Raw genomic sequence first — 144,179 nt, 5'->3', positions numbered from 1 at the left:
AGCTCATATCACATCATGCGAATCACCATGGAAAATATGATTATCAATTATAGTGAGCAGTATTGTGCTACCTTTGCTTGTTTTCTTTTTTCAATACCAAAGATCGATGTTCATGTATTTTCCAATAATCAGGAGATAGTTCTTTTCGAAGTATGATTGCTTCCCTGTACCGCATAATTGAAGAACATGTCTTGCTAATGCTTGTTGGGAATTTGTTTTGGTGCACAATCATACGTCGGTCGTGCATGGTACGTACATAAGGTAGATAATATTTGAAACTACGTCTGTTCACGTTCATAAAAGTGCCTCAATGACTTTAAGTGAACAATCAAATTCAGAACATCAGCTTTATGTCATAGATGACAAGATGTACTTTTACTCGCGTCTATCAGAAACATATTCTTTATGCTATGTGGAAATTGATACATTTCTCTTTGCATGATTTCATGTGAAAGAGCAATAATGTTCGTTTAGGAATGCCTTATCAACCTCAGGGTACAACTTTTTTTCTCTACAAAACATGACAAAGTCCTGCAAGTACGGCCAAAGTCGTTAAATAAACTGAATCATAAGTAAATAAATAAACAAATATGATAATCATAGTTACCAATAGTTAGTTCATATAGTATCTGAATATTATAATAGTTTTAAATCAAAGATGTTTTCTACAAAAGACAGCAAATATGGAAGTAATACAAAATTATTCGATCGAAAGTATCGAAATGATTTGATATTTTCTTATGATGAATAATTTTTATCTGTGGAAGCTTTTTTCTTCTAAATAATTTATATTTTTTCTTTCTAAGTTTACATATACTTCATGTGTAATGTATGACCAACTCGGTGTATAACTTGTAGTAGTACAGCATTATACGCATTTTGCGATACTTTATAAACGAACATTTGGAGCAAGTAATTGTTTTAATAACTAATAATAAGTAATAACTTATTGTGTGTGTGTTTTAGTGTGTGAATATTTCAATGCTTTCATTTTCTCATGAAAGATTGATTTTTTTTAGCTGAAGCATAAATATTGTATCAAAAAAGCTGTTAACTGTTTATTTTTTTTTAAAATATCAAAAGTACTATAACCCATTACAAACAGAAAAAAAAAACAAAACGATTTTAAAATTCATCTTTGTTTAATCATAAATGATATGGCATAAAAGTCGTGTGAGTTGACGACTGTACCACGAGGCTGGCCTAAAGTACACTTCATAATAATATAGATTACTCCCTTTTCTTCAAGAAGTTCATTGCAAAAAAGGCAAAAATAGAAAATCAAAGAAAATCGATTAACGATCATAAATAGTCCAAAACACCTAGAAACAAACCCAAGCGCTATCAGTTCTTACACTATAGAATATTTTGGTGAGAATATAAACATCTGTATGAGCTTTAGTTTTTGTGAAGCGTTCTTGTGCACGGCGTATTTTAAATATGATTCCCTCCCAAAAACTGGAACAGCTTGCTATTACTATTAGGATAGCGTTTTCATCACAATCATAAAACCAACAACAATTTGCAATGTCCAGAATTTGAGTTGCTGTGTTTCGCATCATTCAAAAAATTATGCAAATTATTTTCCAGACCATTTTTGGCGAATGAACCCTCTTCATTCACTGAGCCATCTATCGACGATTTGGGTAGCTGTTTTTGTGAAGCAGGGTAGAAAACTAATAGCAGCAAATAAACGATTTAGTTTCTATGAAAATCATATCAATTCGCGGAATCTAGAAATAGAAACTAGTAATATGAATATCTGGTATGTTAGAAATTTTGCGATACTACTAAAATAGGACACACGGGTTTTATGTAGTTTTATGAATTTTAAACTACTGTTTACAATATTTTTATATTATTTCACCTAAATAAACCAATATCACTAATAACTGGAACAGCAAGAAGAATGTCACATGCTAAGATAAAGTGAAAAGTCCGTAACTTTAGGGCTCAAATTGATCGCACGCAAAAACACTGATAGCCGTTCGTTGAATCAAAAGGCGAAAACGGTGTAGCTGTTTACCCTTGTGCGTATCGTCACAATCCAGGACGTGTCAATGAGTCCTAGCGCGCAGCAGGCACCAGCTTTTTCGACCATTCCCATAAAATACACTTAAAAAGCTCCATCCTACTCTTGTTGGTAGCGGGATCCATAATGTTAGATTATGTCGTAAAGTGTGGTATGTAGTATTTGTATAAAAAGATAGCAAAGTGCCAAGGGCGTATAGAGGACACGCTGAGACAGTTAAAGACACATTTACTGTTGAAGAGACTGGCTTTCACTGCATACGCAGGTGCATGCTTGATTCAAGCTCTATTGTGGAGGGTTTGTTTGAGCTAACCGATGTCTCAATCGTGATGGTGGCAAGTATGAACACACCATGCATGCTAATTTACTTTATCGCTGGCAAAGATAATCAATGTTAGTTCTGTTTACTTTTTGAGAAGCTTAACTAAAATGGTAATAAAGTAAACAAAAACTGGAATGATAAAAATTTAGGGAAAGCGGAATTAATACACACAAATAAACAAATAAACAAATACAATGTATGCTGTTGCAACAACAAATGGATACTGATGAAACACAACGCATGGTATGAATGGATGGTCATTTAGTATATTTTATATTACTACTTATTTTTTAATTTATTCCGGAGCCATTCCAAAACTGAACTAAATCAATTATTTAATATATTTTATATCGCACTTTCTCTTAAAGAACGTTATTTTTATTACTTGTACTTGGTCTTGTGATTTAACTAGTTATAAGTCCAGACGGTTTCTGTAACATTAATTTTTTTCTTTAAATAAAGTTTTCAAAGAAACGTTTACAACCACAAATCGTTTCTTACTATCTTGCCTTCGAACATAAATAACCACTTGGCCCATCAGTTTTTCACTTTAGCAAATATAATCTACAAAATCAACGAAAGCTTTCAAAAGATTGTCCCTCCCAATAAGAGAAAGATTTATTATTGGAAGGGATTTAATGGCCGGTTGGTATCGGTACTTGGCGAATGACGTCGAGGGAAGCGTTTTCACCTTTTTATTTTTAATGTTACGGGCGCTACTTAAAATAAGCCATTAATTGAAAGCTGAGAAAAGCCTATCTACGGGGAGAATTCACCAATAGCTCGACAGTTTTGTCAGCACAGCGGGCACATCCATTAACGAATCAGGTAGGCGTTTTGCTATTACTTCTGTCGTACTACAACTCCGAGATGATAGAATCGTATGTATCATAAAAAAAATATCGTGGCATGTAAGAGCGTTTTATCTATATTTAACTAAAAGGAACTCATTTATAAGCGCCTTAGTGGTAATGAAAATTTCTGCAAACAAAAGGGATATTACAATCAGCAAATTGATATGTGAGATTTTCAACACTGTTCTTAATTATTCGGTGAAATAACTCTCAAGCGTGTTCGATTAAATTTTCCACTTCCTACCATGTGTCCCTTTCTGGTCGCGGTGTTCTGTATGTGGCGATCGCACTGTTACAAAAGGTGTAGTAGTCTCACCATCTGCCCTTATCTGCCTTTGGTCAACCCTCCTGTTTGAACTCTACCGTTAGCTGGGGTGGCTGGGCTCGAGCCGGGAATTTAATTTCATGGGAATGAATTTCCAATTATGGGATTTCAAACCAACGACGAACATTCTTAATATCCGCTTAAGATGCATCCAGGCACATCAGGCAATAAATTTCAGACATATCTATTAGGAAATGCGGCTCAAATTCGACAGTTATTATGCAATGGATCTAATAAAAAGGGATGAATTAGTCTTGACGGAATTGAGTTTTCAATTACTTAAGTTGCGAGAGCTTCAATTTAGCTATGTATACAAAATGACTTGCCTTTCGCGCTTGTTGTTATTATTTATGCCAAAGATAGTTTCGTTTAACATACGTACTGCTGTTTTTCTGGAGGAACAACACAAATGAATTAAAATTAAAACATTTTGTATCAAATGAAGTTTCAGTTGTACTTCAGCTTCTTGGAATCATTTTTCAATTATACTGGTACAAGTTGGAATTAAGCACGAATGTAAATGTATGATTGCGACCACCGCAGATGGTAATCGTGGAGGGACTCGCTATTTGCAATGCATTTTTGTATGCAAAGGTTGTGGAGGATTATGAAAATTTTATGAATAATCATTAGTACAAACAATTGCGATTTATTCGAGTAAGTTCGCATCGGCAAACAGGGATGCTATGCGATTCATGGAGAAATCGTTAACATGCGTTGAAAGAATCCCAAGTTCAAACGCAGGATGTGTTAGCAGAGGTGTCCGTCCCTAACGGAAGGGCGACAGATGACAGGCGGATTTCAAGTAGTCATTTTCTCCATCCTTCTGAAGGGATGAGCGTAAATGCAATAGCCCCAGGCTCGCCCGGAGTCTTATTAAACGGTCTTTTGAAACGAGGGTTCTCGGCGCATCCGGGATCGCTTGATTGTTTGAACAAAGTCTCTCGGTGTGTGCATTGGGTAGCAGTGCAGTTGAGGCGATGAGTTGGTACAATGTTAACTGCTCGGAAGGTAGGACGATGCTTACTTAGCGGTTTCAATAAAACCCAACCAGATAGGGAAATATGAAGCGTGCTGTGGCGCTTTCACCAAACGAGACCCCTCGATTCCATTAGACAAGTTGAACAGGAGGAAATTAAGACGGTGTAAGCAAACAGAGACTCCGTAAATTGCGGCTAGCAAGAGGAAATATTAATACAAATGACTTTTAAAGGCACATGCGATGTGAAACATACTTTGATTGAAACAGAAAGAAGGCATTGAAAATGAATTGGATTTAAGCTGGAGTTAAAATTTTAGTTACAATTTTGAAGTAAAAGTTAACGAATCAACAGTCGATTGGCTCAGAGTAGCTGAGTATATTATACACTATACCATTAATAACTGATTAATTCATGCAACTTGTAGGGTCGGTCCCATGGTACAGTTGTCAACTGGTACAAATCAATAACATGTCCGTCATGATTTCAAGCCTCATATGGACCGTCCCCCTGTAGCAAGGACTGACTATTTGGCTGCGTGGCAGTGAATAAGTCTCGAAAACCTGTACAAAGCCGGCATGTCCTCGTAGCCAAATGGAAGACGTCATGAATCTTGTCTAACGATCTGAATACACGTTGACCGTAAACACTCTCAAAAACAGTAAATGTTTTATTTTTCTTTACAGGTAAGTTTGGTCAAAAGCAACCACAAGTATATGTCAGTGAACCGAATGTAATGAAAAGCGCACGGCTAAATTTTTTACCAATATGAATCATTGTTTCACATCGAGAATATGTTTCAGGGGGAAGAAACACACCTATAACTAAGGCTGAATCCTACCCTAATGCACAGTCAGCTGCGGTAAGAATGGTCGCCTAGCATATTGGGTAACATATTGGTTTATATCGGTTAATTACCATCCGCACCCTGGGTATCGCATTGTTGCGGCTAACACGAATAAAAGGTCAACGACTCACAAAGGAAACACATGGAACCGCGCCGAACTGAGGGGCTCATTTGTACTTCCACATTTAACCTATCAGTGAACAATCCAACGTGACAACGCCTCGATCTGAATGCTTCTAGCAGCTATTAAAGAGTGGCAGGACGTGCAGCCGGCGAATGATTTACAACGTGTATCCATTTCGTATCCTAATGGCAACGCGAGAGGTACTTCACTGAACCGTGACCAAATAGGCAATCGTAGCATGGTAATGTTTCGTTTCCTCCGAGACACAGGCAGAACATAATGTTGTTCTGTAAGCTGCGTTTGAAACATAATAAAATAATTAATGCGAAAAGCGCTGCGAGTAATATGTTCCAGTGCTTTTTTTTGCACATTGCTATTCGTTAGTTATGTCGCACCGCTTGGTTACAAACTACAACTACATCGTTGTAATAATTATGCAATCAAATCGTATAATAACTCTTAGCTAAAATTAATGAAATTATTTTTTTTCATGCTAAAGCATGAAACTTGCTTTAAAATGAAAAGAATAACACAATCTTTAAAACATGGCGCTATTATTTATGTCCATTTCAGTGTTTTAAATTAAATGAGCACTAAATTATACAACTCATAATGAGTATCGATGCTTATGCGGGCTTTAATTGATAATGCCTGTTTGTTGAATGGTTTCGCTGCCTCGTTGGCTCTGCTGGGCTGGATAGTAGGGCTGGATAGTAAGCGTCTAATTAAAATTTATTTACGTAAATCTTCTATGTCCCATCAATGAATAGTAGTGTCTCATGGCTGGCTTCAATTGGAGACGTCGAAACAGCACGTATTACTGTCTAGCTCATCGGAAAGAAGAAGTTTCGACGTCGTAAGAATGCCGTAGCCTTTCATAAACTTCAGATGCATACCTAGAGTTCTGAGTTGAAATGAAGAAAATGAAACATTTCCAGCCGAACAATGCCATCGAACTGAAACGAAAAAGTTGAAACACTTCCACCCGCATACACAGAGCTACAGAGAGTGACACGGCATGGAAGATATGAATGGTTGTCTTAATTAGTGTTTCGCATTGGCGACGGGCTGAGCAATAAAAGCATCCCGGGTAGGATGTAGATTTATTTTAATTGACGCTAGTAAACTTTTCCTACCGCGACGTGAATGTTGCCTGACATCTGGTGCACTCAATATAAGCGATTGATGCCGCCAGAGATAATCTCAGGGAAAAAAGGGTTGATCAAAGCGTTTTTGTGGTGTTTTATTTCCCATCGCACGTGTGTTTGAAGTAGATACAATCCTAACTGTGAACTAACACACACAAACTTAACCTTGGGGAGCTACTGTTTCCAAACTCATCAAATGTGTTTGCTTGATCCAATATTCTTTTTTAAATCATTTGTTAAATTAAACCCTTGGTACATATTGCGTAATACACAACGATGTAATTCTGCTGCTGAAATATTCATATTCAACGGTCAAACTAACCTGAATGCTACGAAATTCTCCAAACGGCCATTACTAACCGCAAAATAATGAAGGAAAAATTGTGTCCATTCTCGAAAAATTGTTATGCGATTGTGAAAAAAAAGCATCACGAAGGAAAAAGCATCGGTAGGGTATGTTCCCGCTCGTTTTGTGTATGCCCTAGAGATCGCAAGCGACACACTCCATTTATATGGTTGCAATTGCGTCCATTCTTCACGTGAAAGTTGACCATGTCGAACACATGTAGTGGTCACAGCTGTACTAAAGAACCTTATAAATAGGATTATTTTCGTTTTCAATGATGGTGTATTTGTCTATATGTGTGTGTGTCCCTTTTATATTCAGTGGACATGATAAATCTTGTTGTTGAACGAAGTTCAATAAAATGTGTGTGTTTTTTTGTATTGCATTTCCTGCAGACCTTCACACTGTGCTTGTTGGTATTAACAATATTTATCCTTTTCCTACCGGTTATAGATAACCAAAGGTGCACAGGAGTATGAAACGAAAGCGCTTCAATTATAAAATAAAATATACTGATTTGACTACATAAATCATAGGTGCTGGTTTATAAGGTCAGTTTTAGCTGCCGGTTACACTGCAAAACACCGTTTGCGTCACAAACTCGAAGCTATAAATTACCTGTGTCTGGTTTCGGTATGCCTACAAACTAGGGTTGGCTAAATTTCGTGTTCCCAACATGGTTGCTAAAGCTATAAAAATGACCTCTATTCAGTTTGTTATATGGTCTATTTTACTAACAACCCATCTTGCTACTCCCTAAGGAGTAATTTTACTAGGGAATCAAAAATCCCTTTGGAAAAGGAAGAACCGTAATGGGTAGACAACATTCAGTGATGATGATGATGATGATTTCTAAATTGTATCGATCACGTCAAAGTAAAAAGTAAAGGGAATACGGAAAGCCTGACTCTCCCAGGAAAAGAGTATTGTAAAGGGGAAGTTGCGATTTTTTATGTATATTACATGCTGCAACTGGTTCAATACTTGTCATAATCGATTTTTTGTTAAAAGAAGATTTTGAGTATCATTAGTCCAGCATTTCTGAATTGGTTCTCAGGTTGGTCTTAAACCGATGTGACCATTCCAAAACCATTATTTACAGTCAACGGACACAGTAAGGGCATTTACTGTGTGCTGTTGTGTGCTGACTGATCTCAACAAACAGTATGAAAAAGATATAAAATCCACTAGAATGATGAGAGGAATAATAAAGGATCATCAATTTGCAATGGCGTGGTGATGTGATGTCTAACTTCTGCAGAGAAGTCTTAAGCAAGTGTTAATTAATATAAATTGAATCAATTACCCTTGTCAAGCACATTTCAAAGTGCAAAACGAAAAGAAAACCCAAATATGTTTCAGTTGGCAACTTTGTACCACTGTGAGCGATTGAAAGAATAGCATATATTTTGGTTGAAGTTAAAAAGTTTTGTTTTGGATTTTATTCGGAACTCCAGTACTTTCTTATCTATTAATACTACTTTTTATAATAATCAACTCTTATAGCAGTTTGATCCACAGGATTCATATTGCCGTTTACAAAAGTGAGACAATACTCAGCAGGAAAAGATATTAATAAAAAAAACATCCAGTCTACATCGTTTTCTTCAAATTCATATATTTTTGAAATCGTGCTTGAATGGTCTAACTGGTTCTTTAACAAGTTCGTATAACATTTTCGTGATGATTTTGGTTTTAGAAAGCTACTATTGTAAATTTAGGCCAGAATTCAATTGGGCTTCCCATTACAACGGTATCGGTTTTGTTACATTGATTTTTGGTTCGGTGGTGAATGCAGCAGCAAAAAACCCCTGAAAATAGAAATAATGTAACCAAGATTCGGTTTTTTGACAGTTAGCATGCTGAAATTCGAGAGTTTCAGTGGCGTGTCAAATCTGAAAGATCAGCAAATCGGTCGCATGGTTTTATCTTTATCGGTATCCTCGGGTAAGACCGAATTGAGGACAAAAAATCTCATGTTTCCAAGCTTGTAGATGGCTAAGAATTTGATATCAGTTACACCTTTTCCACTGATTGCTATACAGAAGGGACCTTTCTTTACAATCCCTAGAGATTTTTTTTTCTTCTCTTCACAGCGAACATCAATAAGTTTCGTTATAAGAAAGTGTAGCTTTCGAAATTTTACCGGCACGGTTTGTGTTTATGTGTGTGTGTTCAAAAGAATCACGTACAAATCGAGCTCGGAAAAGTTGTATATTTTTTCCACAATGATTTCGCCCATCCCTTTATTTCGATACCTTTCCTCCACCTTTCTGACAGAGGACCGTCATTCAAAGAGGACAGCGAGAAACAGCATGTTGTTCTTTTTAAAGTTCTTTATAGAGCTTATTGAATTCAATCCCACAAGCTGTAGCCTAGCAGCTAGGTGGTGTGCGAACACTCGACGCTCGATGGTCGAAAGGGCATGCCATGTACGGTAGCGCAGCACCACAGATTACCGTTTTCGGACGAGTAAAGCACACAAAGTTATAAAATGGCAAAGCGACAAAATTGATAGCGTGGCAAATCAGTGAGAAAAAGGTTGTGATTTTTGTATCCGTGCAGCCATTCTTTTCGAACGGTTGAGACATTCAAAAGAAGATCCAAATCCAGCGGATAAAATTATGATTAATGGGTTTCGGAAAACGATTATCCCTCAAGTGCTTTGATCTGACGACAAGTAGTGTACTACTGAGAGTAAACTTTCGTAATTGCTTCTTCTAAAGCAATTGAAAGCTAAGAACGGATAAGATTTTGATAGAACATGATCTACAAAGCTTTTTTTTAAAAGAACCAGTTTGAAAGGGAAAACTGATGGATTATTTCATGCTATAATTAATTTTGTCCTTAATATTACAATTAATTTGTCTTTATCTTGAACAATTCTCATCTGTATCTTATACAGATAAATATAACAATTATTTTTATTTATAAGTTTTTTTTTATTTTCAAAATACCTAGCAGTAGTTTTATTACTATTGATCTCAGTACCAAAATATAAATATTTCTTAAAATCCAAGAATGTATTTCTTTGTAATTATACTTGTGCATGATGTATTGGTTGCGCCTACGACTGCAAATTATCAGTCTGCCTAAGTTCTTTTTAATTTTATTTTTCTTATACGTCTTATTTTTCTTCTTATTTTTCTTCTTATTATAGTACTGATTAATATTTTTCATTTTCATTTTATTTTTCTTCTTCTATGCCACGCAACACAATAGACTAGTTCTTGCTACGAGAAAACTGTTCGATTCGAATAAGAATGTTATCCGTTTAGTCATGCGCATTCTGTGCTAAAATTATAATCTGGAAATGATTTGTTTAACACATTATCAAACAAAAGACAAAAAATCGACAATTTTGGCATCTTTTATAAATAAACTGCGGTACTCATTAGGTTTCCTTCTTAAAATCATACATGCACACTCTGCATAATGATCTATCAGTAGAATATCGGATGCTATACCTATTAAAGTAGATGAGTGGTACCAGCTTAATGAAAAAGTTGGAATCATAAACCAGATTTGGAATAATGTGCATGTACTTACCTTTAACTAAAGACAGCACCACAGCAATGAAAAACATTGCCGATGTCATTGTGCTATGTTTCCTTCCTGTTTTTTTAGCGGTATCCATTTAAATCCAAATTTTGTGTTCCTGTTTGGACCTGCTCGGGTCGTAACGGAATTGGTGTGATTTTGGGGTGAAGGATTGTTTAAATTGCACTTGAACTTATTTTAATACAGCAATATTTTAGCACAGAAACTTTGTACAAACTTTCTCACTTTCAAATCCTATTAGAGACCATTTAAAATAAATGTAATATAAATATATCACTTGAAGATGGCAGTTTGTCACAATTCAATATAAACTTTTGTTGTTGTCTGATTAATTTCATTGCTTGGATATTGTATTAAATGCTGAAATATTTTAAGGGAGAAAAATTACACACTCGATCTAACACAAAACTTAAGTAATAAATGTCAGACTTTATATTCACTTTGATTTCTATAAATCTTTTCAATTATAATATCAATTGTTATACATTCTGTTTCACATCCTTTCACAAGGTGGCAATCAATTCGCTCAATTTAAAACTACATATTCACATTTCAGCATATGCAACTGCTCCACTTACAAAACGGCTTAGTTGATGTTTTCAATCACACATAATACATGTTTTTTTATGAAGATATAATACACTTCAAACCCCTTGTTGCATCCGTGATTTGGTAATCCTTTGCAGTAGTTAATCATTAAATTGAGTAAAAGTGCTAGCTAGCAACAGTTTCCACTATGTGTTGGTAAGATTTATGAGGTGGGTTGGGGAGGTTGAGGTTGTTGTTGGGGAGTCTCAAATTTCTCCCAGGTTTCGAATATCACTGTTAACGATCGTAGTTTGAACTATTCCCTCACATAAAATTAAAACGTTTTAATGTATAACAAGCAGTTTCCACAAAACCATACAGCCACAATCTTCAATAACACCAGCACAATTATTAGGATGGTATATAATCCAAAAGGAAATTAAAACTAAACCGATAAACCTTATTTTGCAATTTCACGCTTTCGTACAAAGTCGTTCAGCGTATCTTGATGTTTTCCAAGTTCACTACACATAGTTGCGCGCTGCTACACGACTGAACAACCGGCAGCCGGTAACGCTCTCGTCATACTGGAAAACTGAAGCTTGTTTGTGCATGGTTGTCCTGTGAAAATTACAGGGGTGTTCAGTGTGATTTTGAATGAAGCATGTGCTTGTTTATTGTTACAAATACTTTGGGCCTGTTGGCTTCATTTGACTGTAATAAATCAAAATGTTGGTATTGTAATGAAAATTTAGAATGTAAATGATATATCTGTTATATTTTCAAGGATAAAATAACGACATGCCATGATACTGATGTTATTGACATTATTATGGATAAAAATGGATAAAAAAAATATGTGGTTGAACTTTTTTTTTGATACTGTAGATGGAACTTTAAAAAGATTGTTATGAACTATACTTTGACTATAGTCAAAGTTCCTTGATATAACTATTTTAAACATCCTATGTCTTCATAAGCTCATTAATACAATTTTTGTATCAATACGGTCCGATCCGTGTTGTGTGAACAATACCTATTTATTGCTTTAATGCAATACGAACACCCACATTGTTCATGATCTATTTATTATTATGATTTTTTTTAACCACTAGTTTTTTTAAAGATAAACAATTAATACAATCTTTTGAAAACTAAATTAGCCTGTTTTATACACCGAACATCAGCGCTACCTAAAATGCTTAGGATCTTGCAAAAATTAAATCGAAATCCGAGTGGTGACGAAATCTAAAACCCTGCATCCAAGACACAAATTGCCGAAACTTTCCGACGAATGAACTCTTCCTTCGCGTGACTACCGAAGATGAATTCAACCGAAATGAACATGCAACATTGGAGTGGAATGTATGAAAACATTTTTACAAGGAATGGATCTTGTTGTTTTTTACAAAACACAGTTTAATTGGAAATCCTAAAACGTTTTTGGAATCCGTATAAATAAAATCGAGCACCAATGATATCCTAACGAATTATAAGATTAACTCAAATGAACACTTAAGTCTCCATATAATGTGCGGCTTATACGATTTGAAGAAAAATTAAATGCATTAAATTCAATTTACCAAGAAAAAATAATCGATTTCCAATCAAATGGATTTTTAAAATTCATGTTAAATGATCATTAATTTGCTCTTTTAAAATAATTTAATAATAAGCACGAAATATTTTCAGGTGACTACTTATCCAAAAGCAATGTGTCTGATATTTTATCGATTCTAGGTATCAGCATTTACATTTAGAAATGTGGTAAAAAAATAATAAAAAATGTAGCATACAATGTGACATCATCGAAAGTGAAAAATATGAATAAATTCGTGATTAGCTTCAAGCCGATTCGAACATAAAACATGCTTATTTATGTTGAATGGATGATGACTTCATTCTGTTATAACTATGAGATTCCCCAATTCTTTTTAGAACGTTTTTTACAGATGTAAAATACTCAACGAAATGTAACAAGCTATAAATAAAACGTCATTTGGGAAAACCATGGTGCAAATAGTTCCCATACAATTTAAAATCGTAAACTCGATCCAAACATTTACACCGACCAAAAAAACCGCGTAAAGGCAATTGAAGTACACGCTGCTGCTAGGGTGATCTACCATCTATAACATACTATTGCGTTATCTTGTTCCACTCTATACCACGCGTCGACGTTGTGCATATGATAGCGTCGTTCGTATGATAACAAAACACCCCCTTTCTGAAATGCTGCCGGTTCAATCTGGCACATGTAGAGAAGCAATTTTCCGAAACGTTTCGCACAATGACCGTTGACGTTGTTCCAAAATCTAATCATCAGCTCAACCGATCTACGTGCGACCACCAACAGGATAAACAAATCCAGCCAACGGGCGTTTGTTTTGTTTTGTTTTGCGTTTTTCCCATCTTTTACCTTCCATGCGAACGCGGGTCTCTAGGCAGCCACGTCCACCGCACACTCACTATAGTGCCCTCCAGATCCGCTAGGTGCTATCCTTACCGCGGGCAATAGTTGCAACTCACCACGACCTTCAATGAACAGCGACACGTGACGTTACGCCAAAGGGACAAACAAATAGTAACCCAGCACGTTTGCCAAGGCATTGATTAGCATATGGTAAGCGTAAAGTGACGGTGGTTTAGGACGGCTGGCAGGTCGGCGTGGGTTGCCAACAGTACACAACGGAGGGTTGGAAACGTAGCCTCCATATCCTTCGTACCATACAGGACGTGGTTACATTAAAAGATATATAAATACGCCGTTGATAAGCAACCCAGCCAGACGGTGGCTGGTGAATAATGAGGAAACATTAAACGAATCGAGATATTTCCTTTCCTGGTAATTCGATTTCTTTTAAGAAGGTGATTATTAATGCGTTTAAGGAAGAAAGTTGTGTACGTGCTGTTGCAGAGAAGTTTTGCTTGTTTGTTGCTCTGCAACATCAAGGAGTTAGTAGATGTACACACACACATACAAACACATACAGTTTCCGGAAGGATAATAAATGCTTAATTACTAGCGCACTCGAAGGTCGAAAAAGGCCCCATTTGTGACTAGGGCGAATGACGTGACGAGTCCTTTTTAATGTTTCGAAAAGGGTAGCAAGGTTCTTTATGAAAAGTGAACACGCAAGAAAATGGGGACCCCAGCCAGGTTGCATGAAGTGAAAGCTTCTCAACTTCTCAAGCATAAAAAAGTGTACACTTTTTTAATGTTTATGTTTTGCGGGTATAAAACATTACTCACACAAAGGATTTTTAATGTCTCCCTATGCAAACGTTTGCTGTCACAAGCGCAGTAAATGACTATATATTATAAAAATCATAAGAGGCATAAAAACTACCAAGAAATATTGTCGTTAAAATATACCTCTGCAGTGACCGTTTTGGATGTTAGAACTAATTCATTTATCTATTATGATTTATTGATTTAACTGTATCAATAAGGTTTTATACGGTCGTAATAATGATGAAATTCATTATTTTTGTTTTTTTTTTTATGTAGTAAAATCGCTTAGGAATTAAGTGATATTATTTATATTTTTTCAATTTTATTGCACTAGTGGACGTGTTGATATTTCATAGATTAGTCGTATTTCAATCAACTTCTACTTGATATTACTCATACACCAATCTTTGTCGTACCTTGCCGTACAGAGAGCAGTATATGTGTATGTGAAAAAAATAACAACAATCTAACAATCTAACAAACAACCAACTATTCCGATTGCCATGGGTAACATATCGCAAACACGGAATGTAGGTATTATTTGCATAGAAAACAATTCAGGACTGAAATGGAACTTTCGGAAACACACACACAAAAAAAATGTTGACGAAAAGCCCGACGCATGCCTATAAAATATGCGTTCTTGATGTGTCATTTACGAATAATAATGACTTCGTAGGGTTCTTTGAATTATCATGTGCGTGTGTGACAAACATTTTTCAAACATCTGCAAACCATCCAAAACACATGTTCTACTGCGATTCACATTTAGTAATTCCTTTATTGCACGTTATTGTTTTATTTGAAAAATAAAATAAAGTCAGATAGAAATATAAAACAAAATATTGCCAATGATTACAAAACAATGGAGCACAAATTATTATATGAATAGAATGTTATATGAATAGATTCAATTGTTGTAGACGAAACATACTGAAACATTTGTTATTGCTTATTTTGGGTGTTGAAATGAGGACAACGTTTAAAGCAAGTTTGTGTTGTTTAGAAATTTAATTCCACGGAAAAACGTAACAACACATTGTTTTGTCTTTATTTTAGTATAGAATGTAGAAAACATAAAGCCACAAAAAAATCTACCTCAGTCTATTTCCCCGCAGTTTTCCCTTTACTCACTCACCGTGGAGGTAAGTTTGGTTGTAAGTGTTTTTTTTACACAGCTGGCATAACATCAGCCTTCTTTTTGATGAAAAAAAGAATCTCACGAAGGGAGCAACGTTTTGATACGCATGCCCATTATAGGATGATAAACCAAGCGTAACAAAGGGACTGCATACAAGGGGTGAAAGTATAATTTTTAGTTCATTTTCCTCTTCCATCACCATTCTGGTATTGACCTATCCACACTACAACACCAGCTGTAGGTCGGACGGTTTATCACACCAGTTTGCAACAATAGGTGGATTATGGTTGATTAGAGCATAATCCGCTCTTGAAGGATGGAAATCGTGAGACGTATTATTTGCTCATAGATTTGCAACACGATTAAGCAACATTTGTATGAGTAAGCATTGTTACGATGCAGAGCTTCATACGAAGCCGCTTCTGGTGTGTAATGCGAAACAAAAAAAAACATCAAAAGGACCTAAACTAGATGCAAGAAAAAAAATGGCTTAAAAATAGAGCAATACAGAATACAGAATAAAAGTGTGTTTTGATGCAAAGAACATATTTATACAAAAAATGGTGTTAAAAATTCTGCTATAGAGAAATTGACAAAATGTTCGAAACTTTCGTACATCAACTGTGCCGAATTGCAACTAAAAATTGGATCATACAATAACAATAGACTATCCCGTCTTGAAAGGATATATCACGTCGAGTTTGTGTTAATTGCTTTCAAACCCCTTTAAATGCGTGTAATGTGGTTTTAATTAAATGTACTTAACGCGTGCACTGCGCCGCACCAAATTAGCATAGGAAAGCCATTTAAGCCCTGCGGGTGTCACAAAGGCACGTGAGGGTATTGGTGAAAACGGCTAACAAAGCTGGTGATGTTAAAAACGAGAGGGTGCCAAAGTTTGAACTAAGAATTTCAGTCATAAAATTAAAAGTAAAGTGACAACAATGTTTGCTTGTATGGAACAGTTTTAAAATAAGTATATTCACACTCCTCTCCTCCTGCTACTATAGAGTTTGAAGATAATAGGGAGGTAAGATTCAATTTCAATCTTTTTTTAAATTTCATTTCATGGTACCATTTATATATTGAATAGAATTGAACGATTGTGGTAGTGTCATTAACATTTTTAATTTCTTTTATTCTATTCGTTCGTTTGTGGTTCGTTTGTTGTTTTCACTAAGCTAGAAAATTTGTGCCATACAAAGTCCTTGTTAACGGTCTTTGCAATGTACAATAATACTAACGATACGGTGCTTTCAAGGATAACAAACATACCCATCGTTTGTGAAAAAATCTCGAATGAACTTCTTCTTCTTGTTCTTTGGCTGAACAACCGATGTCGGTCAACGCCTGCCTGTACCCACTTGTGGGTTTAGCTTTCAGTGACTAATTGATTCCCCCCCATAGCAGGATAGTCAGTCGTATAGCGGCGCGGTCTATTTGGGGATTGAACCCATGACGGGCATGTTGTTAAGTCGTACGAGTTGACGACTGTACTACGAGACCGGCTAAGTCTCGAATGAACAGAGTCTGAATAAAATGGTCTGGTTGACAAGTATGACTAAAGCTTCTCTTACTTACTATGGTTGTCTGCTGCAAAATAACTACCTATAGCAAAACGTACATAAAGCACTGCGGCATTGTGCACTATACATTCGATGCACTATACATTGATAATGGGTTAATTGTGGAATCTAAACGACGGTACTCCGATACCCTAATGACAATAATTGTGGCTGACCGTTCCTTTACATACCTTTAAATATTAGATTGGAATTGATCCTAATATTACTCCTGTTAGTGAGTTAATATTTGAACATTGAAGGATTACGAAAACTATAAAGTATTCGCAAAAGGATTTATATGTAGATGATTTCATCTATTTGTCCAAGAAGATCAAGGAGATTGGATACTGTAGCGAGTAATGTATATCATCACAATATTATTATCATCGTCCGCCTCAATTTTCCTCCACTTTTCGAACTAGCTAATGTTTGACCAACAATTAACGATAACAACATAATTGCTTCACCTCGGTAAGAAAGCATGAAGAACGAACTGAAGTTCCCTCATTCAACATTGCGACATTTTATTTGACGATTATATTTTATTGTTTTAGCGTCTAGCAGTGCAATTACAGATAGTTTATAACATTCTTCTTTTGGTCTAACGAACTGTCGATTCGTAACGAATATGTAAAACATATTTTGTACAGTATTTGTAATGTACATTTTAATATAGACCAGGTCGTGTATCTGTTGAAAAGAATCATAATACATTTTAAGTAGTATTTGAAGTTTATTATACACTGCAAACACTACACTAAATAATCACGCGCACGTTCAAACACGTTGGCTTTGTTTTGTGTTCTTATTTAAACAAAAAAAATATACATATGAAACCCAGCTAAGTAATGGGTGCGTTTAAAGTGCTTTCTGCCAGATTGAGACATTTTTACACTTAACAGTTTCTTACTCAATTATGTTGACAAAAGAAAATCAATTTGCAGCCTTGTGAAACGAAGCGAAACATATCAAAATGTTGGAGAACAATGTTGGTGCGCTTGTTTTTGGAAAAGCTCATTTATATTTTCATAAGAACTAACGACGCAATAAAATGCTCGTTCGTGAAAGTATTGAGACATATCGAGTCATGGGAAATGGGTAGAAAATTAAACCGAGCCACCGGTAGAGTGGTAGATCTGAAAGCGAACTGGAGTGGCAATCGGTTTGCAGCAGGAAAAGTAATTCGATTGTTTACTTTCAATGATTAAATACAATTTTTGTTTGGATTTTGAAATGTAATAGAAAACATCTTCTACTCCAATCTATTGTAGCACAGTGTTTACCGTAGCCATTGATTACAGTTTGCAACAAAATGAAAATCTAATTTACGTGTCATGTGTTAAAAAACGTTTTTAATATATAAAACTTTGTAAACATGTTTGTAGAAATCAAAATGAACAAGCTTTTTTAAATTACCAATATTTGTTCGTTGTATACGTTTTGAATAATTATATATGTGAACAATATTAAACTTTCTCCAGTACTTATCTCAATGATTCAACTTTGATTCATTGATGATACATGTTCCAGCGAGATTCTTGTTATTAATTCACACTTTATAAACGTTCATACTTCTCTATGTGCAATATAATCGGTTCTACCACGGTACGATCGGTACGGTCAGAACGTGTAATGTAAGCCATACTAATTGCTTTTCAAATAACCAACCTTATTGGTAGTCTACCCCAAGTAATAACAATCATCTTTTTTTTCCTTCTTCACTGCAATCGGTTGAAAACAACTCGCCAGTCGGGATAACCGAGAACTAATGAAATAACTTTACTCCGGCCTACTTAGTACACACTTTGCCCAACTCTCTCACTCGCGAGTTAAAAGCAACGTTGTAAGCACGCGTTCAGCATTTTTAGGATCTTTCAATGGGCTACTTGTTTTCGCTGCATGATATGAATGTGCACGAAAAAAGTAAATTGTAATTTTGCCCGTACACTGGGTTCGGTTGCAATAATAAAAAACTATAAGGAAATAATATATATTTGTAGATATTTTATTTACATTCTTATTATATTCTTGTATAAAACGAAATACGCTATTGAAACAACTTTCAAGCTTAGGCCAGACCAAATGTGATTTGATATTCGCTTGTGGCAGCAAGTGCATCTATGATTTAAATTGTTACAATACGTCTCCGTTATAGGCAAACAATTTCAAGAATGTTCAAGCACATTCGAAAATTATAATTATAATATATGTACCTGTCCTGAACCTGGCTAGCATCATTGTTTATGGATTAGACATGTATGATTAGAATGTGCAGCTTTTGTAGTATTTTCAATGCAGCATAATAGTCGAAATGCAAGGTAAATTTATGATTTGTCATTCAAACGAACCATTTAATGAATAATTTTCGGAACCCGCTGCACGTAAAAAACCATCAACCGTTGTGCATCTTTCTCTTTAAATTATATTTTATTCATCACATTTTTCTTCCTTGCATATTATTTGCCTTTAAATGTTTGAAAGCGTGAAGCAAAATAAATAAAGTTGCTCTCATCCAGAGGAGAGCAGAGCTCGCAATTTCCCCGATTTTAATTTTAAACTTCTGCAAGTATCAATTGGCCTCGGGTGCTACCGTTGGTATCATGTTTAGCCTAACCAGCTTGGTTTTGTAATTGATTTGTAGCAAAGGTACAAACTAATGAAGCGATGAATTTCAATTTCAATCTTGAAATTTATTTAGAATTGGGTATTACACAACGGTGACGATAAAACGACTTTGATTGCTTGGATGATTAAATTTCTAAACTGGTGGCAGTATATTGATTTTTGGTTTGGTTTTGATTTCAGTTCTGTTTGAATCGAGTTCTGTCTTGTCAATTTACTTTCCAGATATGTGTGTTTTTTGCATGTTTCTATCGTTTAATGATAGTTATTTATGTATTTACATAGTTATTTAACTGTTTCGAGTCATATATGTAAGTGATCGAGTAGTTTATTTGTTTAATTTGTTTTACTTAAATTATTGCTTTTTTACCATTTTTATATTAGCTGAATTTTTGTATTTAAAAAAAAAAACAAAGAGTTCCTTGCATTTCCTAGTCTATTCTGAGGACACAATTTACTCCTAACATGACGATCGACCCAAAAACGAACGCGCCACTTGAAATTCACATCGTTAACGGAAAGTACTTGAACTGAATGCAACTAGAAGAAGTTTTGAGCATCAATTGTACAAAGCGCTGCCTGATTGCATAGAAAAAAATAACTGACCTTTCGTGGGTGACGCTAACGAGCATGCTAAAGTCCTGTTACGTGATTGCACTAATGCACGTGCCTTGAAATTGTGACATTTTCCTTACTTTACGTGTGACTCGTTTCTCAATTTGTTCAATTTACTTATTTCAAATGTTTGGTTTGACGCTTATTTTATTAAAACTAAATATCCGTTACCCTGTGCAGTTTCGTGTGCACTTTAGGCAGTATTTACGTTGTCGAACAAAATAAGAGCATTTGAAACTATTTCCATGGCACTGAGCACTATTTACAGTGCTGGGGCATCGAAGCCGTCCCATGTGTTATTGATGCATAGTTTTGTTCAAAGTCAACATTACCATTGTCTTTTTAAGCATGAACATGGTACAGTATATATTCAAATAACAAAATTCCATAGGACTGTGAGAAAACGGTGCTGACGTTTTGAGCTTCTAACACCATTTGTTGCATGAACAGATTAATAACAAGAGCATATGCCTACCAAAAGGAGAATTGATTGTCGAAAAAGTGATACAGCAGTAAAAGTGAGTTAGAAAATTGCTAAGCATTGGTCAAGATTCGCTCTATAAATCTTGTTGTACTACTAAATATTCTAATAATCATATTTTTCCCTTTCAAGTCTCATTTTACTTATTTTATTTATGAAATTTGCATGCAAAACAAGTACTGGAACAAACAGTACTTGTTGGGATTACCGGCTGTTCTGGAGCCAACTTGTGCACTAAACCGCATAATAATTTAAATATCCCGACAAACCCCATACATCAGGCGCCATCCATCGTGGCGTAGTTCATATTTATGTTGCACAAACCAGATACCGGCCTATCAGTTCACGAGCACAAATTTGTGGATTCTTTCAGCACACTGACAAACGACGGTAATCCAGAACAATGAAGTGTTAAAAGCAATCGAGCGGAAAAAAACAGAACACATGGTCTCCAGTCACATGGCAATGATGCTACAGTTCACACAACCCTTTTGAAGTATTGTTGATGCTCAGTATGCACGTCAACTGGCATTTTGGCGCTTTTGTCCGTATTTTAGAGTGTACAAGATTATCAAACTGTTTGTTTTATAAAGCTGTGTTTTTATTTTACAACAGTACAGGGAAGATAATGGAATTTATACTTTTATTGTTTGTTTTGTTTTGTTTCTGAACGTTAGAAATGGAATGTCTAGCAATTTAATAGACTTTATGCTTATCGATTGGACCAATATTACAATCAGCGTCGAATGTAAGAATAAAAAAACTGATGAATCACCTAGGACCCGATGTCCGTAAGGCATCCTGTTAATACAAGGGTAAACAATCAGTCTTTTAGTTTAAAACCCCAACTGAAATAGCTTTTTTACTCAGAATGCTACCTCGTTACTTAACAAAAACGAACAATGCACATCATTTTCTAGTTAACCATTCAATTAAAAAGTTGAATGGAAAATTTTTAAAATGATGTCAATACACTTGTGTACTAGCAGACAACACTTAATTCTCACGGGATCAGCAGGATGTATGATTGATGGTAGATTGAAATTAAATTAAAACCACACCTACAGCGACCGCGGTGGCAGTATCCACGATGAAGATTTTACCATATACTTAACGAATTGAAACGACATGTTATGACCGGACCGCTAACGTACTACGTACGATGCATAATTCCAGCAATAGCGTTCTTTCTGCCTGGCAGCACAGAGTATCCGTTTGCTACGTGACGCGTGTACACACGCAAAGGTCTTTGAAATGCATTTCCCGAGCACGTTGCAACGTTGAAAGATCGTGTGCTTATCGTTTTGATGTGGTTACGTGTGGCAGCTGCCCTTGATGACAAGATGCAACGTACAGACCAGTATACTCGGAGAGTGAAACCGAGAAGATAGAGTTATTAATTAAACTGTATCGAACGCTTTGTCGGTCGCTGTTTGTCATAATGAATATTAGTAATCATATTGGCGCATGTTGCCGTACGATGATGCACTGACGAGCAGCTGAAGAAGTTTCTTTAAGGACTGCCTTTATCACACTACTCCTTTGTGAAATGTCTTACTGGGCCTCCTTACACAGTTCACAGAGCCAATTCGTGTTTCGAGAACAAAAGCACTTTTGCACAACATAGTTACCAAATAATTACTTTGACATTCATCGTTCATTCGAGCTTTGATGGGTTGAAGCGTTGGTTTATTAAAATTTGTATTGTATCTCGTTTTGAGTTAAACTCGTGTTGCAAACAGATAATTCAACGCCAAAATTTACAATAGCAAAATTTGTGATATTAAGATAATACTTTTTGGACAGTTAGGCTTTAAAAACAGATAGCAATGGCACAATGTAGAGCGAGCACCTTAAATGTAGCAGCAGGAATGTAGCAGGAAGAATTTAAGTTCAATGTTTATTATCGTTTATGGAACTTTCCGTTATTATGTTATGAAAACATATTTTTATGTTAAATTTTGATGAATGACCGTTTCAACATGGAGTGAATGAACAAATGTATGAACAATTCAAATTTGAGATGAAAAGCAAACTGCTAATCTATAACTTAAATAGAATTTCACTATGTAGGGGAATGTGGGGCAATATGGTTAAGTGGGCAATGACGTTTACAATGACTTCTAATGATTCGCTTCTAAAGCTTTAGTAAAATCTTAGCAAATAATTATAGAAGAAAAAGGATGTGTATCGAAGCACATAGCATTTATCAATGATTTATGTGAAACAAGTAAGAGTTTTAATGGAATGTAAAGATGGAATGTAAATGGAATGTAAAGATTTTAAACTCATTTTTTTTTATTTTAGCTTGGGAAAAATGTTCGTTTCATCTTGGGGCAAAATGGACGGTATGTTTTGACAGGAGCAACATGATTAGGCTGTGGTGTAAGCTAAGCTCGCTACAATATTTTGGTGCAATATATAAAGCAATAAATATGTAATATGTTAGCTATACACAAATAAAACTGTGCTGTATGTATACTATATCGACAAGAAAAATGACTGACAACACGTAAATTATTGAAATATTCCATCATTTTTTTTTAAATTATATAACAAAACACTTTAATACTAAACTTAAATCTCTACTCTCACAATTCTACCTAGATTCAAGCGCTTAAACCAACGCCTTAAGTCCAATGTTGTAGTCCATTTTGCCCAAGAACTGCGTAGGAACGAGGTCAAATATTAGCCTACAGTCCTTGATTTTGCCCCTTTGTTTTGGTGTGTGCTGACATTTGGTGTATGACCATTTTTACCCATAGGGAGACCATTTTACCCCGCATAATACATTTTATCAACTTTTGATGTTGATTTTTAAAATTCATTTTATTTATTTGAATTTGTTATTAATGCGCCAACTTCTGATTGTTTTTCATGAATAAGATGTTGAAGCATCGATTGCCGTCAAAATATCAGTGTAAAGTGGTTTATCCAATGAGATGCAGAGCAAAATCTTTAACAATACCAATTTTATCCGTTGTTTCCTACTAAGCCACTGGTGATATTGGTTATCTGTGACTTGTTGCTGCATCCCAACGTATGTGCGCTATGTCCATTCAGGACTTGTACCCATGACGGATATTTTGTTAAGTAGTTAGACTGGGCAACTACACCACGGTACCGGGCCCTACACAAGCTATACGTTTTCTTCAAATTTTAATATAAATTAAACAAAATGATTAATTCAGTTGTGAAGTTGTGTTCAGTTTTATTATAAGAAATTTTCCTTGCTTCTGTGACATGATTTTTTTTACAAAGCATAGAATGATTGAAAAGTATTTTAAAATATTTCCTTTTTTCCTTTTTCTAACTCTGCACCCACCGCAACCAATTACGGTAAATAATGCAAATGAGGCACCCAAGCAGTCTTCCAACGCCTACCGCAGGGCAGCGTGATTATACTTCCTTTTTTGCAGCTTCTGAGCAGGAAAATGGTTATTAAAACTATCAAAATGTTTTACTCGATACGAAATGTAAAAGAAAAGAAAGAGGCGGAAAAACATCTATGCTATTCAAGAGAGTGAAATATTGACTGGAAGTAAATGACGTCTTGCATAATAAAGGTACAATATTACCCTTTTCACAGTCTCATCTTGATGTCTGACAGCTTCTGGCATGCCAACTACACCAGCGGATACGGGCGTCTTAAAAGGGGGCTAATGTTAATTTCACTAAATAATTATTCATACTGCTTTGCATATCAACCGCCAGCCGACAGTTCTCGCACATACCGGCGCCATCCTCTAGCGGGAAAATGGGAAAAGAATGAGGGTAGGGGAATGAATGCGTGGGTAGTATATGAGGCACATTTTTCAATGTTAATTATTAATTGAAATATGAGAATGTAATTAATTTCAGCTACACCGCGCATCAGTGTATTGTGTACATGGCTTAGCGAAACGATATTATATCACTATCCTAAAATAAGACGCCTTTTTGTGGGTGACGAATGAAAATGCTTCAAATAATTGCAATTCTATGCAGTAACTAGGGGTCATTTATGGGTCTAAAATAAACTCATCGTACAGTATGGAGTTTCATAATTGTTAAACAATCGATTTTCCTTCACACATAATTTCTGATCTTGACTAAACGAAAATGCGAGAAATTAAACGATTGTCGAATACATTCTAACATTAGAGGAAGCCATTGTTTGGATAACTTCGGTTGAGCTATTTAAACAAAAAAACTGTTTGTATACTATCGCAAAATTTAACCATTTTAAAACAGATTTCATACCGCATATAGTAAGCAAAATGAACGAAAACCCGTCATCAATAGTTACATTTTCATTTCTCGCTAGTCTCGTGCGCTAAAATGTGTCACCCTGGCAATAAATGCACATGGGTATTGGACACGTTGCCGCAGAACAGCCGACACAATATATCATTTTTTGAACCAGAACGTATATGACTTTGCACTCGAACCATTACACATCACGGTGCAAATATGTTGCTCTCTAGGTTAACCAACTCCTGGGTAGCTGGTAGCGGTGCGTATCGGATGCCATAGAACGCACAGTGAAATTAGCACACGCTTGAACGAGACCCATGCCGTTCATTCAGAACCCTGCACAACGAACGGCGATGATAGCTATTGTGAAACGTACTTAGAAATCCCACGGCTGCGATAGTCCCTTGCCGTTTGACGTATTTCTGGGACGAAAAGTTTATTATTGCGGTGTCCCTCGAAACACCACTATATGCGGCAACGGCGTTTGGCCCTGTTGGGCTCAAAAACTTTACAACTCGCGCGTGTGCGTTACGTTGTAGCAATTCCCCAGATTCACACATATAGCTCTAGCAAGGATGACTAATCATTATGAATACAGACGAGTTCGTAGAACCACATTTTACGTAGAAAGACACTTAGATTTCCACAGTTGTGGATTCAGAAGTAAAAAAAAAGCGACGACACGCAATCTGTGTTGATATGTGCTTTATCTCTATTTTCTTTTTCTTTTTTACTCTTCAAAACTGCGTAAATTATAAAAGTTGGAAATATTACCCTTTTTGGACATATGTTCAAACAAGATTGTTTGAGTAATTTCTTTTTGTTGATTTCAGCTTTGTTGCCTAAGTAACAGGTAGTCCAGTAACCGAGTCCTGCAAGGCAGAACGTGGCTCGATTCCCATCCCGACTGTCATAACTCCATGGCAAGCTTTCATAACGCAACATTGGTATGTTGGTCTAAGAAAACTTTTCACCTGTGCTGATTTGACCAAACTATCCTGAAATTAGAAACCATACCAAAGCATAGAACCACGTTCATAACTTTTTGAAAGCACTGATTCTTTATATCTCAACGTTACATCTTTATGCTGTATAGAAAAAAACAGCAAAAATTAATCATCCTGCTGTTTTGTCTAGATTTTGTTCTATGTTACTAGAAGATCGTGAAAACACTGGTTACGCTTTAAGCAATGCTACCAATTCTATACTTCGTAATAATTGCCAAATTATGTACGATTACTTCAACGAATGCCATCATTCTGGAACAAAGGAATTATTATGTACTTTGACTTTATGCAATTATCTTAGAATAGTTAAATAATATTGCTTCCTCATTACACATAATTATATGTCCCGTATCAGGCCATTTTTAAGACGATAAGCCAACATAAGTGCTGATATCCATTTATTTCTTCCAGTTTATATATATATATATATATATATATATATATATATATATATATATATATATATATATATATATATATATATATATATATATATATATATATATATATATATATATATATATATATATATATATATATATATATATATATATGTTCAGTTTATGTTTTATGTTTATGTTGTTTTATCATAAACTCAGTTATGATTATAATGCAAGTAAAACGTGTGGCAAACTTTTCTAAAGATGACATTGTACATTACCCGATTTATGATACAGCTGTCATGATGCTGTTCAGTTGGAATGATCATGCAAAAATGTATGTCATTATGAGGTTTTCTCTGGCACATTCATCTGACTTGTTAAAATGGACTAACGAGCCCTTGGCATGGAAGCATAGTTTTTGCCTAATATCGCAGGAAAAGAAGAGAGTTTATGATTATGTCACTGTGATCCCTCAGGAACTTTGCCACATTAACAGACAATTCGATCTTTCTTATCCACTCTGCTCTTCGGGTGATACGAGACTACTCTCCTAGTCAAAGAATTAAGTTGTTTGTAGACTGCAGTATCCATACAAGTACGGGTATCATACATTTAAAGTACGATCGGTGCTTGGTATTTATGTTAATAGGCCGATGAGAAGACTATTTTATACGCACATTTGCATCAGTCACACCCAATCATGAAGGAGCGTAATTTATTTGCATTTTTTTCTGCATGTATCTTTTAATCTTTGCTCGCTGCGCATTGTACAACAACAGCGAAAGATTGAATGCCTTATTAGGGGTTGCTTTACTGTTATGGTAAATTGAAATTGGTTCGAATACATTGAATGGTCGTGATAGTATCCTTCTTTGGCACTCATACGTTATCTTCACTTGTAGCCATTGGAAGTAGCTGCTGTTTGAACTGTTCTTGCTGCTGTAGTATATCAGATATGGTTTTCCCTACCGACTTTTGCGTATCATAGGTGCTGGGATGGAAATCTCATCTAAATCTACCCTTTTATGCGGTAAACATAAAAAGTCTTTAAGTCAATAGAAACGTTGTTTGACCAAAAAGATCGTTACAGCAAACACAAAGAAGAAGAAGGAGAGAAGATGAAGAAACACAATTTAAGGGATGGGGTAGTCCTTTCAGCCGCTAATGCCATCATTGAAACTGGCATGTCCATTAGTAGTGCTGGTAGCCGCTTTCAATGGAAATCTTAATCCGTCCAACATTTATTTTAAATTGTGCCATGTTATGTTAGGAGGCGTTTCACGAGAAGTAAGAAAGATTACGTTATAGATGTGGTCAATTTTACAAATGCGCTATAGATGTGTTGTACAAACGCAAATCCTTGGGAAATAAATGAGTTTTGAATAGAGTGCAGTTTTTAACTGAAAAAAACGGTACACTAAATTCATACAAAGTATGAGTGTTGAGGATAATAGCTAATATGTTAGATTTGGACTGACTCAAGTGGTTGCTGTTCATCGTTTTACGTGTTTACTCCTTTGTTTACTATTCATGTATTCACCCTTTACTGTAGCTTATCTCAACAAATTCAGTTTATGTGTCCTGGTTAGCTTAGCTAGAACAAGGTGCGATTATGAATCGGCATATGGTATCATGTTTAGCAACATGGATTTAACATAGGCTTAGAACGTTATTTATTAGAATAGCAGTTTTATAAATTTGGACAGGCACAATGTCCGATGGTATTGGGGATATGCCTGTGGTTTAGCTTACCCAAATCTCGCTTGTTTAGCAGGAAGTTTACAACAAGAAAGCGTCAAACCTGTGTTATTTCTTCAGAACCATATGAAATATGAAAGAAGCTGTGACTTGAACCTTGTGAAGCATCACCATGATATGTTCTTGAACAGTTCAAGACTGTATATTTACAAAAAAAAAACATTTTTTTTTTCATCAAGTATAGGAAACATGAGAAATAAGACTTTTCCATTTAAGTCACTGTAGTGTAGTTCATATATTTATTACATTTATATTTTTTATGCATACAAGTTTCACGTCTTGCTTCTACTAAATCTGATAATTATTTTTTTTGCTTATGATTATGTTCAATATATGTTCAATATTTGTAATGTTTCATAAATTTCTATTACTGTTGTTAGCATTCACATGGATACTTACGACTATGGGAAGTCAGGGAAGAATACAATGGATGAACTAAGTACAGAAAGGGAATAGAACTTGCCTGAGCGTCCTAATATCCTCTTTTTTTATTCTTCTTCTTTTTTGGCACAACAACCGCTGTCGGTTAAGGCCTGTGCCTGTACCAATTAGTGAAGTGAGCTTGGCTATCAGTGACTTATTGTTACCATAGCAGGATAGTCAAATCCTACGTGTGGCGGCACGGTCTATTCGGGACTTGCACCCATGACGGGCTTGTTCTTGAGTCGTTCGAGTTGACGACTGTACCACCAGACCGGCCCATTTTTTATATGAAATGTATAGTCCTATAGAAACATAAATTGAACTTTTCTTTTGTAAAATAGAAACAAGTTATTATGTTTGCTAATAGTTATTAGAACATACATCCTGCTGGATTTTTGCTTTTCATCCATTTCTCCAAGCACAACTTTGAAAAGCTAAAAGCATTAGCACGTAAAAAACTATGTAGCATTTGTATGTTTAACGAAACCGGAAAACCAAGTCCAACAAAACCGAAAATAATTCAACAAATTTCTATTCGGTATAAATTAGGTTTTTACTGCTTTCTAAACCAGAAAGCGCGTACACATGTATACACGCAAGCCCTCGACCAGTTCTGGCGTCATCGGTTGCAATCCGGCTCTAGCTAGGGATGTAAACATTTCACGTCCTTCCTACTCAAGCACCGTCGAGTACAATTTTAATCGTTACTCATTGCTCTTCATGCCGTGCAACCGTATACAGCGTTTAATGCGGTTTGCCTTAGCATGCGAAAATCATTTTCCCTTTCTAAAGGTACGTAAATATGTATGATGTTTATGCTCGCAGGAGAAGCATCTCGCAGTGTTGTGGCATCGTCGGAAGCCCTCGTTATCACTAACCGCAACATAGCACCAAAGGAGCGGAGAAAAAATAGGTGCAAGAGGCAGATGATGAACACATGAGTGTTATCAACAACATCGTGATGAGGCTGGAAATGTTCATCCTTTTTGAATGAAGAATTGATTTCAAGTACATTTTCCGTTAGTAAAAAAAGAGAAAAAATATCAACACTCCGATAAGATCGCTCATTTCAACCAAGTGCCTGGTATCTCGATGCTTGTGGGCTGGTTGAAAATAACAAAAAAATATATAATACAGAAATATACCACAGGCGCGAGGATTTAGTATCCTGCGGGTATGAAGCGGATAAAACAATCTTTTAAAATTATGTTTTGTACGTTGTGATCGTATATAATAAGAGCATTTAATAGTTACTTTTCTGCATTATTTTCTAGCATCAAATGTTCTTGCGATGCGCTAGCAAAGCAAAAGAGTCAAATCAAATGTATACAAACATTGCATAAAAATACAAAATAACATATTAGTAATGAGATAATTTCCCTTTAACTAGAGATAACTAAATTTTAAACAAATAAACTATCTATTACGCCAATGGGTTAATATAAACAAATTGATCTAATATATTCCCTTAGTTTTGAAACTGAATTCCATTCTTCTTTCTACCGTTGTAACTTGTTCGTAATCTGCTTGTTTTAAAAGTTCTAGTTTGTCAAAAAAAAGTAACTATTTTACATTCATACACGCTACATAACCAAAAATAAAAATAAAAAATCTATTCCTTTGGAGATGTATTTTTGTCCATGAAAAGTTATGATTTTGTGTAAAGTATGTTTCCGCACATTTGAACAAATCTCTCGAGCGAGCGAGTCAGCCTCTTAAAAAACATTCAATTCAATTGTGATGAATATAATCTCCTCAAACCGTAAGTACGCTGGAATGTTACCATTTTTTGAAGGGAAAACTTTTTTATTTTCTTTTTCTTTTTGCCACGAATGCGCGAAAATGAATAACTACCAAGAGTGAAAACATAATTTCTTTCATTTTGGTAGCGTGCATATTTAAATGTCTGTCTTAGGTAATCTAACTTTGGTTGCGTGTTGTCACGAATCCTTAAGTTATTTTTATGAAGCGTTCAGGTAAATGTGTGCTCCTGTTTTTATATTTACTTACTATTAAATATTCTTGTTGAATATGAATTGCTACATTAGCAGGTAATAGTCTCGCTTTTCTTACCGCTATACCGCTTTTCTTAGCGTTTATCAGAACTTTTGCGGTTTTTATGTGTTATTACACTTGAAATAAATTTAATTCAACACAAATTAAAGGCAATCTTATGCTTTTTTTATTTCTATGTATTTCAAAATATGTATTTTATTTCTATTGTGTTCGGCCAAGTTCGGCCCAATTTTTTTATTAAGACAACCATACTTTTTTATATACCTATTATCTATCGAAATAAAAAATATCATTTTATAATATTATTTACCAAATTGATATATCTTTGTAATATGGGCAAATAATGTGTTTACTTGAAAAAATAGCGTAGGTTTTGTTCAATTACTAAATAATTGCTCTGGAAATACTGCACCCGTTTAATATTCTTTAAACATTCTTTATACATTCGTAGTACTATTCATTTAAATCCTATGGCTCAGATATTTAATAATAATGCTAAACACGCTTGGCTTGTTTTGCTAGCACGAAGAAAAACGTGCGTTATTCATATTTCTATATCGACTTTAAAATGTTGGAGTACATAACAAATGCTCGCTGACCTGTTCGCTGAACACGAGTTGTAGTACAAGAGCTAATGTGGATCTTTTCTTTCAAGAATAGCTACCCGCTTTTTAAACCGCATTACTTGCATCTCATAGCATCGTTTTTATTACGAACAATTCGACACACTTTTTTCCTGTATATCTTCTTACACCTATCTACTCAATAAAAAGATCCCTTTTTAAGTGAATTGTGAAAGTTCCTATTGAAAAGGGGATATCTCCCTTTTTTATCGCGAAATAATTCCTTCAATCAGTTGCTGGGTGTAGATCCGCAACTCTGTGGCTTATGTTTTACACTTTGCCGAACAAGTTATTCGTTTGATCCACGTGAAACCAAATATAAGATACACGAGATCAAAATCTTACGTGTAATGAGGTTGGGATGAACTTTTGGAATTACCAACCGGGTACCGGCTTTTCTCTACCAGCAAACGTAACTTTACACGAAATACCCATCATTTGGCGGGCTTACTACCGTCAACTGTAGATAACACGTTTGAAAGAAATGTCTTATCGCGTAGGAACAATCTCTCCACACAGAAACAGAACTGCATAAATGGTTCTGTAATCAATAAAAAAAGTGTGAACAAAGATACAATTTAAATATTGGATTAATTATTATACGAGCATTACGAATAGTAGTTTGTTATATGTTTTTTCAGTTTCTACGAACAATCTCTGGACAACCTGGTAGTCAAATGGTACAGACGCAATATCCTACAAAGTCATTTGTGAATCGAGTCTCTGGGAATGTCTCATAGGGACAAACACATCAAAACAGAAGTAAGTCAGAATCTATTCAAACTATTTGAAGCAAATTTGATCAGTCGTCAATTGTAAGTAATTCAAGTAACACAAGTAGGCATAAACTTCATTAAATTAATTATAAATAGCTTTAGCTATATTGAGCCAAACAGAGACAAACCAAATAACAAACAGTGAAATAACATGCATGTATCACATCTTGTTTGAGTTGATTTGCAAATGCACAAAAATTGCACGTCTGCCGGCAAGCTTCTGGGGAGCAATTTTATTGCAATCTAAAAGCGAAAGATAAAGTCAACAAGCTTGAAAGGCGCTATAGCACATCATGATAACCTTCGTCGTCGTAGATACTATCGAACAGTTTTTATGCTACAACACTTTATATCGTAACGGTGAAAGCACAAGTAAAGATCAAACGAAATTCTTACTTCTGACATAGGCAAGATGCAATTTTAGATAAGTAAAATATTACACATAAACTTGACACACTTAAAAAGGGCTTATTTACCAGAACTGTTTGTAACGTTTCATCTGAATAAAAACCCTAGCCTTATTGCAATATGTAAACGTTGCAACATGCAATGTTTATCATTATAATAAAAAAAAACAGTAGTATTTTCAATTTATTTGTTCAAAAGATATCACAAAATATTTTTTATATATTCTATGTTTAACATATAATTATGGTAGTTGTAAAGATAACTTTGCTCCTCATGTTCACCCCATTAGCACTCTCTATATGTATGTGACGAGGGGATTAATGGTTGACAAATTCTCAAATTGTTCGCATTTATCATGCTCTTTAATACATCACCACCTACCACCGAGTCCCTTGTGGCGGAAGGAAAATCCCCCGCATTCGCGTATGGGAAGACGGGTCTTAAAACACCAAACATTACTTAGAGCGATAAAATATTCATTCATCTGTAAGCAAGAATCCTCCATACTCCTTTTATAATTCATAATAAAACGAAGAGCTGCTTGATAGTCGCACAATGTGAAGCACAACATAAACGCGACCTAATACAAACTGATGCTCTTGTCACTACGATAGCTACCCCAGCTAGCAATTTGGATCAATCAATAATATAATTATAAATTGTCAAACCTGCCATATGCTGAGTAGTTCCTAGCCTTTTTCATATACAATCTATTTAACTGTCAACAAATGAGCATTCTTATGATCTACACAATACGTAATACAAACACTTTTGTTCGCTAACGAGCTGGAAGCGACACTACTAAACATTAGCCTACCATAATAAGGACAAGATGCGAGCATTTCAAACATTTTCTTGTCTTTAATTACTTCCACGTGATATGAATAATGGCTTTCATATTCTTCTGCGTGGCACGAATTAAATCTCTCTTGAGTAGATATGCCTTGGTCCTTAAAACGCACAGTAACGTGAGACGATGGTATAAGATTGATGGTATAATTAGAACATGAGATTTCATACCACCGCCCCCCCCCCCCCCCCCCAGCTGGTCATGCCATTTGGATACAAATATTAAGGCAATAGAAAACCAATCACCAAACTAAGAAATAATTATTATTTTACACTAAGCACAATGGTTCTGCGATTGTGATAAGAAACAGATTTATGCAGAACGTGTCTATGATCTTTTCGACAGACATGGTCATGGTTCATGGCACCTGCTGGAAGTTGCTCAGTTTTCATACGAACTGTCTTACTGATTATCCGAATGATTGATAAAAGAAGCTAATGAATTAAGCTAATAAGCTTATAATTTATTAAGCTACTTATAAGGATAAGTAGGTCTTTTTTATTTAAACACTTATGGATTCTACGTCACTGATGTGCAAGGACATGTCCTTTATTATTATGTTTTCAACATGTGCGATTTGCACCTTCTTATAGTTAGCCCGTTCCGTAAGCTAATGCTTTCAAAAGGATAAATGTATTTTGTTGTAATTATTGCTCATGGTAGGTCTTTTTGCTCGATCAGGTTCTATTTTCAATTGTTTCATTTGCATTATTATTTTATGTAACTGACTCATTCGCTAGAGGTTGGCAGATTGTTTCAAACACACAGCAGTCATCGGATCATAAATATAAATGAAAAGGTATGCCGCCAGCAGCACAAAATATTTACAACATTATTATTGAAGAAATTGCCCCAAAACCAGCGAAACACGGACTCGTATCATCAAAGCAAATTTTACGTGTGACCCTTGCCGGCCATTCACCCTCGTAAAGCAGAACAATCAAATACCGTCCCGTAGCCAAAACCCGTCGTAGAAGGAAAGCACACACGAAGGAAAAAATGTATCGTTTAACCATAAAACTCGTACATGTGTTGTTTTTATTCATTTGTATGTTAATATTTTACCTTTTCACATTCAAAAGTTCACCTGGTTCGGTATGGTATGTTGTGCGTTGGTTTGTTCGTTTACAATATAGGAAAGATTCACATAAAAAAGGCTATAAAAATGAAATAAAGTTCTTAATATATATATATATATGCACACCTATGATTCAATCAAGCTGTAGAAATATATCTACGTTATGCATAAGACCGTTTAGACTCAATTCTGATTTGACGAAAACATAAAGATTAATCTATCTAAAGACGCCATTTATTTATTGCATTTTGTTCGAGTGAATAAATACAACGAAATATTTCTTAAACAAAAAACAAACATTCTAGAAATATTTTATTTTTGTTTTATCAGCTAACCAAAAGGATCCCACTAGGCCAGCATTGTGCATGGGGCAAAAGTGCAAAAGTGTATAATTCACAAGGATGCTCCCTAGCATTTAAACCGTCGAATAACAAACGATGCTAATGTAGTGTTAAAAAGCATCCGACTGGAAAACACTACACACTCGAAAGTCACATGGCAAGTGACACGGTGTTCGGCACACTCTGGCGAAGTTATGTCAATGCGTAATTTACTCTTTTGGAATGGCATTAAATTATGCATCCAAAAACAAACAAAAAAATGTTGCATCGTTGAAGAATGAGTTCCAACTACTGAAACAACATTACCACCACGATGGAATAGTCTCCTCCAAATGGTATGTATATGATGAACAGTTAGAATACATTATACTTCATCATCGTTACCCTTTTTATTCTAAAATAGTTAAAACTAATAAAAGCGTATAAAACGTATAAAAGCTGATGCCACGATTTGTAAAATCAACGTAAAATGGCGGTATTAAGATGTCGAAAAATAAGCTATTCATGTCATCCGTTTAAAAAAAACACAAAAGAGTAACTCGTTAGTCACGTGGTTAGTTTGTTATTAATCTCACGATAGCATGTCTATCATCTATCGTCTTCTTTACCTGCTTACTTGTATAATTTTCTAAAATAATTTCTAATTTCCTAAAAACTGAAACTGTCTCATATTTTTCTCTCCTGCTCTTTGTAGCTATATTTTCTTATTATGTTCATTATTTGTTTTTTCTCTCTTTTTTTCGGCTCCTATTAGATTTTTATCAAATAAGGGTAGTTTTAAGCATAAGCACATGTGGTAAACTTTTCTAATTATCTGACGCTACAATCGGCGCTTGTTGCAAACAGTTTTATTGAATAAACAACAACAAACCGAAACCACAATGCGATATTGGGGATAAAAATTAAAAACTTCAACATATGAAGTGTTTTGTATAGGTTTAGCAGTTTGAATGTGTTTTTGACCATACACTACGCCTTGGTTATACTTTGCGCTGAACAGTTCGATTTAGTGCCAAAATTTCAACTCTAATAGTATTTGTATCGTACATTTTAGTTTTGCAGTACCCAAAAAATATACATAATTATAAATATAAAAATAAATAAGTTTTAAGGTACGTAATTTGATCGATGCTCGATCCACATGATATGTTTTTTTTTTTATTATTATGGTTGAGGTTGCTCTTGGTTGCTAATATGTTTATGCTTTTATTTGAACCCATATTTAGTTTGAAATGTTATTGTTCATTTTCTCCTATTAAGAGATGCGTATATTACATGTTTTTGCGAGTGACACTATCTAGTTTCAGTTGTTTGTGATTATTATCTTTGTTCCTATTGCGAGATGCGCTTATATGCTCATTCGTCGCGATCATGCTTGGTAGTGTTGTAGAAATACCTAGCTGATACGGGGGTAAAGCCGAAACCTCTAGAAGGTTAACATAGGCTCTCCAGCTCCTACTCCTACTCAATACGTGCCCGTCGTACAGCACGGTAACATGTCTCTCAATTATCCAAGCTTACGGGTTACTTGAGTATACGGGAAACCCAACCCCTTGCGCGGATGGGTTGTATGGCTAAATTGAGAGGGGGAGGGTCGATGAATGATCTCCGTGACATCTTGGGAGCATCTGAGCTCCATGTTAGCAGCGGCATCCTCGGAAGTTAGGAGCGGGGTCTGAGGCAAGGTAAGGGACTTTGCTGCCTGCTCTTCAACATCGTCCTGGAAGGAGTCATTCGAAGGCTAGACAACGACATCTATGGCACGATATTCTACCGGTCTCTCCAATTTCTTGGCTTCGCGGATGACATCGACATCATGTTCCATGGATAACAAGGAAGGCGTGTGAGGCGTACACCTCACTCAAACGCGAAGCAGCAAGAATTGGATTGAGAATCAATGCGACGAAGACAAAGTACCTGGTTGCCAGAGACTCAGACCATCTGGGAAGCAGTGTATTAGTTGACGGCGACAATCTCGAGGTAGTAAAGGAGTCCTGCTATCTTGGCACGATCGTTACTTCGGACAACGAAATCATGAACCACGAGCTTGTTGAGCTGTGTATTCTGACGGTGGCGAATGCTGGCAGGATACGATGGCTGGGGCATGTTAGGAGTATGTCGGACTTATGCCCCACCAAGAAGGTGTTCGACAGGAACCCCCAATTCGGCTATGAAAATAGCAAGACCTGTCGGAGATCGCATGTTTACATGGATGGGAGGCTGCAGCCAGGGACCAGGCATACTGCAGAATAATTGTTGACCCTGCCACGTCACGACGACGTGCTCCATTAAATAAGAGAACTATAACGAACCACATAAAACTCTTCCCCTCTTGTATCTGAAACGTACCTGTTAAAGCACCACCATGGATTGATCACTGTTCCCACCACGACGTATCAAATGACAGAATAAGAAAATTGCTGATAAAACGATGTGCTATACGAGCGGTGATCTTACTGTCGTGCAGCATATCAAGCTTGTCAGGATCCGGTGAGCTAGCCATGCTATACGCAAGGAACTCTACGATCCAGCACGCATGTTCTTTTCGGCCGTCCATAAGGACGAAGGGGACGTGATAGGCCCAAATTGAGGTGGCAAGGAGGCATGGAGATGTCCCCTATTAAGACTGGGAGAACTAATTGGCAAGCCAAGACCGCAAAGCGATCGTAGCTCCAGACAAGTAAGGATGCAAGCTGTAATAAAATAAAAAAAAGTAAAAATACACAAATCGACACAAATATAGTCCTGAGCATAGTATCTTTCAACTAGATTTATTAGTCATAACTTCTATTGCATTCATCGTACCGAGTGAAACAGTTGATGAGATTTTTCATTTCCGTTGTACTGCGTTGTGTTGTTTGTTCGTAATTTAGATGCAATCTTGGGTTCATTCAACAGCTCGATAGTGTAACGTAGCTAGTTTATTTACAATTTGTTGTCCGCTGCTACCTTATTTCTTTTGATGGAATAATGGATCGTTATATTCTTGGGCGGCATATAGCTAGCTGGCTTATGAGTGAGTTTCTAGAAAAAAGATTCCCAATGCAATGAAGCATACTAGTATTTCTTTTTGTAAAGACTACACGTCTCGTATATGGCTGCATCGACTGTGAAATGCCCTTGGCATATTGTGATGTGTAGGAAAATTAAAATCTCTATCAAATTATAATAAATTATAGTTTCAGCAAGGTTTTTTTTCGGTCTCTCACATATCTTATCCTAAGTCTTCAAAAGACTCATATGAAATACACAGTTTGCTATTTACGGCGCGAGCAATGTAGACATTTTGCAACATCTTAAAGATTCAAATTCCAAACGAAAAAAAACTGCAATGCTTTAAAAACAACAGAATTAAGCCAAAACTAATCACCTGAATATCGTTGCCAATCGAACTTTAATATGCATCGTATCATCGAAATCATCTTTAACCTCTTTTCATTTATCTTTTTTTCTAAGCCGCGAAGAACACGTTATTGAATGGATAGGATTGAGATTTACTTCACACCTAGCACCTTATTAACGGCAGTGACAACATCAGGTACTTGTGGAAGAGCAGCAGCTTCAAGAGTCTTAGCGTAAGGCATAGGGACGTCGGCGCCTGGAGATAAATAAGAAAAACCAATATTTCAGCACGATTTCTAGGGAGGTCAGTATAGTCGTTATAATTTACGTATGTTACTTACCAGTTACACGCCATATCGGAGCGTCCAGGTGGAAGAATGTCTCGTGCTCCATGATACGTGCACAAATTTCTGAACCAATGCCTGACAAAGGAAGAAACACGAATATAGTAAATGTGTTAAAGGGGAAATAATGATTCAATAAAATGAAAGCAATGATATTAAAACCAACAATACTTACCACCCTGGGGCCATCCTTGCTCTACCGTTACGAGATGGTGAGTCTTTTGTACGGACTTGAAAATAGTTTCCGAGTCCAATGGACGCAGTGATCGTAGGTTAATGACTTCTGCTTCAATACCTTTGCCCGCTAGTTCGTTGGCTGCCAGCATGGCGGTTTCGACGGACTTTGAGTGAGCCACAAGGGTGATGTGCTTGCCAGGGCGCATTATCTTGGCCTTGCCAATCGGCAGCACAAAGTTCTTGTCCAAAACTTGATCCGAAACAGGATAGCTCACACCGTACACCATTTCGTTTTCCAGTACAACAACCGGATCTGGGTCGCGAATGGCAGCCTTCAGCAAACCTGTAGGCAAGAAAACAGTACGAAATAGTAGGAAAAGTTATGAAAACACATCCTTCGAATGAACTATGAAACCAGTACATGTCGCTTGGGAAACTAAAACATCTATCTAACTAACACACCTTTCGCATCTTCGCTATCATAGGGCGATACAACTTTCAGGCCCGGACAGTGCGAATACCAGGCACCAAAACATTGCGAATGCTGAGCCGCTACACCTGCCGCTGCTCCATTAGGACCGCGGAACACAATCGGCACGTTAACCGTACCAGCAGACATGTAGAATGTTTTGGCTGCCGAGTTTATAACCTGCAAAAGAGAGAACAGTCACCTAATTAGATTCTCGTTTGCCATCGTGTTGTGCTAATAGTTGCATCCGTACATGATCGATGGCCTGCATCGAAAAGTTGAATGTCATGAATTCGCAGACCGGGCGTAGTCCGGCCATTGCTGCGCCAACGGCAATACCGGCAAATCCCATTTCCGTAATCGGAGTATCGATTACTCGCTTATCGCCGTACTTCTTCCATAGTCCGCGGGAAACCTGCCAAGATCAGAATGTAAACAAACACCAGCATCAGAATCCGTGACATTCATAGTAACCCCCTTGCACCCGATGCACAGCAAAGTGAAAAGAAAGCTTTGTGCATTGACTTGCTCTTGATGGATTAGATAACCTTTGCTTATGTTCATGTATTATTTTGATTTTTTGCTCGTGAACATCATGACCCCTCTTTGCCCTCAAGTTGTGTTATTCTTTTTTTATTACCACTACACGTCGGATTGTCACTAGAGATGTTTACGTAATCGGAGACCATCTTTATCTTAGGGAGACCAGCGGCTGGTTGTGCTCCACGTCCAATTTCTTACCTTGTACGCACCATCATACTGGGCCACTTCTTCACCGAGCAGGAACACTTTCTCGTCCCTCTCCATTTCCTCGTCGAGCGCTGCGTTAAGGGCATCGCGGACGGTCAACTGCTGGGCCGAAACCGCTTTGGAGGTCGAGAATGACCGACGGGACAAATTACGTACGGCGGAAGCGAGCATCATAGCAATGTCGAAGTTACAGTTCGAACAACGCAGCTATCAACTGCGCCCTTGATCGAGGATGGAAGTTGTACAGAGGTACCCGATTACCGGAAAGGAACAGTCGTTCGTAGCGGTTTTACTACGCGATTCGGCTTTTGACTTATGAAATACCGTACACACTGCACACAGTCTGCAATTTTTCAACACAAACACAACCATACCGAAACACTTCACAATCGACGTCACATTTGACAGACATACCCAAGGTGGTTATAGACACTTCCTACCTATGAGGCGGCGCCCTATCAAATGCAAATGCAAATGCTATAGATCAGGGGTCTCCAAACTACGGCCCGCGGGCCGCATGCGGCCCTCAAGAGCTTATAATGCGGCCCACGATGACTTTGCCAGAGTTAATATAAATATTACGTTATTATGACTTTTTCAAATAAAAATGTATTTTTTACTTTACTTATACAAAAATCAAGCTTTAGTAACACAAAACTGTACAAGTATCGTTAGTATTTTGTTGTAAAAACGAGTTCACGTTCACTCATCAGTTAAAGCTAGCGTCAAATGGCCCTCAACATATTTATTTTTGAAGCAATGCGGCCCGCGAGCTGAAAAGTTTGGAGGCCCCTGCTATAGATAAAACCATTTTTGCACGGTAACAACAATGCAACAATGCGAATTTTAGCAATTTGGAACTCACATTGTGAAAACTACATGCTGACTGTATTAACTATACCGGTATGATCGGTTGGGAATTTCAGTTTAAGTATTTGATTCATTATAATCTGTATCTGGCTGCCAATGTAAATATGCACACATGCGCCTTGTAATGGAGTTTTTTATCAACGTTTTTGGTCAAATAACATCTACTATCTGATCTGAATTGGATGATAAATGAAAATTTGGGGAATTTGGTTCAACTATGATTCCGTCGGATTTTCGTACACCCTCTTAACATAAACATATTGGTTAGTTGTGTATTGGCAAATTGCTACAAATTGCTGGTCCGCAGGGCAAAAGCTCGCTCGAAAGGTCAATAACCGTCGCAAAACGTCAAAAACGACCGTCGCCAGCGCCTCCAAATCGTTGCGAGTTTTCCTCGCTGGCGACGTCGGTTTTCAGTACTTGGACGTCGGTTTTGACGTTTTGCGACGGTTTTGCGACGGTGGCTGCCAAAAAGCTCGCCTTGACCTGTGGGCAAAGTGACCAGAAATACCGATATATGAGGGTTTGAAGGAAAAAATCTCAATTTTTTTAATTATTGAACTATAAAACCCCGAGGCCCGAGAAAAAGAAGTTGCCACCCCTGAGAAAAAAAATGTACATCTTAGTCCTTCTTTGGCTTAGAATTCCAATTTTCAGATCGCCACTTCAGAAAAATCTTCATTTGTATAACCGCTGAACCAAATCTAATCCATATCCTAGATAAAGGATGCATTTTCTCGTGAGATGGTACTTTCATTTTACGCATTACCACTCCCCCCCCCCCCCCCTGGAGTTTCGAGTTTTAACCTACCGAAAACTACAGATAAAATGTTGGTGCTCCTACCGAAATCCGCCAAAATAATCTGGCCACACTGCATGGGATGTTATTGACAACACACCACTGTCAAATACACGCTCGCGTGGTTGCTTACCTTTACCATTCTACGTCAGTTGTTTTGCAATCAACGAAAAATCTGATTTAATTCCAGCAAATATTTGGTTTTTGTCTTACTTTTTGCAGGTATGCAATTAAAAAGAAGTACATTAGTCCATTGTCGTTTATATAATTTATTCATACGAGGTGTAGAAATTCTTATTACAGCAATACTATGACGAATCCGGCTGGCGGTCAGGACAACGGGGCTGCTGCTGCCCCGGTGAAAACCGAAAAGCAGTTGAAAAAAGAAGCAGAAAAGGCAGCCAAGCTGGCAAAACTGCAGGAAAAGCTGAATAAAAAGCAACAGCAAGAGCAGCAAGCAGCCGAAAAGCCAAAAACTGAGGTTCGTTACATTTCAGAAAATTGCATCATGCTAATGGTACTATTAACATATCCCACGTACGTACGTTGCAATGCTGTCAATTAGAAAGTCCAAAAGCCCAAAAGTGAAAGGATACAGCGTGGACAGTTCTGTATATCTATTTGCTGCATTGTGTATCAATACTTCTGCTATTTGACTCTTAAAGTTACTAATATTCAATGTTAAAAATATTTTTTCGTTTTAGAAAAAAGTAAAAGAAACTAAGGTTGTTGCAGTATACTCTGGTTCAACCAAGGAGGGAGAGAAGAAAGATCTATCCGGTCCATTCCCCGACGCCTACAGTCCGCAATATGTGGAAGCAGCATGGTACAGCTGGTGGGAAAAGGAGGGCTTTTTCAAGCCTGAGTATGGAGTAAGTGTCATATAATTGTGTTAAATTCCTGCTATAATCGTTTTTATTCATTGGGCTTTTTCCTGTCTACTATCCAAGCAGCGCAAGCTAAACAACCCGAAGGGACAGTTTGTGATGGTTATACCGCCACCGAACGTTACTGGCTCGTTGCATCTTGGTCATGCGTTGACCAATGCCATCGAAGATGCTATTACTCGGTGGCATCGGATGAAGGGCCGCACGACTCTGTGGGTCCCGGGATGCGACCATGCCGGAATTGCAACGCAAGTCGTGGTAGAGAAAAAGCTCTGGAGAGAGCACAAACAAACGCGACATGATTTGGGACGTGAAAAGTTTATCGACAAAATTTGGCAATGGCGTAACGAGAAGGGAGATCGCATCTACCATCAGCTGAAGAAGCTGGGCTCGTCGTTCGATTGGGATCGCGCTTGCTTTACAATGGACCCAAAGCTGTGCAAAGCCGTCACGGAGGCGTTTGTGCGGATGCACGAGATGGGCATGATTTATCGAAGCAGCCGGCTGGTGAACTGGTCATGCACGTTACGCTCCGCTATCTCGGATATCGAGGTAGACAAGGTAGAAGTGAGCGGTCGTACGCAGCTGAGCATTCCCGGGTACGCGGACAAGGTCGAGTTTGGTGTGCTTGTATCTTTCGCATACAAAGTGATTGGGAGCGAAAGCGATGAGATAGTAGTTGCAACGACACGCGTTGAAACCATGCTCGGCGATACGGCCGTGGCCGTGCACCCCAAGGACACTCGGTACCAACATCTGCATGGTAAATTCGTTCAGCATCCGTTCTGCGATCGCAAGCTTCCCATCGTATGTGACGAGTTTGTGGAAATGGCGTTCGGAACAGGAGCGGTGAAGATAACCCCCGCACACGACCCGAATGATTACGACGTTGGCAAACGGCACAATCTACCGTTTATAACCATTTTCTCCGATGATGGAATTATTGTGGGTGACTATAGAAGCTTCACTGGCATGAAGCGGTTTGATGCGCGCAAAGCCATTCTGGTCGCTCTGCAAGAGAAAGGTCTGTACCGTGACACGAAAGATAACCCGATGGTGGTACCCGTCTGCTCTCGATCGAAGGACATTGTGGAACCGCTTATTAAACCGCAATGGTACGTTAAGTGCAGCGAGATGGCTGCCAATGCGACGGAAGCAGTGCGCACGGGTGCGCTTGCAATCACACCGGATGTGCACAAGAAAATCTGGTATCACTGGATGGATGAAATCCGCGACTGGTGCGTTTCTCGCCAGCTATGGTGGGGTCATCGTATTCCGGCCTATCAAGTGGTTTTCAAGGATCCGGCAAAAGCACCGAAAAATTTGAGCGACGAAAACCTGTGGTTTGTTGGCCGTACGGAGGCAGAAGCACTCTCAAAGGCAGCTAGCACGTTGAAGATGGATAAAGCGCTGATTAGCATGAAGCAGGACGAAGATGTGCTTGATACATGGTTCAGTTCGGGTTTGTTCCCGTTTTCCGTGTTTGGCTGGCCGGACAATACGGACGATCTGAAGCTGTTCTATCCTACGACATTGTTGGAGACTGGTCATGATATTCTGTTCTTCTGGGTTGCCCGGATGGTGTTCTTTGGCCAAACGTTGCTTGGCAAGCTACCGTTCAAGGAGGTATTCTTGCACCCAATGGTACGCGACGCTCACGGGCGCAAGATGTCCAAATCGCTCGGTAACGTAATCGATCCGATGGACGTTATAACGGGTATCTCGCTCGAGGGATTGCATAAGCAACTGTACGACTCGAATCTGGACCCGAGAGAGATCGAAAAAGCAAAGGCGGGACAGAAACAGGACTATCCGAACGGTATACCGGAGTGTGGCACTGACGCTCTTCGATTTGCGCTTTGTGCGTATATGACTCAAGCGAGAGACATTAACCTGGATATTCAGCGCGTACAGGGCTACCGTTTCTTCTGCAACAAGCTGTGGAACGCGACGAAATTTGCCTTAATGTACTTCCCCGGAGCGGAGAAGTACGACATCATCACATCACTGGTAGGTCTACATAGGCGTGGTTGGGCACGTTAATGCTGGGTTTAATCGTTTCATACGTTTCTCTCACAATTGCAGGATGGTTTGGAAAGCAACCTCGACCGGTGGATTCTATCACGCCTTGCCGGGTGTATTGAAACTGCAAACCGGGGTTTCGAAAAGTACGAGTTTGCCCTGGCGACAAACGCTTGCTACAACTTCTGGCTTTACGATTTATGCGACGTTTACCTGGAGTGTTTGAAATCCGTTTTCCAAACGAATGATGAATCAGCGAAAGCATCCGCCCGTCGCACACTGTACACGTGTCTCAATTTGGGTCTGAAATTGCTTTCACCCTTCATGCCCTTTATTACGGAGGAATTGTACCAACGACTGCCCAGGGGCGATTTTGCCACGGTTGCTAGTATTTGTGTTGCATCTTATCCGGAGCAGACCGACAGCCCTTGGAAGGATGAATCGATCGAAAAAGGATTCGAATTCGTGCAGAAAACGGCTCGGGACATACGTTCGGCACGAAGCGACTACAATATTCCTAACAAGACCAAAACCGACGCATACTTCATCTGTAGCGATGAAGGAGTACGCAGCGCACTGGAACGGTTCACTCTCGAGCTGGAAACGATGGCATTCTCGCAAGTGCACTTTGGCACTGTGCCTCCGGCAGGCTGCGCGATTCTGACCATTTCCGGTCAGTGTGTGGTGCACCTTATGCTGAAAGGCCTGATCGAGGTTGACAAGGAGATCGAAAAGATGACGAAGAAGCAGGAAGCCCTGCAACAGACGATTGCAAAGTTGCAGCAAGCAATGGCTGTTCCGAACTACGCGAACAAAGTGCCGGAAGATGTGCGGAAAGCTAACGTCGAAAAGCTAGACCAATCAAAGGTAGAAATCGAACGTTTGTCTTCAGCAATCGATACACTCAAACTGATGTAATCCAAGCGCATTTGGCACGTGCTGCCGTTATTTTCACAATCAACCTGCATCGCGCACATTATTAAGGAGTCGGTTTACCCTTCATAAACAATCGTTACATAAAAGGATGATTTATCACCTGAATGTTATACTTCTCGCTGGCAATAAACGCTAATATCATTAGTATGATGAAGATTGTTTTCGTAACTATCAAAATTATGTGTTAATTTTATTTTTTGCTATGTAAAACGTATTAAGGAACTGAAAGTGGGTACCTATTGGAATTGGGATTATTTTAAAAAGGGGTAAGGAATAAAATTCAAAACAAAAACCGTACAACGTACAACTAGGACAATTTTGCCAAGATAAACACTGCAAGCTAACCTTTCGTTCAATCTTTCGTGAAATTTGTCGAATGTCGGACGTCTTGTGAAAGTGACAACAGTGCTCACATTTTAGTTTAATTTCATCAATATGAAACACTATGCCTTAGCCAATTGTTACTGTGTCTTTGAGAGAGAAAAATGTCATAATTTGATAAAATATTTCTTAATAACAATTTACCCACATTTTTTAGGTAATACACTACAGCTTCAATATTTCTACAGTTTAAATATACACAGAATGACGTTTATTGGCAAAAGCAACCCTCGTCACTAATGGTCTAACCTGATGAATGATTATTTTTGTTGACATCAAATAGCATTTCCATATCTATTGTCCTTCGGTACTGAGGAAAAATACTGCACAAAATATATTTACATTTATTCTCCGTATTTATTGTGGAATAAGCCGATTTGTGGTGTACCAATTTAGTTTACTTGTGCGCTGTTAACAAAAGCCATGGAAGAAGATTTACCGACAGAATTTGATTTAATTGTAATCGGAACGGGTGAGTCATCGCTCTAACAAGTCGTAGTGCGTTTGTGATACCAAATTAACTCTGCGTGTGTGACTCCTTTCTTTCCATGTAGGCCTCACGGAATCGATCATAGCGGCTGCAGCCAGTCGCATTGGGAAAACGGTTTTGCATTTAGATACGAATGACTATTACGGTGGTTACTGGGCCTCTTTCAATTTGGAAGCATTTCGAAAGTATCTTAACTCGAGCGCAACTCAAATTTCCACCGCGGTAGAGGCGATCAATAATAATTTTCTCCCACTGCAAGCACAACCAACATTGGTACGAAACGTCCAAGAGCAATGGTACAATTTCACCGAAAAGGGCGATGTAGATGGTTGGAACCGGGAAAAAATTGAGCAAGAGTTTCGCAAGTTTAACATTGACTTAGTTCCAAAGCTACTTTATGCGCGTGGTTCAATGGTGGAACTTTTGATATCGTCCAACATTTGCCGCTACGCCGAATTTCGTGCGTTAGACCGAGTCGCCACCGTTTGGGATGGACGCATTACGACGGTGCCGTGCTCACGATCGGATGTGTTTACCAATAAGGAGGTGAATGTGGTTGAAAAACGGCTCCTTATGAAATTCCTACAGAGCTGTGTCACGTACGAGGAGGATTCAGAAGCGAAGGAGGAACTGGACGGGAAAACGTTTCTGGAACACTTGCAAAGCCACAAGTTAACACCGAACCTAACCCACTACGTGCTGTGTGCAATAGCGATGGGAAATGCTCGCACGCCATGCCGGGAAGGTATAGCGGCTGTGAAAAAATTCCTCATGAGTCTCGGTCACTATGGAAATAGTCCGTTCCTTTTCCCGGTGTACGGGTGCGGAGAGATACCGCAGTGCTTCTGCCGGCTGTGTGCCGTTTTCGGTGGAATCTATTGCTTGAATAAGGCTGTGGAAGGCATACACTTTGAGCAGTGCAACGAAGGCCTCAAATACGATTCAGTTAAATGTGGAAAACAAAACATTACATCGAAGGGTTTGGTCGTAGGGCAAGGGTATACGTCGCGTGCGGTATTCAGTAAAAGTACACCGGCGGAAGGCGCAGCCCAGAAATTGTGTGGGAATTTGGCACGTGCCGTCATCCTTACCAATGTGCCTTTGGGTGGTGCGTCGCAAAACCCGGGAGGGGGTGGGGTGGCAATCATGAAGCTTCCTCCCGCAAACAATCATCAGGAAGGTGCTACCATACTCCAGATGTCCCATCCCAGTGGAACCTGTCCCAAAGCAATTTGTGAGCATTATAAAAACTGTTAACTCAAATCAACATTACAGAATGGCTTTTTATTGTATTACTTTTTTACAGATCTTATACACGTGACCACATTGGCTGTGACGGAAAACCCGGAAGAAGATCTGAAACCCTACGTAGCACAAATTCTCAGCAAGGATTACCTGCCCGCACCGGAAATCACAAATGAAAATGCCAGTGCCACTGAATCGGAAAGCGTTAAGCGTGAAAATACTTCTTCAACCATACTTTATGAAGCATACTTTAACATTCCCAGCTGCCTTGCATGCGCTGAAAATGCAAATTTATCGCTTCCTGTGGGAGTACGCCTCGTATGCGGTCCATATCACGAGCTAGACTATGATCAAAGCATAGAGCAAGCTAAAACAGTTTTCCACGAAATTTATCCCGACGAGGAGTTTCTGCCGAGAGCACCAGACCCAGAGGAGATTATCATCGGCGAGGAGGAGCCGGTACCGGACCAGGGAGACTCTCTCCAAGACAGCAACGAACCGGTTGACAATGCGAGTGAATGTCGTGAATTAGAATCTGAATCTACCGACGCGCAGGAAGCGAAGGAAGATGCCGTCGATAAAGCGGAAGAGTGCACTGAGCAAAAGTAATGGCAAAAGACCATAGTCGGGAGATAAAAAAATATACTGCCAACTATACACATTGTTTAACATTATTAACATAAAGTGGGAGATATAAAAATCCTATCGCTTCGTCGCAGCATCGCCGATATAAAAAAATAAAGTGAGCATTTGAGCTTGAGCAATATTTGACAACGTGTTTCTATATTACATAGATACTAGTGCTACAGAATATTTATTTATGGTACATTTTGCTACCTACATATCTTCTGCAGCGACAAAACAATGGCAACTACTTTGAGCTGTAGCTCACTATCAAATGGCTAGCTTTTCTACTTTCCAAATAGACAGAAGAGATATATGGTAGGTAACTAGAAGGTGTGAGCTAGAGAAGGGAAGAATGGTCTGGTAATACATTTTTTCTTGAATGTATTTAGGAATTGCTTTCACCAAATCATAGACAGATTATATATAAAGAATGTATTTGTGAGAAGAACTCTTTAAGTTGCTTTGAGTTTAGAAGAATGAACTTAAAACAGAAAACAAACGGGTTTCTCCTAGCCCAGTGTCAACATAATCACCATAAAGGCAAAGATGGCTCTTTTACAATGGGTTAATTATGGCACAATGGGGTTTATTAATTCACATTATTTCCTCTACAAGCAGATGCAGAAGACAGAAAATAAAAACGAACAAATAGTTTCCTAATCACAGGTAGAGATTTTGAATTTCCAAATGTCAGATGCGATACCTGTCAAGTTAATCGAATGATTGTACCTGTTTACCTGTTGTTTGTGTTCGGCTTGCACCTGTTTGGTGGCGTTCAAACAAAGCGGCTCATTCAATAAACAACTTGAAAGTGTTTCTAAACTATATAGTGAATTAAAGTTATCTGTTGTACGTAATTATAGTTATTTGAAAAGTTTACAGTGAGTAATTAAGCGGACAAATGAGCCGTTTTTCAAGAAGTACATTCAGTTCATCAATCAATCGGCGGTCCAGCTCGGCAAGCAGAACATCGCTACCATAGCAACCCAATGTTCATGGTTCGAAGTAAACAGAATATTTTCAGTCTGACTGGATACGCAACCTTTTTTCGTTCGGTATCGGCTAAACAACTAAATTTTAAGAAATATGATTAATATTGCGAAATAGTTGAACCAAAAAAGAGCCGTGTTAGAATCATCTCCAACTAAGCGTAAAGATAAAAATGAGCAGCGAAAAGGTAATTGGTGCACAGCATATCCGGTAATTTTAGACAGGCAATTAACGTAGCGGGGTTCATTATACGCTTGGTATAGGTTCTTTATCGTCATGAGGAGCCGCACGGTCAAGGCGATGTATACTTCTTGTGGCAAACTGGCGCCTCGGCACAACTGTTGGCTAGCACCGGCAGCGATGGCACAGTGGCTATATACAACCGCCAGGGGCAACTACAGGAACGGATTGTACTGCAAGGGTATGCTGCGTTGTGGGTTCACTTGAAGCCAATATTCTAACCTCCTTGTACTTTCTAGGCTATGTGCTGGATTTGCCTGGGATCGGGATGGTGACGTTCTAGCGATGATAACGGCCAGTTCGCACCAGCTTATTATCTGGGATTCGAATTCGCAGAAAAAACAAACGGTAGACATAGGACTTCGCGATCTACCAAGCTGTATAATATGGTCCAAAAAGATAGCCATTCTTGCAGTAGGTACGGCTCGCGGCAACCTGTCGATTTACAATCACATCTCCACGAAACGCATACCGATACTTGGCAAGCACACAAAACGCATCACCTGCGGTGCATGGTCGACGGAGAATATTTTAGCTCTGGGCAGTGAGGACAAGTACCTTACGCTCAGCAACGAAGAGGGCGACACGTTGCGGTCGATCCAGCTGCGAGATTGTCCGAGCGATATGTACTTTGCCGAAATGAAAACGGACGAACGTGTTCCGGGAGAAAATACGATCAGTATGATATTGGGGAAACGGACACTCTTTCTCTACCACTTGCCCGAGCCGGACTCACCTACGGAGCTTGGGTTTCAGCAGCGCTACGGATCGTTACTGCAGCATAAATGGTTTGCCGATGGGTATATACTGCTGGGATTTAGCCTTGGTCATGTTGTAGCTATTTCGACTCACCCGCGTGAGGTAGGACAGGAGCTATGGCAGGTAAAGAACCATCGCGATTCGCTCAACAGTATTGCAGTATGCAAGGAGCTGGAGCTAATTGCTTCTTGCGGCGATAACAAGTAAGCAAGCGTTATTAGTATGCCCGAATGGTATGAATCTAACCGCCAGAATCTAACCATTTCGTTCCCACTTATAGTGTAAAAATCCATTCCATGACTAATCTACAAGAAACCGTCAAGATTCTCAGTTTACCGGACCAAGCAGCGCTAAAGCACGTCGAATGGAGTGCCGACGGCCAGTTGCTTGGTGTTACTACGTCACAAGGAGCAATTTGCGTGTTTGTAACGAAGCTACATTCCCTATACGCCGTTGCTCCACCACGGATAGCGCTTTTGTCGAGTTTGGCGGAGATTGCAATTTATCACTACACGCCCGATCGTCAGAAATCGCCACCGGTGCTTATAACGCTGGAAATTGAACCATCTTTCCTGACGATCGGTCCATACCACATGGCATGCGGTATGAACAACCACGTTTGGTTCTACGATCTAGGCCGGTCGATGACTGACACTCCGCTACTACTTGGTGATCGAGAGTACATGTCGGAGATCAAACAGGTCGCTCTTAGCTCGGAATATTGTGCTGTTCTTTGTGGTGGACAGATTATGTTGCATACGGTAAGATATGGAAGGTCGCGGTAAGAGTTTAGTAATAATTAGCTGTTAATAATATAACTTTAAACATTACATTTAGATCGAATCTTCCACCGAAACATCGCAGAATCGAGAACCAAAAATATTTCCCGACGAAATACGCGGTATAGCAGAGTCGGTTATCACGTGCCTTGGGCTAACGAATGATTTTCTTTGCTTTGCTACAGACGTAAGTGAAATAATGTTGACGGTTATGAATTACGGAAATGCTCGTCATAAACCTTGTGTTGTTATTGTAATTTCAGCTTGGAAATATTATTTACTTTTCGCTTGAAAACTGGTCCACGGTGTTGCAGTTTCGCCATCAAGCTGGCATTCGTGCAATTTATCCGGACGTTGACGCCACTCGGCTGGTATTTATCGACGACCACAGTCAGGGTTATCTTTTTATTGCCGCATGTGACGAAACGTTGAGAATACCAGATTTCCCCAAACATTGCACCGGTGTACTATGGGACTATTCTCAGCCACACATTTTTGTGGCCAACGATCGAAACACATGCACCACGTATGCATTTGTGCGAGTGTCTGTTAAAGGGAAGATGGTTGAAAAGGTCGGTACGACAAGTTTGATCAGTGAACAGACACCGCTCATGCTTTACGATGGAGATCTGTGCCTGCATGGTAGCGGAGGAAAGCTAACTTCGATCGTACTGGACACGCACGCCAACAAGCCGGGCCGGGATGTGAAGGAGCAGCTACGTACGACGAAACTCATGCGCAAGTACCCGGATGCCTGGGAATTATGTAAACTGATGAATGATATTGACGAATGGAGGGAGCTAGGAATGGCCGCAATCGCAGATTTAAACATATCATTTGGTAAGTAAGAAATCGACAAAACCGGTTGTTGTGAAGCAAGTGAGTGAGTGTTTACCGCATATTTTTTTGTTTATCAAACCTATACAGCAACGAAAGTTTTTCGCAACATTGGGGACGTTGCAATGGTGTACGCGCTAGAGGACCTCAGCCAAATCGAAGACCTTAACACGCTGGCCGGTTTTTGTGCTGTACTTCGGAACGAAATCGAGGAGGCTAAAACACTGTTTGCTAAAAGTGGCAACCCGTCCGAGGCGCTCGAGTTGTGCCGGGATCTACTCCAATGGGAACAAGCCATGGCATTGGCCAGTACGCTTGCTCCGGAACAGCTACCCTTTCTGGCGCGAGAATATGGAGCACAATTGGAATTTACGTAAGCATTGTGGAAATTGTTCTGCTTACTTTCGTGTCAATTGTAAAGACGAAAATGTTTTTGTTCACAGAGGAAATCACGCAGAAGCGTTAATGAACTTTGAGCGTGGCCTTAAGCATACTGAGACAGGATCGCCGGAATCGAAACAGCAGCAACACGAGCAGCACGTGAAGCTCTGCAAGGCCGGCATTGCTCGAACGAGCATCAAATGTGGCGATGTGCGACGCGGGCTTCAGCTGGCACTGGAGCTAAACGACAAACAAGTGTACAACGATTGTGGTGAAGCAATGGTCGCAGCAGGGCACATGGCTGAGGCAGCATCTATGCTGGAAAGGGGAGAAAACTGGGACAAGGCAGCGGAAATATTCATTAACTTGAAACAGTGGAAAAAGGTGGACAATATCTTGCCCAACGTTGTGAGCCTTAAATTACATGCAGCTTACGGTAAAGCAAAAGAAGCTGAAGGCCACTACGCTGATGCAATCAATAGTTACCAGCTGGCCGGAGATCTGGACGGTGTAGTTCGAATATATCTACAGCACCTAGACGATCCCCATTCGGCTTCGGAGATTTTGCTTGAGACGCGATCGGTAGAGGGTTCCAAGATGTTATCGAAATATTTTGAGCAACACGGTGATTATGAATCTGCAATACAGTTTCTAATACTGTGCGGATGCATAACGGAAGCATTCAGCATAGCCCAAAAGCAGAACAAAATAGTGTACTATGGAGAGGTACTAGAGCAGAGCGCTGCTGCGAAACCGAGCGATTTTCTGCAATTGGGCGGACATTTTGATACTGAGAAGTACACGCTATTAGCCGGCAAGTACTATTTCCTTGGGAAGGAATATTCCAAAGCACTCAAACTGCTACTGAAAGCTGCTTCGGTGGGAAATGAGGAAAATACATCCCTCTCGCTAGCGATTGATTGCGTAGCATCGGCAGGAGACGAAAAATTGTCCAACGTCCTAATTGAGTACCTGCTGGGAGAGTCGGATGGTGTACCGAAAGATCCAAAGTTGTTGTTTCGGCTATATATGGCCAAACGCCAGTTCAAGGAGGCGGCAAAGGCAGCAATGATTATTGCCAATCAAGAGCAGATTGCCGGCAACTATCGCAGTGCCCACGACTTGCTCTTTTCTATGTATCAAGAATTGAAACGCAACCATCTGGCCATTGCAACGGATATGAAAACGACGCTCGCTCTACTCCACCGATACACATTGGTCAGAATTCATGTGAAACGGGGAAACCATTTACTGGCAGCAAAGTTATTGCTGCAGGTCGCAAACAACATCTCTCAATTTCCCTCACGTACGTATACGCGGAGTCATGGGAGATCTAGGTATGTATCACAATTTTAACCAACATTTCCTTATCTTTCCAGATGTTGTTCCTATTCTGACCTCTACCGTCATAGAATGCCATAGAACTGGGCTTCGAAAATCTGCCTTTGAGTACGCGGTCATGTTGATGCGCTCCGAACATCGGAGTCAGATCGACAGTAAATACATCAAGAAAATTGAATCCATAGTGAGAAAGGCTCCGCGTGGACAGTTGGAGGATGACGGCGAGCAAGAGTCGAGCCCATGTCCAGTTTGTGAGACGCCGCTACCTAACATGCATATAGTTTGCGGGCAGTGCAAAACAACATTACCAATTTGTATTGCGACGGTACTATCCTCCATAATGTGAGATGAGTTCATTGAAATAATAGTGGAAACATTTTGCTTTCTAGGGACAGCACATTGTTCGTGATGAAGTAGCGGCATGCCCCGAGTGTGATTTTCCTGCAATGAAAGTGGAATTTATAAAGTAATTATTATTGTTACTTATACATTCAGCCCATTACTCATTTCGCTCTTGCCTCCGTTTTTACAGGATACTCGAAACAACCAATAATCAATGTGCAATGTGTGGAGAAGAAATAGATGCTGGAAGACTGGTAGATATAGATGACATTCAACCTTACATTAACGCTGGTACTTAAGATCTCACATGATGTATTTGTGATGAAAAATTGAATTAATATTAGTAGCTCTTGTACCTTGTTTTTTTTTTAATTTCTTTTATTTAAAAGTACACAACCTAGTTTAAATGTATAATATGTATAAAACTAAACCATGAAACCGAGAATATATGTTTCTCTAACTACGAAAAATCGTTTTAAATCGCTAGAAGCAAACGATAACGGTAATACATTTTACAAAGAAGTTTTTTTAATGAACATTTAACTGCAAAAAACGCTGAGAAACGTCTATTAATCTAAATATTTCATTTCATTTAATTTTTATTCATCACAGTGAACTAACTTTGCCAGTGGCAACCGAAATAACATCATATTTTAGGCAACCGGGCTATCCGGGTAGTCAGCAAATTTGGAGGCTTAAAACTGTATAATGCGTAATCTAATATAAACTGCAATGTTCAAATTAAAAATTAAATCATTTTTTCTAGTTTTAACAACTATAAAAAATGGCTCTACTAATAGCCGTTATTATGTTTTACTATTTCAACGGTCACATCCTCTTTTTCTTAAACATAAAAAACAATAATAATTATTGTACGTAACACATTTGTTGGGAAATAAATGACTTCACAGTTTTTACAATTGATTATTGGATGATCTTATTTATGAAACATGAAATATTTATGTTAAAATAGGTAAATGATTTTTTTCCACACAGCTTTTTCTCATAATATATGCACTTTTTAATAATTTTATATTGAACTGGATTGAATAAACATATTTTCAGCTATAACGCTCTCTATCACGCACACGTTTCCTGTCTGGATGCTCCTTGGTGCATAGATGCACTATAGGGGAAGGTAGGTAAAGACGGACACGTTGAGGGAAATGGTAAAAATCTAGGGATATATAAGTGCAACGATCTTGAAAATGTGCATATATTATCTTACACTCATGTTTTATCAGAAAATGTGTTGAAACTTTTAAGTTTCCATCGATTTTTGCGTATTTTTCATGAATGAAAAACATGATTTTTTTCGTGCGGTTTTGAAATGTTTGGGTAAGACGGACACCTGATATGGAAAAGATGGACACCATGAAGGGTAAGATGGACACCTGTAGAAAACGTTGGAAAGTGAAGAGTTTTACAGTATTTTAACAAATTCAATCGCTTTCCACGTCCTGGTACGTTTATAAACCAATTTTTGGCCTATTGCAACGACGATTCATTCAGCTGTGGTTTTAGAAATTGTAGGCACCGCTTCTAATATATCGTAGAATGCAGAATCTAAAGCATTTTTGAAATATCGCGCACTTACAGCTGACGTTGCTCCGGCTTACAGAACAACAGTCTAGAACTGCCTTTAAGGAAATTACTACGCGAAAAGACCACGACCCCAGTAATTTTTGAGGGACTTGTTAATAGTTTAATCCATGTTCCACCATGTCACAATTCAACATTTGATGTTTGTAATCCCATAGAATTTCTCATCTATTCATGATCAATAAATTTGGTGTCCATCTTTCCCTACAACAAGGTGTCCGTCTTTCCCGCTTTGGTGTCAGAATGTTTAAACCACCAGAAAACAATATTTTGTATTGCTTTTATCCTCGTTCTTTCGCCAGTTTTTTCATTAATGATCACGACAACCCATTCATGAAATAAAACTTCCGGAAATGTAAACAATAAAAATTGTAGAGCTTAAGATCCGTAGTAGTCAAATTCAGTTCGGATTCGAAACTCGACCAGAAAACACGTCAGTGTGAATCGTTAAAAACACGCCGTCTTTGAAATGGCGATCAGTGATTGTGCTACCTTTAAGGTAGAATTTTTCCATATAAAAAGAAAACCAAATAGAGGTGAAATCTTGAGGTTCCTTACTGAAAAATTGAAATTAAATCCAGAGAAACTGGAGAATGTTCAATTACTACATACGGCGAGTATAGCCGTAATACAAATGAAAAAAGCTGAAGACGCACGTGAATTCGTGGAAATGTTTGATTCAAAATTAAGCATGACACGCGAGGGAGTGATATACAATATCCCCCTTAAAATGGATAACAACACCAAAGTTGTAAAAATTTTAGACTGTTCGTCGAACATTTCTAATGAAGAGCTCAAAATGGAACTGTCCAAATACGGCAAGATACAGGATATCAAAGACCTATTTTGGGAGAACCCATCGCCTTTCGCAGGCATCAAGGATGGCAACCGAGCAGCTACCATGCTAATCGAAACACCCATCCCATCATTTATCTCCATCAAAGGAGAAAGAGTGAAGATCACACATCCAGAACAGTTAGCCACAAGCGCTGTTGGTGACACAACCGATACGGAAAATACAGAATATACGGAGACCAAAACCAAAAATGTAAAAAAAGTGAAACACAAAAAAAAATCCTATTAAGGATACAATTCAGAGAAAGATACTCAAATTAGTACCCAACAAGATTTGTTTTTCCCCACCTAAATGGCATGCACAAAAATCAACCGATTCAAACAAAACATTTAAAAAAAAAAAACTAAAACGAAGTAACTCATACATGCCTACTGTCATCAGAATTATCAAATACCAACAACAAAAAATAGAAACATCCTATTTACCAGACATATGACTAGATAGTCGAAGTCTTCACAAGAGAGAGTAAGCCTCTGAATATGCTGTTTCAAACAAACGTTCGAACAACATAGGAGGATACATCCCCTCTCGCAAGAAGAAGAAGAAGAAGAAGTAGTAGTCAAATTAGATCCACAAGGATGCTCATGATTGAAAGTTTATTTTATTCGCTGATTTAACCAATTTTGCATATATATTGCCAAAAATGTTCTCAAATGTGTTGTTCAACATTAAGTTAGGATGCTGCATTGTTGATTTTTTCGAAAATTACCATTTTGATGCATTTATGAGAAGTGTCCATCTTACCCGCAGTGTCCGTCTTTACCTACCTTCCCCTATGTAGTTTGCGCCACGTATAGCAGAGCCTTAACAAGCTTTCTTATGACCAGAGTGACCAGATTGTTTTGTAAATCATCGGTTGAAATATGGATTTTTTTTGTAAACTTTGTGATCCAAACCTAATTTTGGCGTTCTTTCTATAAAATCTACTTTGTGGGTTGGCAAAAAATGGCAAAACATCTAAAGAATACCCTACCAGGTTAGGTCTGGTCACTTTGGAAGTTACGCAGACGCAATTGATTAGTCAAATGTTTTGCTTCACTGCTGTGTTTTGTCTGCGTGTAGCCCAAAGTGTATGAATATCAGGTGGTCTCGTCCAAGGTGTCTTTATTAAGGAGGTGAATTGTTAGCGCGTTTTCCGGGCGCCATCATTGAGTATTGTTATGTCAAATCGCATACAATTTTCTGTACCCCCTCCAGCCCTCACCGATTTTAATACCGGAGCCCCCAGTATTGTTATGTCAAGTCGTGAAATGTCAATTTGCTCTGAAGCACTTCACCTCCTAATATCCATACACCTTGGTCTCGTCCCATACAAATTGACAACTAATTTCTATATCAAAAAATCTCCTTTTGACAGAATGGGTGAAGTGAATTTCCATAGGAACCGTTCGCTTTGTTCTTAGCAACACATACGTAGTACACATTGGTGTCCTCATCGACGGCATTATTTTGATCCAAAAATGGATTTTAATTAGTTCAGATTTGGTTTAGCTTACAGTAACATATATTTTGAATGCTTTTTAAGGTATTTCAGTGCAAATAACGAAGATTCTAAGATTGTTTGTGTGTAAGGCAAGTCGTCAGAAAGCTTGTTTGGGGAAATGTTTTCACCCATGCTGTCAAAAAGTGACGTTCAACTTTTGCTAAAAAAAACAGGCTATGAGACCACCTGATATTCATACACTTTGGTGTAGCCGCGAGCTCACTTTACAGGGGCTCTCATAATTTTGAGATGCTTTCTGGACTTTTTTTACGGAAAATGAACTTTATGCTACGGGAATTGGACTCTACGGCATCTATTTTGGGTAGGCATATTGAAAATTCCTATTGAATTCCAAATGAGCCTTTCTAAAAGGCTACCATAGATAATAATTCCCGACAAATAAAGATCACTTCCTACAAGCAAGAGTCAAGAAAGTGTCACAAAATTATGAGCACCGCTGAAAACCCCTGTAATACTTTTCTTCCACAAACGCAAAAGGAGATGAAAACAGAAAAATATAGCAAGTGTAACCAGACGGACGTGTTCGTACGTTCGTCGTGTTTGTTCTATACCGTGAAGCGGCATTTAAAACGACACTCCAACAAAAGTGTCCACCGTGAAATGTAATGAAAAGTTGCATAAAAAGAGAGCTTGGCGTAGGAACATTTTCTACTTAGAGAGCAACACAAAAACAAAGGTGTGCAAAAGATGTGAATGCAGGATATCGGCAGGGATACTATTTTCGCTGGGTGTGCTCTGTACGTGCGCGTTATTTAAATATTTACTTCACCGTGAATGCATGACCAGCCAAGGTTGCTGGGATTATTTTCAACTCAAATTTGCGGCAGATTGTGGCAAGAGTGTAATGGGACAGTGAGTAGGAAGGTGAAAAGTGTTTTTGTTGTTTTTCTTCTGTTGTGGAAATCCCGAACAAATACGTCAGGAAAATTCGATACCCAAAGCATGCGTTGTGTAGTGCAAGGTCAGGATGGAAAAATGCGAGGAAAATAGATGATATTTACATCGCGCTTTATGCTAGTGACTAATTTTTCCTTTTTCTTCTGCTTATTGTTATGTTATGTCGACGTATAAAACGATTGAAACATACAAAATTACATTTCGGTAAAGAGACTTACAGATTATATTGTGCCGCCTAACATTTCTAAAGGACATTAGCCTTTTATTGGGCCTCTACACGTTTCGTTCAGGAAGCATCAGGCATTATCGATTTTGAACCCGATGGAAGTATTTGTTTATTGCTACTAGAAACAATTTTTAAACGCAATGTTTTTAAAACTAATGGTAAACAGGACCATGTTTTTTTAAATATATATTCGCAAAAATAAATATCACTGCACTACTTGCTGCAATAAAAAAAAATTGTATAAACCATTGCGTGTGCTCCGCAGGGTGACGAAACGGGGGTTTTCCGCTTTGGATTCTTATCAGCTTTGCATGGCAGAACGTTATGCTGGTGGACAATTTCCTGCCTATTTGATAACTTTAATAATTTTAACGACACGTGCATCCTATTTGGTTTGTTCACTAAAATCGGAAGATCAAAAACAAATGTTGTCTAATTAAAAGCGTAAGCCGGCTGTAGCCGTAGCTGGGTTTGCTATCTCGTGCTAGACTGCAATTGATAAGACTTTTGGAAGCATTCACAATCAAATGACATTTTACAGAAGAATGACCAATTGTGCAATATGCAATCGTAGGTAGAAACCCGAAAGTACTGTGCAGAGATAAAGAAAAACTATAAAAAATGTCCCGTTGAGTCAGATACACGATTTTTTCATTTTTTTTTTTGCTTTTCGACAATCAAGCTTTTTTATTATTATTTTGCTTTTATATGATTTCTTATCTTGAACTCCAAATAGGCCGCGCTTAACAAGGTGTGAACAGTTGTTATCGTTCCAAAATATGAAACATAACACGATACGGCAGAAGCGGCAAAGGTTTGCTGGTATATAAAGCAATATCATCTGCTTTAAAGTTACTTGAAGCTAAATTTAAAATAGACACTTTTAGGTGCAAAAAATGGTTACATGGATTTGATCTTTGGAAATATTTTGTTTACTCACTCTTTAATACACGCACTTTTTAATGGAAATGATTTTAATATTTGATATTATTCTAAGTATTCAAATTAAATCGGACGCAAGGATTAATGAATAAACTTTGTGTTTCGTGTCAAATATGATCAAATAACGGGGTTGTGCTTAAACAACTTGCTAGCGAAGCACGTATCTTTCTTTACTTACTCTCGCAACTCTATGATCATAATGAAATCAAGTGCGCGGCTGGAAGGTATCGAACTTTTTGCTGGTCAGCAAAAAACATTACATGGCCATAAAATACCTAGAATGAAAACAGCAAACTCAAAAATTGTGCTAACACTGCATATAATAACTCCGCAATGGCGGATCAGTGCGTTATTAAAACAAACCTCCCTGTTCTAGTTTCAGTGCAGGAAGTAGCAACAGTCGGTGCAGGCGGTAAATGAATTACACCGTGGAAAACGTTTTAAAGTTTGTGAGTGGAAACGTGTAGCATAGCTACACGATCGTGGAAATAAAGCGTTTCACTAAAGCCTGTTTTAGCGGTGCAATAAAAAGTGCGAGCAGTGTGATTGTTTACTAGTGTCAAAACCAACGCGTTCTTCTGCTGCTATGGCTACTGCAACGGCAGCCACGTCCGCTTCGTCTAGCAATCAGCAACAGCATCTGCAAACTTACGACGATGATGATGAGGTAAGCATTTTAAACACGGCTTAAGAATCAGTACTTTGTTTCACGCTTCTCCTTTAAGAATTTAACTAAAAGTCGTAGCTTATGATTTAATTTCATCGCGGTTGGAAATACATTTTATATCAGGGTATACAGTTTTCTATACGAAGATACGACTCAGTTGTTACATTACACGTATTAAATCGATCATTATGAGTGATCGTATGTCTATCCTGGCACTGTTCCCATCTTATGAAATCAAATGCTTCATTGCACATTAATATGTTCGTTTCGTTTAGGTGGAAAATGCATAAAAGTGCGTTCGTTATGTTCTAGTTCATAACTATGGTATGTTATAAGTGTCCGGTCACGTTCGACGCACCTTCGGGCACGTAGTAACAAGGCAATATGGATTGTAGTTAGGATCCCGCTTATAGCTACCTACATACTATATTCCGATGACACAGTCTGCCCAGCCCTCCTATGTTTCCTGTCCTTTTGTATCGCCCTTACCCGTCCTCTGGAACAGCGGGCCGCAGCGAATGAATTCAGAACGAGCCACTCGGCCACATTTTTGGACGATTGATTTTCTGACTGTACGTACGGCTGGTTCTTCTTCCCTTTGTTATCCAGCTCACGTGAGACATTTGGGGGACGCGACCAGTCACGAGTTTCCGAAACCTTACGAATTCTCTTGTACTGGTCATTGCTTTGTTCGCTGTTAGGCAATAACCAGTAATAATCTTACATTTCACAGTATATTGAACTATACAATTTAAATATCTAGCAACTAATAAAATTACCACAAAAATTAAAAAAAAACTATATTGTTCAGTATAGTAGCAGTATAACATGAGCTTTAATTGAATTAATTTAGAAATTCGTATGATTAAATCAAAACTCGGTTGTAATACTTTGAAGCTATGGCTTTGTGCAGGCATTGCCTTATGATAGAATCTAGAACAAAAAAGGAAAAACCGAACCACTCCCATGCATATATTGGATATAATAATTATCTCATATTCGAATAATAATGTGCAGAGAAGGATTGCTCTATACAAAATTTTACTCGTGTTTGAGGTAAGACGTGTAAATTGGATTTACGGCATTGCAAAACAATTGCATACAAAGAATCTTGTTTCAAAACAGGACGCAAAGTAATAAACAGATCCCCAACATATACTATGTTCTAAAATCATAGCAGTAGTATGTGTTGTTGCGGCTGCCATTAAATACGTCATTCATTTGAAGGTGTATGTATCCATAGCATAGGAGCTTTGAAAGGCAACATTACTCGGAGTGTCTCATTGCATGGAAACTTTCTATCCCACCCGGAACTGCCTCTTTTTTCATCTGAGATAGCTCTTTTGTTTGCTTACCTTTATGGCTAAAATGACCAGGCGAACGCGAGTGACAGGTGAAATGGTTAGCTTTGCACGGGTGGTGTGTACAATGTACATACTTCGCGAATCGGTATGTGCTATGTTGATTACAGCTTTCCTCCGAGGTAAGGGTAGCTCGTTTGTTTTATTCAAAAGCAAAAAAAAAAGATCGAAACTGTGTGGTTAGTCGTTCAGATTGTTTTATGATTGATGTATAAGCAAAAAGGTATTTGCGTACGATAATGTTGTTTTTTGTTATGAGGCTAATTCCTTAGATATCGCTCAACATATAATCTGCAAAATATAAAATTATTTGGAGTTAGTTTCTTATATTACATTTATAATATCGCAGTAATCATTTAAGCCGGGGGTTGGGAAATTTGGCAAGCCCAACGCCCACAGGCACATACAGGATACGAGATTATTTTATCCATACAGTTAAATGATTAGTCGATTATGAAGAGCACAGTTTTTTGTGTGCATTTCCTTCTTTCAACCTGCAAATTGAGTTGTACAAATCAATCATCTTTTCTTTTTTGCTTTGGCACAATAACCCTTGCCGATCAAACCACCTGGCCTCACTGAACCACTAGTGGGGATTAGTTTTCAGTGTCTTATTGCTTTATCCATAACATTACAGTCAGTCCTACCTACGTATGGGCACGGTCCATTCGAGACTTGAACCCATGACAGGCATGTAGTTAAGTCGTACGAGTTAACGACAGTACCACGAGATCGGCCTATACAAATCGATAGCAAATCGTAAGATTTGAGATCGATTAGGGCGGATGTAGTATCGTCCTTTTCTTCTTATTTGGTGCTTGTTATTGAGGCGTAATGACTTATAACTTATAGCGTTAACTTTGTAGTGAGGCTGCTGATTTGTTTCATAGCAAATGTTTGCATACGCTAGCATGTGGCAAATTATCTACGAAATTACTTTGCTGGAGTCAGTGCTGACAATGACATTAAAAAATCTGACTGAAACAAACTCCATGTCAGCGTAACGTACTCAATTGTGATGACCAGAGGTGATACTTTAAACGATTGGTGTAACTTATACATGTTTCGTGATATTTTTTTGCGCCCATCGCTTGGTTAGTCATGACTATGTCATGATTTTTTTTACTGTGATCAATTTTGCAGAATATCACGGCCATAGTCATGTCAAATTCCTGTCAGCGTCTAGAGCTCTAGTATGATGATCAGAGGTTCCGTTCCGTCGAAATCCGTTCGACGCGACAGCGATGGGAGATATGCGGTGCTTGCTAGTGGTTCGAACATGTTTTCTTGCTCTGTTTGACCCGACAGACAATCAAAGCTGACAGAGCGAGAAAGAATGCTCATTTTGTTGCTTGGGACGACAGGCCAAGAATATCGTGATTATCACCGTCAGAAAATGTCGTGACCAAGTGAGTGACCAAGAGTTGAGTGCTTAACAAAATGTCATCAAGCATGTGATTGGTCGACCAACTGTTTGAGTCTCACCTTTGATCATCACAGATGTGTACGTGATCTGCATTGAGCTTCGTTTGAGTCATGAGTGTTGGTGACTGAAACAGTGCATTTGGCAGCTCTGTTCACACCTAGAATAAATCACGATTATGTTTGCGCTGGTATTAAGCTCAGGTTGTCAGTATCGTGTTTGACTCAAGCACTCGCATGTCGTTTTCGGCATGTCATGAGGCACTTTCACGGATATGGCACGGATATGTTCATTGTTTTCGTTGGTATATCTCGAGATGCTCATGACATTTTGCAGCCCTGCTTGGAGTCCATTTAGCAATAAAAGATAATGAATATGAACTTGTTTGTTTGTTTGTTTGTTTTTTAATGTTATAGGCACCCCTGCAATCCAAACCATGGACTAAAGGTGGCATGATAGCGAAAAAAGTAGACCTGCTGAAATACAATAGGAAATCAATTTCTTAATAGTTTCCTTCGAAAATTTTGAGTATGAAAATGTATATTATTCCTATTTTTACACTGCTGTATGCTTAAAATTATTGTAAAATTATTATAAAAGTATACAACTAAGTTTGATTTCACTGAAAATATTACATGTGGATTAGAATTATCCACTGTTGAATACATAAAATGGCACATATATAAATAAATATGACTAAAAAATAACATTAATTTTTAATTTCACGCTACCTCTTACCACTGCTTTGTTGTTTTTCAAGAACAAAAGAAAAATGGGTTGATTAGATATGAAATTCATATGAAGATATAAATAGAAGATGAATGACTATGAATACAACAGAAAGTAGTGATTAGAGGATCAGTCAAAAAAAAAATCGCGTTTATTAAATCTTTCACTATTTATTCCAAAGTTTACCGATTCATGTATAAGCTCTGTTGTTAAATGGTCACTAGTTAAATAGTTCATAAAGCATTTTCTTAAAATATTATCCCTTCTTGGCAAAATGATTTCCACGCAATAGATGATTTCCACATCCTTTTAAGGCATATCCTTCGATGTACCAAACATGTTGTAGTAGTATTGTTGTAGTGCCAGTACTACAAAGAAATAGTAGTCAAACTATTTATATTGCAATATTGCCCCTCGATAAATATTAACATCATTTTCTGTTTACATTTAAGCAGAGGCTCATAGTCAGATTTGTTTCTTCTTATTTTGTATTGTTTGCAGCATTGCATGCGCCATTGGAAATGATAACAGCAATTATCGTGGCAGTAGTTGTAAGCTTTCATGATTTTTTTACATTATATCAGTGATCGGGACAGCGGGTGTATTGTTTCGTTATGCGTGGGGCGCGAAAGTGCAACAAGATGCAGCTTTCAAATCGGTAACCTTCGACCGGTCCAGGTAATTTAACCTCCCCTACCCAGCGTGGGGAAGCGGCTGCACTTGAACTTGCCTAGCACCTAGCCCACGATTGGAGCCACAATTAAGCCGGTGTGATTATTGGCTGGTGTAGCCGAGAACGGTGTGGTTAGATGAGAAGTTTAGCTTAGCTATAGGTGAAACTGTTGACAGGTTTGTCTTACCGGTCATTTAGTTGCCTCATCATACCCTCGACATTAAACCTGTTAAAGCCACCATAGAATGTGATACCAGTATCCGGAAGAGGATTGCATTTTTTTAAAATACATATACCCTCCATTCATATCATTCATATCCATATCATTTGCGCAACCTTTAGCTGATTGTACGTTGATCTGATTATTCTATCAAAGCTAAAAATTAGTTTAGGCTATGAATAAATAAGACAAAATAAATCCACCAAACCAAACGACTTATTGGGTGCGAAAACCGTAGACGGTTTTGATCATGACATTCAATCAATAACTGGATTGATTTACCAATGACAGTAAAGTCAGCGCTGTGCAGCTCGATCAATACGCTATTTGACTGTCTTTGATAATCAATCTTTCATCTGACCTAAATCCAAATATTTGAATGATAAAAATGTTTACTATACATTTGTTTATTTACATAAAATGTTAATAATCATTTCTACTTTTTTCTCTGCCTCGTTACAGTTCCAGGATGCATGTGATGCTGAAACTGCCTCGTAAGTAAAATCAAGTACTGCCCAACGCTCACACGCTACGGGCGTACGATCTGTTTGTAAAATCTATTAGACCATCTCGCCGTTCGTTATGCTCATGAGTCTACTAATTGCTTGTTTGCACTTCAACCAGTTGAGAAGCGACACAATCGACCTTTTTGCGATAGATAACCACAATCGGCGAAGCTGCGACGAAAGGCCAGCAACAGCTTGGTTGTTGTTGGTCGTTTGTCGTTAGGGAAATCATGTTTGCAGTTATTCATTTGTTAGCTGTGCTGCATTTACCAAGCGAATCGTAAACTAAATTTAATGGTTTCCTTGGAATCGGAGCGAAATGTGTCTCTTCTCAATTTGTTTTCTATCAAACGCTTATCAGCTAATCGTGCACCAATGATAGGATTGATGCTCTTTGTTTTGTACATAAATGGAAAATAAATCCTCTTTGTTGTAATGATCATATCAGTGCGTTTGTTGGAAAGATCGCTTATCGATAGCTGTGTGCGGAAAACAAATTTCCCTTTTTTATGTTACATTTTTGTAAACAAAGCGTAATACGTGTAATATATTTTCTTTTCTTTTTTGCAGTGGATCTTGCGCTCTAGATTTAGATACAGCGCTAGCAGAGGCAAAGATAGCAGTCGATCTATTTTTTAACAATAAGTTCAACGAAGCAGAAGCCCTTATGAAACCACTGTAAGTGAAGCACAACTGTATGAAGTTGATGATTCTATTTATTACAGAAACAGTGATAATATTCAATTACATTTCACAGGGCGACATCAAGCATGTACCATTCCGTTGGACACAGTGTGTTCACCTATCTGGAAGCTATGCTTACGTTCGAGCAGCAACACATAGCAGCCGCGTCGGAAGCGCTTAAACAGTGTCTAAACGTTTGCAATCGTTATCGAAAGAAGAGCACGCTTACGGAGACGATAGGCAAAACCTTTAAGAAAGTGAATTATGATCAGTATACTGATTTGGAAGCACACGCAGAGCTTTGCTCCGCCGAGGCTTTGCTACTGAAAGCGATGCTGACGTTTATTGAGGATGAGACTCTAACCAGCTTGATTAAGGGCGGAATGAAGATTCGCAATTGCTTTGCGATGTACAAGTAAGTTTGGAACAACCAGTGAGTACTGGGATAGTCTGGATAATAAATTAACGTGTAACTGTTGCTGTTTGCTATTTGCATTGTTTTAGGGAATGCAATAACATTCTTACTCATCGCCAATGGCAATCGGAAAGTTCGAAGCTACACTTCGAGAGCGGCGTGCGAATGGGCTTGGGCACGTTTAATCTTATGATATCTTTGCTACCGGCGCGGATTATAAAACTGTTGGAGTTTATTGGCTTTTCCGGCAATAAGGTATGTATGGAAGTGGTTCGCGCAATCGTGTGATGTTATATTAATAATAATCCTGTTCGTTGCAGCAATCGGGAATGCAAGACCTAATTACCGGTTCACAAAGCGAAGGCATTCGACAGGTGTTGTGTGTGATGACATTACTCGGGTACAATCTGATTGTGTGTTATGTGCTGAGCCATAAGGAAGGCGATTTACGCTTTTGCGACGAACTGCTGGTAAAACAGCTGAATCAGTATCCGGACGGCGTTTGGTTCCTGTTTTTCAAAGGTCGTCTGGAGTTCATGAAGGGCAATCTCGACGATGCGCTTAAATGGTATAAGAAATCTTGGAAGTCACAAAACGTGTGGCCACAGTTTCATCATCTGTGCTTTTGGGAACTGCTTTGGGTTAATTGGTAAGAAATGCACGTACCGCGTTGTTTTAATACGATATTACTAACACATATTTTGGAGTTGCAGTTTACGACTGAATTGGCGTGAGTCGTTACTGTTCGCGACGTACCTTGTTGAGAACAGCAAGTGGTCGCGCACGATCTACACATATCAGAAGGCATCAATCATGTGTATGCTGAAGACGGAGGAATTACATTCGAGCGAGATTCGGACAATCGCCACACTGATGAAGGAGGTGCCAAAGTACAAGCAACGGATAGCGGGCAAATCGTTGCCGATGGAGAAGTTTGCCTGTAAAAAGACTGAACGGTTCTTCGCTCAGCAGTCGTTCCTGTACGTACCCGCGTTGGAGTTGATGTTCGTGTGGAATCTGTTCAAGATACTGGGCAAACATTTCCATTTAGCGGACGGCGTCTATCGAATAGTGGAGGAGAATCTCAATCATTACGGCGAACGTGTTAACTCCAAGTCAAACCCGGCGTTTGGCGTTTATGCGGCGGATAATAAAGCGTTGCTGTTGCTTTTGAAAGGCGCCTGTTTGCGGCAGATGAACAGTCCGTTGCAAGCCACACGGTATGGTTTGCATTTGATAGAACATCGTAAAAGATGCAAAAAGACACAAAAAACGTGATATTATGATTCCTTTCGTTCTAGGTGCCTTGAGGAGGTGATTGCCCTGTACAAAGATATTAAAGAAGACCATTATCTGGTACCTTATGCAATTGTAGAGCTGGCATTGATCTATATCGATCAAGGAAACAAAGATCAAGCCATACTAGCTCTAGAGGATGCTAAGTAAGCCAAGCCAGCACAATGTTGCACGCTTTGGTCAAAACTAATGTTTTTTTTCTGTTTGCAGGAAAAATTACAGTGGTTATTCGCTCGAGTCACGGTTGCACTTCCGAATACACACGGCCCTGATGGAGCTAAAGGGCAAAAGCTACGAAAACATTCCTTCTGGGGCAGAATGAAGGAGCAGCACCTGACGCCTTCACCATGACACTATTCTACGATGAAATAAAACACGAAACAGAAAGTGAACCAAACAACGAGTATTCGAAGTGAGACCAAACCAAATGTGTCATTTTTTAAAAGTTCATCCAAAGTAATTTCTGCATGAATAGGAGCTTATGGACATAGTACTAATTCTACGTCATACGGAATCGATTCCTAGTCATGATGTCGCAGAGTGACCATCTAGCTCAAGCATTTACGATACGAGCTCTTAATATTTGTTTTAGCATTACAACTGTTTTTATTTGTTGCTCACTTTCCAATTTAAATCGATATTATAAATTCGGGTACAGATAATTCAAAACCATAAATCCTTATACCAAACAGAATAGGTAGTTTTGACGGCATAGGTATTATTTTAATTGATGTACTTTGTACGTGTGGCAGATTGTAGATACATCTTCTAGCCCATAGTTTCGCTAGTCAAGGGTTTAACACTAGCAATGTAGTAGATTAAAAAACTTAGATTCAAAGTTTTTATGTTCAGGGTTGGTTGATAGGAAAAAATAAAATCTTATATCATTCAGAAGATCAAAGCATAACTCATGGGTCGTACTGTATTCTGTTTGTATATATGAAAAATAAATAAAGTATGTAACGTGATGCAAACTATAATTTCAATTGTTGTAATCGAATGTATGTGGTGCTGTAACCAAATTAAACGTGTTCGTTATTCGTACGCTATCTTATTGGCATCAAGTTGTATTTCGATGTTTTGCTCTTAACAAAACAGAATATTCATACATTTGGCAACCGGCATAATGGACTATAACGGCGCGACCACCAAAATGTATTCAATATTATACTAAAGCTTTAATGCGCACGCATGCGTCATACCACCATCGTTCCAGTGAGGGTAAACATCCTTCCTACCGGTGCAAGAATGGAAATGCACGTTTCTACAATAATACATTGGAATGTAATTTTTATAAGAATATTTTTCATGTAGTAATGTCTTGCCGTTACGAAACTGTACGGAAACAGTTTAGTAAACGTTTTGTAATAGTTTTTGATTATCTATAAAACTTGTAATTTTCATTTTACAATCATTTCAAATAATGTATGGGATGGTCGTTTTATGGTTTGGTACAATTTGCTATACCATCCGAGCTTGTAGATTCAGTGCGAATTGAATATTACGACGAATTTTCGGTTACAATTTCTTCCGTGGAAAACCGCAAACGATTGCAAAACTCTGTTTAAATTTCCCCACCAGAGAACGCTAGTGAGAATTCTCGGGCACCGTTTGACACCGCAATGATAGAAAAGGGGGAGGCTCGGAAAATTGAAAACCTGTAAGGGGGGTAATGGTGTACTGTCATTGTGTGTCCTGAGAAGAAAAGCTATCGGCAGTGAAAATGTCCTGTACGCGAGTGATTCGTGATGTGGGATGTGTTTTCTAGTTAGTTTGGCGTCGGGAAGGTTTCCTGCAGTGAGTGTTTCATTCGATCATCATCATCTCCGGTTCAACGAATGCCAACGGGGGGTCGCGCTGTTTTCCGACATTTAAGCGAAGAAAACTTCCGACGAAAAAATTGCAATACTGCAGGTCACACCGAATGAGCATCGCTCGCTAGCAGTGGAAAAGAGTGAATCAATTATATTCTAATGTCAGTCTCAGGCCATTACGGGTGCAGAATAGTAAATGAACATGCACACATTAAAATTGGAGCTGAAGTAGCTATAGTGAGACAGGTACACTTCGGCCGATAAGAAAATCAACATTTTTTGTGATTCTTTGTACCAGCTAACGAAATAATCGTTAAGCTTGCATTCCTATTCTGCGCGCACGCAGCACGTAGCAGACCCAACAAATTGGTGAGTTTTTAGTGGTACAATTACTAGAAACGACATTAAATAAGCTCCATTTCCTTGGTGGCGCACCGTGCAATAAGATAGACATGGTTGAAAATTCATTTGCCGTGGGCGCGTTTGAGACATCCGGAAGTGTTTGACACTTAGCGAAAAATCGATAATTTTTTCAATCATCCCATCATCGGCAAAGCAATGTCAAGATAGTTGTTGGGGAGGGCACGAAGGAGCCTCACCGGGTGTGAATGGTGAAAGGGAGGCTTGCATTGGGCGCGTCTGTGTATGTGTGAAGTGCGAAAAATTATAGTACAGTACCGGTTGCGTTGGCGGGCAATAAGTGTATGCGATGGGAAATTTTATAGCAACCACGCGAAGCGGACGACTAACCGCGTGGTAAAGTGTAAACAAATGGCACGTGGATTTTTTGTTATTTATCTAAGAATGCTTTGCATTTTAGTATGATTTTAGTATGATTTGGGACGTTTGTGTATGATACGAAAGCAGTGCATTAAAATAAACGCAGGGCCATTCTGCGTATATTTATAGATGCTTGTACAACCTAGGAATCTAACATTTTCATATCTTCATAATCTTCATGTTTTCATTTTTTTTACTTTCTTTCTTTGAAAGTGCGTAATCGAGCGAGGCAAGAACATGGAAGCAGCAGTATTGTAAGACACAGTAATTTCAAACCACGGCAACCCATTATCATACGTCATCCGTAGCGAATATCATCGCCGTGCCTCCACATTTCCCAAAAGACCAGCTGCTACTTCAACAGTATTACAACGAGAACGAGAAGCAATCGTCGTAGACAAACGTACCACTATTTTCATACCACTCATCGTAACTGTGTGCCGAGCATACAACCCACTCAGCTATGGGAAAGGAACTAATGAACAGTAGCAACTTCTGTCAGCAGCTTGGCGCAACGTTGGTTCGTAATTTCAAGCTGAAAATCAGAGACTCGCGAAAAACGATAGCGGAAGTATTCCTGCCCCTCTACACACTGGGTACGCTGATTGTGCTGAAAATTCTCATACCGAATCCAAATTTTCCCGCTATCACGGAGCCGCGCGGTGCAGCAACACTTTTCGAACATTTTCAGCACCATAAAGCCCATACCATTGCCGTGCTACCGCAGCCAAACTCCTCTACTACGATTCCCTTTCTGAGTGAGGTGAACGAGCTATGGATGTCGAATCGACGGCACCAACCGGGCATACATCCTATCAAGTGGATGGTGTACGAAACGCCGGAAGAATTGCTAGCAGCCTACTGGCGCGACCCGAGCAAGATGCCCTTGGCGCTGATATTCCACTCGGATGACCCGCTGTTCGGTCCGTTGAGGTACGAAATACGCACGAATCCATCGTTTTTCGTGACACCCTCAACGACGGAGCTGTACTCCTCTCTGGTAACGTGCAGACAATCGGATAGCTACTGGTCGGCGGTAATACCGATCGAAACCGGTGATTCCTGCCCGGTGAACCAGTACTACTATTCGGGCTTTGTTGCGCTACAAACTCTGCTCGATTACACCAAGATCCGGATCGTGACGCAAAATGAAGAACTGCAGATACCTCATATTACGCTAGAGATGTTTCCCAAGGAAGCCTACACTGGCAATTGGATGGTCGCATTTAGGCTGGTCATTCCGATCTACATGGTGATGGCTTTGTCGCAATTCATTACATATCTGCTGATCCTGATCGTCGGTGAGAAGGAGAACCACATAAAGGAAGGATTAAAGATTATGGGACTGAGAGATTCCGTCTTTTGGTACGTTAGTTCATGCTTTGCATCATCTATGCTTAGTTGCGCCGTGTTGTTTTAATACTGTATCGTTGCTTCGTTGCTTTCAGGTGCGGTTGGTTCATCATTTACGCGGTCTTTGTAACGTTTCTGAGCTTTGTTTCCGTAATTCTCGTGTTTTCATTGGGAGTTTTTCAGCATACCAACTACCTGCCCGTGTTTATCCTTATTCTGTTATACAGCTTTTCGGTTATTCTGATTGGCTTTATGATAACACCGTTCTTTGACAATTCGCGGGTAAGTGGGCAAGATGCTAAACTGTACTATGCTGCTGTATACTAACTGTGGAGTCTATTCTTTTCCAGACCGCTGGCATACTGGGCAATTTTGCGGTGAATATTATGTCGCTGTTGTACTTTTTGCAAGTTTTCATCGACGATACGCATACCTCGGCAGCATTATGGACAGTGTCACTTATTTCTCCAACGGGATTTGCACTAGCAATGGATAAAATACTCGTGCTCGACATATCCGGACAGGGTGTAACGCTGCACAACCTCTGGACTGGGCCCGGCATCCCAATCGGTGGTTCCATCTTGATGCTCGTTGTGGATATTTTGTTGTACGCTGCACTGGCGTTCTATTTCGACTGTGTGATTCCATCGGACCATGGTACGAAGCAGCGGCCTTGCTTCTGCTTCAACCGGAACTACTGGTGCAAGAAAAAAGTGCCAAAAGTACCGCTGCTAAATGGCGAGTCGGCCAATTCGTTCAACAATGCGCTCGAGGATCAGGCACGCGATGTGGAACCAGTGTCTCGGGAGATGCGCGGAAAGGAAGCAATCCGCATAGTGGATCTGTACAAGACGTTTCACTCATGTCGTAAACCGGCAGTGAATGCCGTCAACGGTATTAACCTCACCATCTACGAAGGACAGATAACGGCTATACTCGGCCATAACGGGGCAGGCAAGAGTACGCTGTTTAATATTCTTACTGGACTGACGTCACCCACTTCCGGTACAATATACATCTTCGGGTATGATGTGCGCGATCCCAACGATATGACCATGATCCGGCGCATGACGGGAGTGTGCCCGCAGCACGACATACTGTTCGAAACGCTTACGCCCAAAGAGCACTTGTACTTCTTCGCGGCCGTCCGCGGTATTCCGCCATCACTGGTTGACAGTGAAGTGAAAAAAACGCTGCGTGATATCGACTTGTTCGATACGGCAGAGACGAGAGTGAAGCATCTGAGCGGCGGTCAGAAACGAAAGCTTTCCGTCGGCATAGCCATCATTGGTGATCCCAAAATTATCATTCTAGACGAACCTACGGCCGGTGTCGATCCGTACTCGCGGCGGCACATGTGGTCGATTCTGCAAAATCGCAAGCACGGCAAGGTGATCCTTCTGACGACGCACTTTATGGATGAAGCAGACATTCTGGCAGAGCGAAAGGCCGTTGTCTCCCGCGGGCGACTGCGTTGCTGCGGATCGTCCCTCTTTCTGAAGAACAAGTTCGGCATCGGTTATCATTTGACGCTGGTGTTGGATACCAATGCCTGTGAAACGTCCATCACGAAGCTGGTCAACGATCACGTTCCGCAAGCAGAGAAAGCCCGTAGACACGGGCGTGAACTGAGCTATATCCTGCCACACGATGCGGTCAACTCGTTCGTATCCTTGTTCGATGATATCGAAAAGGAGATTAAAACTAAACGAATGATGCTTGGCATTTGCTCGTACGGGGTGTCAATGACAACGCTGGAAGAGGTGTTTCTGCACCTGGAAACGCAGCGAGAAGGTGAACAGAAGGCCGGTGCCACTGGAGAAGGCGAAGACGAGGAAGGAGAAGGTGAGGAGGACGAGGAAGATGGGCAAGCGGCAGGATACCCGGTGTCGGAAAATCTGAGTCGCAAAGTGATGAAAACTCGCGGTCTCCCCAGAAGTTTGTCGCTGCAGGAACGCAGTAACAGCTATCAGTCGTTAAAGAATGACACCAAAACCCTACTCGACGAACAAAACACCGATAATAAAGCGTCTCTGCAGGATAATCGTATGCAGTTTGACACGATCATTCCCATCAACGGGCTTGGATCGGACGGGGTTAGTCAGGGAACGGCTGGGTCCGGAACGCACCCGGTATCGATGGGCGGGGGTGGCGTTGGCTGTGGTCAAAACTCCACCGTTAATTCTCCACAAGTTCAACGAATTCACCGTAAGAAACATCATCGTTCCTCGAGAAATGGAGTTAGCAAAAGTACCAAGAGCGTCTACGAGGATCAGACGCAAACGCATGGCTCAGCTTCGGCAGTGAAGCTCAATAGTCAAAATCGAACTAACTGGATGGATCTGGACGACATTCCACTTTATCCATCGAGATGGAGTACAATCGGGGCTTTGCTAAAGTTACGACTGACGATTCTTTTTCGTGATATTCAGCGGTTGTATCTGCTGATAATACTTCCGTTGGCATTCACTGCCTTGGGACTGTACTTGAACTCGATACAAGTGTTGTCTCCGATCATGCGTTCCATTTTACTAGATAATACTACCTACGGGAGCAACATCACCAAGATTGCCATACACGATAATACGAATCCTGCGGTCTGGTCTCATGCAGCCTATCTTTACCACCATCACCATCAGCCCAAGCAGCAGAAGCGTGAATCACAGAAGCATTATGATCCGATACCACAGTTTCTGCATCAGAAACACCACCAGCAGCAACAACAGTCGAAGGAAGCGGCTCATTTGTATCGTCGCTTCCTGTCGGAATTGCACCGATCGGCTAATGTGACGGAGGATTTCAGTGGAAATTTTTCCTCGCTACTGGACATTGCCCCTCATATGGCCGCATTCAATGTGAACGTTATATCCTGGTCTAATGTATCCATCACCACTCTATACAACGATACCACTCAGCATAGCTTACCGATCATCCTGAATCTAATCAGCAACACGCTTTTGCGCGTGTATGCCGAACTTTCGCCGGCAACTATTAACTCTCAGCATCTGCTGTATCAGCGTGCCGGCGGTGGTCGGAAAGGCCCAGCACCAACGTCTAATGCGCAGTCAACGTTTGACTACCAAGACGACGCCGCGGATGGTGAAACTCTGGATGATATAGCGTTTCAACCCTTACCTTCGAGCACAAGTTTTAGCACGACCTCATCAACATCTGGTTCCGCGGCTCCAGATCGTTCTTCTAGCGACTCCATATTGCGAATTGAGTTGTGGTCCCATCCGTTCCAGCAAACAGCTCAACCGCAGGAGTTCAATATAGGCACGTTTTCGTCCGCCCTTTTTGTGGGCATGATCTTTGTACTGATTCCCGTCTCACTCGCCGTTGACATGGTGTACGATCGTGAGATGAAAGCCAAAAATCAACTGCGCGTGAATGGGCTTTCTTCGTCCTTGTACCTTTCGGCGTACTTTATCGTGCTTTCTGGTCTGATGCTAGTTATTTGTGCCGCATTGCTTGGGCTAGTGTTTATATTTGATATACCTTCATTCCGACAGGTGAGCTACGGTGGCTTTGTAATAGCATACGCTTTTGGTGGTAAATGGTGTAGTATATCTCCTTCTCTCTTTTTTACAGCCACCGGCCCTTATTACTCTGGGAATGTTGGTGTTTCTTTACTCACCGGCAGGTATTTTGTGTTCAACGTGTTTCTCCTACTTCTTTGATCGTACTGATTCAGCACAATCGATTCTACCAAACATACTAACGTTTGTAGGATTGATTCCGTTCATATTGGTTGTGTTCCTGGATATGTTGGGTATTGGTAAGTTGGATATGCCGATAACAAATGTAAAACTGTAACATTTCTGATTTTTTGTTATTCAACATGCTATTCCATTATTCAGAGGTGAAGGCAGCGATTGCACTACATTATGTTTTTTCCTTGATCAACCCAATGTACATACCGTACGCAACGGTATATTTCGTCGATCGGGTATATATTGCTTGTCGGCTAAGTTCCGCATGTGCAGAGCTTTCAATGGCCCACTACATGACTGAAGAGGTGATTGTGATGGCATGCGGGTGCCTTTTGCACATTCCTATTTGGGCGTTCTGTTTGCGGGTATCTGATGTGATGAAAAGTGGCGGTCGCATGCGGGACCTGTTTCATCGTTCAGCGGTAAGCTTTCGTACAGACGTGATGTATACTTAAAACAACAACAAAAATCTAACCTCGTTTTTATTTCACAGAGCGAAGAGGACGTTATGACTGAAGAGCAATGCACTGGGGAGTATGAAGATGAAGACGTTCGCAACGAGCGAAGTCGCGTGTTTCGGCTTACATCGAACCCACAGCAATCGCAACAGGAGGAAGGTCCGTTGGCTCAGCCTGTAGTGTTGGTAAAGGTAAGCAAATGGCGGTTCTTCTATTTTAGGAGAACGTGTAATCTAATTTCGACTATTTTTCTTACTTTTTTATTTTTTATATCAATCGTTGCAGAGCCTTCGTAAAGAGTTCTCACAGGAATCTTTGTGTGGCAACTGTTGCTGCTGTGCGGATGATGAGCTACCAAAGAAAAAGGTTTCCGTGCGAAGTCTTTCAATCGGAGTGGACGCTGGGGAGGTACTGGGTTTGCTCGGACACAATGGTGCCGGCAAAACGACCACCATGAAAATCATGACAGGTGAAACGGCTCCAACGCGTGGCACGGTGCGTGTTGCAGGTCACAGTATCACTATCAATCAAGACGACGCATTCAAGACATTGGGCTATTGTCCCCAGCACGACGCTCTGTGGAAGAACGTTACCGTTCGCGAACATCTAGAATTGTATGCCCGCATCCGGGGCGTGCGTGGCAAAGATTTGAATAGATTGATATCGACGTATCTCACGGGATTGCACATAAACGAGCATGCCAATAAGCAAACCCAACACTGTTCCGGCGGTACTAGGCGTAAACTTAGCTATGCTATGGCAATGGTCGGTGCCCCCAAAGTAGTTCTACTCGATGAACCGTCAACTGGGATGGATCCGAAATCGAAAAGATTTCTGTGGGACACTATCCTTGCCAGCTTCCACGGAAAACGTTGCGCGATGCTGACGACACATTCGATGGAAGAAGCTGACGCTCTATGTTCGCGCGTAGGAATCATGGTCAAAGGAGAGCTAAGGTAGGTTTGAAATGCGACCTACTGTTTGCGCGTGAGGCGAGGTATGCATGACGCTTTGTTTATATTTCCAGATGTCTCGGGTCGACGCAACACCTGAAAAATCTATACGGCGCTGGCTACACGCTTGAGATTAAGTTGAAGCACATAGAAAATGTGTACAGTGAGACACCAATCGAAAGCCAACCGAGCAGCAGCCAGGAGCAGCTGCAGCTCGACCAAAGTACGGACCACATTGCACCGGTTATCAGCAACTGCATTGACAATCGTTCGATGGCGTTGCGCAACTTTGTAACAGATCTATTTCCGAGTGCCACCTTGGAAGAGAGTTTCGCCGATCGGCTAGTATACTCGGTACCGCAACAAGCCGTCAGTTCCTTAGCTGAATGTTTTTCGAGGCTCGAAAAAGGTAAGGGAGTGTTGTTTTGTAAGCGAGAATTGTTATACCTGCACAACGTTCCTATTGTAATTGTTTCTATTTGCAGCCAAGACCGAGCTAGACATAGAGGAATACTCATTCAGCCAAACAACACTAGAGCAAGTGTTCTTAAAGTTTGCCCACTACGACGAGGAAACGTCCAGTGTGCAGTAAGATCATGCCGATCTCGATCATAGATCATCAGTGCGAAAAATATCCTTTTGAATCGTCCTTCAGAAGAATCATTTGGCAAACCCCCTGCTCTATCGTGGTGCGCGTGTGTTAATAATATCACCCTTAATACCGTCACTTTGCAAATAATGATTGGAAGTGGCTGCCTGTGTGCATGTATAGGACGCCTGGTAAGCTGAAACAGCTGTCTAGGAAAGTCGCAGCAATTGAGCATGCAAAATAAAACATGTGTAGTTAATTCAAAACATAAACCTAGGGCGCGGAATACAAGCATATAGTGCATTGTGAAGAATTAAAAGAGTTCGGTTAAAGTAAAACCATTTGTGCAATAGTTTCGTGTGACAGAAGGGATATCTGAAGGAACTAAACTACACACAAAATGATTGTAATGTAATGATAAAAAAATCGAAAAAGCAGATTGGTGTTGCAGGTCAGATAAGGATAGTGAACTCGACAGTAAAACTCATTAACATAAGCATTAAAATACACTCACACAAATTAGACAGCAAAAAGAGAAAAGCGAGGGAAAAAGGTTAGTAAAATATAACAATAATTTGAAACCAAACCACTTCACAGTAAACGAAAATGGCGCTGTTTTTGTGAAGCAGCTGATGCGTCTTCTCTGTATGCAAGTTTTTGCTGAGGAATATTTTAGATTTAAATTGTATTTAAAACAAACCTAGTCAAAACCTTTAAACAACAAGTAAGCGAAAACGCAAACATTCTATAGCGGGGGCAAGTGAATTAAACAATAAGTTAAGTGAGCTGATGTGTAGGTGTAAGGCAGGAAACGAAAAAGAATCTGATACAGATGTCAAAACACTGCAAACCATGACACTGGTTAAAAATGATGCATGAAACGATGTGCAATGGAATTTTAGAGCGTATGGAAGAGCTAAAAAAGAAAACCCAAAACCAATACGATGATTGCATTGGATGCGCATAATCATAACACGAAGGTTGATGCAGATGGAATTCATCTTTTGCGGAAGCTATCACATGTACGATGCAAAATCTGGACGAATGAAACAGAAACACATTTCAAAGAAATTTGACTTGAAAGCTGTGATTAAAGTTGAAAGTGTGGAAATATTGATTTGGCAGGACAAAAAAGACACGGAAAAATAGATAAATAATAATAATGAAAATAAAACTAATGATAAATGATTAATAACTAAAATTACACACATGAATTCCTTGTCGCCAACGATGAATGCAGAGTGTTGATTGAGCGAACAGTAAGAATGAAAGGAACCGATGCGCCAACTGCTAGTGCACTGTGAACAGTACCAGAGTTGTGCTGAAGCAAACCATGAAATAAAACCAGCTAATGTTGCATCTCACCGATGCCAAACCATTATCGAAACACGAAACATGTCGAGTGAGATATGCAGATCGATAAAAGGCATAAGCGTCACCGAAGTTAATGAAAGCTTTTCTTGAAATGTAATGAGAGTGAAGATAGGTTTAGAGAGACGTAAAGCACTTTCAAATAAATCTTCAGCAGTGAAGCTACTTGAAATAAAACCGCTACCGTTTGAATGAATTTCAGATGACATAGGAGCCGGCAGTTACAACGCCGTGAGAACAAAGTTCCCTGTTACAAAATTTCCCACCAGTAAGATGGAATCTCCCATCATTGGAAGAAAGAGAGAGAGAGAGATGGATGTGTGTGTGTGTGTGTGTGTGTGTGTGTGTGTGTGTGTGTGTCTACACTATTAAATTAAAATGGTTGGGAACTGTTCAAGCAATGTTGGAAGCACTTGCTGCTCAGCTGCTTGCGATCCTATTCAATGCCGTTCAAAGTCATCATCGGGAGCAAACCAACGCATCGCATCGGACAAGCGATGCACCAAAACCTGATTATTTCTATGAAGGAAGAAAAGAAACATTCTAAGTACTTTCAAACAAAACAATGTCTGGCCTGTCGACGGAGCTGCATTAGCAGAACGTGTATAGGTTGCACGCAAAGTACCTTCTCTTGTTCTCTTTGCAAGCAACACTCATTGTAACATTGCCGAATTCTTTACATGCTTTGTCAGTTGCAAAATGCAATGTGCTAACAAGCGAATGTAATATTTCTTTAAAATGTAAATTTCAAAAGATTTGCTTTTTTCATAAGCTTCTTTTCTTTTGACCCCATAATAAAAACCTGTACAGCAAGTAAATGTTGTATTTCCCCAAGGTTCGTAACCTTTACAACGATCAAACCGATAATCAAGCTTCACTACTTGACGTATGGGCAGTACGAAGTCAGTCGTGCGTTTGAGAAGATCGTAGCATGGTTCGTGAAACGGTGCCGTGGCAAGTGGCTGGTATATTTGCGATACTGTTACTGCACAATGTTTGCTACAGTTTCGCACAGGACGAGCTGCAAATCAAAGACTTTAATGATAACGAGTGTGGAAAACGATTGGCCCAGCGCGAAGGGCTAGTGAAGGGTGGATATTCCACGCGCCCCGGTGACTGGCCGTGGCATGTAGCGCTCTATCAGCGGGGCATCAATAGCGATGGTTTCGAGTATGCGTGTGGTGGCAGCATTGTGCATCGGTATCTGGTGCTAACGGCGGCACACTGCGTCACGTTTGCGGCAAGCCGACGGAAAATTCCAACTGAAAATTTGCAGCTAAAGATGGGCCGGTTCAATCTGTCGAACGATGCGGAGGAGCATGCGGAAGAGTTTAGCGTGATCGAAACGATAGTGCACGTGGGCTTTCGGCCGACCACGTTCGAGAACGACATCGCCATCCTGCGGGTGGAAATTCCCATCATTTTCAATGATTACATTCAACCGGTGTGTCTTTGGAAGCGGGATGATGGGTTCGTCTTGCCGAGTGTCCACGACCAATCGGGCACGGTAGTTGGATGGGGACTTTCGGAAGAGAATCGGCTAGGCGCGGTCCTGAACGAGGCACTCATGCCGGTAGTCGATTCGCTGACGTGTTTGGCGAGCGATCGGGCATTTTTCGGAAGATTGCTGTACTCCAAAGCATTCTGCGCCGGATACAAAAATGGTATGTCACCTGGGTGGGTGTGGGCAGGACCCATGCTAACCCATTTTTGATTGCATTTTGCCTCGACAGGGACTGGAGTGTGCAATGGAGACAGTGGGGGTGGAATGTTTTTCCAGTTTCAAAACCGGTGGTATCTGAAGGGCGTGGTTTCGTTTAGCAATACTATTGATGCTACCGGAGTGTGCAATCTAAAACAATACATCGGGTTTACGGACGCTTCGCAATACATCGATTGGTTGTACGAGAATACGCCAAACAGTGGAATCGACGATCCGATACTGGGACATCCCAACATCCGCCTCATCAACCAGGGGAACTGTGGACGGAACGAGCATATATACGAGTTCGGTGAGGATCGTAAACCCATCTTTAAGCAATATCCTTGGATGGTGACACTGCGCCACCCGTTCGTTGATTCCGAGTACGTCCCCTGTAACGGAGTCTTGCTGAATCGAAACTACGTTCTCACGACCAATTGTGTCGATTTACAGTGAGTATGAGATACAGTGGAGGGGTCATACCATAATAATACTCCAATTTCAATCACCATGCATTTTGCGACATTTCTGCCAGGGATGAAATCAGTGTGACACTAGGCGATTACGATACGAGCAAGACAAAGGACTGCGGCACCATAGACGGACGAGAGCAATGTGTATCCGGCGTGCAGACGGTGTCCGTGGGGCAACTATTTCGCAAAGATAATCTAGTACTAGCCCGGCTAACCGTTCCCGCTGTGATCGGTCGGCGAGATCATATTGAGTCGATCTGTCTGCCGGTCACTCCTCAGCAGCGTGAACGTCTGTACAACCGGTACATCATGACGGGCTGGAAGGAGAGTGGATCTGACGCGCGCATACTGCAACGAGCACTGCTGGAAGCAATCGACTTGAACAAGTGTCGGGCCGAATTTCAAGCATCTAGCTATGCATCCGAAGCGTCGAAGCAGATCGATAGCAGAACCATTTGCGCTCGCAATATAAACGATCCTTCCCGATCGCCGCAATGCAATGATTATCAGCCAGGATCGGCGATACAGGCCATAGAGAAGAAATCTAACCGATACTTGCTCTACGGGTTGCAGACGGGCATTAGCTACTGTTCAGTTCCAGAACAGTACATTGCTATCAGCAAGTATTTGCAATGGATCTTGGATAATATACGTGGGTAGGAAAGGCGTACCGGCTTCAGCTGGACGTAAATACTCAAAATGTAAGTAAATAAAATGTTAAAACGAGGTAAAATACTATTTGCCAGTTGAATCAAATTTCAATAAACAATTCCTATAAAACATGTTATTCGTGTTTGTTCATTTTGTTTAAGCAGTGTTAATAAATCCTTAGTTTTTAATAAAAATATTTGAAGAAAATATAGAGAAATCAGCACAAATCCGCAAATCAGCGCAAACTCAGTATACCATTCACAAATTCTAGATTGTTAAAATTTATCTTTTATGAATTTCGTTAAAGTTTCCCTGATCATCCTATAGATTTTATAAAAAAAAGGTAACTAAATATACTTTGAATTTGTAAAGCGCTATCTTTACTTACTTATTTTATCAGTCACAAACTTATATTAAAGATTATATTAGAGCTTCCTTTTGATATCTTTGGTTTAGAATCAAGTGACTGCAACCGTAACAAAGGACATCGGTTATTTCGGTAGTGATATCGGTGGTTTGGCATTCTGTTTAGAACTTTTCACTCAAAACAAGGGCTTCAGTGCGCTGTTTTGAGCGATTTACATTAAAAATTATTCGATTGGGCTTGCGTGTATGAAAATGATAGGGAATCATCTGTTATCAAGTCGTATGGAATACCAATCAAGATCATTTTTTGCTGCAAGACAAACCAATAGATTTGTTGCAGGAATATTTGTTACTTGAACATTTTTGTACGCACTTACATAAACCAAACGTCATATTTAATAGAAAATACGACTCATGTACAGTTTGGGAATATATTGAAAAAAAAGTCTTCTTTGCAGCAAAATAGAGCAAATGAACATGCAACCGCAAGCACAAAATGCATATAGTACAGCTACTCTATAATAGATGGCGCCACTACAAAAGAAATCGATCAGCAAACCCCCTTTGCGATAGGAACCAGTACCCTCCTATTATCAATTTACTTTTCTGGTTTTCATTTTTCTCTGCTTCAACGTAATACGTATAAAGGACACAATTCCTTCGATTTGTTGCTGCTTTTGTATTTACCAAAAACAAGTAATTACGTTAGGAGTGGGAGTTGATTATAAATAAATCGGTGCAAATGCAACTTACCAACGAATACACGAAATAAAACAGGACAATTTTAACTGTTTTTATCATCTTTTATCAGCTTTTGTTTGCAGCCAGGATTTGCCAACCGTTAGCAACATCCTCATTTAATTATTACTGTAGCTAAGCTGTGCATCGATAATGAAAGCTGTGGGTAATTATGCATGATACAGAAGTTGTGTCTTTCTCTCGGCTGGTGTAATTGTGTCCAGCGCTTGATTAAATAAAACGAATTTTGGAAACTTGTTTATACCATGAGAGATCTATCCAATTTCTAGGAAACCAAAAAGTGTACCAAACAATCCTTATCATTGTAGGTTAGATATTTTTTCTGCCCTATCTCTGTATTTCTCTCTCTCTCTCTCTCTCTCTCTCTCTCTCACACACACACACACACACACACACACACACACACACACACACACACACACACACACACACACACATACACACACAATTATACATTATCCATTGAGCAGCTTCGTTTGCTTATACCATTTTCACCCATTTCTCAAATAATAATAATGCTCACCCGATGGTCATGCTCACGATTCCACTGTCGTATACTACCGTGAGTAGCGCCAATGGTGCTGAAGCAAGAGGCAACGCCAATATAAAGGCAACGACGAGATGCTGAGCAACGTTTAGTACGATTAAGACAGTGAGCTGAAGAGGAGAGTTTAAAGTGGATGCTGGATAAGTCCTTCCCCAAATGTATATTCAGTGCGAAAGGATCAATTGAATGTATAGTGTGAATGGTGTAAATGATTTATTTGACTGTTTGAAAAGGCTCTATAAAAGAAAATAATAGCATTTTCTGTTAACGGAAGCACATCAATATTGTAGCGATGAGTTCGATTTTGTGGAGTGATCTCGTGCCAAATGCACTTCAGCTATTGTCCCCGACTGCTTGGATAGTGATGCTGACAGTAGCAGCTTCCACTGTTATCTTCTACCGTCAGCGAGCGGAGGTCGCCAAACACATCAATCGTATTCCAGGCCCTCCTGCGTTACCTTTGCTGGGTAACAGTTTGCAATGGTTGGTTGATCGCGATGGTAAGCAAATTAGCGTGAGTTGTAACTGCCTATCGGTGCCACCGCCAGAATGCGCAGAAAAACTGAAGAATGAATTGGTTGGCATGGTGTTGTGAATTATGCAAAATAGATTGATGTGTGGGAGGAATAACGCAGTCTGAGAATCATAACAAAAATAAATCCCATTGTCCCTTATTATTCGCTTTGGTTTGTCATCGTAGGTAAATAGAGCAAAAAACTTAGTTTATTCTACAGTCTACGTAAACATTACGATAACAGGATGTAAGATTCTTTCGCGAAACCTTGTACGCTAACAAATTGTTTATTTTATTAATTTTCAAAGCTGGTGGTACGTGAAGAATTTTGTATACCCAAAGTAAAGCATCATTATTATGTAACTGCGAAAATGAACAACAAAACTGCAGGTGGTGAGGTTTTTTTTTATACATCCTTCCCCAAACAACGCAAAACATACATTCACAACATGTTAGAAAAAATAATCGCCCTTTTTTCAAAGACGTTTAAGAGCAAATAAATCATCATGATTTATAGAATAATATGCAAATAGCTTCAGCTACAAGTAACAAGATAAAGCTTCCTCTAATTCAAACCTGTCGTTCAAAGTGAATAATGAATCTTAAAAAAGAGGCAATAATTTGGCTGGACCAACCAAGTGGTAAAACATTTTCTCATACGTTTCACCTGCGTGATAAAGCATCATGGGAGGAAGTGCGTCCATCAGGTGTGACTAATGATGATCGGCACCTTTCAGGCTGCATCGGCCTAAGCCTTACGAAACAAGTTGATGATCCCATTATTTAACTAATGCCTAATGAGATCACTAACGAGGAGGTTCTTGCAACAGAAAAAATAAAACCAATAACGTCACCTTGCTGAAATACTGAAATTACGACGCAGTGTTTGGTGCAACAACAACAAAAAAGAAAATAACTTTCTACGAGTTGTGTGGCAATGTTAAGCTAATAATTACACTAGCAAAATGTACTTGATATTGGTTACAAATCAAGTTTTCGTTGTTTCGTCAAACAGTATCAAACAGCCAGTGGTTTGGATCACTCAAACCAGTACTACAGTTAAAGAACCAATGCAATGCAATGCTGGTAGTGCAATGATTACTCCAATCCTTCCTGTTAGGTGCAACGCCATGAGGATTTTGCTCGGTCAGGGGCATTAAATTCATCAGGACCTTGAAAAATTGTTGAGATTGCCCGCTTCACAAAATATTACTGTTACCCGATGGATCAACGATCTTGGGACCCGTTACCCGATTGCTTTGATGGTAATGCTTCCTTCCTACCAACGACACAACCCTACCAGCCATAAACTTGTGTTCACCATGTGCGCAAAATTGCGCCGCAGCCATATGCGTACAGCAGTAATCGCCTGGTCGTGGTTCAAGTTAAAAGTATAAATGTTAAAAATCTGGTAAAGCCGGCCAGCTCATAAACTGAGACATCAGCAATCAAATGTACCAAGGTAAAACAGGCGTAGACCCCTTCGATATGTTGTGCGACTCGTTCACTCCTTCATCCTATTATCGTATCCTGCTTTATCATTTCTCACATTTCCAATGATAATAGACAATTTAAGTTGTTCCAAATGTATAGTTAGATGCATGTTATGTTGTTTACAACAGAACAATACAAAAGTGTTTTACAACAATTGTTCGCATTACAGAAGCATTTGCATTCTGGTGGTGAAGTAAGGATAGCGGGAGGCAGTGAATGAAAGGAAGCAAAAGCCGATTATGTTTTTTACATTATTGCACAAGGTGTAAAGTGAAAGGACCTTTAATGATTTTTGTTTGGGGATTTCTTGAGATTCAGGGTGATGCCGTAGTAATCATCAACTGTGGATGGTACACAGCTTTCATGTGCGCTTGTAACGGTTATTTGGTATTAAACTAACCGAATGGTCAAACAGCCCCATGCAGCCCTTTAACGTTCAGGTGCAAGAAACGTAACTCCGTATAAATACTTGCCAATGTAATTTTTAAGGTATATTACTCATAACTGCTGTAACTTCCGTTATGAATAATGAATAAACAAGTGTGTTTATGTGTGCAGCAGTAAGTGTTGCACGACCTTGAGCTTTGGGAGATTAAAGCACACTGGCAAGGTTATTTTGCCTCAGAGTATTGCCTCACAGCTTCGGTGTTGGGCCATCCTGGTCCAATGAAAGTGAGATGCGAGCCAAAATCATGATGCGGTGAAAAGATGGTATCTGCATTCATTTATACGAAATTTACAATTAACACATTTATCTGAGTTTACATGCTCATTTCGTTTCAGTATATATGGAAATTAATTACTTCACATAGCTGAAACCAACACATAGCTGAAGTCCTTGTGCATATGAAAACATATTTCAACTAAAATAGAAGCTACTAGCTCAATCTATTATAGAACGGGCAATATTCACAAAGCTTTTGAACAAAATTATTCTAGATTATTTCTGTTCATCACAATTGCGGTCTGTCAAAAAAAAAATCGCAACTATCAAGTGTGAATCCACTAGTACGCAATCGAATCCTTACCAGTGAGTTCCGACTGTATTGCAAGAGACAAGTAACACTTTTGACTAATTTCACAAACGAAACTATGGCCAAACTTAACTTGATCCTGAATGAATTCTCATAATTAAATTGAAAGTTTACATACTATAGAGAGACAGCGAGTACATTTGATTATATAAAAAGTTATTTAAAGTGACTTTGGTCCTGCTGAACGCTTTTGTCACTAAATTTGCATTACAGGTATATTATGGCCGCAATAGGCATGGGATACTAAAAGTAATGAGGTTTGACAAGGGAACCATCAATGCACACGTATTGCTAAAAAATAAGCATTACAATAGTGCAATAACAACTAAATTATTTAAAAACTAAAACAAGTCGTTTGATTGGCGCGCAAAAAGTATTTGTCTATCAGGTTTTTTGCGTAATATGCGTTAGACAACAAAGGTTAAAAATGTCAAAAAATGTCATGATCTTGTTTTTTATTGACAACTATAACAACTATTACAAGACATGTTCCAATTAATCTCTGTTAGAAAGATTGCATTTCCGGACCACGTGGATAAGTTCCTTTGAAAAATTGGCAACTGATATCACATTGAGAGTCTATTATACTGTTATCATCGTTTGGTTTCGGTTGGTTTGGTGTTTTGGGCAAATTACAATGCTCTGTATGTTCTCCCGCTCTACTAACCTTGAAGCATGTGGTACTGTTTAAGCACAATTTCTCCGAACTGGTACTCAAAGTACATAAAACATGGAAGAATATATTTCAGGATCTTGTTTCCTTTCTATTTGACTCATTTTTCTAGCTCACCTTTCCTCACTGAGCCCCAGTATCATGATACGATGGTGCTACCGTTATGCGAGATTATGCAGCAGCATCTTAATAGACTATTTTCGTTTTACTGGACGGCGGCCGTATATCCTTGGCCGTATATAATTGTTTCAATATGTTAGTAGAGCCTAATTTCAAATGAATTCATTAATTATTTTATGCTCATTACCAGATTTGGCCACATTCGTCGGATGGTATTATCTAAACAAAACATTTTTGTAACAACTCATGCGTTCAAGTCATAACATGACCAGATACATTGAATTGAAACATGACCCATCAACCAAATGTGACCCATAACTTTTCCTGATCTTATTAGCCATCATAAAATGCACTGATTCCTGGGTTATATTTGATTTTGTGGACATTAAACCGCTTCTTTCGTTAGATAAATGGTAAAGAATGGCTGCTTAGTTGACAGTTTGACAAAAAATTAGTGTCAGAAAAATGGCCAAACGCTGATCAGCCTCCCACATGTTTTGTAACCTTTAAAAATGGGTAGGATAGGTTATGCATAGGATTAAGATACGATTTTCGCCATCATGTTCCATTCCTTCAACTTCCCCGCCTTTAGTGTCTCTCTGACCGCTCGAAGTGCAATTGAAACAACAGAAATGATTGATAATAATAAATTTAATGCATGTTTACGTAGTGTTTGGCCAGCGTAAATGAGTAAAAGGTAGATAGACGAATATTTTTTTCGCGCCAATCAAACAACTGTTTTTAGTTTTTAAAATAATTTAGTTGTTATTGCAACCATTAAAAGTTATTTTTTACCAATACATGGGTATTGATGATTCCTCATCAAAACACATGAATTGCTTAAACCTCATCATTACTTTGACCACCTTATGTCTATTGCGGCCAAAATTCGACTTTTTCTGTAAAATATTCAGCTAAACGAATACTTGTTGAACTGACTGTATACAGTGGCGACCACCCAAAGTCGGACACCTCATATTTTCACTTATTATGTGACTTTGCGACACCATGTACAGTTCCCTAGACCACTTATCGGGGAAACTTTTTTCACCCATCGGTGAGAACACTCTTTAGCTATGTCACTGCAAATCAGACCGATATCGTTTAAAATCCCGGAACTCCATTCATAAATGTGATAAAACATATGAAATTTATGCGGTCCACTGAAAACCGGACAGTCTTCATTTCATAGCAAAATGACCATATAGCACGCCAATATTGTCCTATATGGTTCTAAAATCATTTGATATCAGTCATTAAAGGTCAATCGACTAGTTTGGGTGGTCATCAGCGTATTAAATAACCTGGTCATGAGCTCTATGGCATTAATCTGCCAAATAGCGTTTCTGCAAGGTTCCAACAGTAGTAGTATAGTAATTTTAAAGATAAAGTTAATGTTTTTCATAATTTTAGAGTTTCTTAATTTTTTAAAAGTATCAAGAATGAATGAGAAGTCAAAATTTACTTCATTTTTAATTTTTTTGTAGAATAATTACTTATCCGGCGCTACAACCGCTTTGCGGTCTTGGCTTGCCTAGAATAATTACTGCTTCGAATTGATTGACCATTTTTGTTTCTGGCTTGGTTATTAAGCATGTTTGAACATGTTGATAACATGCATTTTATCCATCTTTGGCAAGGTAATGATTAAGACTTCGTGCCATAAGCGCTCATTCATCTCCATAACTTTGTAGATGCATTGCCTTGCAGATTCAAGAGTTTTAAGTTTTTCATATATTTAATGTGAACCTTCCTTTCGTAAATCAATATGCTACACTGATTTGCTCCTCATCGAAATATTAATTTTAGGGCTATCTCATATCTTTAATAGACTACTTTCATATTGTTAGATTAGATTAGACAATTTTAGGGTCTGGTACTACATAGACTATGACCCTTGTTACTTAGATTCCATATGTTCCATATGTCTGCTTGATCAAATGGAAGTTAAAAGATTCGAAATGAGAATTGAATTGTCTACAAATTGTCAATAGAGGGTCGTTGTATGAGACTAAAGTTCCTCTATACTCATTTTGTAGAAATGCACGTTGTCTATGGGTTCTGGCTGATACGTATATGGGGATATTTTTTAGCAACTCAGGCGCGTCAATCTCATGTTTCAGCAGTTTGGCTGCAAACACACTTTGTGCAACTTTTCAGCACAAAGTTCGGATGTTCTAGAGATTGCAGCTCAAGCAACAAACATCGCGTGCGGTAATCAGGCATATTAAAATTTCCCCTCCAAGGGAGGCAACGAACCGCGACTCTAGTAAACCTACGTTGCACCGATTCAATTTTCGCACAGAGCCCTATAGTTTGAGGACACCACGCTACACAGCTGAACTCAAGGATGGATCGGACTAGACAATTATACAATGACTTTAAACACAAAGAATCTTGTGTGTATCTTTTTAACAAAAAACATCATTACTTTTACCGACCCATGCTTATTGCTGCCATAATTCGCCTTTTTCTGTAAGTTATTAAGGTAGACGAATACTTTTTGGGCTCACTGTATGGAGATTTGCATCCAGCTATGGAGCGCTCGGTTGTAGCGCTGTAGAAATTAAACTTAGTTTTTTTTAATAACCTTGGCAACTAAACAACAGTGGCACCACACTGGTGGAACTTCAATTGCATTCATATCAACTATTGAATTTGTGCTTTATAGCTCGCAGGTTTTTCAAACCAAAAAATTTGAAATTCTTCGTAAAGAGCCATCAGATTTTTTGGTAAACCTGATTTTCTAAACAAACGCATGTTTTTTAATCACACTGTCAACCAACTATCGAGCGTTGGGCTGAGGCCAGACACACTGTAAAACCACCGTAACGAAAAAATGTACAGGTGTTATGTAACGCTTTGTAGCGCTTCGTTTTTCGGTTGACCAATTTCGTTCAACCAATTGGCGCAGCGAAATCCAAACGTTTGTTTAGTTCTAGTATTTTTTTGCATTGTTTTTTTTTTTGTCACATTTGGGCTCAACAATTCACAGCTTTTTTGTAATTGACATTGAAAAGCATTATTTTTCGGTTATCATATCGTTTTCGATGCGGTGGTTTTTCGGTGTGTCTGACCATGGCCTTCAATTAAAAATCATGGCAGCTAAAAGCGTTAAACTATTAAATTCCGACTGTACACACCATCAAATAGCGATTAAGAGGTTTCCATAGAAATGTGTCAAGCCTACTGCCATTTCTACTGCCCGTCTCGATTGATTTTTCATGCCATACTTTCAAAAACACCAAGATTATTTAAGGCCGGGCTACATTGATCGTAGTCGCACGTATAATTTCGATTTTCACTAGCGCATCTGGCGGCGGCTGGCCGAAGCATTTTGTCAAACAATTTGGGGATGCTCCAGGAAATACGTTATTTTTCCATGTTTTTAACTTAAACTGGACTGAAAAAGCTTTGTAATTGATAGATAAATATGATGTGCAAGTATTTCAGCCATTTTCGCATCAAAAAACGATAAAAAAATAACTTAAATTTGAGATCCGGCAGGTCCATTCCCTCGATGACCAAAAAAAGCTTCCACCAGCCGCCGCCAGATGCGCTAGTGAAAATCAAAATTACGCTTGCGAGTACGATCAATGTAGCCCGGCCTTTAGAGTCGAATTTCAATGCTCTTCTACTTTTAAACTGTGAGTAAATTTCAAAATAATATTTTTTTTCTTTTTTCCGTTTTGCTGTTATCATTGTTAATAGCAATCTTTGTGGGTAGCGATGGCCTAAACGTGTAAATATTATGAATAATTCTGCTTACCCCGCAACCGTAAAGCGTATACTGCAATCGCAGAAAATCCTTCAATTAATGATTTCAATTGAATTATTAGTTGCCGTCTAGCTTCACACTCGGTTGAATAGTGAAGTTGTCCAGTTGCTAGAACATACTCTTTTAAGCGGTGAGGGCTGCTTGAGACATTTTTACTTCCTTAGGCAACAATAATCCGAATGGTATTCCGGTGCGTCTATTTGGACGTTATGGAAAGATCTTGCTAGCCACTTGGCAGATGGTTTGGGGCGTTGAAAAACCATAAATCAACATGAACTATAACTCAAACCATGCAATGAAGAAAACCAATGCTTTGTGGTTCATGTTGTCTGTTCAAACCGCTCCAATCGTGCTAAAAAGCATACATTTCATTCCTATCCATAATTTATGAGCGATTTTTGATATCAAGGCACTTTTTATCACTGATTTTTTTGGATATGTACTTAAGGTTAACAACCACTGTCTTAAATATCGGGAAGTTACAACTTTAAGGAAACATAACAACAACATATTCAACAAACATTATTTCTTTTTTGCAGAAATGTTCAGTACGATCAATGGCGCAAGGTTACTGTACGGACGGAGGCAAGGATTTAACCGTGTCTGGGCCGGACTGAAGCCCTACATTCTCATTTCGAAAGCTACTGCCGCTGAGGTATTGCACAATCTTCTGCTATCTTTATATGCCTTTCGTACAATGTTCTCTGTGTAAAAGTGTGTTTTTCTTACTGTTAATAGAGAATTCTCTCTAGCTCCAAGAACATTGAAAAGGGTCGCGATTATGATCTGCTTAAACCGTGGATTGGTACCGGTCTGCTTACGAGTCATGCCGCCAAATGGCATCAGCGTCGTAAGATGCTGACACCTACGTTTCATTTTAAAATACTGGCGAACTTTGTTGAGGTTATGAACAAGCAAAGCTATGTTCTGGTTCGACAGCTGGAAAAACAGCTTAACAACACCGAAGGGTTTGATTGTACGATCTATGCTACGCTAACCTCGCTGGATATTATTTGCGGTAAGAATAAATAACTAAAGCAGGTTTTACTATCTACAATCATGCAGTGCCCATAACATTTAAATTTGAGAGTTTTTATGATTTTAGCACATATTAAATATATGTTAAATTTTTTATAATTTGATCCAAAATTATCTAAACCTTCATTGTTTCTTTATGTACCTAATTTTTAAAAGCTATGTTATAAAGTTTTAAGTTTTAAACAACACTTCTAATTGGTTTCGTTACCTACTATTGTTTTCGTTGATAGAAACGGCCATGGGCTATCCCATACACGCGTTGGAAAAGTCCGATTCGGAATACGTGAAGGCACATGAGAAGTATACATCTTCACGCTTTAGTTTCTAAAGAAAAAAAGGACCCTCTCTAAAATGCTACATATTTCTGTCTATTTTGTAGGATATCGGAAATTATTCTAGAACGGTTACAGAAGTTTTGGCTGCGTTCTGATTTTATATTCCGCTTCACAAAAGCTTACACCGAGCACGAGCATTGTTTGAAAATCCTGCACGATTTTGCTTACAGCATGATCCAAAAGCGCCGTGAAATGTATCGGCAGCGAAAGCAGTCAATGCTACCGGAAACTGGATCCGCTGATAACGCACCACACAGCGAGGAGGCGCATGGTCAGAGAAAACAGCTTGCTTTCTTAGATTTATTGCTCGAGCTGTCGGAAGATGGCCAGCTGCTATCCGATGCAGACATACGCGAAGAGGTGGACACTTTCATCCTGGGTGGACACGATACGACGGCCACTGCACTGGCGTGGATGTTGTACTTGCTCGGCACGGACCAAACCGTCCAGGAGCGCGTCTTCCTGGAGATAGACGGCATCATGGGCGGAGATAGGGAGCGCCATCCAACGATGGCAGAGCTGTCCGAGATGCGATATTTGGAGTGCTGCATCAAGGAAAGCTTGCGACTGTTTCCCAGCATCCCCATCCTATCTCGCACGCTCACTACGGGGGTGGACATCGAAGGACATCACATACCGAGTGGAACGAACGCCGTGATCATGCTCTACCAATTGCACCGAGATCCACAGTACTTTCCCAATCCGGAGAAGTTTTATCCGGATCGTTTCCTGCCCGAAAACAGCACCAATCGTCATCCCTACTCGTATATTCCGTTCAGTGCCGGGCCACGGAACTGCATTGGACAGAAGTTTGGTGCACTTGAGGAGAAGGCGGTGATATCGGCGGTGGTGAGAAACTACAGAATCGAATCAGTCCACCGTCGGGAAGATCTGATACTGTACGGCGATTTGGTTATGCGTACCAAAGGCGGTCTTAAGATACGCATCCAAAGAAGAATATAGTAAGAAAAAAATGCTTACAACTTACAGCTTATTTAATCGAGATTAAATATGAATCGGAACGCAAAACGGCAATAACTCCAACATTCAACAAATATTATTATTTCATCACTTCACTTGTATGTATAAAGGCCGGGCTACATTGATCGTACTCGCACGCGTAATTTAAATTTTCACTAGCGCATCTGGCGGCGCCTGACCGAAGCATTTTGCCAAACAATTTGGAGCCGCTCCAGAAAATACGTTAATTTTCCATGTTTTTTACTTAAATCGGAGGAGAAAAGTTTTGTAAAACGTAGATACACATGTTTTGCACGCATTGCATCCATTTTTGCAATGGAAAACGATAAAAAAACTACTTAATTTTGAGATCCGGCATGACCATTCCCTGGATGACCAAAAATAGCTTCCACCAGTCGCCGCCAGATGCGCTAGTGAAAATCAAAATTACGCTTGCGAGTACGATCAATGTAGCCCGGCCTTAATACTGTTTGGTTTTATATAAAACAATAAAAGATTAGGCGATTAGCGGAATTTGGGGCAAGTGTGCCACCTTAAGCATTTCATGTTATAACTCACTAAAACGTGTTTTTCAAAAGCCGATTTAAATCTCATAACCATTTTACATCTATTTCCTCACTTATAAATGAGTTTCGCTTGAAAAAAGTGCAAGCAAAACCGTTTTTGAAGCGTTTTAAAAAGGGTCCAAAAAGACGTTGTTTTCTGGGCTATGGGGCAAGAGTGCCACTCGTATGGGGCAAAACGGCCACCTGGTGAAAATAACCGTATTTCTTAGAAAATTGTAAATTAATACGTATGTACCACTAGTGTATGTATGCCTACATGTCTTGAGTCACCAATGAATCCTTTTGACCACCAACTGTACAACAGTATGGTTTGTTACTGTTCTGTTTTTCTGGGGTGGAACCCGCTCACAATAGGGCACCATTCCGCAGCACGCTACAACAATGTTTACATTTTTGACAGCTCGCGCCTATGAAAGATGGTGGCACACTTGCCCCAAATAGAGATGGCTCTTTTGCCCCAAAAGTTGTAACTTTTTTGAAATTGAATTTTTCAGTGACAAAAAGAAAGTTTTTTTCAACTAACTCCACAAAAAATTTCGTTTTGTCAGCTATACGGTGGTGTAAATATTTTCTCGGTTGATTTTTCGCATGATTTTTGAGAGCTTATTTGATTGGATTAAAAAATTAAAAAATATTCTGCTCAATTTTGAAACTCAATATAAATCAGTTCAAAAAAATTCGAGGGTATTAGGAGCTCCCTGTAGCTGTTAAGCAGGAGGGGGAGGCTGTTTTCCCATACTTCACTATCCACACTGATAGAATACGTTCAACACGTTTTAAAGAATAAAGTTTTTATGAACAAAAGAACGTCATCCAAATTTAAAAGTACATTCATGGAAACCGTCCGAAATAGTTACTACAAAGTATAGCGTTTTGAATTGATTGAGCCAGCTACTAATTTGTAGTACAATTTTTTTCTAATGGCATTTTTTCGGATTCAAGAATTGCATTTTCTGCATTTATTTATCAATATTTTTTATTTCAATATCTTACCAATGTGGGGAAGAATATGCAATTGAACATTGACATATTCATTTGTGTGTGGGTATAGCTTTTACTTCAAAGAGTTGTGAATCTTGTGTATCAAGGAGGTTGTTGCCTGTGTAATGTCGCACATTTCCTTATTGGGAGGATGGTGGGTCTGATAGCGAGTGAATGCTGTTTTTAATTTTTCTACCATGTGGCCATATTGTTAAACTGTTTGCTTTTGTGCCGTCTTTGGAAACTTCCGAAATTTTAACACGAATATACTTTATCCCAGAATACACTATTGACGGTTGGGATCAAAATGTTAATGCTTTTTGTTTTTTCTTATGCAAATGCAATGAGAAATGGGTTTTTATTAAAATTTAGTACTATCGTACGCATTTTTCCGCAACAAGTTCTGTTTGTTATGGTTATCAATTTTCTACGACGGAGCAGCACGCTGCAGTACCTTTTTGTTTGTTCGTTTATCTTTTTCTTTATGTTTATGTATATTTCGTTGCTATTGCTATTCGATCTCAACTACTGCATTACAAATCGCTAAGCTTCATTCGAGCGCTCAGTTCGAAGCCTTTACTCTGACTCTGTCACGGAGGGAAATAGAAAGCAAGACCAATTGCAAACCAATTGTTTCGTCATGTACGGTTTGTGTCATACAGTTGTGAGAAAAGTGCTCAGCTGGTGTTTATAAAAAAGCGAATTTCCCTAATACTTTGTAACGACCTGAATTCCTCCATTGAATTGTGATCATTGTATGAGTTATTTCTGCTAGGTTCTGGCGAGCGCGTTACGATGCATTTGCTAATGGTGTATGGTGGTGTATAGGCATTAGAATGATCGAGTCTTCTAAAATGGGACGATAATTATTCCTAGCATGCAGACAACCACTATTCTAACTCTTCCCTCGCTATATAAATACGTGTGTTTTGGTACGTTCGCGTTAAAATGTATGTATGTAGAAAAAAAATTAGTTCCAGTTTTGTTTTAATTACGCTTTTCCCGGCGTACTACCTAGCAATTTTTCAAGAACAAAATATCGCAATGTATGTTACCCATTTCCATGTTACATTACGCTACGTGACGACTTTTCTTTACTTCCTAGCTGAGTTTTATCAATTTGGCCCTACAATGATGCGCAGTTAGCAGTTCCCTCTGTTCTGTTTTCCATTTCAAGGTGTTTTCTTCGATTATGATCCTACCATATCCCAGAATAGTAATTATGTTCCCTATTGTTGTTTGGGTTGTTTGGTTCATGCAGATATATAAACGAGTGGCTCATTGCACGATACATGTGTGTGATGGACTATTATTTATATCAAAACTGTTTTAATGTTAATTCACTGTTTATCCTCAAATCAAAACATTACTTGAAACAAACCTTTGCAAAGGATATGAATTTGCGACGAACGAAAATAAATGCTGTGCATAAGATTACAGCAGTACTTAGAATTCAACAAAAACGACACACAATGTGCAGCTGTTTTTGGGAGTTTTACTACGATACTAAGTTACTACAACTTTCTGACTGCCCAATCAGTCGAAACATGTGTAGACAAATTTAGCTTAGATTACGTGTGTTTGTGTTATACCTTCTTATCTCCATATATTCCACCCCGTAAAAGTATCATGTCATTAGCCATGATTAATTAATTTATGCTTTATGATTCATTAAAAAAGGTTCGGTTCCGATTGTTTCAATAATACATGGTGTACAGCATGGTGTTTACTCAAACTGAAATGTTACAAAGTGCGATTCATCTTGCCTGAGATTGGAAAGAGTCAAACGATTGGCATACATTGCGCAAATGCATCGTCACATCGCGCTATGCTTTGTTGCTGCTTTATCGTAGCTATCACAAAACATATCTTTGATGCCTTTTATTTGTGATACATGGACTAAATTTTGCCCTTAATCGTTGTGTTATATTTTTTCGAGAGTATGCGCTGACCAACCAATAACGCCACCCTTATTGTTACGAAAAGACTGCTTCTACTTCACTTTTAAAACACTTATTTTAAACACCTTTTTTTTAAAAAAAACTGCACATACATATCGCTTGCGGAGCGCGATTGGGTCTTAAAATTGTGATTCTTTACACATCTCAGTGCTTATTAGTGGCCTGCTCGGTAAGCAATAAAGCAACTCAACTAGTTACCTGGGCGCACGTATTTGACTTTGTTAATTAATGTAATTAATGAGTGCGTAGGATATCTGGTTGCATTCCTGTATTTTTCAGTCCCATACCCCAAAACAAAATATTCACTGAAAGAGCAAAATATTGCGTAAAACTATGCACAAACGCACGCATAAAGAATGCTCTTTCATATTTTATATAAAAAAATAATTCAATCCCTGCAAACAAATTGATTGCAAACATTAATATCAGAATTATTGTGAAACAAAAACTAATCTCAACACCATTCCTTTCATCCATCTGGAGGAAGGAATGAGTTAAAAGAAATTTTTTGCTTACATCACTATTACCAAACAACTAGTTTCTATTGTAATCACGTTACTAAATTTAAGTCATATAGTATGTTCTTTTGATGTCTTTTTACAGTTCTTTAAATACATTACCGACAAATAATTTTCGGTTGACACAGATCAGACTCTTTCTTACTGACTGTTCATACGATTTACTTTCGGCACCGCACCAACAATACGGACGCGCTTGCAATTTGGGTTGTGACCACCAAGCGCGAGTGATCCGCCGCTTCCCGTATGTTGATGATGATGATGTACATGTTGATGCTGATGATGCTGATGCGTATGTTGATGGGAGTGATGTGGTTGCACGTTAATGCTAACACCACCGGAAATTGGACCAGTAATATGGCTGACGGTTGAATCGCTAAATTCTGGAGGTGGTGCTAAAACCACCATGCCGGCACCCTCGACTAATTGTGCGGCGCCATCACCACCTGAAGATTGAAGAGGATGTGACCAAGAGTCAGCTTCGTCGGAGTCGGCTGCCTCAATTGGGGGCGGTAAGGTAGCTAACGTTACTGCATGCCGTTGCTGTATATTTTGTTGGTTTGCCTTCGCACGATTTGCGGCAATGGTGGCTGCCTGTTTCCGGGTGAGTGAATTATGCCGCTGGAATCCAGTCGCAGGTGGGCTAGGACTATCATTATCATCTTGATCAGCATCATCATTATCAGCAGCATCATTTCTTCGTTCGGTGAGATTGTTGTTGTGTTGCAACTTCGTATCGGCGGATGCCCCTAGATGCAATGTCACTTTTTTTGATTCAATCAAGCCACTTGCCCCAGTTCCTGCGGCTGCTAGGGTAGAGGTGGTGACATTTGTCTTTAAAACAGTGGTACCAACCATCTGCTTGGGGAATGACGGTTTTGGCTGCTTGGCTGTATCGTTACAAGTGATCGTTATTTCTTGATCGCTGCTTACACCAGACGATGAATTATCGCCTTCTTCGTGAGGCACACCGCCCGATGCACCGTGTTCTACACCCGGTTGAGATGGCTGGCTGTTTTGTTGCCGTAAGAAGTCGTTCGGGTACGATTTAGACGATTTTAGTTTCGTGCGAATCTTCTGTATTTCTTCCACCGAGAATGATTGGGGCATAGAGCTGGAGCCGGTCGAGCTACCACTGAAAATATATAACACATAATAGTGGATTTTGTATTTTTCATGAATCAATTGTGAAACTGTGAATAAACTGTCGAAGTAATGCATCAAATTGTAAAGCATCCGTATTTGAATAAAAGTGTAACTAATGACATCTTAAAATTTTGAAATTAAATTAACCTTCAAAATCGACACTTAAAACGAATAGTGTCAATGTGTGACTATTTAGCGTCTTCCCATTAAAAAGATTCGCAGTATAAAAGCTTCCAACTAGCGAGCATCCCAACCTGAAAATTTAAGAATTCAAGCACAATTACCTTGTGTTACTGTTGCCACTTGTTTCGGCTGCCATTCCTGGATTTTGTGTTTTAAGATCTCCATTTGTTTTAATATGCGTACGCACCAAACGTACCGAGTTATCCTCATCCGGATCTGATTCACTCAAACTGTAATCTGGCTCGGGTAGTGGAGGTGCACTATTAGGTGGAGATTTATAAAGTGCTTGTGGTTGGGCAATTTGTTGTTGAGTATCTGCGCCCGGGCGACCAGGTTGAGCGTACTGATTTGAAGACGTACTATTAGTGGCAACGTTTCCATTTCCACTGATCGTTACTGTTGTCACGTTATTAATTACGGAACCTGTTACGGCGCTAGAGTTTATGTTGATCGTCGAGCTAGCATTTGACCGAAGTGAACCAGATTTGCAGAGCTACAAATAGAAGGAATAATACATGAAACACATTACAAAAATATGTATAATAATTCCTTAATTATTGTCTTGTGACAAATCATCATTACCTCCACATTGGAGTTCGTGTTACTTCCATTACTACCACAAGAAGAGGCACTGTTGTTTCCAGCAGCCGATGTTGAACCCGTGAGTGATGGTGAAGTAGTAGCCCCAGCGACGTTAACCGTACGATAACCAACGTTTCGAATATCCTGAGGGGAAGCGTACAGTTTGGCATTCGATGCTGGTTTGAAACTGGACATAACTTCTGCTTCCTGCACTAGGGATTGAACTTTGGCTTTCTGGGCTATATGCTTCCGTAAGGCGGTAAGACATTCATACTCGGAGCCCCGAGAAACATCCACTTTTACAACTTGCCCCACTGGCGGGGGTGGAGGTGGATGGTTTGGTGGTGGAAGATTCAGTCTTTGCAGGGACATGTGCAGACTGTGCATATCGTCCTGAGATCGGTGCCCCTTGTGACCAACGGTGTTATACCACCCGTTAGCGTTGATTGCCAGCTGCGATCCAGTTCCGGAACTGCTCCCATAGTGCAACGATGATCCACCGTTCTGATTGGACGAAGACATTGATGCTAGATCAGGTGTACTGTGGAAGGTCCGTTTTAGATCCGAACCGACCTGGGGTATCGGTATAGGACGTCCTTTTAGCGTGCCCATTCCCGCTTTGGATGATTTTTTGCGCTTCATTTCAGCAACGCTGGCATACACGATCGGTCCCTTTTGTGGTGAAATCGGCGGTGTACCAGCACCACTGTCAAATCCAGTTGATTGGAATCTTGAGCTTGACATTAGCATAGAACAGCGGTTTGCATCAGCCCCTTGTTGGCGCTGGAATAGCTCTTCCAATTCCGCGGCCGTTATTCGACTAGATGTTGGACGCGACTTGATACTAGCTGTACGAGGTTGAACGGGCGTACCCGGTCCTGTCTGTGTGGGTGTTCCAATAGCCGAGTGACACTGTTGTTGTGCTTGCAACAGTTGAGTCTGTGCTTGATGAATCGATTCCGCAGAAGTTGATTTGGTCGCACTCAATAGTTCATCGTCGTCTGTACATTTTTCTCCACCACCTTCTAAGCCTGCCACCATCGATTTTGCCCGCGCTCGTCCTACGCTCAGTGTAGTCTTTGGGTCACGACGGGGAGGCATTGGCGCAGGTTGCTTACAGTTACTTCCCGGTGGGCCACTATTCATACGCCGGGGAAGCGTCGAACACTGTCGGGATGATATTGGAGTACTCATGCCCGATCCGGAGGAATGTTGACTTCCTATCTCGGATGCTTCCAGCATCATAGAGTTTATAAGATTTTGTGATAGTGTAACAACCGTCATTGACACCAGCGAACCGGAATTGCGGATCAAATCAACCACGTGCTCGTGTGATGCACATGTTACATCTTCACTGTTAATCTAGATCGTGTGTAAAATAAACGTAAAATGGTAATTTGTATCCACCTTTTTACCCATAACCTCTAAAAACTTACGGCTAATAGGAAGTCTCCTGGCTTCAGACCAGCAATATCTGCCACACCTCCTGGGTCAACATCATCTAAATATTGCAATGCCGGACAACGTGGCGATGGTTTGAGCTGCATCAATGGCGAAGAAGCTTTTGCTCCACGAAGAATGAATCCGAAACCGCGTTTGGCACGATGTAGCACTACTGTCCGAGGTTCTCCAATAATTCTAAAAACACGTAGGCCGCATTTTAATGAGTGAAATTATATCATTTAGAATTGTTAAATGCTTACGATTTTTTCATTCTTGGTGCTGTTTGGCTGTTATAATGAAGCTGAGTGTGTTGCTGCTGTTCAAACAAAGATGGCTGTTGTTGTTGTTGTTGCTGCTGATGCTGCTGCTGTTGCTGTTGTTGCTGTTGTTGTTGCTGATGCAATTGTTGTTGTAGATTATGACTGACTATTTCATTACTACTAGTATTTATCAGATAGTGATGGTGAGGTGTTGAGGTGGAAACGTTTATAATACTCTTCTGGCGAAACTGCACTTCTTGCACACAGCTGGCCGGAAAGAAACCCGTCTTGTTTGTACCACGTACAAAACCTTCCAGTAAACCACAGTCGGTGGAACCGACCACTTCAATCACATCGCCTGGTTGTATGTGTATATGTCCTGAAAGCCCGGCATCGTATCCTTCCATGCAAACAACAGTTGTGCTTGGATGACCTATGGAGCAGGCAGCACTGTCAGAATTTGTTCCGACACCAGAAGAGTCGCTGATGATATCGCTTGTATCTCCCAGGCTTTTATCTGCAGTTAGAAAAACAGAAACAAAACTTTTAAAAGCTGGAGCAATAATCCAACTACATCAATAGATATCATATTATATGTTCGATACGTTGTTTCTTTAAAAAAAATTTTTAATGTATAGTGTATTGATGAATAAATGTGTGTTGCTACGGCATTCAATTGGAAAACCGATTCGAGAGTATGTCCTAAACTGATCGTTTTTATGAAGAGGCAAAACAGGCAATGCAAAGTTGGTTGTAGAGTTTCGAAATGAATATTTCAAAGGCAAAGAAATACTTAAAATAATGTTAACTAATTATGCTAAATAGTTTTCAAAAAATTCTATAAAAAGTCCATCTAAAAACACTTCATGCAACATTAACAAACACTGATAGAAATGAGGACATGTAAGGAATTAGAATGCACGTAATAAATATGTGTAGTAAGAATAATACACCGATGAAAATATTGCTTTCACATTCATGAAGTATCGTCTCCTCCATGGATAGTACTGCGCAAACGAACGTTTGAACATAACGGTGATTATATATGTATTATCTCACCTGCCGGCCCCAAGAATAAAAAATTGGATATCTCACAACAAATTCCCAGTACGAAGAAAAACTTGCATTTTTTTTCTTGTCGTTCAGAGTTTGTAGTTGAAATTAAGCGGTCAAATAACCTTGTTATTACTATAGTTTTACCTGTCACGATACTGATGTCATCTTCATGGCTTCGATGGCTGGAACCCTCAGACAGGCTGGAACTAGCAGAACTGAATGGATGCTCGGACGGGCAGGGGGACGGTGGTCCACCATATATGCGAGATAACGTCGATCCCCAGCCTAACCCGGATCGACGCCTGGGATTATATCGTGGTGGTCCACGGAACGGGACTGCGAGTAGAAGTTAATTTATAAGATTTGATTTGACCAATGCTTCAAGATTAATAGCACCGGTTTCTTGTGCTGCTCAAGTTCAGGTAGTATATTAAATATGTTCCCCAGCTAAAATATCATCATCATCATGATTGCATTAAACAGTATTTCAAACATTCAAAACGTTCAACAAGGAATATTGTTATTTGAAATACCAAAAGAATGAGTTATTCATTTAAAAAAAAATTGAACCGTCACGAAGTTAACGAAATTGCCTAACATAATGAGGCAGCCTCTGTAATAGACGGTTGTTTGGTTAAAAAAGGGGCAATAATCCGTATTATTAATGCATAAAATAGTCATCACGAAAAACAGGCACTGCAGCACAGTATTACTTGCATATAACGTGGCTGTAATACAAGTCGAAATCAAATACGACAAAAAGATATTTTACAGCTATTAAGATAATGTTATCTAAAGAAAATTACTTATAACCGTGATAAATTAACCATTATTGTTGAAGAGTGTTCAAATGAACAGTGTTATCAATGCAATTTGGGATTATACCGTTAATAAAAAAATATCCGATACAAAATATTAGACGGTCAAATAGATCAAAATATCAAATATATTACGGGCATACCCGGTACGCGGATTTGATCCACGGAAAGCACATGTATGGATTGCTCTTTGGACTGTTTCGGGGAGTTTTTTTTAAGATCGTTAAAAATGCAGGATTCAATCATATTTTTGAGAACATCCACATAATCCACATAATATAGGCCGTTCAGTGACAACTCAAACCCGTGTTCAATAACGTGTTCTTCTGTTAACAAACCTATTGAAATACGCCTTAAATACGTTAACAGTTATGTTTGTCGAGCCATATAAACTAATCTACCTACTTAAGCGTTCAAGTGATAGCTATCTGCGCCCGAGAAAATGAAGCAGATTTACTGCAAGTAGAATGGTTCAACGATCTCCTAAGCAGTTCACAAGCGCCACAATCTGTGTTATCTTTGAGAGCCTTGATTTTGTTTGAACAGAGTTTGTTAGCGTTAAGGTATATTAAACATTGTAGAAACTTTTTTCAAAGCAAGGTATTAACAACAGCTCGTGATTGATTTCATGATCATGACATTTCTTTTAAATCATAATTTTTGTATCATAATTTCTGCTATGTCTGTTGCTAGCAAATGATCTCGTATAATTGAAGATTGCTCAATCTTCTAGTAGACGAGAAGTAATATTTATTTTAGATTCGGCACTGCAGCTGTTGTCATTTGTTAACCACAACACTTTAACCACATAGGAAACCATTGATAAATTAATTTTCCATAGCGAATAGTGAACGAATATTTTGCTTTAATCCGCTTTTGAATTCAATGTCAACATATCTTATTATAACGTAACGTTAAAGATGTTTAAAATAATCTACCCTAAACGTATAAAAGACAACAGTTTAAACACGGAACATCAACAACAAAAATGTAAAAGAGCATACAAAAAACAATTATTGTGGTTGGCATGTGTGCATAATGTGTAGTCTATTATCATTTCACACGTATTTTGTTTTTTTTTATAAACATACATGGATCAAGCAACTCCTGCAAGCCAAACAAATAAATTAAACAGCAAGCTACTTCTTTATATGAAAATATTAAAAAACAGTATTAAAAACTCGATCATTTTTTGATGATTACAATTAATAAAGAATCGAGTTCATAAGGAAACAAATGTTTTGTTTTAATCAAAATCAAAGTTTAATTTAAACATAACTGGTTTTAAAACAAAATAAAATATTAGACAAAAGCCTACAGACATATATTGATATCAATAAACCTGTTTCTAGTTATTGTATTATCAAAATCGCAACGAAATGCAACAAAAATCTAATGCAGATCGTCATGAAAAAAGTTCAGTATTAACCAAAACTAGTAATGCACTAAATGCATCGGAAAATATTCTATAGTAGATTCAATTTTAACCAAAAAACAATCATGATGAAACATGTCAATAACATTCAAAAGAATGATGATGATGACAAAGGCGATGATGATGTAGATGGTGATAATGATAGGAGCGTAGGAGGATCGAGCAGAACAAGAAACAAGTACTATCAAAACAAGTAAAGGAAATGAATTATGTTAAGATGAACTAGAAAATGCAACAACAGTTTGCACGAAATAAACAAATAATTTGCACTTAGGATAGTTGTTGAAATGTGTGCAATGTGCAATGTGTTGGTTTGTAGTGTTTGAAATGAAGAAAGCTTGTAACATATGTATTTTACAGAAAAATACATGCGTCTTTAATAGGAACGCCTAGCGAGTTGGGCAGAGTTTCTGGTTAGCAATTCCTATTTAAATTAATTCTTTAAACAGTATGTTTGTATCTAAGGTTGTATTATATTATGTTTTCTTGGTATTTTGCTTTCGTCTTTATTTTAATACCACTTACCAATATCCTCGTTTTTGTAATTTTGAATCATTTCTGCCAGCTCTAGATTACCGGCAATAACGGCAACCTAAGAAATTTAATAAGATACATAGAAAAACATTATATGGTTAGTAAAGATTTTTAAGAAGAACATAAGAAATTATTACAAATTGTAAACGAAAAACGCACAAACAATAGACACACTCTAATACTAAATAATAAAAAAACATAACAAACTTATCTATTCACTAGTCAAGAAGAAATTTTATATACAAGAGGCTACAAATAAAAGATAATTCAAATTTGTAAATATAATATTTAAAATAATAACGATAAATGCTCATTTACGGTCTCGTTTCAAAAGACAATATAATCAAATCGGAAACATATTGTTTCATTACATGATGATCTTAACATATTCTAATCTACAATGCTAATTTCTTTGGGTTTGCTGATATTCTACAAACACACTAATTATTTAAACTCCAAAATGTACAAATCAGCAGGGCATGCATTTTTAACTACTTTTAAATTATACGTACGATGAAACAATAATATTTTTTAATTTATGTAAAGTGATAGTATACCTGGTACGGCGTCTGGTTGGCATAGTTTAATGCGCCTCGGTTGGCACCACGAAAAAGTAGCATTCTAGCACAAGCCTCCTGATTGTTAACAGCGCAAACATGCAGCGGCGTATTGCCGGAAGCGTTTTGACCATCCATATCCGCACCGTAGAACAATAAATGCTCTAAATGATGAACTAACCCGTTCCGACAAGCCTACTCTCACGCAAACGCAATATCACACGCGCCACAGTCATTAAGGGTAATGAAAAGGTGAAGGTCAAGTGTTGAACAGGATTTGGTAAGAATGGAAATAATTAGAGGGAAATAAGTAGTTGATCGTGTTGTTTTATAGGAATAATGTTGCTCCCAAGAAACGTTTAGTTGATTGTGGTGCAAACATTGTTCAGTGTTTGTTTTACAACAATGTCCACGAAAGTAAGGAATCGTAACAGTCGAAGGTAGATTGTGAAAGTAGTTGTAAAGTATGTGTTTGAGTGATGTATTTTTTCGTAATAAGATGTAAGAATAAGCAGAGAGAAAGAAAAGAGAAGAAAAAAGAGCATCATTAGATAATGGAACAAAAACAATACAAGAAACTAAAGAATTTTGACTGAGTTGCTTTCAACGTAGTTTGCCGAAAGCAATGGAAGATAATACATATTTTGAGGACTCTTTTTTCTTGGAGAAGGAAAACATTATTAAACCATCATAGAATACATCCTGAGAGAGTAGAATGTTTTTACTATTTTTTAAGAATTCAATAAATTTTTCATCTCATCACTGTTTAATTTTACTCATCATTCGAGTAAATACCACAAATAAAAATAAAGGAATGAAACATGACAAAAACATGATAAACAGTGATTATTTGGATTCATTTTCATAATCGAAGACAAATGTCGACTACAAAACTGCAGTGTAAGGGGAGTGATACATTTTATTTATAGTTTTAAAAGTTCCTTCTCATTTTCCCATTAAGAATCCTTATGCCCAATCACCAACAAATCAGTTAAAAGATCAAAACAATACTAATACAAATTACAGACCCCAGACTACAATTTAATGCTACCATAATTTGCATGGTAGTATCACGTTTTTTTAAAAGAGAAAAAAAAGATATGAAGAAATTGTAATAATTGTCATACCTGATGCACTTCCTGCCACCCTTGACTGTCTTGAATGCCTAGTGTCGCATGATCATGTAAAAGTACTTCACTGATTTTGGGATCTGTTTTCCGCGTAACAGATAGATAAACAGGTGTTAGGCCTTTCGTATCACGATAGTTTGGAGATGCTCCTAATTCCAAAAGCGTGCTAAAATGAAACACAAATATGATAATGTTAAAATCTATTTGCATAAAATCAATCCATGTGTAATGAGATTGTTGACTAGCAAACGAGAATGTCGAGAAAAAATGAAAATTATTGGCTGATATATTAAAACGATTTTATGCGAACTGTTTGACCACAACAATACAAATTACGAATCAATACAAATTTACAGTTATGTTGGAAAAATTATTATCTTACCTGACCGCTTCTAGACTGTCGCGTTCTACGGCTCTATGTAACGCAGTGGCGCCGTCACGGGTTCGATAGTCCAATAGAGCACCACCGTTTACGAGCGCGATCAGTAGCTTGTTCGGCTTCTTTGAACCAGTGGCAATAGTAAGTGGCGTTTCACCCGTTTCCTGGCAATGAAAATTGGGATCCAATCCTTTGGCACACATCTTGGCGATTTTTTCCACCTGACCGCTATTGATGCACTCAATGAAGCGTCGAAGGTTAGCACGTGTGTGCAAAGCTTTCAGTTGGCGTTCATCTAAGTTGAGCATCTTGTAGACGCGTCGCTTATATTTGAGCTACGAATAAAATACACAACATTAATTAGTTATTTCTTTCTACAGATTATAGCTATACATGGGAGCAATATATGCACTTCTGCTCTAACAGATATCGTAACATTTGGTAAATGTTTAAAAAAATTAAAAAAGACAATAAAAACCAACCAACAAAACAACGAATATCTAACACGTACAACAATAAATTGCACGTTTCGCATGATAGCGGTGCTGTAGTCCGCGACAAAATGCTGCCTCTATAGAGAGTAACAAACGAATGGTCGATTATTTGACGAGATGCGTGAGAGCATATGTAAATTACGGTTATTGACTTATAGTGCATTTGTTTTGCGCTCACTGAACTGCATCTTCAATGATGCCCGGAGATCCGATAGAGCATAGAACCGCACGCGTACTAATGCAGCCGATTACAGGGGCTTTCCCTGCATTTACGAGAAACTTGAATACACACAATCAACGTGCGTCGCTCAAGTGCTCATGTTTTCTACGGCGTAGCATTGTTAGCATGTCTTAAAACGAGTTGTCTGTAAGAAAGCATCCATATTCTGAAACTGTGAGTGACCCCATGGATGCCGGAAATTAGTACTTAAACTAATCAACCATGCAATTCGAACGTAAAATAGAGATAGATCATACAAATGAAATCGTACGTGCTCGGTTAATTCAACAAAACAAAATAATTCATGTTTCATTAAAGTATATTGCAGCACTTCTTTTACATATTGTTTAAACATACCTCTAGGTAGCCCACTGGTCCATTAAAAGGGTAGTCTCCTAATCGCCGTTCTTCATCCAGGAATTTACCAGCTTTACCGTTTGATGGTGGGGAGAATAATCCATAATTGAAGCTTTCTTTTAATTCCTATAAAGTAAAAAAAAAACAACGATGTTATGTTGACCGTTCAAACTATTATTTGGAGAATATAGCGTTAAACATGTAGAATGTGCAAAACAAATTAAACTGAAAAAAGAAATAAAATACTTTTCGAATTGAGCTGTTATTCCTGTTTAAAAATTTACTCCAGTCTGGATAATAGACTATTAAAGTTGAGTTGAGATTCGTGATCCATCGCAACATTGCGGAGTTATTGTAAATAATTATTAACTATCAATGATCAATAGCAGGATAGCCAATCCTACTTATGAGGGACACGGTCCATACGGGGCATGAACTCATGACGGACATGGTGTTAAGTCGTGGAAGTATAATAAAAACTACTGATTCAATAATTTACGGTTCTTTCAACACCAATGAGTGAAGAGTTTCTGAGCATAGAAAAGACGCTTTTTTATGATTCGATTACATTCAATTATCTACCAGACTACCATCAACAACATTTCCGTCTGCAATTTCACACAAACAGAGCTTATCCTCAACATCATTTTTGACTCATGCTGTGTCAAAAATATTTTTAAATGTGGTTCTCGAAGCACTATGAGACCTGAACAAATTAATCAATTTGTTTTGTTTCCGGGCCCGCCTAATTGAAACAGCAATTGAACATCTTGTTGCACGTAGACCACGACGGTACTCATCGTTCTACAGAAACTTGATATTAAAGGACTTTTGTTGGACATATGCATATGCATTTTCTTACTTTAAGATTTGGGCCGATTGAACGACATTATTGGTCATTCATTTTTCCATTTCAAAAATAGTAAAAAAACACGACAAAATGGACATGAAGAACAAAATCGACACGAAAGAACTAAAAATGTTCAAAACGTATTCATTTAAGTATAATAACACCAGCATGTAGGTTTTAAAACCTGATATAAAACAACAACCAAAATAATTATGAATAAAGATTTAACTGTAAAAGGATGTTGTTTACCACTTCGAAAATAAGCTTTGATGAATGCTACAAGAATGAATGAATTTTTACATGGTATATTTATAAAATATTTATTTCTATATGATTTGTCTTAAGATAAATCATAAAAAATATTCAAAAGCTTGATGCGGGACAAAATGAGTAGCTTCTTTTGGCGTATAGCTGTAGGTGAGGTTATTATGCTGTATAGGGGAAAGCGGGGCAAAATGGGCATGTGGGGCAAAATGGGCACCCTCTATTTAAGCATTTTTTGACTACAAAGATACTTTCCAATGCTCAAAATGTATTCATTAAAGTGTTCTATGAACACCATGTAGTTTTCATAACCCTTACATAACAAATAACTAAGAAAAATGCAAAATAAGGTTTTTTTTTTTTATTCAGGAGTAAACAAAATAAGGTTTAGCAGCATATTGATGTAATTTTTTTAAGCTTAAACAAGTGTTAAAAGGTTGCGTTGAAGTTTTTCATGATATATTTTTAAAGATATGACATTTCTTTACAATTTGTCTAAAGAAAGCAAGGCGATTGAATGCGTATTTTTAATAATATAACAAAAAATACAAAAATGCTTCACGTGGGGCAAAATGGGCAGTTACGCTTGGGGCAAAATGGCCAGATGCTTTTGACATACGGCGCTTGGTGAGGCTATGGTTTTGTATTTGTCGCCTCAAAATGATAACAGACACAGCTTCATAAGATTCGATTTTGTAGATTTAAACGTTTAAAAGCTGTTTTAATCTTGATAACATATTTTTGGAAGAATTTTAAGGGCTTTTCTGACCATCAAATCAAAAGATAGAACGAAAAATACATTTCACGAAACGTGCGCAAAAGCATAGACCATTACCGTAGCGCAGTTGTTGTGGCCCAAATTGCCCCAGTGTTTTGACGTTTCACAGTTTGTTTACATATGCCCATTTTGCCCCAGGGCTATGCCCATTTTACCCCGCGTGTCAAAATAGCTTCTCGTAAAACATCAACTTTTATTTTACATTATTTTCATGTTTTCAAGTTGTTTTTATTCTATGTGGCAATTTTAATCCATAGATAAATGGTTGAGGCATACATTAATGAAAGAAAAATTGTGTTTTGTGGAATATTCAAAGGAATATTCAGTAAACTGCTTAACATGCCCATTTTGCCCCACTTTCCCCTACATACACACAATAACGCTTAACGGCACATTTCAAATTCTTCCGATTTTATCGACACGTGTAAAAAGCGTTTAAATGGTGCAAGGTGATGTAGAAAATATATGAAGAGAAAATATTTCACGATACGTGCATAAAAGCGCTGTCGTTGTGGTCCATAATGCCCCAATGTTTTAACGTTTCATGTTTTGTTGATGTATGCCCATTTTGCCCCTCGGGGCTTGCATATCATCGCTTCAAACATCGACTTTTATTTTACAGTTTTACAGATATTTATACGTTATTTTGGTGTTGAAATTATGTTAAGAATTAAATTATTAAATTATTATGTGTTCAATTCAAAAAAGTATGTATTAAACTGCTTGTAACTCCCATATTGCTCAAAATCCCCATATATTTAAAGCTCTGTCAATATTAAGAAGCGAACTGCTGCATCAAACTATTTTAAGACGTATCGCACGTTCCTGGATCCAATACCACACTACCTGCTCTTATTAAAATGCATTCCTTCATGCAAAACTACAACAACAATGTCATCTTCTCAAACACTCGTTCAGTGAAACCCGCTCTCCAAACAAAGAATTATAACAATAAGACCTATGCGATAGACCTGACAAATATAACACCATTCGCTAGGGATGCGGAGCATAATGAACCGACGGCATTGAAACAGCTCCTTGTTTGCCACTATGGCTAGCGATAAAGATTTTGAGAAAATTGCTAGCAGAAACCAACCAGTGCTGCGTTGTTTTTTTTTTCTTTCGTTGCGGTAACCAGCATTGTCATACGACTAATGTTCTATATTTCGCTCACGTACAATGCAGAAAGTTGTGGCGTTTTATTGTTTTCATGCACCATCTGAAACTACTAACCTCACAACAGCATAGCGTCGGATGGTGGTCTTTTTTTTTGCAATACCTCTGCAAGTATTTTGCAACCATTCCAGACTAAGCCTTATGCAACACAAAAAATTAACGAAACACAATTGCTTCCGTCACTAGAAAAGTATAAAAGTTAGCACAACTATTCGGTAACATACCCTGTATGAAATATACCCGACAATGTATGTAAACGACACATATTAAAAAAATATATTGGACAAATATTCATACAGATTTGTATCATTCATACAGATTTTCAAATTTGTTTCTTTTGAAATAAAACCTAATTATCAATACACTCTGGCCTTTAGTATTAATTAACAGTCAATGTACAGCAAACAACGAAGTGCAACGATTCAAATGTTATTAAGAAAACATCTGATACACATCGATCAAGAGAAAATACTACAAACTAGAACATTACAGGGTTTTCAATGATATTATTGACGTGTTCAGCGAGTTGTTGATTCGTTCGGGCATATAATTGACACTTTCAACGAGATATTGAATTGTTCGGAAGCAGGCGTTGACAAGTTCGGCGATACTATAGAGCTGTCACTTTCGTACCCCTTGGACTGCAGCTTGGATCATTCTCATCAGAAGGTAAACAAACGGGTTTCGTAAAAATATGTTTGTTTTAACTAATTCATGAATTAAACAGCTTGGGGAATGATTATTAGCTACTTTTAGGACTTTTCAGAATGAAAAATTGAACCCTGCGGCACAGTGTGTAAACAAAACAAATGACAACACTACAGAATTGCTGAACTTGTCAACGCCTGCTTACGAACAATTCAATATCTCGCTGAAAGTGTCAATTATATGCCCGAACGAATCAACAACTCGCTGAACATGTCAATAATATCATTGAAAACCCTGTAATGTATAGCATGATAGTAAGATATGTCCAATCAATGAAATGTAATATTAATTATTAGTTTATTTTAAATATTGTAAATCTTCAATCGATGCTGTGGATGGTGCAAAAATTCCGATACAGTCACAAAATTGGGCTAACCCCGAATGCTTGCCACTGGCCCAGGGACTTGTCACAATGACCATTGCATAAACAGAGAAGACGGGTGGTTCAATTGTACCGTTTGATCGCAGGAATGTGATGACCTAGCGACCAACCCTTTATTTTTTCGTTTACAAACAGAAACAATTACCGGCCGTCTGCTTTGGACCAGAGATCACCCCATTACGGATGTATCATGGGATTCTTTGGCCTCACCTGTCCCTCGAAAACATAGCCATATACCATCGTTCAGGCAATGTAACGCATCATTGGCTTTCATTCGTCCGAAGGTTGGTAAACATTTTTCTCTCATTCACTGCATATTTTCACTCAGCTTGCAAACCGTTTTCGTTCTTCTCTTTCGGTATATCTAAAATCATCCGTGGTAGCATAAAGCCAATTGTTACACCCCTATTTTCCAATGGTCGGTAGTACAAATTGTCGTGCATTTTGTTCCCATCACCATTGGTGTTTCTACACGCATCATTGTGCTCTGAATGCATATCATGATAGTAGGACAGTCGAACTGTAAGCGTAAAACATTATAACCTCTGCGCGAAAAAGCAAATCTCGCACCGAAATTGCGCGGACATTTGGGCAATGATTGCAATGCATGTTTTTACAGTACTAGAATTAAGTTCACTTCCGAGATTCATTTTACCTACGAATGTGAAATTATTTTTACTTATAACATACCATAGACATACCGACACACAACATTTTTCTTAACAATAGCTGTATTTATCTCTCGATCTCCCTACCGAGCATGGAGATTTATTCCGTTTTAACGATCATCGCGTACACAAACACTTTTCTTCAGAAAGGTACTCGTTTGAGGCGTTGAGTTTGGTACTGATTGGTTTTATGTACACTTCGATTCATAGATGCGTATGCGATATGCAAATTTGTACCAGATTAGGCTCCAGAATTGGAATCATTGCTTCAATCCACCGGTAACCGGTATATTACGGATGCACAAACTGGTGTTAAATCTCTCACGTTCTTCAGCTAAACCAAGAATCATAATGAAGGTCAATGTTAGTGTAGATGCAACAATGTTGTTGGTAGTGACAATAGTTTCTGTAATTCTAGTGATTATATTGCACAGGATAATACAAACTTCTTGAGTCTTTTACATGATCTTTTTTAAAGCTTTGCTTCATTCATACATTCACTGATTTACTCAGCCACATAATGTTCTTGTTTAATTAACGTCCAACACGTGGAAAACAACCTTTATTCAAATATGACCCACAAAAAAGCCAACAATGTTGTCTTTTTCGGTTCACACCATCGGCTACTTTTTTTGAAAAGAGAAGAATATTGAGCGATTTTCGAACCATTTAAGCCCAAGAGCGAAACTCGCTCCTTTTCTCGCAGTGTAAATGGTCTGTTCACAAAATATTGATGTTAGGCAAGCTTCAGCGCTTTTTTGAGTCACTTCCCACAAAACGACGACAAATCGTACTGCTGCCGGGCGCATATTTCCATTTTCTTACGAGGGTCACAACACTATAAGCGAAAATAAAACACAAACGTTTGGCGAAAGGTGAAAACGTTTTGCCATTTAAGTGTTGAAACGCAATATCAAAGGTTGAATACGAGACGCTACTCAGACAGCAAGGTTACACAGTAACAGGTTTCTTGACAAAGAAAGAGAAGAGCTTTACTTGGAGTGGGCACAATGAGAGAATAATTTCAAATCGTTCGAATATTTCTTATATAGGCCTTTGCAGCCATATCAACCATATGTAGTATGACGTGGTTTGTTGCATGGAATTGAGAAGCGAGATAAACACATGGACAGTCTTTTCAAGCTAATGCCAATTAAAATTACACAGGTAATAAGATTACAAATATATATATATATATATATATATATATATATATATATATATATATATATATATATATATATATATATATATATATATAATATAGCTTCTTACGCAAACTAAACAACAACAAATCGCATATTTATATTAATTGTAACATATCAGCATGTACAAACGTAATGTAGAGTTATAATAGCAATTACGTTTTTTCTATGGAGTTACACATTTTGCATATCTTACAGGTTTATGCACAAATTTTGTTTATGGAGGTTTAACTCTTTGTAAAGGACTATAATAAATTTCGTACTAACGTAAATAGTTTAATAACTTCTAAATTTCGTATAGAACGTATTTTAGTACACTACAACCACTATTGGTACTACCACCACTATAGGTACATTTACCTTACTGATTTGAATCATGGTCAATAGTCGACGAGACAAGATGTATTCCTGTCTATACGATATGTAGATTTTGTAAATTTTCTTCCTACTCTCAACTCCAAGCAAACGACAAACACCTTCACACCTTCTCACTTTGAGTATTTCTTAAGCGAGACTGCAACACTAACGAGAACAACGCCAAAAGAGGTTTGCAAATCCGCGTCATCGGTGGATCCACACAATCAGTGCGTAGGTGCCCGCTGCGCGTTCACTGGAATAACTCAAACTGTATCGCTTGTAGCAAATACACATACGGTGTCCCAACGACACCAACGTAATTCTGTGAAGGTGTACAAGAAATCTTTAAGTTTTTCTTTCAAGCTCAGCAAAGTGTAATATATGATCTAACCACCCATATCATGCCATGTACGTGTCTTGAGCCAAAAACCTGTCAACCGAAATTGTTGTTTTTATTAAATTGCAATTCAATTGTCTTCAATCTTAAGGCAGGTAATGAGCCAAGGATTTTCAGAACAAAAAATCTCTTAAATATACTCAATAATTTAGATAACTATTTGTAGAAAAACATGCCATTGCACAAGGTTGACGGAAATCAAAAATGTTCTCTTGACTAAATAAAACAAGAAGGTCAAACAAACTTCCCACGATATACAGTAATAACAAAGGAGTATAGAATCATAAGTATCCATTACATTGAAGGAGCTCCTCTAACGAATTATGCATTGACCTTGCACGGAAGTCTTAAATGATACACATTAAATCTTGATTCTGATACCTTTTTGTAATTTTCCGTTTGAAAACAAGTAAACCATATTTCAGAAAAAAAAATCAATCATATTTCGTGATGAAACTAGACCTTTGAAAACAAATATGTCATACATTAGTTTCGGTATTAATTGTACTGTAAACACACTCCTCTAATGGAAGGAACGAATAATACCTAATGCACTCAAATTCTCAAACAAAAATTATTTTTATTTTGAAAAACATCATTTACTACAATGTTTTTCGCCCATGGCATAGCATGTATGATTTTCATAGAATTACTCTGAACTTGAACGAGTAAAAAGTTTTGTTCGCAACACTAAAGTTTTCAAATGCCAATGAAGGCACATTTGAAAATAGCTGGATTATAATGTAGATGTAAGTATAGGAATAAGGTTTAGTATATAGGTTTATCTTAATGTAAACACATTCACATGCGTTTTTTTTTCATTTTTTCCCAATTTATTTCATTTCATGTAACATTATCCACTTATCCAAATACGCAAAGCGTTATAACCAATGTATCGGAACTTTGTTATAAACCAATTCAATAAATTGCTTACTTACTTACATACTTACTTACTACAATCATTTAAAAGAGAAAGTTTTTTACTTTACAGTGTATAGCAGATACAATTTTTTTCATAGTATTTGTGAAAAGATAAAAAGATCCACTAGTCTAATTATCATGAGTTTTTTGTCTGTGTAAATGCGCATTACACGTTGAAGGTGTATTTTAGTTTAGGCCGTATCAAGCTAAATATATCGCATAGTACGGAATATCAAAATAATTCTCAAGAAATGACACTAAGCAGCGCATAAACATCCCATGTGTGTTAGTGTTAATTTATGTATGGATGGTTTTATGATCACGAGAGGAGGCAGGTTGACGGCGATACAAAAATAATTAACAAAATTTCGTGTAGCGTCTTTTGCACATGAAATAGTAACAACAACCATTGCATTTCAACAATCATCTTTGTATCAACAATATACTGCATTTCAAACATTGGTGTCGTAGTCTTCGTGCCACGAGAGCTATGAAATGACCGATGATAAGTATTTTTTATTCTTTTTTACTTGTCAAGTTCGATACATATTAGCAGTTTTTAAAAAGGAATCATTTGGTCATCCGCTACGGTAAAACTGATCGATTATAAGTCGTGTCCGAGTTATTTTTCATTTGCTGTGCTTTCGAATAAACAGAGACCAAAGATTTGCTACTTACGAACGACAATTTAGTGACGGAATAGCGTTTAACATTCATACTTCTTCTCATTGTCGATCATGTGCAGGTGAATTTTTAAGCAAAACCAGGTAGACAACGAGTCTGTCTCTTGGTTTGTTTCGATTGGGTATGTTGCTCGAATGACGCAAACCATAATCCGATCAACCAATCCAGAATCTTACAGAGATAGACACTGTTGCTGCACGGATACTAGTCCATTTGTCAAGTGGAGAATCAAAGCGAAATCTTTACGTTTCTCGTCACATTCTTGATCTAGCACAGCGACAGCTTGTTCTGACCGGTGAGTGTCTAACCGCGGCTTTTTGGCATCCAACAGTAATACCAGTCGATGTGTCGCCAAAACATCACCTGGATTTTGTATAAAGGGTATGCGAATAAAATCGAATAAAAACAGGTTTGTTTTAAACCGTAATTCCGACGGTGTTCCTAACCGAACCGAGAATTGATTCAGTGTATAGGATATAGCCAAGCGTACTGTAATGGTACATTAGATTTATTAGCAAAAACTAAAGCATATTTTTGAAAAATGTAACTAGAAAAAGTAGACTTAAGAGAATCATTACAGCTATTTTTGATCACGGGAAGAACACTTCTTGCGGTATTTTTTAATACTGTCGCGGAACATTTTTTGTTCAGCATATGCGTCATAATGAATCATTCGTCACGAATTTGAGTCGCTGTGAAAAGTAGTTTGACTGATCTACTTTACTTTACGGAACGTATTTGGATGAATGTGTAAAAGAGAGAAGCGTACTTACGATACAGATTATAGACCAGCCTTCTGATGAGGCAATAGTGCTGATGACGCACATTTTCCGATTAACGAAAATGATAGACAGATATCTTGACATCGTTTAGATCTCAAGTAGCCTGGTATGTTAACATGTTTGACAAATTCGAATAATTACATTAAAAGTATTGGTTTATTTGTGGTACAAGTACGTTTGGCACATTTATAAAAATAACATTGAGAAGCTTATCATATAAATAAACAAACTTGCTCAGATTTATTCTCTATGCTGTATCAATCAATAGTTGTACTGTGAAATAAAAAAAAATGGGTATGTTGTATCAGCTGCAGTCGTACCGTTTGCTTTGCATAGACTACTTGTGACCACTTGTTCAATAAATTAAGTGGCAGAAAAACTTACATACAAAACCACCACATTGAGTCACATTAGCTTGGCGTGTCTTGAATAGGACCATTGTTGTTTTAGGTGCAACTGAGGAAATGATATAAAAAAGCATCGTGCGAAATCCCACGGCTGGCCTTCTCAAGGTGATTGGTGTTGGGAGATTTCTTCATTCTTCAACTCTTGAAGCTGTCCCGTGTTTTCAATCCAAACTCAACGTTCACGAGATACTGCGTCAGTCATGATGAAGTTACCTAACAATATGCTACCTCCTTGGTGCAGTTTAGCGCCTGTATAATCATGAAACGTCACATGAACAGCGACACAGTGACGAGGACTCACTCTATGAAGAGAGTGCCCCGAATATTCAACATTAACAACTAAACTCTCCCACTCTTTGCGTGGTCAACATTTTGTTAGCATGTGAACATACAAATGTTTCAATAGGGTGTGTTAGGGGATTCGTGGAATTTTAAACTCTTTATAAATGATACCTTTTCAAATGAAGTGAAATAATATTGAAAAATGACGTACTATTAATATCATTGTTACGTAACGAGTAAATAGCAACCATCAAGACGGCCGTTTTGGATCGTTTTTACTAAATAAAAAAGAGATAATTATTACAACGTATAATAATATTTACAAGAATATACAGGGTTTTCGAGGATTATATAGACATGTTCATCGAGTTGTAGATTCGTTCAGGCATATAATAGACTCTTTCAGCGCGATATAGAATTGTTCGGAAGTAGATGTAGACATGTTCGGTTATACTGTAGAGCTGTCACTTTCGTACCCCTTGGACTGCAAGTTGGATCATTCTCATCAGAAGGTAAACAAACGGTTTTCGAAAAAATAAGCTTTTTTCAACTAATTTATGTATTAAACAGCTTGGAGAATGATTATTAGCTATTTTTAGGACTTTTAAGAATGAAAAATTGAACCCTGCGGCACAGTGTGTAAACAAAACAAATGACAGCTCTACAGAATCGCTGAACATGTCAACGCCTACTTCCGAACAATTCTATATCTCGCTGAAAGAGTCTATTATATGCCTGAACGAATCTACAACTCGCTGAACAAGTCTATATAATCCTCGAAAACCCTGTAATGTGCTTCCCTTCTTCTTTGGCTCAACAGCCGTCGTTGGTCAAGGCCTGTCTGTACCGCTTGTGGTCTAGGCTTTCAGTGACTTATTGGTTTCTCTCCATAGCAGGATAATCAGTCCTACATATGGCAGCACGGGCCATTCGGGACTTGAACCCATGACGGGCATGTTGTTAAGTCGTGCGAGTTGTTGACTGGACCACGAGACCGGCTAATATAATGTAATACTTTTTACAAAAAAAGGTAATTGAGCAAAACTCAACGAGAAAACTATTTAATACGTAAATAATTTGGTTGCTAATGTAATTTTACACCTTTAAAGCTTGTAAACTTCTAAATGCACCAAGTAATATTCAATAAAATAGATAAGTGAAAAAATAACGAAATAATCCGTCATTGCATTTAATATCCCTAATCATCAAATTAATAGTTCCAAGACCGATTGATACAAACAACGATTTTAAAACCGGTTGGTAAGCCATTGCTGTTTACAGACACTTTGATTTTTTTGCCTCCGATCAACTTGATGCAATGAACAAATGGTAATGATGGATAATTAGTCGAGTACAGTTTAGAATTACAATCGTGTTTATCACGTGGATGTACCTCACATAACACGATCGCAGACAATACGTGATACATGAAGTATAAAAGCACTAGGATTGAGCTTGACTTCAGTAAATATTACGATATTACAAATAAGCAACAACATTGACAATGCAAATGTGCATGATGTTATAGGATTGCAAACCGTACTCATCGTGTTTTTTTCTGTTAACGTATTGTAATTAAATGATTTAAACACTAAACCTTTAAACTAGTTTGCGGAACACTATAAAACATGGTTGGAGTCCACAACATTCCAATTTGATGGCAAATTTTCAGACAGTAGTCACGGTTCCTTTATCAAAATCGAATAGCTTTTTAACTAGTTACAATGATAAGTGACGACCCTTAACTCATTCGTGATAAATAAAAGCGATTTGAGCTGTACATCCTGATAGTGGAAAATAAAAAAAGAGTAGAAGGTTTAACCGTTGAAACTTAAAAATAAATCGCTTGCTCAACCAAACCTCATTGTACAGTTGGCGAAAAAGGCATCATACCAATCAGATTTATAACGGTTATTTTCAAGCAAGTAGAGATAATTACGTTCAGTAAACCAAGCTTTTCCAACGGCTTGATACTAATCGCACGAAAGCAGTCTAAACTTTCATTTAAACTATTCGCACTGCATACAAACTCTCTCTTTATGTACATTGCGTTTAGGCTGCCTTTGTAAATTTAGCACATGATGCTTGGAACAGTGTGAAAAGCGAGATGCATCGTTCCGGCTACTGAAATTCACATCTTGATTATCTTCATTAAGCACGCTATAGTAAACAATGCTGTAATTGCTGGAGTATTGCATATGTTCAAGACACTTAAATCACTAAGTACATAAGAAAAGGTGCAGTCCATAAATAAATATTGCATTATAACAAATTGTTGTATACCCATATTATTTCTATGTGAAACGTAACGTATCTTCCATTCTTTAATCAAACCTATTTGCTTATCAACTATGTATATTGGACTTGAAGTGAAAATGTTTTTATATGGGGGTACTATATGCCAGAAATAACAACGCATCGTAAATAAAAAAAAATAAAGATACTATCTTTGAACGCTTAAACGAACACAAACAAAATAGACCAGAATAAACTACAATTACAAACACCATAGCATCTAGACAAAAAATAACTCATATGGTCAGTATGGTGCGAATATACGGAAATAGATTTGCCGCAATTTAATGTTTCTCACATCCCCCCGCTATGGATGAGGATATTTCATACAAACAGTTTCAGACGTGCCCCCTGTATGCTTAATATGTATTGTTTCAAATATCAAAAACCACATGTAACTTTGCTGTGGTAGCAGAGTATTCATTCTCCAGTAAACACATTTCTATGACATTTCCGGCAACATTGTCTTTATTGTACATAATTGGAGGCATCCTGTTCTGTTGTACAATATAAACTGAACACTGACATGTAATCTACAACTAACACAGAAACATCTTATTAGTATATGTAATATGCAATACTAGCTATAGCAAACTGAGCTTACAGTGGCTATTGCAGCATAAAAAAAACAAGCACGCTGATACCTTCTTCAGAACGAATAGAACATTTATGATGAAAGTATAAAATTGAATCTAAAATTAGCTCTGTAATACAAGGGCAAAACAGACTGGATTTTTTATTCAGCCGTCCTTTAGGCCGTGTAGCACACCCTAAGAAATGATTAACATCCAAAGATTCATATTGAACATCATAGTGACGACATCTCATATCACTTATTAAAATATCGTAAGTTATAATTTTGTAAACTACACATTCTTCGAACCATCACAATTGATACATCTCACCTACGTGTAATTCCCGCTTGGATGCTCCAGAAACAAACCTCTCATAATTTAACACTGCATCAAGACTTGCTCTGCTAACCATGAATCTCACCAAGTTAGCGAAAGGCAAACCACAAAGATATCTGATGTTCAAGCGAACAGAAGCAAAACAACGGTCATGGTGCGAATGTTCGGCTTCGCCCAGTATACCTATCAGACCGCATGTCGACTAGTAGCACGAAAAATTAGACACTACTAACGCTGTTGTTAGCCTAGTTTAATCTAATCTGTCTTTTGAGGTCACATTATGGACAACGTCTGGACAACGAATAACAAGTTATACGCGGATGTGAGAAAAGCGTGAAAAAAGAACTATCGACCAATTTGAGACCAAAATTGTACAGCGAGCCTGTACTAGAAAGTGTATATCGACACGTCGTAACAGTCTATTATTAGATTAACCTTATTTAGTTTGTTTTAGAAATTGCAGTTCTTTTTTTTAGCATATTTCAAAATGTTACACTGTTTTATATTGCAGCAGTTCTCAACACTAGTCTGTTTAAAAAAAAATCTCATCCTAAATATCTATTTTATCTGGATGTACAATATTAATAAAAGAATAAGTTTATTTATAAAAATAAAAAAAAACATGATATCGCGTCAAATGTATATTACAAAAGAATTGTTCAATGCCAAACAGCCAGAAAGTCATTCCTTACTACGGGGGACGGTTCTAGGTTTGTTCCCATGACGGACATGTTATTAAATCGTACGAGTTGTCGACTGTACCACGGAACCGCCCCACCAATATAGAATGTTTTTTGGAAGGTAGGATTTTTAAATCAAATTAATCACGATTTTTTTGGTAATCGTACAGCTAGACACTATAGAACGTATCACTCATGTTTTGCCGACAGCAATTTTAACAAATGCAGACATTATCTCCAAAAATCATACAAGATTCCCAACCGATGTGCACATTTCCTGCGCAGTAACATAATATGGGTAAGCATGAGTTACCGTACCTAAAAATACAGTGTATGTGTCCCCTTGTGACAAGTATGAACGCTGTCAACGATCGTCCTTCTCGTGTTTCGTTCAAAGGTACTTCTTCACCGTCCGATACGTACTTTTTTGTAGAGTTTAACCATAGCTTCAAGCCACAGGCAACCAAAACATGGCATCGTGGTATGTCCATCTGCTTAACAAGAAGTATTTTCAATTAAAAGGCGTAAGGTAACATATGCAATCGTTTGCGTAATTCATCTCGCGGCTCAGCTACGATAAGTGTGTGGCACGTATAACTTTATTGAAGCAGTTTACCAATTACTTTGTGCGCAAAGGTCCTTTATGTATTGTATAGAAAAATACAGTTTTTAATGCATTTATACCATTTCACATATAAGCATTTCTTTTTTGTTTTTTGTTTTGACAGGAGGTCGGGAGCCACGTTCCATTCAAGGGTTGAAACCCATGGCGGACATGTTGTTAAGTCGTGCGAGGTAAAGCCTGTATTATTGCAGATAATATAAAATGATATAAACTCATACTCAGCAGCATTAATTTTATCTTCCAGTGCAACCTTGTTAAAAAATCTGACGTTGTGTAATATTACCACTTCTGTTTCAATGCATCACAGCATCGTGTCAACGAAATAAACAATTCCCAGGCCAATCATGAAGGGAGTTCTTCGTTTGATTCCATTTTACTTGTTACAATGCTACAATTGATTGGATACATCCGGCAGTGACTACAAATGATCCTTGATCAGTTAGATCAACATGAAAAATAGGAGCATACATGTTTACCACTCTGTATAGAATTCTTACATCGTCAATTTCAGAATTCGCAAAAACAGTATGTAAATAATGTTAAACGAATATGCTTGTATAGCTAATTGTGTTTTCGCTGAGCAAGGATTAAAACATGTTTACTTCCATTTTTACCTAAATTAATAACAATCTTTGAATAAACATTTGTATAAACAGATATACGATGATGATGGTACTTAAATTTAACCATAACTATTACTGCTTCTATGTCTGTGCTCTCAATAATAAAATTTATGCCTTAATTGTGTCCTCTGCTAGTGCTCCTGCTACGTAAGTTAATTTTAGTAAAGAGACATATAAAGTCCTTTGGAACTTTGATCACTTTTAGAATCCAATAAACACAGGAAACAACAAACAATGCATGGAGATATGTAAGGTATACAAGAGTAATGATCATATCCTTCTGATATTTGTAACAATAATGGTTGCAGGTAACCTCATCATATATTTATCGAATATTCGATTTGCAGTAAACGGTTGCTTTGTAGTAATGTCAAAAATGAAAAGTTTTTACCTGGTTTTGTGGGACGTTCAATAAATTTTAGATTAAAAATATAATATTGAAACAAACTGGAAAAAATACGCACTCTAGCGCTAAACTGCTACAAACTGTGGTATAAATAATCGGAATCGATTATGAATTACATGAATGATTAAGCAGAGCACATGTATGCATAAGAAGCTGAAGATTTTACAAAATCAATTACCCTGCTGATGCTGATGCTGAAAGTCGCATATCTTTCGACAACGATTAATTTAGAATATTCTTATGATAAATAAATAAATAAAATAAGTAATTAAAATAAACGAATAAAAATACGCATGCATTAACATTGATTCTCTTACCCAAAACCAATAAGCCACCTATTGGACGAATATTGTATAGAAGCGATACACCGTTGTTCATTTGAACGTTGACAAACACAAATTCGCATTTTAGACGCATGGATGAATTGATTCCATCCGTTTCATCGGATATTTACGACATATTATAGCATATGCATTACACAAAAAGTGTATCACAAAAAATGAAACGATATTAAAAGAAATTGAAATAACAGTAAAATAAACATCGATTTCGTTACAAAATATTCAACTTTATAAACAATATGTAATATAAAATCAAGTGCATGCGGTCGTTCAAGTATACTTAATTTCTTTGTTATATGAATGACTGCATCCTATGAAATATGTTATAATGATGCACAAACTTAAATTAACAACATTCAATCGTGAATGAGACCAAGGAAACATCTTGCCATCATGCCGTTTTGAATGTAAATTGAATGTTTGTGATCTTTCATGAGATTAGACAAGTCCGAGCGACCTTGGCTATTGATTTGAGATAGAACATGGCAACTGGAGTAGAAATTAGGATGTTTGAGACGTGCAATCCAGATTTCGTTCGCTATGTATCAATACGCATAGTTCAGGACTAACTATCCTGCCATGGGTAATCAGTCACAGATTGTCCAGCACTTAAGTGGCATAGGCAGCACTGTATCAAAAACGGTTGTTGTGCCAAATAATAAGAATAAAATTACTCACGAGTACTGTGTACAAAACCGTCATTTTTTTATTCCTTGATTTGCTGTTGGTATATTTTCGAGTTCATAATACAATTATTATTTTTTGTTTACGCTTGGATAATAAGGATAGTTTATACTTCCTAACATGATTACCGAAATATGCGGAGCAAATATTTCTATGACACTAAGAAACCAACATCTACAAAAGATTCAATCCTTATCAGCTGATAGGATAATAGCTTATTGATTACCCTATAATATTATACTGTTCAAACATTGGCAGGTCCTGAACTTGATTATTGACAGTACAAGGTAATTACAGAGCATAGGCGAATAAATCTTATCTTTATTGATACCAAAACTCGTTCAATATCGTTTGATTTGCCGCTATTCTAGAAACGTATCCACATGAAAGTCTCCCCAAGTGGATAAGATTAGGAAAACATAGCACATGAAGCACATCGAGCAAGTGTTGTGTAGTGATGAGCTACATGAATAATTTTAGTTAGCACAACTCGAGTTACTCAATTTCTATTTGTTTTGCGTTTTATTTATGTTTGAACGTATCGCACTAGTCTATGTTTTAATTCTGAATAATAATTTAAACTACGCATTTTAAGACGAATAATCTAATAGATATTAAAATGACAAAAAGAGCATTAATGTATCATATTAATTAAATAACAGTCACAACTCTTTTTTATTTGACAATTGATAACTTTTTGCTGTTATTCAACTGTAGACATCCAGAAAATTCTATCTACACTTTTTAGCAAACAGAACCACATACCATACTGGACTGGACATTTAAAAATCTCTCTTTCCTTTTTCAGCTCACGTAGGAGGGTTTTGACCGACACTACGCCATTTCCTCAGATTCGCACCGCTGGTCGTTAGACGCACCGTACGAAACGGGTTCCCTATAATGGCCAAACAAATACATATACGTTTTCTTCCCATGTTCAAACGGTCGCTCAACGGATAGGCAACCGCTCGAATTCCCGACCATTACACACCTTGCGTCTAGCCGCTAAAAGCCCTGTGCTGTGTCCACCGTTTTCTGGAGACATACATTCGAAAGATATTCCAGTGTAGCTTAACCCATTTCTCTTTTCCGCGTTGTACACGTCGAACCGCGAGCGAGCGCGCACACTTACATGGCGCGACATGACCAACGGCTATCGATTGGCCACGCTGTACGACCGTTTGTGTGATGTTGAGCGAAACGAAAAAGAACAACGGAAATTCAAACCAAAAACCGGTTTTCCAAAACCCACTTCCATCCAGCTCCTCTTAAAAGCTCTCGAACCAAAGCTGTGGACTACGTTACTGTCCAACAGCCCTACAATGCCGCGGGCCGTCTGGGTAGGCCGTACATGATCGCAACCCAAGTGTTGGTGAATTTGGTTTGCTTTGGAAGCTGGCCCGCATTCCAAGCCGGTTTGAGTATGAAGAGTATGTGTATGTAGTCATCGATGATGATAATGACGATCATGAAGATGATGATGACGAGGACAGCAGCAGTCACTATCAACGATCTACCTCGACGATTACGTTTGTAACGCTCCACTAGCTATCAATGGGATAACGCGCAAAACTACTCCACAGACGTAGCCATCAAAACCCAAAAGCCTAGCCGAGATTTGCGGCTGTTCCATGAATGCTTTTGAGGTATTTTATATATGTGTGACGTGACGTGATTGGGTAAAATCCAATCAAGCCGTTCAATTGCTGCGTAGCCGCTACATTGGCTTGCTTGTGCAGGTCCGAGGAATAGGAAATTCTATAGCAACACATAATGCAAATATGTATGTATATAAAAGTCATATATATGTGTTTATGTGAAGCTATTTTCTATCTTTATTTATTTCAATAAATAAGAATTATATATATAAATAAAAAAATAAATATACCTGTCACTGTGCTATACATAGCAAATAAGTTTTATTATAAATTTCAATAAATTCCATCTTTTGTGTGCTTAAGACAGTGGTTTCCAACCTGTGGTGTGTAGTTCTAACAGACGTAGTCCGCAAAATAATTTATTTTTTAAAAAGAAAAGCTTTTTACTATACGTGTCGTGCATTTTTCCCATAATCTAGAATACATTTTCAAAGACACGTCTAGAACAAGATTTAAACATATTTTTGATCAAAAACATTAAACTAAGTCTGTATACCCACAATAGATGTAGGCCGCGGCAAATGTATTTTCAAAGCCTAGATGGCAAATGGTCCGTGATCCTAACAAGATTGGAGCACTGGCTTAAGATATCACACGAATAAAATAATTATGAAATGATGGAAAATCCTTTTGTTTTTTTTTTATTTTATTTAAAGTTATAATACAATTTATATAAAACATTTTTATCATTAAATGCGTGCTACCGTTGTGTGATCTAAAAATTGTAGCATACCTTTTCATCACAAGTAATGGTAGCATACCTTTTCATCACAAGTTTCCCTTCGGATCAAAGAGCCCGACGGAAACAATAAAATTTAAAATCGCTTTAATGTTGCCTCTTCTAAATTACGAGTTTGTGCTGGATGTCTGATACCATTCCAGTTGGGATACTAACTTCGATAAATAGACAATCGTGCTCATGCGCGAGTCTAGTCAAAGATTGTGACCCTTTTCCGTAGACTGCAGCCAATAACTACAACACATTTGGAAGCCTATCCACAGCAACTCACCAACAACAAGTCAAATACCAAGATGGCTTTTAGATTAATGCACTTCCGCCATTCCTTCTCGTATACATGCACAAAGCTTGGCAAACACGCGGTGACCGCAATTCTAGAGCGTACATTAACAGATCGCCGTAAGAAACTGGGAATACATAGCTACACTTTGAGGCTTAATCATAGGAACAAAAGTAAGAAATGTTCCACTAACCAGAAATGGATCTACGAAATCAATGCCACAACGCATCATACGCTCTTGCGAGGATCGAGTTTCTCTCGACTTTGACGTTGACTCACACACTGCAAACTGTCCATTTAGTTTGTTGTGGAATAAATATGAAACTGAGAGCTTTGTATCAGTGAAGTAAAGTTCCATCACATATTGAGTAACATGTATCTGGCGTTATATTTTTAGGGAAAGTAATTTATTAAAAAAATACTAATTCACTATAGTTGCTAAAATATATGCAACCAACAAATTTCCCAGCATAGCATTAATCAGAATATTACAACTGTAGTTTGTTTATTAATGACTTGCGACAAAGCCAGCGAGAAAGATTAAAATTTTCTATCACAGAATAAGCAATGCCTTCTACCGACGAATATCATTGACAGGACCATTTAACCATGTTATCTTTTGAATACCATACACCACGAGATTGTTGTTTGAAGTCTCAAACATATCAGCCGTCCCACATAGGCGAAGAACGTATGATTGGTTTCATTTTTTTATGGATGATGGATGGTCGCAGGTAATGTCAAATTTAAAACACATTTCTTGAACATGACATGCGGCAATACAAAATGTATACCAGTAACTTCCTTTAATGAGCACGCTTATCACTGCGAGTGAAAAGTATAACACACCTGCTAAGAAGTTAGCAACCATTGACACCCTGACCTTGTGCGTCATTCATGCCGAATGGTTATGGCTTTGAACTGCTGGATTAGTAGTGGCTCATTCGAATACTTATAAATCGTAAAATATATATGTACCCATGCATGGTGCAGGTTAACTGTTCAAATACACAATATATTTCGTAGTACTTACCTTGGGTAATGAAGCAAGGCACTGTTGCTTCACGTCCCACACGATCTTATCCGATGGAAATTGGAGGCTCTTATGGACGTTTAACTCAGGGACGAATACACGTACAAGCAGCCAGCCTTCCCGGGGTTCAGGTGGTGGCTCATCGTCAAAAGTCATTGTGTCCATTTTTGAGGATAACGTAGTGACAAGAAAGCGCTCCGTGGATGCCAACGAATGTATTTACTTTCACACGAAAGTACTGGGCGCAGGTTTCTTATTTCATGTTTTTTGGAAGTTCTCCTTCATCGTTCAAGTCTAAATTTAGCAACGAGAACTGCAACGAGAAGAAAAAAATGTGTTATCATTAAACATAAGATCAATTCATAAAAAAATATATATAATAATACTATTCCCGTTTCCGTGACATCGTGACCCGTTTTTGTTCACCTAATGCAAAATCTATTACATTATTTCTATGCAAATTGCTATTACAATTCTATTATATGCAAATCTATTGCATATTTCGCTGAGGCACAATTCACAATTATTGTTGATGATTAGTTAAATCCTCAACGTCATTTCAACACTCCCATTCGAGTATAAAGTCGAGATTGCACGAGTGATAGTTCATCTATTTGGCATAACGTCGTACGCGGATATACCAGCCCAGTGATCGGCAAAGTATGGCTCGCGGCCGCATGCGGCTCTTTGCTTGGTTTTTCTATTTGGCAGGTTTGCTCTTGGTGTAGCTATGCTATTTGTCTAAGAAACTTTTTCGGGAATTTGGCTCTTTCGGTCGCAAAATTTGCCGACCGCTCTACCACCCTATATAAGCCTAAGGAAACGTCCGGTTCATTCTAGCCTCGAATCCATGACGGCTATGTTATTAAGTCGTACAAGTTGACGACTGTACCACGGGACCGTCCCTGGTACGTAATAAGTTGTAATACTGGAAAGAGTGATATAAAGTAGAGTTATTTAATCATTGAAACAGCATACAAACTCAAAATCATTAATAACTTGTGCCATATTTATTTCCAGTCACAAGCAATTCATTTAATTATAGGAAGACCAACACTGGAGCTATTGGTATATCTCGTGCCTAAAAATAGAGCATTAACGTGAGGGAAATCTAGCGTACCAGGCAGCTGTCATTCGTTTGACTAACCCAACGCACTATAATGAATGATTTGATACACTATTCTTGCGCTACATATTAACTTGCAACAGATAATTCATCCCAACTTGATTTTAGATTTAAAGATCTGATGACTATCAGTCAATTACACCAGGCAGGACTGAAGATATAGAACACTCCCAGAGTTAACTATAGAACGTATTATTGATCAGTAATGTATAAGATAGGCATTTACAACTAATCAAAAGCGACTTCGTGGTATCCATAACATATAGCTGGCCCTAATTTAATCGCTGAGGAATTAACTTCGTCTTTTTACTTCAGACATCTTTTTTAAGTTTAGTTAATAATTACAATTTTTGACATAGTATTCAAGCTCCTCTACTCGTTCATTACAAATGGTTGCTAGATGATGATAATGACATTCCCGTGTCGAGTTTGGTTTAGTCAAATTGGTAACGTTGTTGATCCAGAGCGGCCAACGATCTCTGTTGCAAAGGATCCACACCCAAACATGCAAGAACCGAAGCTTCTATCTTTAGCCTTTTGACCAATACTGTAATACTCTCCTTTCCGAATTGTATATTTCAAATGAATATTCATTCGTTAATATCTAGGCATATTACATATCAAGCAACTAATTTCAAAATACTCATAAATACTAGAAATATAACGTAAGGACAGTCCACATTAGAACCACATTGTCATATTTTGTTTCCATGCTCTCGTTGCTCGTTATATTTATTAAAATAATATAAAATAAAATTGAAATACAATAAAACTGAATCATGTTTGCGAAGGTTTAATGCACGTAACAATGTTTTAAATAGACCGTAACATTATTTGAACTACACTTGGATTACCCACTCACTAACTTTGTTGATCGAGAAAACTCATAGTATATGAAAACTTGGTAAAACATCACATTTGAGTCTCCAAAAAAAAGCAACTTGAATGTATACAATAGCTTAACGACCACCCATAGCTCGGATTAAGCAACCGTAGCGGGAATATCTAAGGAACTAATTCAGTGCCACGGTTACAGTTTGAAACGAATCGTCCCATTTACTTTCACAGAAGAACGAACTTTCACATAAGAACAAGCAAATACTACCACTTAAGGTGCTTCCTTCCGATACGCCAACTGCTCCAGATCTTGGTGACACGGACAATCGTTTGCTGAGCGATCGATTACAGACAGCTATAAAGCACAAGCCAACCCTGTTTGAAACTTAAGGAACTAACGAGGGCAGTCAAAACAAAAGCTCAGAAACACGTGAAAATTTTCAAACCAATCGCCTTCCAATTCAAACCATTGAATGGCATTCCGCTCGCTATGAGTATAAAGGAACCAACAATGGAACAACCAGTTCTAATGGACGTCGACACGGTCAAAGGTTAGGCAGCGATCGTGCAGACCTTCTCCAATAATACATGAAGAGGTGGAATTCAAGGGCCAGTAAACAGTAAAATTACAGTGACAAGTGTTTCTTTTTCCACGTCCCTTGGTAGGTAGGAAACGAGTATTGCAACTCAAGACGACCCTTGTATTTGTAGGGTTTCCAAAGTTCTTTACAGCTGAGCAGTTACGATGAAGTAACAACTTCGAGAGCTTGAATAAATGAGAAAAAGTAAGATAAAAAATACATTATTTAAATAAAAATATATTAATATATAATAATTTTTTATATGAATAAAACAATAAAATATATTCAATAAATTCACATAATCCGTGTTCCGTTGAATCGCTCCGTTTTTCTTTCCTATTCAACATCATTCACACAAACCAAATTTTTCTCCTGTCTATCATCAATAGAAAAAGCGATCATACAACTATTAATTCGCATGATGCACTACCATCTGGAGTTTCCGGTGCGCGTTACAATTACAACTATGGTTTTGCTCTCCATTTTTCAAGCATACTCTATTCTGCTGTTTGTTTTGTTTCCTGTTTACTGATGTTGATACGTTATGTCAAAAATGTTATTCTCGTATAAGTTACATAATCTAAACCAATGTTTGAGCTAAATTTGTTCATCGCGTTATACTAAGTAACGATTCCTAGCATATTCATATACTATAACATGGTTTCATTTTATATTTAATAAAAATAAATAAAAAGAGATTTGCAAGCTATTTAAGTAATCAATCCAATTCTAATCCAAAATACATGACTTAGATATAGTCTCACATAAAATAATATTGAACTAAAAAATATTACAATTTACTATGCTTCTTACAACAGAAACAATTTATTCTCGTTCGTAAAGTCTCTATAAAAATAAAGAAAAAATATTGCCCATCATATTGTTTTATCGCAATCTGATCGCTATGTAAAATCTGTCATAGGCGCAAACACAATTTGATACTGAAAGTAGTACTACAGAGTATCGGTCAATGTCAAAATAAGTGAGCAAGATAAATGTAGTCTAATGCATTTTACTTCACTATCCGAAAGCAAGACACGCCCGCCAATCATTTATACACATTGAAGCATAACAAATGATCTAATTAACTCAAGCTGGTCTGGCTCCATCGGCGAAAAATGCATCACTACGGATATAAACAAGCCATCAATTTTAAACCCCATGAATCTGTCTTAAGTACTGCCGGAAGCATTCGTTGCCGAATAGATCACCAACGGGACAGGTACTTTTTCAGGGACTATTTTCGTACATTCATTTATTTATATGATTTCAACAATAAAAGATAAACTTAAAAATAACACACCAAAATGCGCACGGCTCAATGAAGTGACAGTTTTTAGTATTGAAACTTCGTTTTCTCTTCAGTATGACTAGCCGTGACTAGCGATTCCTCGGCAGACTGAATACTATTGTATATCAACTTACTTATACTAGCAGCATAAAGTGTTAATCATTCTAGCAAAAAACAGCATATATGCCACTAGTCGTTTTCTTCTCTGTCAGTTTCTCTGTCAGTCAGAGCGAGTTAACAAAAAACAACTTTTGGAGGACACCATCAATTTAGGCAACAGGTTTTGGGCGGTTTCCTTTCCATTTCGCTGATGCCCAATGGTCAGCTTAAAACTCTCACCGAATAACGTTGATATCCTCAAAAAACGAGCGATCATCAAAGCTATTGTTTTACGTCCATTGGACTGTTGCAGCTAGCAATGTAGCGTTTCATCATTTTGAATAATTGTGTCAAAATTTTATTTTGCTGTTTTTTAAAAATTATCATTATATTCAAAAAAATTAAACAAAATTGTATTGTTTAGAGATGCAAAAATATTTAACATTTTTACACACTTGGATCAAACATATTATAATAAAATATATAATCTAAAAAAATAAATAGACAAATTTGTCCCAAGATGGCATGCCATCTGACCCTGATATGCAACAGTTTCTCATGTACTAACCGAACAGTAATGCAACAATCAAACTTTATCATATATTATTTTAATTTGTCATATAATAATAACAGCATAAAATTATATCCTATATTTTTTACATTTAACTATTTAAAACATTGCTTAAGCCTTGTAACTGCACATTTATTCTTATGGTTACAATTTAAGAGCATTTAATTTTAAGTAATTTAAAACTTGCAAAAAGTATTGCCATATCATAAAAAAATCAAAACAACATTTTATGATACTGGCGTATATTATATCAGTCTAGAAGTGCACAGTGTACTAGGAGCGTTTTGATTAAGAAAAGCTTGTATAAAGCTTGTCGTCAAGCCGCACAACTTCTTCACATGATGTCCATGCCCATTAGGGGATTTGTTGCTCCCTTTGTTAAAAAGAAATATAATAATAAAAAAAAAGATACCATGATGATAATAACAGAACAAATTTGTAACCCACCATAACAGTCCCGCTACCTACACTGTCAAATAAAACGCAAAACAAACCAAACAATTTCACGATTATTTAACCACCGTAATTGCGAACTAGACAGCACAGCAGTTAGTTTGAACAATTCTTTCCTCTTTCGGCATGTGTCTATCACATTTATCTACAGGAGTGGCGAGGCTGTTCACTTTGTCGGCGGATACACATAATCTTTAGTCTTTAGCTCTTCTTACAGTTGCAACACTAATGCTCTTAAAAAATGCTCACACCAAGCGAGGCATGATCGAAACAACAGAGAAAGGTATTAAACGCCTGCCAATGGAATGTCCGACTTTCCAAAGTGCCTCGCGAGGCTGTGCCTCTCACCACTCTAAATGTATGATTTTGGTTTTTTCGCCAGAAAACTTAAAGTTGGGTCGCACTACGGGATTTAACGGCGGTAGTAGCAAGGCATCTATTATATTACGGTAAATCAAACCGTTTCCTCCAAGGTAATGAGATCTTGCAGAAGCATTACGTAAACTATTTAAAAAATAATGAAAAAATGAAATGAAGCGCATCATTTTAGTGTTTGGCTAATCAAAAGATTAGTTTTAGCATCTATTTTGAAGTATAATGTTTAAAACAATAAGCTAACAACGATAAAACATATATAATATGTAAACAATTAAAGTAAATTTGACATATGGTATAAATAGTAAATTACTTTCACGATACTCATAGGTCTCATACTCAATTTGTTATGGATAATATGTTATTTAAGCTGTGTTATACTTTCAATGTGGCGCTGATACTAGAAATCATAATAAGGTAAAACCATGGAAACTTTTTCCCAAACTAACACACTGTGCGAAAGCAACAAAAAGAATAACTGTTTAATTCTCACAACCTCCTCCATATTCTACCACATTGGCAAAACCACCCTAACGTCAACCGCCATACTGTACTGCAAAATGTGTCATAAACAAGCAGGATGTAAATAGTTGACTAGATTGAACGAAATCATGTGTTACACAGGGGACTCATAACATTAAAAATGGACGGATTAAATATAATGATTGGACGAGTTGCTCAATAAATGCAAAATAAAAATACAACGTGTACCAGTAATGCATTGCATATTAAACTGAATATGAATCCTTTATCTGTTAGTGTTAACATTTTAAAACTTTTAAATTTTATCAATCAAACTAGATACATAGTTTTTCAGCTATCACAAAAGAGAACTAAATATGCTAGCAAGAGAAGAAAGTTCAACATCAGAGAGTATCAACAACCGTTTCCATTTTTTCTGCTTCTCGATTGAAAGAACTTTACACATCCCTTCGTGGTGGATGATTATGGGTTTTGAGGAACAAATCCCCCAGGTAGTGTACGAAAGGTCAATGAACAGTATTTCTGCGTGTTAGAACTTTGCACTGCGCGGTTTCTATTTATTTATGCCGGTTAATTTGCTTCATGATGGCATTGAACAAATTAACGTAAATAAATTTATTTTACATCTATTGCGATAAAAGAAGAAACACAAAGAAATATTAGTAAATTACTGCACTACATTACCTTATGGTATGTTACAGTATTTTCAATCAAAAACAAGCAAGAAATTGTATAAGCAATTATCAAAACGAAATTTCGTTGTGATATGTACTGTGATAACAATCTTCTTCATTTTCATTCTTCGCAAGCTTTAGCCATGTCGATGAAATGAAAAGTTGCACACGAAAACATTGGTAGAGTCTGCATGATAAACACCACACGCACACACAATTTGAACATTGAGCATGGTGTACTGCACATATTAGATTAAAATGTTTATTAAAAGAATTATAATAATTATTAACTTAAATCTAGTTTAGCACACATAACACTTTGATCAAGTCATAGAAAGTTAATAAGGAAACGTTATTGATTTCTCACGGCAAATTGTGTTAGATATTTTGAACCTTTCAAATATATTTCACAGGCAAAAAGCAAAATGCAATCAACACCCCTCTCTGTTTTTTTGTGCTCTTGATGAACGACCCCCAGCAAATTGTACATAGTTACGCTCACTATCCTTTTTACAAACCCTGAAAACATTCAGTTCGTACACATACATACACATACACGAATACCGACAAGCGACCGAGCTGGGATGCGTTTATTAAAGCGCAGACGCATCCTTATCGACTCGTGTTTGGTGTCTAACAAACCCGCACGTCTACAATCCATCCTTTTTGGAGCGTTGTTTTCGTGTGATGACATGTACGTAGTATTAAACGCAAACGCCCATTTGTGGTGCGGATCCTCTTAATGCTATTGCCCGGAAACTTGCGTTTGTGTAAGTATTGTTTACTGTTCGTGATACAACAAACACCATCATCGTGATACAATAAACACCGATCGTTTATGGTTTTATTTTGTGGGATCAGAATTCTAAAACAATGTAAGTTAAGAGTAACAGCTACATTTTTTTAATACTTGTAAAAGAATATGAAATATAGTTAATGCGGTAGTAGTAGTAGTAGTAGTAATGTATTTCTGAGATAAGTATTCGTGTCATACAGAGATGATTGGAATTGAAACAGTGCGTTAATAATTTCACTTTTCTTCGCTAATAGAAACTATTTAGCTTTAGCTGTTTAGTTTATAATTACTGACTGCAACATACAAGATTATCCATTATGGGGTTTAAAATTAGAGTAGGAAAATTGTTTTTATGGAAAACCTACTTAACATTCAAAAGAAAAGAAAAAAAATGAAGCTTAACTCACTTACATAACGGAATTCCTTTTTAGTTTAATTCTAAGTTTTTAAAACGTGTTTTAAAGTTTTACTAGTTTGATTATAAAAATATATATTTGAGTTGTATAGTATATTGTGTTTTTAATACATACTCCAATAGTATTGCTAGTAGAAGCCGATAAACACATACATGAATTAACATTTCGCTCACCAAATGGGTTGATGCGTTTCAATGTATACATCGTTCAAACAGACTTTTGTGAAAATATGCACATAAAGAACCTTTGGCATATTTGTCACAATGAAAAAGAAAATATACATAGGAAACGATACATACTAACCCGTATAAAAATGCTGCATCTCAACTGTAGCGTTACATGAATATATTATGTATTAAAATATTTTTGGCATAGTCCCCATTTCATACATTTAACATTTCCTACATTCAATACATTACAAACAATATTCGCTCAATGGTAGAATTTGTACCATTTGTACCTACGCATTCCATTCGCCACGTATTCACGTACAAAATTTAACTACTTCCTGAACACAATAGCAACGAAAAATGATAAAAATTTCAATCAATTGAATCTTTGCAGTCGAAAAGATCAATAAAAGCAAGCAATAAAGTAAGCTTATCTCAACTCAAAAAACAAAGACAAAAAGTACACCTTCACAGGCAAGATAACCACTAGCAAACACATCATCGGAAAAGAATCTACGACAGCAATTGACTCAAATCAATGTGGAGTAGGTGAGTGATTTTGTATTGCAAAATATGTCGGGCCATATCATGGACGAGGTCTGGATGAAATTACATAATAATGGCTGATATGTCACGCCAACACCTACGACATTGATATAACTGGAAGACGGGTTGTTTGGCCATTAGCAGAGACTGTGCCTCACCTTTGTCATACCGTTTCCATGGAAATATAGCCATTTATTTACAATCTACAATAACCAATCAAGTTATGTTATTCTGGATGTTACTGTGGGGGTCATATCTTGTTTGATAGATACAGGTAAGGTGTATCCACAGGGTTGCTGTATGACACATCAACGTGAACATTTGCTCAATGTATAACAAAAACAAACTCAATTCCGCTATAACTTACCCATTTTCAGCTGATCAAATGATGGAATATAATACACGTCGGATTAGAATAATTTCACATCTTAACGTCCCTAGTATTCGTTTGAATTAGCATATCGAGATTAACGTATAACAATGTCAATATGTAAAGCATTTTCACATTTTTCTTGGTAAAATTATTTCGTTTTTTTTTTCTTCAGAGAAGTCAAACTACTACGCAAAACGACAGTTTTCTCTACAGTCTTAGTGTAAGATGACATCATCGCGGTACACGAATTCATACGCAAACAGCATACATTGCTGGGTAAATGTTTAACCAAGCCGGCAACGTGTATGTGTGTGTGTGTATCTTAGTTCATTTGTTTTCCGACCCATTTCTTTGCATTTGGGGCCCAATATAAACACACGAGGGCATTGCAAGAAGAAAACAAGAACACACTGCTGTTTTACTAACAGTCTCTAGGAGGTCTTGCCGAATCTTCGCTGAAGCCAGTCCGTCGCGACCGTTCTTATAGGTGATAAGGGAGTAGAAATGTGTTATCGAAGTACCCCCACTTGAAGGTCGGTACAGGTGCCAGGTATTGAGCAGGTGAGCTGTATAAAGATAACAACCATACACCATTAGAGGAATGTCGCTATACACAATTATGACCAGAATATTCTCAACAAAATTATGGATAGAATAGTTATGGTGTAAGGGAATAATTACACAATCTGTAAAGCGACTGTAACTCAGCAAAAAAAAAATTAATGCTGCGCACATGTGCTTTAATTAAACCCGTCTCGATCAAATCAAGCTTCCTCGTTCTTGACATTGACTTGCGTTTATTCGAGCGGATCATCACGCTTTGATGGGCATTTGGTGTGTTTGTATGCAACATGCCGACAGTAAGTAACATGATGTTTTGTTTTTGTTTCCGCGATAGGTTAAACATGGCGCATTACACACACACACACTGCATGAACGTCATGGGAAAATTCTTGCAACAGAATTATTTTCCGATCTCTGCGCATCGGTTGATTGAACTCAGGCGGAAATAATTAAACCGTGGATGGACAACCCCTTGCAAAAAGAAAAAGATCGATTGTCATTCTACAAAATTTGGCAGAACCGATTTGTTGATATTATCATAATAATTATCAAATACCTTGGATAAAAACTCAGTGAATAACGTTATTGAACCAAAACAGATCTACTTAAATTATACTCACCTATTGCTGATCATCCATGAATGAATATTTGTCCTTTAACTGAACTCTACGTTTTTTTAGTCGAATTCTTCTTCCACAAGGACGAGTCGTAAAGTTGATTCAATCGTGGTTACCTTTTAACAGCACTGATCGTGTGTTTGTATCCTTTAATCAGTGCTGACTTCACACACCGTAGACTTTGGGCTAAGTTTACCAAAAATCACATTTGCCGTTTGAATACTTCTCCCAACCAATTTCTAGAACTCTTCTGCAAAACACACCATGACAAAACGCACACTACTATGACCATTAAAACACACACATACACGCTTCACGAATCGCTAGAAGAAACAAACCACCAAACAACTGTGCATTAGTATTGGAAAAGCACATACACACACATACACGCAATTACACTAAGCTAAACAGGACAGGATTGGAGTAAATATTCACTAAACGTCCTGTTAGCAGGTGATTTTTTTCACTTTACTTATTTCAGCACAATTTTCAGTACTCCATAGCCTCATAATTACGGGCATCTGTATTTGTTGTGTATTATGCTTTGCCAAAACCCCATAACCAGGTGCCAGCTTGGCGCGGGCGCATTAATAAGCATTATGAAAACCTTCATGATTACTGTATTGATAAATATCTATTCTTTTACGATGAACGACAGTGATGAGAAAAGAATATAGATTTGAAAGCGAAAATCAATTCTCCTGCTGCTGCTGCTGGCAAATTCATTGTCACAGATTACCATCCGGTACGGCGGCTGCAAGGCTAACAGCGTATCGTTTTATTTGACTTTATTTTACACCCCATTTGCGGACCCTTCTGCGCCCTATACCCTCACCAACCCTCATTTGCATCGAGGCTTCATCGGCACCAAGTACCTACTTCACCACTCACATAGATAGAACACGACACACACTATCACAGCCGATAAGTGAGAAGTGATCCGGGTGCCCGGTAAATAAATACACATGTACGCAGCGCACATACTGCGCGTATATTATTCTATTTTTTGCAAGCCCCACGCCAGCCAGTTTGCACATGAACAGTGGCAAGCAAAACCCACCCGGATTCTGCACAATAAAATTACACCAAGTCTGCATTTTCACGCAGCCACCCTAGCACTACACAAACGCACATACACACTCATATCTACACACACACACACACACGCATACAAATATACTGGTACGCACGCTCATCAAAAATCCTTTAGACGATACTACTTTTTTCTGTTTATTATCATCTTACTGATGCTGGGGGCCGCTATTTCTGATGTCGGTGCACCGGCGGTTATGGTCTGGTATGGACTTGACTGTGCTGGCATTTCCCTTTTTCTCACTCGCTCACCCATCTACCATCTCCCGCAGGCGATACCTGCGCGCACATAAACACACACACACACACACACACACACACACACACACACACACACACACACACACACACACACACACACACACACACACACACACACACACACATACACATTAGCCTGCTGGTCGCGCAGAATCCGAAATGCCGCGTACCCAACACGAATTCCAAAAGTACCAATAACAATAACAACAACACATCGACACACCGTCGAACAATGTTTGGCTGTTCACACGCACCTAATTTTTGGAGGACGAAAATGATTGACAGATGCTCAGGGCCTTCTTGTTGCTGTGTTGAATTTGTTTTGTTGTTTATCCGTCTGGAGCTTTTCAATCGCCATTTACACTGAGCTTCGAATAAACGCACTCATTTCACAAAAACCGTACAGGTATTGCAAAATACCAGGCGATTAGAATGCTTATCGAGTTGAGCCAACCTATTAAAACTCACAATCCATTTGCTATTGCTTCTGCTACGGTGTGGCTATCTGCGGAACGCAAAGCGACCGACGAACACCCACAATCCTTACCGTTCAAACTCGCTGAGAGAACTGATTTTTTTCCTCTCTTAGTCAGCTTTCGAACCTGTAAAATGACATTCCCTCTCACTCTTTCTCGCTCCGTTGCTTTGCTTACTGCGTGAGCGAACGGTGTCCGCTGCTCTCAAACAGTGGGACCAAATGAGGACACAGGTGAATGAAACCACATTAAACAGAATATAGCCATAGTGCAGCAACGGAATGTGAATGACGAAGGAGTCTACTAAATTGATCTACGTATTTCTATTTTCTGAAAAATCAAGAAATAGCTCACGAAACAACGGCAAGGAAAAATTAATGCTAGCTCAACAAAACTGCTTGCCTTTGCAAAAACTGAGAAATGAGAGCCATCTGCGAGAGAAAATGCAGCCTATCGCACTCTAAAGACTCTCCAGGGTTGACTTCAACAGTGCAAATACGCCTTCAAACCTGTTTTTCAAGTTTTTTCTTCTCGCTCACGCCGACAGACACCATGAGCGGTCGATTAACTTCATAAACGGTCCCTTTCTTACGTTCTTCATGGAATATTTTCGCTCTTGAATTCTCGATACGAGTTGTTTATATTGAGCTACCTGCTTCATCTATCTCTCTCTCTCTCTCTTTCTTTTTATCTCTCGTAACTTAACTTTACTCAATTATAACCTAACTATGATACTTGCTCATGAGCCGCAGTACCAAGGGCTAGAGTAAACTTATAAGAAATTCGTTTTTTATAAGCTATGGAATAAATGGTCAAGAAAAAATTAAATCGTAAAAAAAATTCTTTGCTTATTTATAATTTTATTTACTCTTGTTGTACATTTGGATTTACTTTTCTCTTTTTATAAATCATTATTTGATTCATATTTTCATTAATAAAATTTCATTGCGATCAAAAATAATGAGATCGACACAAAATTATTTAAATGAGTATTTTTAGTACATAAATATAAATTCTTATGTTTAATAAAACTACAGGGCATTCTTGAAGGATGGACCAAGAAGATGGGACGAGAAGGGTTAAGTGATAATGTTAAAAATTCGAAAATAGTATACCTGTATCTTGCATTACCATTTCAAAGAGCTATTTATTAAACTTGAATTCAACACAATGTAACAGTTATTCATTTTATTTACTAATTTGTTTATTAGTTAAAAGGTGAACAATTGTTTACTTATTTAAAAAAAAAGTATAAGCACTCCATCAGTGACTGATATCCTTTATTAACCATGAATTTGACACTTGAGATAAATTTAAAGATTCCACGTGAATTTATCAATGTACGGTCAAAACGTTACTTCCTCTCGCAAGATTGTTTCTGTCTCACCGTACGATTCTTTACGGATGGATGTAGACTCTTGGCACATTATCCGATTTCTTTCCTGGAACACGTAACAATAACAAAAGAGTGAATTTCACGAATTTCATCATCGAACAAACATTTTACCGAGCAGCGGATGAAAAGCTACACATACACCAATGCAAACGGCATCCTCCCACATACCGCAAGCAAACTGAGGTAACCTTGAAATTTCTCCTTTCTGTAAGCTGATTCGGGTTCATCTGAAACGGTTTTGTGTTATGAATGAAATCGATAGCTTTTATTCCAATTTTCTTACTGCCGTTTACATTATGGATGTTTGAATGGCAGTGGTGCAACCGAAATACTTAGAGCAATTGCTTTTACTGTTGATGAATTTTACTAGATGCTCTCATTATGTGACAAAACAACGCATACGACGATGCGTTTTTACACGCTAGTTCGAGAAAGATCAAGGGCTTGTCGTATGTAAAAATGCAATTAAAGTTTGTTTATTTTTCTAGAAAAAGCCCCAACGAAAGGCCTCAAACAGTCCCTAACAAATAATGCATTTGCATCAAGAATGTTATGCTATATCCCCAGAAATCATTCATGCTTCACCACGGGAGGTCAGCATTTCGATGTTTTCAGCGATATTACGAATCAGAATACGAGTGATGGCTGCACCGCCAGGAAACTGTCAAAACGATGCGAGGCTAAGCGAAGATACAATATTAAAGTTATCGTTTTTGGACTCCAGTTGGCAAACGAGACAGCAATACTCAAACGACGCTTCAAGGAAAATTTCGTGCTTCAGGGAAATTAAGCTGTACGTTACATTTTACAGACAACCTTTTCCATCCAGAGGATGCGGCGTATCGAGAAGGCGGACACGGAATCAACGTTCAACGTTTCTGCACTACCTTTGGATGTGCCGTCCGTCCGAATCACGAGTGTGTAAGAGTTCGTGGCTAGACCTCCTGTGGGGAGACAATAATTTAAAGCGTTTTTTACAAAGCCTGACAAACACGATTTACCGTGCAGTTGTGTTTTTCTGTGTTCCGACTGTAATCAACAATGAAAAGGTAAATATGTGGATAAAAAAATAAGATTCTAAAATATAATTATTCTTGCCAAGCTCTATTTAAGTTTCAAATGGCATTTAGTTAGGCCTCATAAGTTTGCCAAACCATTAGTATATACTTTGCATAAGCTGTAACAGTAACACGGCTACTAGAAATTACACGTGTATTTACAGCAATTACTAAATTCCAAAACAATGATAAAATTTCGTACAAGATTTCTAAAAGATCTTTAATTGTCGATATTACATTTACTCCCGTAATGTATGAACAATTAATACAAGTTATTTTACATTGGACCTGTAAAGAGAGCTACTTTTAAACTTTTTTTACTTACTATCTACTTTTTACTCGTATGTGATATATGACTTTTAATAATCTTTAATTTTGGCTAGCAGTTCCATAAATCGTTTTTAAGTTAAATTTATACACTCTCATTAGTAATATTTTTACTGGTATTGAGGCTTTTTTGCAAATTATGTTTCGATTTGTGCTTATTAAGACATTCATATGACTATGTAGAAGAGAAAAATATTGAGTTTAAACATAAGATCATGCAATGGATTTGAATCCTAGAAATATAGAAAGTTATCAACACACTTTGGCACGAACAGGTTTTTAGCTTTAACCCTTTAATTCAACACTAAACTAGCATCACAACAAGATGAAAACTAACATTAACCCCGAACACAATTCTTCCCGATACGGTCTTGCAATGCCAGATGCCTTGAAATCAGTTTCCAAGGCAGCGTACATAATGCAATTATAATTGTACGAACGAGACCATATAACCACAAAAGAACAGGGACAACAATGCATTAAAGTAAAACAATTCATACCAGTCCAATCTGTAACTGACTGCAACTGGAAACTTATCTTGAAGAACATGAACAAGATAGTTCAAAATGATTCGAACCGTTCGGGCGTATGGAAAGGTCCTGGATGGATCCATATAACTCGTATCCAAAACAACGCATCATGTATGATGTACATCCTTTGCCTAGCCGCCTAGTTCGGGTCGGTCGAAACAAACTTGCAGAACACATGAAGAAACGAACGCGTACGAAATGTAAATCAGAAATTAATATTAATGCTCAATTCTACTAGGTTCTAGCCTTCTTCTCTTGGCGTATTTCTTATGTCATAAAAAACTCAACGTCCTTCTCTTGCATCGGCTCTTGACAATACGGCTGGATGACCATTGGGAAGACAAATTTGATTGCAGAAATTTATGCGGCTACGCGCTGCTTCGACAAATTGTCCACAACAAAAAGGCGAAATTTCGTACCGAGACAAATTGATTGTGCTACGTACAATCTTGAGGATTATATTGTAATTGCACTGTATATATTACGCATATAGAGGAAATATATCGGCGATATATCGTGCTTATTGTAGTAATAGTTTTTTTTACCGATTTCTTAACTAGTTCTTCCTTATAATACTTGTAAAATTATTGGATATGAAAAAGAAAAACGACAATCGTTTCCAAATATTTCTGCATACGTAAGCAATACTTATGCTGATGTGGGAATATAGGCAAGATTTTACAACTTTAAACGATCAGTACAATCGATCGTTCATCGTAAAAGTAAGATAATTGGCAACAAATTGAAAACAAAAGGATCTACACTCTAAGTGCATCAGCTTGACTTAAACTGATCCATGTAACTTAGCTTACCGATGATCAATCATATCTTATTAAACTCATTTACATGATGATCAACCGGTACTGTCTAGCGCTAATACATCGTAGCGTTCTTCCCGAGCCGCTCGTTGTAGGGGTCATTCCTTCGGGTTATCGGGTGCTGCAACTCAAAAGGGAAGAGCAGAATTTGATGTGCTATCGTTTTTTTTTTCATCCCCTTTCCCGGTTGCTCGGACTAAGAACGCAAAACAGTGCCCGCCGACGAGAAGTATCTGGAATAGCATGGATAGCATGGTTAGGGATTAGGCATGTAAGTGAAGCGGTTGGGGGTTGATGCTGTGGTGGAAAAATTATCACCTTACCGTTTGTTGCGGACAGCTCCACTAGAAACCAGCTGCCTCA

At 38.2% G+C, this 144,179-nt stretch overlaps 10 protein-coding genes and 1 long non-coding RNA gene across 32 annotated transcripts in view; 7 read left to right on the top strand and 4 right to left on the bottom strand.

The window, feature by feature from the left end:
* The window catches only part of LOC120902989 (neuronal growth regulator 1-like), a 22,274-nt gene extending 10,625 nt beyond the window's left edge, over positions 1-11,649 (bottom strand). The window contains exons 1-2 of one of the 4 annotated variants that reach the window (XM_040312136.1): positions 11,555-11,649; positions 10,528-10,773 (exon numbers count right to left, since the gene is read on the bottom strand). In XM_040312136.1, the coding sequence (XP_040168070.1) occupies positions 10,528-10,615 (88 nt within the window). In that variant the 5' untranslated portion in view covers positions 10,616-10,773; positions 11,555-11,649. Of the gene's footprint in view, positions 1-10,527; positions 10,900-11,526 lie in introns of all 4 variants that reach the window. The other 3 variants (XM_040312132.1, XM_040312134.1, XM_040312135.1) reach the window with 3 other exon arrangements.
* A 25,714-nt stretch (positions 11,650-37,363) lies between these two features.
* On the bottom strand, positions 37,364-40,070 carry LOC120902884 (pyruvate dehydrogenase E1 component subunit beta, mitochondrial). Its single transcript, XM_040311962.1, has 6 exons — positions 39,699-40,070; positions 39,211-39,372; positions 38,951-39,137; positions 38,487-38,831; positions 38,309-38,389; positions 37,364-38,223 (listed from the first exon to the last, which is right to left on the bottom strand). Exons 1-6 carry the CDS (start codon positions 39,879-39,881, stop codon positions 38,120-38,122), a joined length of 1,062 nt encoding a protein of 353 aa, XP_040167896.1. The 5' UTR covers positions 39,882-40,070; the 3' UTR covers positions 37,364-38,119.
* A 1,396-nt stretch (positions 40,071-41,466) lies between these two features.
* On the top strand, positions 41,467-45,398 carry LOC120902630 (valine--tRNA ligase). Of its 2 annotated transcripts, none has more exons than XM_040311513.1 (5): positions 41,467-41,598; positions 41,665-41,857; positions 42,081-42,248; positions 42,330-44,273; positions 44,349-45,398. In XM_040311513.1, the coding sequence occupies exons 2-5, from the start codon at positions 41,687-41,689 to the stop codon at positions 45,201-45,203; spliced, it is 3,138 nt and encodes a 1,045-aa protein (XP_040167447.1). In that variant the 5' UTR covers positions 41,467-41,598; positions 41,665-41,686; the 3' UTR covers positions 45,204-45,398. The 2 variants fall into 2 exon arrangements, with proteins under 2 accessions (XP_040167447.1, XP_040167445.1); XM_040311511.1 differs by having other exon boundaries at positions 42,327-44,273.
* Positions 45,399-45,866: 468 nt separating this feature from the next.
* LOC120902412 (rab proteins geranylgeranyltransferase component A) lies at positions 45,867-48,105 on the top strand. The gene is made up of 3 exons (XM_040311131.1): positions 45,867-46,074; positions 46,157-47,326; positions 47,399-48,105. The coding sequence occupies exons 1-3, from the start codon at positions 46,026-46,028 to the stop codon at positions 47,944-47,946; spliced, it is 1,767 nt and encodes a 588-aa protein (XP_040167065.1). The 5' UTR covers positions 45,867-46,025; the 3' UTR covers positions 47,947-48,105.
* A 509-nt stretch (positions 48,106-48,614) lies between these two features.
* LOC120902411 (WD repeat-containing protein 19) lies at positions 48,615-54,103 on the top strand. Its single transcript, XM_040311130.1, has 11 exons — positions 48,615-49,141; positions 49,218-49,375; positions 49,434-50,156; positions 50,234-50,714; positions 50,791-50,919; positions 50,996-51,572; positions 51,660-51,942; positions 52,013-53,256; positions 53,330-53,616; positions 53,681-53,757; positions 53,824-54,103. Exons 1-11 carry the CDS (start codon positions 49,127-49,129, stop codon positions 53,930-53,932), a joined length of 4,083 nt encoding a protein of 1,360 aa, XP_040167064.1. The 5' UTR covers positions 48,615-49,126; the 3' UTR covers positions 53,933-54,103.
* Positions 54,104-58,066: 3,963 nt separating this feature from the next.
* Positions 58,067-68,614, top strand: LOC120902855 (tetratricopeptide repeat protein 39B-like). Of its 5 annotated transcripts, none has more exons than XM_040311895.1 (10): positions 58,067-58,197; positions 60,037-60,327; positions 65,196-65,227; positions 65,810-65,917; positions 65,997-66,338; positions 66,428-66,593; positions 66,659-66,987; positions 67,052-67,558; positions 67,640-67,780; positions 67,845-68,614. In XM_040311895.1, exons 2-10 carry the CDS (start codon positions 60,247-60,249, stop codon positions 67,954-67,956), a joined length of 1,818 nt encoding a protein of 605 aa, XP_040167829.1. In that variant the 5' UTR covers positions 58,067-58,197; positions 60,037-60,246; the 3' UTR covers positions 67,957-68,614. The 5 variants fall into 5 exon arrangements, with proteins under 5 accessions (XP_040167829.1, XP_040167830.1, XP_040167832.1 ...); XM_040311896.1 differs by having other exon boundaries at positions 58,078-58,271; XM_040311898.1 differs by having other exon boundaries at positions 58,078-58,332.
* Positions 68,615-69,305: 691 nt separating this feature from the next.
* On the top strand, positions 69,306-78,842 carry LOC120901825 (ATP-binding cassette sub-family A member 5-like). 3 transcript variants are annotated; one of them, XM_040310119.1, is made up of 10 exons: positions 69,306-69,817; positions 70,442-71,593; positions 71,677-71,863; positions 71,932-75,093; positions 75,173-75,359; positions 75,442-75,716; positions 75,788-75,943; positions 76,038-76,708; positions 76,780-77,114; positions 77,191-77,297. In XM_040310119.1, exons 2-10 carry the CDS (start codon positions 70,692-70,694, stop codon positions 77,295-77,297), a joined length of 5,982 nt encoding a protein of 1,993 aa, XP_040166053.1. In that variant the 5' UTR covers positions 69,306-69,817; positions 70,442-70,691. The 3 variants fall into 3 exon arrangements, with proteins under 3 accessions (XP_040166053.1, XP_040166054.1, XP_040166052.1); XM_040310120.1 differs by having other exon boundaries at positions 69,310-69,431; XM_040310118.1 differs by lacking the exon at positions 69,306-69,817 and having other exon boundaries at positions 70,692-71,593; positions 77,191-78,842.
* A 707-nt stretch (positions 78,843-79,549) lies between these two features.
* Positions 79,550-81,627, top strand: LOC120903381. Its single transcript, XM_040312792.1, has 3 exons — positions 79,550-80,329; positions 80,399-80,819; positions 80,903-81,627. The coding sequence occupies exons 1-3, from the start codon at positions 79,597-79,599 to the stop codon at positions 81,498-81,500; spliced, it is 1,752 nt and encodes a 583-aa protein (XP_040168726.1). The 5' UTR covers positions 79,550-79,596; the 3' UTR covers positions 81,501-81,627.
* A 1,617-nt stretch (positions 81,628-83,244) lies between these two features.
* Positions 83,245-93,265, top strand: LOC120903826 (cytochrome P450 4c3-like). The gene is made up of 5 exons (XM_040313469.1): positions 83,245-83,663; positions 91,316-91,431; positions 91,515-91,794; positions 92,045-92,114; positions 92,194-93,265. The coding sequence occupies exons 1-5, from the start codon at positions 83,456-83,458 to the stop codon at positions 93,110-93,112; spliced, it is 1,593 nt and encodes a 530-aa protein (XP_040169403.1). The 5' UTR covers positions 83,245-83,455; the 3' UTR covers positions 93,113-93,265.
* Positions 93,266-94,654: 1,389 nt separating this feature from the next.
* Positions 94,655-139,783, bottom strand: LOC120899986. 10 transcript variants are annotated; one of them, XM_040306420.1, is made up of 15 exons: positions 139,759-139,783; positions 137,862-138,181; positions 127,887-128,199; positions 123,469-123,486; positions 107,751-107,876; positions 106,683-107,014; positions 106,298-106,466; positions 105,171-105,365; positions 104,605-104,671; positions 101,971-102,162; positions 100,771-101,287; positions 100,504-100,705; positions 99,068-100,429; positions 98,587-98,978; positions 94,655-98,291 (listed from the first exon to the last, which is right to left on the bottom strand). In XM_040306420.1, exons 3-15 carry the CDS (start codon positions 128,049-128,051, stop codon positions 97,298-97,300), a joined length of 4,731 nt encoding a protein of 1,576 aa, XP_040162354.1. In that variant the 5' UTR covers positions 128,052-128,199; positions 137,862-138,181; positions 139,759-139,783; the 3' UTR covers positions 94,655-97,297. The 10 variants fall into 10 exon arrangements, with proteins under 10 accessions (XP_040162354.1, XP_040162350.1, XP_040162351.1 ...); XM_040306416.1 differs by having other exon boundaries at positions 139,680-139,773; XM_040306417.1 differs by lacking the exon at positions 139,759-139,783 and adding an exon at positions 139,466-139,752.
* Positions 139,784-140,946: 1,163 nt separating this feature from the next.
* LOC120903913 overlaps positions 140,947-144,179 on the bottom strand; it is an 11,070-nt gene continuing 7,837 nt past the window's right edge. For all 3 annotated transcript variants that reach the window (XR_005739673.1, XR_005739674.1, XR_005739675.1), the window contains exons 2-3: positions 144,140-144,179; positions 140,947-144,049 (exon numbers count right to left, since the gene is read on the bottom strand). The exon at positions 144,140-144,179 is cut by the window's right edge. This is a non-coding gene — a long non-coding RNA (uncharacterized LOC120903913). The remainder of the gene's footprint in view (positions 144,050-144,139) is intronic.

Source organism: Anopheles arabiensis, chromosome 3 (assembly GCF_016920715.1).
Source record: "Anopheles arabiensis isolate DONGOLA chromosome 3, AaraD3, whole genome shotgun sequence".
Classification (NCBI taxonomy): Eukaryota; Metazoa; Arthropoda; class Insecta; order Diptera; family Culicidae; genus Anopheles; species Anopheles arabiensis.
This window is presented reverse-complemented; position numbering and strand designations above follow the sequence as displayed.

Coding starts and splice junctions, on each gene's coding strand:
- LOC120902411 (XM_040311130.1), top strand. Junction 50,157..50,233: donor GCTTCTTGCGGCGATAACAA/GTAAGCAAGCGT, acceptor TCCCACTTATAG/TGTAAAAATCCATTCCATGA. Junction 51,943..52,012: donor GGAGCACAATTGGAATTTAC/GTAAGCATTGTG, acceptor TTTTGTTCACAG/AGGAAATCACGCAGAAGCGT.
- LOC120902630 (XM_040311511.1), top strand. CDS start 41,687: ATGACGAATCCGGCTGGCGGTCAGGACAACGGGGCTGCTGCTGCCCCG. Junction 41,858..42,080: donor CCGAAAAGCCAAAAACTGAG/GTTCGTTACATT, acceptor TTTTCGTTTTAG/AAAAAAGTAAAAGAAACTAA. Junction 44,274..44,348: donor ACGACATCATCACATCACTG/GTAGGTCTACAT, acceptor TCACAATTGCAG/GATGGTTTGGAAAGCAACCT.
- LOC120903826 (XM_040313469.1), top strand. CDS start 83,456: ATGAGTTCGATTTTGTGGAGTGATCTCGTGCCAAATGCACTTCAGCTA. Junction 83,664..91,315: donor ATGGTTGGTTGATCGCGATG/GTAAGCAAATTA, acceptor TCTTTTTTGCAG/AAATGTTCAGTACGATCAAT. Junction 91,795..92,044: donor CTCGCTGGATATTATTTGCG/GTAAGAATAAAT, acceptor TTTCGTTGATAG/AAACGGCCATGGGCTATCCC.
- LOC120899986 (XM_040306420.1), bottom strand. CDS start 128,051: ATGGACACAATGACTTTTGACGATGAGCCACCACCTGAACCCCGGGAA. Junction 100,706..100,770: donor GCACCAAGAATGAAAAAATC/GTAAGCATTTAA, acceptor ACGTGTTTTTAG/AATTATTGGAGAACCTCGGA. Junction 98,292..98,586: donor AGTGGCAACAGTAACACAAG/GTAATTGTGCTT, acceptor ATATATTTTCAG/TGGTAGCTCGACCGGCTCCA.
- LOC120902855 (XM_040311895.1), top strand. CDS start 60,247: ATGGCTACTGCAACGGCAGCCACGTCCGCTTCGTCTAGCAATCAGCAA. Junction 60,328..65,195: donor CTTACGACGATGATGATGAG/GTAAGCATTTTA, acceptor GCCTCGTTACAG/TTCCAGGATGCATGTGATGC. Junction 66,594..66,658: donor TTGGCTTTTCCGGCAATAAG/GTATGTATGGAA, acceptor TGTTCGTTGCAG/CAATCGGGAATGCAAGACCT.
- LOC120902884 (XM_040311962.1), bottom strand. CDS start 39,881: ATGATGCTCGCTTCCGCCGTACGTAATTTGTCCCGTCGGTCATTCTCG. Junction 39,373..39,698: donor AGTATGATGGTGCGTACAAG/GTAAGAAATTGG, acceptor TGATCTTGGCAG/GTTTCCCGCGGACTATGGAA. Junction 38,832..38,950: donor TGATAGCGAAGATGCGAAAG/GTGTGTTAGTTA, acceptor TCTTGCCTACAG/GTTTGCTGAAGGCTGCCATT.
- LOC120903381 (XM_040312792.1), top strand. CDS start 79,597: ATGGTTCGTGAAACGGTGCCGTGGCAAGTGGCTGGTATATTTGCGATA. Junction 80,330..80,398: donor CTGCGCCGGATACAAAAATG/GTATGTCACCTG, acceptor TTGCCTCGACAG/GGACTGGAGTGTGCAATGGA. Junction 80,820..80,902: donor ACCAATTGTGTCGATTTACA/GTGAGTATGAGA, acceptor CATTTCTGCCAG/GGATGAAATCAGTGTGACAC.
- LOC120901825 (XM_040310118.1), top strand. CDS start 70,692: ATGGGAAAGGAACTAATGAACAGTAGCAACTTCTGTCAGCAGCTTGGC. Junction 71,864..71,931: donor CGTTCTTTGACAATTCGCGG/GTAAGTGGGCAA, acceptor ATTCTTTTCCAG/ACCGCTGGCATACTGGGCAA. Junction 76,709..76,779: donor ATGGTCAAAGGAGAGCTAAG/GTAGGTTTGAAA, acceptor TTATATTTCCAG/ATGTCTCGGGTCGACGCAAC.
- LOC120902412 (XM_040311131.1), top strand. CDS start 46,026: ATGGAAGAAGATTTACCGACAGAATTTGATTTAATTGTAATCGGAACG. Junction 46,075..46,156: donor TTTAATTGTAATCGGAACGG/GTGAGTCATCGC, acceptor CTTTCCATGTAG/GCCTCACGGAATCGATCATA. Junction 47,327..47,398: donor AACCTGTCCCAAAGCAATTT/GTGAGCATTATA, acceptor ACTTTTTTACAG/ATCTTATACACGTGACCACA.